Source organism: Eublepharis macularius, chromosome 18 (genome assembly GCF_028583425.1).
Source record: "Eublepharis macularius isolate TG4126 chromosome 18, MPM_Emac_v1.0, whole genome shotgun sequence".
NCBI classification, from domain to species: domain Eukaryota; kingdom Metazoa; phylum Chordata; class Lepidosauria; order Squamata; family Eublepharidae; genus Eublepharis; species Eublepharis macularius.
Window position 1 is genome coordinate 16768487 of NC_072807.1, and position 141727 is coordinate 16910213.

At 45.3% G+C, this 141727-nt stretch overlaps 5 protein-coding genes across 9 annotated transcripts; 1 reads left to right on the forward strand and 4 right to left on the reverse strand.

The window, feature by feature from the left end:
- Positions 1–940: 940 nt before the first annotated feature.
- UBAP1L (ubiquitin associated protein 1 like) lies at positions 941–20172 on the reverse strand. The gene is made up of 5 exons (XM_055002288.1): positions 20041–20172; positions 15266–16024; positions 10260–10469; positions 2891–2992; positions 941–1075 (listed from the first exon to the last, which is right to left on the reverse strand). The coding sequence occupies exons 1-5, from the start codon at positions 20170–20172 to the stop codon at positions 941–943; spliced, it is 1338 nt and encodes a 445-aa protein (XP_054858263.1).
- Positions 20173–24390: 4218 nt separating this feature from the next.
- PDCD7 (programmed cell death 7) lies at positions 24391–31096 on the reverse strand. The gene is made up of 5 exons (XM_055002130.1): positions 30219–31096; positions 28205–28343; positions 27143–27379; positions 26708–26795; positions 24391–26055 (listed from the first exon to the last, which is right to left on the reverse strand). The coding sequence occupies exons 1-5, from the start codon at positions 31032–31034 to the stop codon at positions 25938–25940; spliced, it is 1398 nt and encodes a 465-aa protein (XP_054858105.1). The 5' UTR covers positions 31035–31096; the 3' UTR covers positions 24391–25937.
- Positions 31097–34125: 3029 nt separating this feature from the next.
- Positions 34126–67797, reverse strand: CLPX (caseinolytic mitochondrial matrix peptidase chaperone subunit X). Of its 2 annotated transcripts, XM_055002224.1 has the most exons (14): positions 67583–67797; positions 61534–61694; positions 60495–60612; positions 53615–53769; positions 52035–52194; positions 50259–50300; positions 48089–48265; positions 46712–46876; positions 45743–45831; positions 43265–43429; positions 41134–41433; positions 39794–39886; positions 38530–38636; positions 34126–36060 (listed from the first exon to the last, which is right to left on the reverse strand). In XM_055002224.1, the coding sequence occupies exons 1-14, from the start codon at positions 67650–67652 to the stop codon at positions 35970–35972; spliced, it is 1893 nt and encodes a 630-aa protein (XP_054858199.1). In that variant the 5' UTR covers positions 67653–67797; the 3' UTR covers positions 34126–35969. The 2 variants fall into 2 exon arrangements, with proteins under 2 accessions (XP_054858199.1, XP_054858200.1); XM_055002225.1 differs by lacking the exon at positions 50259–50300.
- A 1313-nt stretch (positions 67798–69110) lies between these two features.
- SPG21 (SPG21 abhydrolase domain containing, maspardin) lies at positions 69111–87197 on the forward strand. Of its 4 annotated transcripts, XM_055002229.1 has the most exons (10): positions 71575–71698; positions 74934–75069; positions 76604–76697; positions 81664–81825; positions 83112–83192; positions 83963–84108; positions 84490–84598; positions 84758–84865; positions 85500–85640; positions 86525–87197. In XM_055002229.1, the coding sequence occupies exons 3-10, from the start codon at positions 76635–76637 to the stop codon at positions 86645–86647; spliced, it is 933 nt and encodes a 310-aa protein (XP_054858204.1). In that variant the 5' UTR covers positions 71575–71698; positions 74934–75069; positions 76604–76634; the 3' UTR covers positions 86648–87197. The 4 variants fall into 4 exon arrangements, with proteins under 4 accessions (XP_054858201.1, XP_054858202.1, XP_054858204.1 ...); XM_055002226.1 differs by lacking the exons at positions 71575–71698; positions 74934–75069 and adding an exon at positions 69111–69125; XM_055002227.1 differs by lacking the exon at positions 74934–75069 and having other exon boundaries at positions 71545–71616.
- A 281-nt stretch (positions 87198–87478) lies between these two features.
- Positions 87479–109569, reverse strand: ANKDD1A (ankyrin repeat and death domain containing 1A). The gene is made up of 15 exons (XM_055002780.1): positions 109492–109569; positions 104747–104850; positions 101437–101535; positions 101117–101215; positions 98745–98849; positions 97550–97648; positions 97232–97330; positions 95004–95102; positions 94184–94282; positions 93036–93134; positions 92246–92344; positions 91315–91410; positions 90513–90714; positions 89846–89977; positions 87479–88834 (listed from the first exon to the last, which is right to left on the reverse strand). The coding sequence occupies exons 1-15, from the start codon at positions 109523–109525 to the stop codon at positions 88773–88775; spliced, it is 1527 nt and encodes a 508-aa protein (XP_054858755.1). The 5' UTR covers positions 109526–109569; the 3' UTR covers positions 87479–88772.
- Positions 109570–141727: the final 32158 nt, after the last annotated feature.

Sequence of the window (141727 nt, forward strand, 5' to 3'; positions counted from 1 at the left end):
TAGGAAGGCATTTAAGACGCAGCTGCGGGAGCGTGCCCGGGAAGAAACTCCCACACAGCGAAGAAACAGGATTAGGAGGCATGCTTAAGCAAGCACACGGCTGCCTTATGGCTTCACCCATCAGGCCTTTCAGCGGAGGACTTCATCGGCCCTTTTCTAGAAGCCATTCAAAATCCAGTTAGACAAAGGGTTGGATCCAGACTAGATTTCCCGCTATCCAGAAGACACTTCCGTCAGCGAGACAGAACTCCTTCTCCTCCCTGCCTCTCACCGATCTCCCCAAACTGCTGCTCCTGGGGACAAGGGAATAAGTTTACCAACCTCCAAGTGGGGCCTGGAGATCTGGAATCACTACTGATTTCTGGACTAAAAATCAGTTCCCACTGAGAAAATGTCATCTTTGGGGGTGGACTCTATGGCATCGCATCCCTGCTGAGTTGTCCACCCCCCTCCACAGACTCCATCCCCAAATCTCCAGGAATGTCTTCACTTGGGGTTGGCAACCATACAAGGGATCCTTAAGAATATCACGGGGCAAATTTGGGGGAGAAAGGGGTATGTGGGTGGAAATTACAGCTGGAAATGGAATCTCCTGTTAGTGGAAAATGTAGTCGGGATCCAGCCCATGTTAACACGAGGATAGGTCTCTCAGTGGCTGTTAATGGTAGTTAAAAGGAGCCTCCATGTTCCAAGGTAGTTTATGTACCAGATGCTGGGGCCAATCTGAGGATGAGCTGCCTCCATTCTGCTCAAATGCATCCCGAGAACAACCGGCTCATCACAGCTGGAAATGGAGTGTTGGACTAGGTGGTCTTTGGCTGGTCCAGCAGGGTGGCTCTTCTTGTCTTATACTGAACATGTTTCTGCATCCTGACTGACACGCAGCAGGCCACAGCGCGTTCTGCCCCTTCCCAGGATGGCCCAGAGGCCAGCGGGGAGTTCACAGGGTCCGGGTCATGAGCTCCTCCAGCGCGTTATCGCCCTGGTTCTCACACAGTAGCAAGACCTCTTTGATGTCTGCTTGCTGGAAGCCCATGTCGTTGAACTGGGCCAGGAGGTGAAGGTACTCTGCAGCCTGCAATTAAAAGCAGAGGAAAAGTTAAACCAGCTGGGAGAAGTATTTTTCCCCTTCCTGTTGGAGAAGATCAGGTATGCAAAAGATGAAGAATTGTGGTTATACTCATGGGTTGGGTTGGATCAGGGGCCAATCTGGCCATTAAACAGAGCCAACAGAACCAAGTGGGTCCAGCCAGTGTCAAGAACGGTCCAGTTTCACTGGTTGCCTTTTCCCGTGACACCTCTGGATGGGTCTGAACCACGCAGTTCCTATGCTTTTGTCAATGCTACTAGGTCTCCGCTTGGCTTGCTCCTGGCTGCCTGCCTTCAAGTCCCCTAGCGTGAACAAATGCTGTAGCACCATCAGTCGTATACAATTCCTTGATGATACAACCTGACACTTTCTTTGTCACATCACCAGCAACTAAGTTCCAACAAATAAACTGTAGAGTCCTTATCTGAATTGCACGTCCTTATCTTATTGTAGACAACTTGATTCCAATACACCACATTTTAATTACGCTCGACTCTTCCCAAAATTAAAAGTTGTGTACTGGAATCAAGATGTCTACAATAATATAAGGACGTGCAATTCAGATAAGGACTTTCAACTCTACAGTTTATTTATTGGAACTTAGTTGTCAGTTATGTGACCAAAAAAAGTTTAATGCTTTATCATCAAGGAATTGCAATATGACTGATGATGCTACAGCATTTGTTCACACTGTGGGGCAACATAAGTAAACTAACAGTTTTACAAAACATGCACTGAAGAATCAATAGAGGTTTGTTTCAATTGTACAGTAATTAGACATGGGTCATTCCCCCCCCCCACTTATTGTTCACTTCACACCATGGCCCCCTTTTCTTTGCTTGAAGTCTCCTAGGGCAGCGGTCCAATAGAACTTTCCCAGCAAGTTCAAGGGTTGGTCTGCTCCAACACGATGTCTAGAACCCTGTTGAGCTTTCTGTTTTCAGACACAGGGCAGGATGGCATCTTTCCCTGTGTATTGCCAGAGGAGGGTTACCAGGTCTAGTTCAGGAAATTCCTAAAGATTTGAGGGGTAGAGCCTGGAGAGGGCAGGGTTTGGGAAGAGGTCTCAGAATGGTATAATGCCGTAGAGTCCACCCTCCAAAGCAGCCATTTTCTCCAGGGGGACTGATCTCTGTCACCTGGAGATCAGTTGTAATTCTGGGAGATCTCCAGCCGCCACCTGGAGGCTGGCAACCGTATGTCAGAGTCATCACTGATTCTGTGCCCCACTGCCATTTTGCAGGCTCCATCTCCGATCCAACCTTTTGTTTGGGTGGCTTCTTTAGTCCCTTGGCATAATACTGATAGCTGCTCTGAGGGCTCCTCAAAAAAAGGCCGGATGTGCCTCTTGAGAGCTCCACGGGGTAACACGGTGCAGATGCTGATGGAGAGGGAAGCAGCCTTTCCCACCACCACCTGGCAGGCCTTTGCGCCGTGTCTGATCAGGCCGGATCTGAGTTCTCCCGCTCCTGTGCTCCAGCCAATGTCCCAAGAACTCCTTTCTCCCTTGCTACCTATTAGCCTGGACACTCTCTCAAAACCAACCAGTGCATGTAGACCTCTGTGTCTTCTTATGTACCCCTCCTCAACCTCCCCTTCTGTGAAGCCTTTGGTTCGGTCTGATATAGGCCGTATCCCCAAAGAAGCCTGAGCACGTGCAATTCTACCCGCCCAGCTTTTGTTCTGCCTTCCACCACCACTGAGATGAAGACTGCAGTTTCCTTGGGGCAGAGACCTGTCTACTTTTGCTTGGGTCACATGGCAGAGGGCCCCTGGATACCAGCATCCCCAGCCCCTGACCACCTTCTCTGAGTTCTGGAACATTTCCATGGCTTCCTCCACTTCTGCTTCTTCGTATCCTTGTTTCAGCAGCTTGTCGCAGGCACTGAGGTAACTGAGAAACTGTCAGGGGAAAACAAAGGAGAGGGGAGATCCAAGTTAGGGCAGGACCATCTCCTGGGGAAGGCACCAACGCCAAGGGCTGCCCAACGTCTGGTCAGCCTGCACAACGCAAATTGAGAAACAAGGCCAGGATCCGCATACCCTGAGGAGGGGCAGCTGCCAGGGCTCAGATCTTCTGGTGGGGCCCACTGCCGCCGTACCCTCCGCTCTCCTGCTTTGAGAGTTCTGCCATCCATGCTCCCTGCCACGTGCACCGCCCAGCATTGTGGGTGAAGGGCAGGGCTTTTTTTCTGGGAAAAGACGTGGTGGAACTCAGGACCGCACAATGATGTCACTTTGGGTCAGCTGGAACAAGGGGGGGGGGAGTTTTTTTAAAGTTTAAATCACCCTTGGTGAAAATGGTCACATGGGCGGTGGCCCCGCCCCCTGATCTCCAGACAGAGGGGAGTTTAGATTGCCCTCCGCACTGCTCAGCAGCATGGAGGGCAATCTAAACTCCCCTCTGTCTCGAGATCAGGGGGCGGGGCCACAGGCCATGTGACCATTTTCAAGAGGTGCCAGAACTCCATTCCACCGCGTTCCAGCTGAAAAAAAAGCCCTGCCTACAGGGTATGCAAGATGGTACAGGATGGCCAGCACTTCGGTGGTCACAGCAGGGGAAACCCCCAGCCATGCACTTCCTGTCACCATTGAGGAAAGAGTGTGCAAGCAGCTGTAAGCATGGGCAGTGGGAGGACACACAGGGAGGTGAGTTGGTGGGAAGAGGGTGCAAACAGGCGCCTGGCGGAGGGCAGAGGAGGGGAGAGGATCCTCGGATGCTCTCTGCCCAGGACCCCTCAGAATCTGGAACCGACCCTACTGGCAACCAAAAAGCTGAAAACAGGAGTGGACACCCACAATCCGGGGTGTGTGTGTGTGGAAGTGACACTGAGATTGCCTACATATGAATGGACTACAGTGTATATAGATGTATTTTTGTATGGGGATATTGACTTCATTCTGTCATGGGCTGGGCCCACCCAAGCTGGGAGTCCAGGTACTAGCACGAAGCCAAGGGGTGTTCAAAAGTCACAAGCCAGGTCCAGTCCGTAGTCAGAGCACAAGGTTAATGCCAGGGTTGCCTCCAGGATCCAAAAAGCCAAGCCAAGTCCAGTCCGTAAGTCAGAGCACGAGGGTATCAAGTCAAGGTGCGGGCAAGAGCAAGACACAAGGTACCAGGGAGCGGTTGCAGGTAGTTGACACGTTGCTTCCACGCCTGGCAGTTGCTCCTGACTGGCTTTTATAGCCAGGCGTGATTTTCAGCCAGCTGCTGGGGCTCCATCCTGATGCTACTCATCATCACTCTCCAGCAGCTGGCGTTGGCTCAGGAGGCGAGCACTGCGCCGTCTCTCCTGCAGTTCCAGTCTCTGGCGCTGCCTGCGGCGCTCTCTAGGTGTGGGTGAGCCTGGGGGGGTGGAAGCCCCTGGCTGGGCTTCCCCTGTGGTGCTGGCAGTCCCTGACTGAGCCTCCCCTGTGGAAGTTCCTGGCTGAGCTTCCCCTGTGGTATTGGGGCTAGAGGGTGCTGGTGTCTCAGCTGCTAGCTGTGAGCCTTGATCAGCCAGCAGCTGCTGCTCATGATTGCTGGCTTCTGCTGAGTCAGGGCTAGGGCTGGCTACACAGAACTCTTCTTCTCCTGAGGAGTCCTGGCTGGCTACACGAGGCTCCTCTCCTCCAGAGGAGACCTCACTCTCAGACTGGGCTATGACACATTCATTGTGTAAGATACTATTTATTGTGCTTAAATTTATTGAGTACTTGCACACTTATACTTCTTAATTTAATAGAAATTAATTTTGTTAATCTCGGTGTATCTTTTCCCCCCAGATTTTGTAGTCCTGGGAAGGCTTGCTTTGTGCGGCAACTAAAGAGCAGCTGCCCTGCAGGAAGGGAATTGGTGTGCAAAGAGCTTAAGACAATTCTGGCCAGTAAACGAGTGGCTGAGCTGCAAGAGAAAACAAAGCACGCTACCACGAAATTGCATCTGCAAAATCAATAGAAACCGACATTTTAATAACAACAACAACAACAACAACAACAACAATAATGTAGCCCCTCTGCAAGCACTGAGTCATACTGACCCATGGGGGGACGTTGCATCATGACGTTTTCTGGGGTGGTTTGTTATTGTTTTCCCCAGTCATCTACACTTTACCCCCAGGAAACTGGGTACTCAATTTACCAACCTTGGAAGGATGGCAGGCTGAGTCAACCTTGAGCTGGCTACCTGAACCCGGCTTCCGCCAGGATCGAACTCAGGTCGTGAGCAGAGCTTGGGCTGCAGTACTGCCGCTTACCACTCTGCGCCACGGGATTCTCATTCAGACAGATCAGGATGAGTGGCCGTGTTAGTCAGTCTGTAGCAGTAGAAAAGAGCAAGAGTCCAGTAGCACCTATAAGACTAATCAAATTTGTGGTAGGGTCGGAGCTTTTGTGAGTCACAGCTCACCTCTTCAGATATCTTTTCGTTACTGGACTCTTGCTCTTTTCTATTAGTTCTCATTCAGTTCAGGAAAAGCCTCCACAAGCCACCTACAGGCTCAAGAACTCATGGCTCAGCTGAGAGCTTGAGGCTTACGTATGTTTTCATTCTGGAAAGGGAACGGGCTGGAATCCCAACAGGAAATCAGGATGTATTGTCGAAGGCTTTCACGGCTGGAGAATGATGGTTGTTGTGGGTTTTCCGGGCTGTATTGCCGTGGTCTTGGCATTGTAGTTCCTGACGTTTCGCCAGCAGCTGTGGCTGGCATCTTCAGAGGTGTAGCACCAAAAGACAGAGATCTCTCAGTGTCACTGTGACACTGAGAGATCTCTGTCTTTTGGTGCTACACCTCTGAAGATGCCAGCCACAGCTGCTGGCGAAACGTCAGGAACTACAATGCCAAGACCACGGCAATACAGCCCGGAAAACCCACAACAACCATAGGAAATCAGGATGTTTAGAACCTCCATATTCAGAGGCAGTCAACCTCTGAAACCCAGCGCTAGGAGACAACATCATGGGAAGGCCTTCGCCTCTGCGCCCTCTTTGTTTGCTCTCCAGGAAAGCTGGTTGGCTGCCGAGTAACACAGAATGCTGGACTAGAAGGACCATTGGTCTGAACTGGCATGGCTCTTCATATACTCTTATGGTTCACCGTAGAGTTTCTCCACAGTCTAAGGTGCATATTAAAGCACAAATTTAATTGGCCTCTGGTCCCCCCCCCCTTCGTTCTTCTCTCCCCTCCTACTCCCCTCCTAACATGCCATCAAGATTTTTTCAGAATGGTAATTTCATCTAATTAAAACGACCCTGGCAACAATAAAGACAACCAAAATTCCCTTGTCAAGATAACCATCTACAAATGCTTCATTCCCTGCGGCTGGAAAATGTCACCACAAGTCAGCCTTTAGAGGAAGATGCATGGGATGGAATGCAGGGGCAGAATGCATGCATGGGATGGTATGCAGGGGCAGAATGCATGCATGGGATGGTATGCAGGGGCAGAAAGCATGCATGGGGGAATCTTAAATCAGCTCTGGTTTAAGACATTCCTGGAGATTTGGGGGCAGCACCTGGGGAAGGCAGAGTATGGGAATGAAAGGGAGCTCCGCAGAGATCTGATTCATAGAGTCTACCTGCTAAACCTTCCATATCCTCCAGGGAAACAGATCTCTGTAGCCTGGAGAACAGCTGTAATTCTGGGGAAACTCCAGGCTCCATCTGGAGGATGGCAAACCTAGAATCGCCATAGTGCAATCCTAAACAGAGTTATACCTTTGTAAGTGCATTGACTTCAATGGACTTAGAAAAGAGTAACTCTATTTAGGATTACACTGCAAAAATACAGACCATGGAGGTAGGTATGTGTCTGTGTGCATGAACATAGAGCGCAACCCTTCATCCTGTCCATAAGAAATGACCGTGACCACGCAGTGCATGATTGCTGCTGAAAGCAAAGAGCTATTTTTGGCCTTTCCCCATTGTTCTTGGAGCACCGACAGCACAATTCCCAGAGGCATCCTTTAAATAGCCCATGTGCTTTTCCCTTTGCTAAAGCAGATGTGGGATTCGGCAATCAGTTAGTCAAGATCTATAACTGGCATGGCTTACAAAAACAGCCATGGCAGACAAAAGGCATAATTCTGCAGCGGCACATTTGAGAGCGGGACTCAGTCCCCTTCTTCGAGAGGCACAACCCCACTGAGAGAGCAAGCAAAACTCATTTGAAGCTTCACGTCATAGCATTATAGGGTTGGAAGGGTCATCTAGTCTAACCCCCTGCGCAATGCAGGAAATTCACAACTTCCTCCACCCCACACCCCCCCAGTGACCCCTGTTCCATGACCAGAAGATGGCAAAACACCGTCAGGATCTCTAGCCCAACTGGTCTGGGGAAAATTGCTACCTGACCCCAAGGTGCTGCTCTGTAAAATAGGAAGGAGGCTGACTTACTTTGCTGGCTATTGCAAGGGAAATACTGAGTGCCCTTTGGAACTCCCTGCTTCAAAACGTGCTGTACTGGACACCAGCTTAGATTGCTTTTTTCTTTTTTAAGGGAGGGGAACAAAACCACTTCATCAAAATGCAGGCGCCCATCTGTGCCTATTAGCCACGACAGCTAAAGAGAGTCTCTGCATTCACCAGTGGGCCCCTGATTCCCAGCTCTAAGGGCGGGCAAAGGCTGCCGGCTCTTTGTTCCGCTTACGAGTTTCTCAGAAGAACTGGAGACAGAAAGCTGGGCGTGATTGGCCTTGGGCCTGATTTCCCTTCCCCTGCCTATATTTATTTGGCCCAAATACCAAAAACAATAACCTCAGAAAGCAGGATTTGGCTGAGAACTCCTCTAACAACTGAAGACTGCTTATAAACTCTAACAAACACTTATTTATTACCAGTGCGATCGCTGCCTTCTCCCAACGCTGGCTGTTTTTCTGCAAGAACTGTGCTTCGATTCTGACTTCTGTTGACTAAATCTCAGTGAAGAAGTTGCCACTTTTGTTTTCCACAGTTGGAGAAAGCAGCTCCCACTGTCTAGAGCAGGGGTTCCAAATAGGATTCCCATCCAGGTGGCAGCTAGAGATCTCCTGGAATTACAACTGATCTCCAGGTAATAGAGTTCAGTTCCCGTGGAGAAAATGGCTGCCTTGGAAGATGGACTCTAAGATATTAAATCTTGATGAGGTCCCTCCCCTCCCCAAACCCTGCCCTGTCCAGGCTCCAGGCTCCAAATGTCTAGGAATGTCCTAGGCTGGAGCTGGCAACCCTAATCCCCAACCATTTTGATCCTAAGGGGCATCTTTGGAATTCTGACACAGACTGATTGGCGCAACCACCAGGGCTCATTTTGCGGGGGAATGCACATGAACCCAGTTCTGGCAGTTCCCCAAAGAGGTCACATTTCAGGTGGCCCCACCCACCTGACGGCCATTTGGGGCCCGTTTTGGCCTGGATTGGGGTCGAAACAGCCAAGATCGGGCCTCTGACAGGTGGTGGATCACTCTCCTGGTCATCAGTGGCCCGATCCTGACCATTTTGGGCCCCTTTTCAGCCCCTTTTTGCCATTTTGGGCCCAATTTCGGCCCTGAATGGCCAGGATTGGGTCCAAAACAATCAGAACAGGTGACGTCAGGGGGTGTGGCATATGCAAATCAGTTATACTAATGACACATTTCTGGTGATGGCAAGAGGCGTAGCATATGCTAATGAGCTGTGCCAATGATTTCCTCCAGCTCTTTTTCTACGAAATGACCCCTGGCAACCACTAAATGGTTGCCGCAGGAGGCAGAGCCAACCAAAAAATGTCAGGGAGTGATGTTATGCATAAATTTAATAGTAACTCTTCAACATTTCAGGCAGCAACTCTGCTTAACAAGATGCCTTTTAAAATGAACATATTGTTTTACGATATTTTCTTGCTTACTCTTTTAGCCAGACAGCGAAGCTCCTTGTGCTGTGGAGGCAGCTGCTAGCAAAACATTTTTTAAAATCTGCAATCGGATTTCCAATGGCCAATCAGAAATCTTGATGGGCAAAAGCCCCATCTGGCCCCACCCCTCTTTTAAAAACACTTAGTAGGTACCAGGGAAATTGTTGGCGGGCACCACGGTGCCCAAAGGCACCATGTTGGGCATCCCTGGTCTAGAGAGCCCTGAAGGAAAGAATGGGCGGAGTTCAGGCTCAAAATCCTACCAGAGGGGAACCCATTCAGCAGGTCGTTCCACAAAATAGAGGCTAGGACTGCTTGTGTTCCCCTGAAACAACAACGGTGCTATGTAATAACAAATTCCACAACAAGGAAGCCTAAATTCTGTGACATGCACCGAATATCTACTGTGGAATGATTTGGCTTCACTTTGCAACATTTCCAAACTACCATGAGGAAATCTCATTCAGCTACTGCTCTGGCTTTGAATTTTTCACCGGTCATTGCCCCAACAATTCACAGCCCTGAGGACTAGAAACTTGTTTTCTTTCAATCAAAACAAAAAGAACAAGAAAGTGGTGAGATTCGGCCTTACGGCAGCTTGCACACATCTCTGATGATGGCCATTTTGCATAGACAGTCTTGATGACCTGGATATTTCATATGGTGCTCAATGCTGGCTATTTGCGTTTTCATGATGAATAGATGAAATTCCATCTCAAAGTCAAATAGGGTTGCCAACTCTGGACTGGGAAATTCCTGGATATTTGGGGCTAAAGCCTGAGAAGGGTGGGATTTGGGGAGGGGAGGGACCTCAGAAGGACATAACGCCATAGACTCCACCTTCCAAAGCAGCCATTTTTTCCCTAGGGAAACTGATCTCTGTAGTTTGGAGATCAATTGTAATTCCAGGAGATCGCCAGACCCGATCTGGAAGCTGGCAACCCTAATTGGCCTGAGGAAAACAGACAAACTGCTATCCTTAAGTAGGGTTGCCAAATTACGCTTGGGAATTACCTGGAGATTTGGGGTGGAGCCTAGAAAGGGTGAGGTTTGAGGAGGGGACAGACCTCAGAGATGTATAATGCCATACAGTCATTATCCAAAGCAACCACTTTATCCAGGGGAACTAATTTCTGTGGCCTGGAGATCAGTTGTAATTCTGGGAGATCTCCAGCCACCACCTTGAGGCTGGCAACCCTGATATTCCTGAGCAGAGTTGCACCGGTCTAAGCTCCCAGACCTCCATGAACTTAGGAGGGTGTAATTCTCCTTAGGATGGCTCAGTACATTGTCTCACTATACAAAACAAAAGCACCACTGACCTGCCCCAAGCTTTGCCTCCCCGTTTTTTGGAGAGCCAGGATCGCCCTCCGTATCGGATAACCCAAGGCTAAAACGGGCTCGATGAGGTCACGCTCCTCTTGACTGAGTGCCTCGAGCAAGTCAGCTGTTGAGTCCGGATGACTTCTGTGGGAACCGAGGGATTGCTGGGCCCCTGGAGGGGGTGGGAGGCAGGAATAAGGACTCAGGGACTGCAAACAAACAAACAGAAAATAAAATATGTAGCTCACTTTAATGAGGGTTAATAGGAAAGGCTTCGTCAGCAGCAACAGTGTGATACGTTGGCTAGATTTATCAAGAGATTCTTACTCTCCTGTAGATCCGGAGGAGTTAGCCGTGTTAGTCTGTAGTAGCAAAAATAGAAAAGAGTCCAGTAGCACCTTTAAGACTAACCAACTTTACTGTACCATAAGCTTTCGAGAATCACAGTTCTCTTCTTCAGAAGCGAAAGCTCGATTCTCGAGAATCACAGTTCTCTTCTTCAGATTGAAGAATAAGCTTTCGAGAATCACAGGAATAAGCTTTCGCGAATCACAGTTCTCTTCTTCAGATCGAAGAAGAGAACTGTGATTCTCGAAAGCTTATGCTACAGTAAAGTTGGTTAGTTTTAAAGGTGCTACTGGAGTCTTTTCTACTTTTACTCTCCTGTGCAGTACTTCCAGGAACTGCAGATACTCAAAAGCAGGGCCTCAAGTCTTTGTGACATTAATATGAATTTAGCCAGAAAAATTCTCACCCATGGAACAAGTCCATATTTCAAGCAAAGGGGCAGAGATTTTTTTGTATATCACACACACACAGTGTGTCATCCATGTGGCATTTGCTTCAAACATCCTGTTTTGATAGCTTTCTGAAGTTTATTTCAAATCTGAGTGACCCTTGCTTGGAAGAGAAGGACTTGCTTCTATTGCTAGACAGATGACAAATAACGGAGACCGGAAAGTCGTGTCCCAAGCGAAACGGGTTTATTAACATTATCTGGGGACATGTTTACTGGGCTGCAGATATGCTTTTTAAATCTCTCTCCAGAGCTCAATTTGTGAAAAAGCGATCTGACAAGGACCCAGCTCAGATCTCAGTGTCCATTTCCCACAATGGTGCAAACCGGATGGAAGTGGTTTGAGAGGGGCAAAAAACGGAGCTGCACAAATGCAGTGTTTGCCAAGAAGGGTGGATTGCATGTGTGAACTCTTCCCCCTGCCTACAAAAATGGGTTCTAGTTCCAGCTGGCTTTTTCTTGTCTGCTCAGGCAGCAGCTGTCCAGGATCTCAGGCAGAGAAAGGTTTTACCCACATTAGGAAACCAAGTGGCAGGTGATTCACAACAGACGGAAGTTAAGTGCTATTTCACACAGCTGGTAGTTGGCTTGCGGAACTCACTGCCACAGGATGTAGTCATGGCCACTGAGCTTTGATATATTTCAAAGGGAGTGGTGGATTGATTTGTTGGCTTTTGGCTACAATAACCGGATAGGATCTCCAGGTGGGGAGTAGCCAGCTCGTGAGTGCTGTTGCCTGTGGACCCTGCTTGTGGGTTTTTCAGGGGCTTCTGATTGTCTACTGTTGGAAACAGTAGATGGACCATTATTACAATCCAGAAGGACAGTTCTTATGCGCTGTTTGAGGTTCTTTAACTTGAGAGGCCCAGAATTGAAGCCGGGACACTTTTGCTTGTTCAGGAACTGGCTCCCACGGCAGGTTATGGGTTGCCCACTCCCTCTCCACTTTTAGGAGAGTTTTTGAGAGCATCTAAGTGCTTTGATTTGAACCAGTCTCATTATTTATATATTTACTTCTTTTATACCCACCTTTCCCCTCAATGGGGACCCAGGATAGCTTACATAATTCTCCTCACTCCCATTTTATTCTCACAACAACCCTGCGAGGTAGGTTAGGTTGAGGGTGTGCGAATGGCCCAAGGCCCCCCAGCGAACTTCCATTTCAGAGTGGGGATTCGAACCTGGGTCTCCCAGATCTTAGTTCGATATTCTAACCAATACACCACAGTGGCTCTCTGTGTCAGTTGGGCTGTGTTTCTCCACCGTGGTTGTATTTTTTGGGGGGGGGGGGGCAGAATGCAGACAGAAAAAGGGAGTCAGAACCTTTCCCTCTTAGGACATTGTTTACTACTGTACCGGTTACAATGTTCTCAAGGTACAACTAGTTATGGCTTACAGTTTGCTTCTTGCAAACAAAACAAAAAGCACCCAGGTTAACAAAAAGATAACCCCAGAAATCTATACATTTTGCCGTTGGGGTAATTTCTCAACCCCAACCCAATTTAACAAAATGGTGTATTAAAATATCCTAGAAATTCTGATCCGGGGAACCTTTTTTTTACGTATTCGACTTAACCTTGTGTGATAACTCTTTTCTGTACGTCACCTTGAGTCGTGAAGAATAGCGGTTCAGAAATATTTTCACAAATATCTGCCACTTGAGATCCTTCAACTCGAAATTAAACCTAGGATCGTCTGTGCTCTACTACTGAGCCAGAATGTATGAAGTGGATTTAGCATAAGATCACGGACCATCGCTGTAAGGCAAATCTCTTTCCCAACCTTTCTTCTACAGATCCTTTCTGCAGACACTGGGAATTGAATCTGGGACCTTCTGCATGCAAAGTGTGTATTCTACAACCAACTGATGCACCCCTTGGTAGTTCTTTTTTTACTACAAAGCTTTGCTGAAAACTACACAGACCAAGATAACTTCCTATTTTCAATACAACAGTGTGGTCTGGTGAACTGCCCCCTTGAGCACTTCTGTACCATAGATTGAAAATGGTTTTATTGTCACAGCATTTCCTGCCGAGGAATCTTAAGAGCTGTACTACCGGCAAGGAAGCTGGAGATCTCTAACAGGATTCTCGGCACGTACACACAGTACGTCAATTCTCAGGATTCTTAGGTGGAAGCCATGCAGCTTAGAACGACTTCTTTAATGCATGACGTGGCCCAAATTTAGTCCAGGGAGCAGCAGCCCATTAAGTAGGATGAGAAGCTAAGGAGATTAAACTCAGCGCCTCCTTATAAGAAGCATTTATTAAGAATCATTCCATGGCATCTATATTGGGCTAGACCAAACATGGACGGACAGCAGAGGTCAATGGGGAACGGAGTCATCAGGCGGTCAGTCGCATCCAGATTCCTTCTTAACTGCATAGATGCTGATGGACAGGTCAGCAACACCACAAGCCGTAGAGCCTGCTTACAAAATGGGGGCTTGTTTGGAGGTTTCAGTAACAGCTATAAGGAGGAGAGCTAGCCAGACCAGAGGAATTTTATTTATTTCATTTATACTCCACCTTCCTCCCCATCAGGGACCCAAAGTGGCTTGTATTGTTTTCCTTGCCTCCATTTATCCTCACAACAACCCTGTGAGGTAGGCTAGGCTGAGAGTATACGGCTGGCCCAAGCTCAATCAGCCACCTTGCACGGCAGAGCAGGAATTCAAACCTGGTTCTCCCAGATCCTAGTCCGACACCTGGATCCCAGCCACAATAGTATTAAGTCTAGACTACTGTAATGCCTTCCACATAGGACCCCCCCCCCCAAAGTTAATTCAGAGACCTCACTTGGTACTGAATGCCACAGTTCGGTTATTATATTAGTCCCATTCTGCAGTCATCCACAGCGAGCTGGGTCAGCTACAAAATACCAGGAGGCTCCAAGACAAGAGTACTCTCTATAATGGAGGCAACTGTTTCTGAATGGCTGTCCCCTACAGGCACAAAGGTGATGCCTTCTGGGACCTTCTCAAACACATTCTGTGTGTGAATGAGAAGTAGGAAAGCCAGAAGTGGCTCTTTGCTTTGTGGAAAGAGAAATCTTCGGGAAGAAGAAAATTGGCTGAATTTAACCCTGTTGGGGCTGGCTGTGCTAAGCAATGAAATATCCCATTCCCCAGCCATTGCCAAAATTTGCCACTCCTGACTCATGCCCAGAACCTGTCCTTTTCATCCAGCAGTAGGATCAGACCAGAATTGTAAATGTTTATGCAGAATTGTAAATGTTTATAAGCAGAGGGGGTTTTCTGGGAAAAGAGGTGGGGGAACTCAGGACCGCACAATGACTTTGGGTCAGCTGGAACAAAGGGGGAGTTTTTTAAAGTTTAAATTGCCCTTTAAATTGCCCTTGGTGAAAATGGTCACATGGCTAGTGGCCCCACCCCCTTATCTCCAGACAGAGGGGAGTTTAGATTGCCCTCCGTGCCGCATGGTGGCACGGAGGGCGATCTAAACTCCCCTCTGTCTGGAGATCAGGGGCGGGGCCACCAGCCATGTGACCATTTTCAAGAGGTGCCGGAACTCCGTCCCACCACATTCCAGCTGGAAAAAAAGCCCTGTTTATAAGTTATGCACAACTTATGTTGAATACGTCATTGGTATTTTCTATGTACCACCTTGCGGGGGGTGGGGGCAGGCAGGGGGACATTCAAAATCTTATGATTCTGTGATTTTGGGGTGGATCTTAATCTTTCCATTGAGCCAAGTTTTTGTATTTATCAATTTATTTATTAAAATATTTATACCCCACCTTTCCTTTTGGTTCAGGTTTGACGTCTTCCTCCATTCTAAGGAGCCTTCCTCCAACTAGGAAGGCACCTTAGGAAGGTTCCCACAAGCTACGCAAAACTGAGTCGTTCAAGAGGAATTTTCATGCCGGTAGAAGGGCTGCACAGTATTGAAATAGTTCAAAGAGATACTTTGGAAAAAGGATAGAGCTTCAGACTATACCACTGTGTACTGACTTTTGCTGCAACCTATTTTCATTGTTTACGAGATGTTCATATTAACATAGTACATAGTATGTACATAGTAATCTGCCTTGAGTCGTATTGAGAAAGGCGGACTATAAATAAATAATAAAAATAAAATACTTAAGTTGGAGGAAAGTTCCTTAGGCTGGAGGAAGGCTATTTAGAGGATGTGGATCCACCCCATTATGAAAAGGAGAAGGAAGGAAAAGATAAGAGTAATCTCTTACGGCAACAGTGGGCTTGTGCTTTTGAATGGGAGGGATCAAACCTGCAGAGCTGCGGGGTCTTGGGCTACAGCAAGGTGTAGAAGGTGGGGTGGGCCTTAAAGTCCCCACCAGGGATGCATCCGAGGCAGATCTGTATCTCAGCTTCCTGCTGTTCCGGGAGCGCTGGTGAAGGGAAAAGGCTCTGGAAGCCAAGCTGGGTTCTGTCAAAGACTGGTTCACGAAAGCCGCAAGCTTCCCCTTGACTCTTTCCAACTCGTTCTTCACGTTGTTAAATAAAAGTAACGATCTGCTCTGCTTGAGCAGAGCTGGCTTTGGGCAGCTGCCCTCAAAAGGGGCAGTTGATGGAACCGGTGAAGTCTGTGGTCTTTGTTGCGGAGGACTTAAAAAACGAGGCAAATGGCTAGGAACGTGTCCGGCATCAGATACGGGGCACTCTTCTAGGTTGCTTTCTGTAGAGGTAGCCGAAGAAGGCCCCTCGCCTGTGGAGTCTTCATCCTCCTCGGAACAGCAGTCTCTGTTCACCCTTGCAATCCGCTGACCTTCGTCCTCGCCATCCAGACTCACGCATCTCCGCACAGGGGACACATCCTGCATTCGGATACCGGTCGCCTTGGGGCTGCTTTCTTTGGAGTCTACCAAGAGGAGCCAACAAGGTGGAGCTGTTGGGACAACATCCGTGGTCACTTCATACCAGGGTGTGTCTTGCCGAGAGGCGGACTCTATCCAATACAGCACCTTCTTTTCTAGTGAGAAATCGTGCTGCCGGAACAGAAAAAGAGAGCCAGTGAACATATAGCCCCACACTGTAGAAGGACTAACGGAACCAATAAGGTTTCAACGACAAATCTTATGAATATTCTCAGCTACATAGTTCACCTGGACCCTAAACCAAACCAAAGATTTTGTCTTGCTAAGGACAGGTCAGAGCAGAGTGCATCTATTGAGTTTAGGGGTGGGCAGAAAGTCCCTTGGAAGTAATCAGTCACTCTCTATGCAATTCAATGCCCTCCTTTTCCTCCTCCAGTGTTGCTGGAATCACTTTCTTATTCTTCCCTTTCAAGCTGCTGTGCAAGCCTCTCTTTCGTGTGAAGGAGGCGGCGGCACGTACAGGCACAGGAAAGAGGACAGCGGCAGCTCCCTTTCTCATCTGCCTCTCCTCCTCCTCCCCACATACATCCTTGCTCTGAATGGGAAAGGAGAAGGCTATCTTCTCTTTCTCCCTGTATTAAAGCTGCTATTGACATCTTCCAGGAAAAACACAGAGGTGTATTTTCCACTTGCAGGACAAACTACAATAGTAGAGGAAGATCTTCCTCACCCAAGCACTGCAGACCAGCTCTGAAATGCTGTCATTTGTGTACAAGCTGCCATTTTGTGTCTGGCTCCACCCACTGAGCTGCCATTGTGTGTTTGGCTCCACCCACTGAGCTGCCTTTGTGTGTCTGGCTCCACCCACTGAGCTGCCATTGTGTGTCTGGCTCCACCCAGCGAGCTGCCACTTTGTGACTGGCAGCTTCCAGAAACATTGTCTGCCCTCCCCAGATATAGTCCAACATGGTACATCCAGTGGTGCCCAGCCAGACGTTCTGGGAGGCTTACAAATAGGATAGGAGGGCAAGAACTCTTTCGAGCTGTATGACCCCAGCATCTTGTATCCAGTGGTATACTGGCCTGAACATGGAGAGTCCATTTACCTGTCAAAGCTATTGACGTGAATAGATCTATTCTCTATGATGTGAATTCCTGTTTAAAGACCTATAAACCAGAAGTCATCCTATCTTCTGTCAGTTAATTTCTGAAGTTAATTAAGCATTGTCGAAATGAAGGATGCTTCACATAAACTAACATTTTGAGATGCAAGGTGAAACACTCACATTCCAGCTAGCTGCCCACTGCAGCACTGGTTGTGATTGCTGCTGAGCACGCACAATTCAAAACACACCCCTCATGTTTCACCCAGCATGGAAAACTAAGGCAAGACAAAGCTCCAAGAACTGGTATGCTGGTATGCCTGCTTGAGGTTTGAGATAGGCATGCGCTGAAACAATCATATGAAGAGTTCAATTCCCAGCCGGTTCCAAGGCAGATCCACATAGAGCTAAAACACACGCGATGAATTACACAAGGATGCTCAAGAGAAGGGAGACGCAATGTTAGCCAGGAAGGCGAGTTTTAGAAGACAGACTGGATGGCTTTATCAATTTCCCTTCTCTAGAGCCAGCAGAGAGAGCTCCTCAGAGGGCTTGTTTATTTCATCTTTGCCTCCAGAAGGGGAGGTGAAACTGACAGAGCCTTCCGGGAGGTGAAGATGTGTTGGGATTTTAGCAAGTGTTTCCATTGTGTTACTAAGTTAGTAAACGTATTTGCATGTAACCATGTAGGCTTTGAATAAGGATTCCTGACATAGAAATGGGAGTCTTTAAGCATAATGAAGTCGAATTAGGATTTTCTACTGGTCTTATTTGGGGGGGGGGGGGTTGCAATTAAGTGATGCTGTATACTGAAGTTGTATTGCTCTTTGTCTCACTTGCTTTCTTAGTATCTCTCAGTTACTTTTCTAGCAAGATGTAGTCAGTTTAGCAATTTCTTATTTTCTTCCAACGTAACCCTATTTTTCATCCTTTGGTAAAGTATTCTTACAGAGCTACACTGGAGTGTGTGTCTGTTCTCATTCATTCCAATGCGCAATCTTTGCCTTAACTCTGCTAATTTCCAACAAGAGGAAATTAACAAACCCTCTGAGGAGCCATCTCTAGGCTCTGTAGAGAGGGGAAATTGACAAAGTCTTCCGATCTGTCTTTTAGAACTTGGCTCCTGGACTAACATTGCGTCTCCCTTTACTTGAGCGCTGTCATGTAATTCATCTCGTGTGTTTTAGCTCTCAGCGTGGCAAACTTCTCGGGCCATTTCATCAGGTCTGTTAACAACATTTTCCTAACACAGAGTTTGGTATAACTCAAAAACTTTCACTGGCACAAATAACCTTGACAAAATTTGTCGGGTTTTTTTATACAGTTGGGAGGGATACAACAGATCTGTGCTGAGGAGAAAATAACAGTGTGTGGGTGTGTGTTAAAATTGTTTCATCTTCTCCTCAAAGCCTACATATAAAATAAATTTGCCAAGATGACTCTTAAAAGAGACACTTTTTAAAAACAAAAAAAAGTACATTGGCATTCTCTACTGGTGGGAATGCATTGAAGATAAAGTTTAGCATAGGAGGAGAAAAGCATTGCTTTGGTTTCCAACCCAAAGTTTCCAAACTACTAAACTATTAAGAGGTCATCTCCATACAATGCTCAAAGCTCCACTGGCAATATTTGTAACCTAGGAGATATGCAAGCATTATATTTTGGAACAATACTATGAAGAACGTTATGAAAACACACTTCAAAGGGCCCTGTGGAAGCATAATTCATTGCAGATTGACTCTAGTTCATTAGGAAACACGACCACCAAAAAGCTGCACTTTCATTGCTTATTATCTCCTAGTGTGCACATTGAGACATGTTTTAATAACAATATTCAGCATCTGCAGAGCATTTTCAAGGGTTCACACTCATTAGAGAGCAAGCGTTGGTTAGCAGAGGCGGACCTACATTTTTGAGACCCTGAAGCTTGAACTGTTATGAGGGCCCCTTCTTAACTAGCAACAATAGGGCAAACGTCCAACAGGGTCCCAAAGGGCCTTGCTCCCCTTGCAAGGACCTCAAGGCTCAAGTGGTAGAGAACGGGGTGGTCACACCACCCAACATCAATGCATGGGGGGAAAGTATTGGATCATTCTTTACTAGAGAGGTAGAAGGTCACCAGAGGGGGCAGGGCTCGTTAGGATAAAGAGGTGAAAATCTAATTTTTTGTTGTTAAAAATGCACAAGTGAGGGCCAAGCTACACATGACGAAAGACACTTGAACGGCAAGTGGATTGAGTGGAGGGCAAGTGAACAGGGAGAAATACACTTGCCGTTCAAGTGTCATTCGTCATGTGTAGCTTGGCCCTGAGACTCGTGCAGCCTGAATTGAGAATTCTGATGTCTTTTTATGGTTCTGATTGGCTAAGAGCTGAGCTGGAGAACTATTAAGCCGTGCACCAATGAAGGATTCAAGGATCCAGGCGCCAAAATGTAGGCTATGAATAGATTCTGGCGAGCTCAGCGAGCCCATACAGCTGGGGGTTCCGGTGCTGCAAGCCCACAAGAAAATTTTGAAATTTGACCAATTACAGGGACATTTTGAGGTCATATGAAATGGGTATTAGAGCACGTTTTAAGGTCTATACTAAGTACTTCAACCCATTGGCTTATGATTCTAGAATAGCCTTATTTTAATAACAAACACTTAAAACTCCATCTATTTTGTTGAAAAATTCACTTATTAAGAAGAAAAACGTTGCTTCAGGGCCCCTCCAAGATTAGGGGCCCTGAAGCTTAAGCTTCATTAGTTTGATAGCAGATCCACCCCTGGTGATGAGACTGTTAGACCCAGGTTCAAATCCTCACTCTGCCATGGAATCTCACTGGGTGACTTGGGCCAGTCACACATACTCAGCCTAACCTACCTCACAGGGTTGTTGTAAGGACAGAAATGGAGTGAACAATGTAACGGGGAGAAAAGTGGGGTACAGATGATGTAGTTAATGAAATAATAGATTATCATGATACAATGCTTACAGTTCTGTAAAGTAGGTCAAGGGACCAGAAACACAGAACAGCCAACACTGTTGTTTTCAATCCACTTCAAAACACCCCCACCGCTAAAAACACCAACTGACTTACCATTGTGTATATCAGGATCTCTGTACAATTGGGCATCTCAAACTCAGGTGCTTGCACCAAGTGTGCCTCTCCCACAGAATCGTCTACCACATTTGTGGTCACTTTGAAAGGTACGTCGTCCAGGTAACTCATGTTGCTTCTCGTTCCGCAGCTCTCTAACAAAAACGAACAAGAAGAAATGGATTTACTTCAGGATTTTACCGCAGGCGTAAGTATTTTACAGCAAATATACACGGAAGACCCCGTTCAGAGACACAGTCCTAAGAGACCACTGTATATAAAGTATAAATTTAATATATCAGTGAAAGTGCAAGAAAATCCCAATCAATATCGTAGCTCTTGATAATTGTTCAAAGCTCACTGACCACAATATAACCAATGCCTAATAACAGTGTTCACAATCAGACAATGTCCCAATTACTGTCAATAAATTGTCGCTGAAGAAACAACGCTGTTGAGTTTCACAGTTCCTTCAACATAACCATTTGGTGATCCGTTTTTTTTCTTTCCTTTTCTCTGCAGGCAAACTCCCGTCGCCACTTGACGGCGGGAGGACACGCTCCAGGAGAGCTAAAGATGGGAAAACCCTCTCCTGGGCTGTTGGCCAACAGGTGCGGCAGCCTTATCACAGCCCGTTTCGCATTGCTTTTTCAAGCCTCATCATGACTGCATCATCAATGACAAGATCCTCTTAACAGGCAAAGGTATTCATTCATTCAAAGGAAGTTGTCCTGTGCAAGCTGTGCTGAAATAAATGGGGACAACGCACTGCAGTGCTGCACTTGTGTAGGAGTATCTTCCAGTGGACTGGGAACTCTGTCAAGGTTTCACATACAAAAGAAAGCCTTCCACTGAATAGTGATGTAACTAGGCATAAAAAAACCAGCGGAAACAGAAACATGGTGTAGTGGTTACGAGTGTCGGACTAGCACCTTTAAGGCTAACCAACTTATTTGTAGCATAAGCTTTCGAGAACCATAGCTCTCTTCGTCAGATCTCAAATGCTGGTTCTCGAAAGCTTATGCTACAAATAAGTTGGTTAGTCTTAAAGGTGCTACTGGACTCTTTACTATTTTGCAACTGCAGGCTAGCACGGCTAACTCCTCCGGATCTAGGACTAGAATCTGAGAGACTGTGATTTGAATCTCCGTTTTGCCGTGGAAACTTGCTGGGCGACCGATTTGAATCTCCATTATTCATTAGCCAGAATGAAACCATCAAAAACACAACCAAACTAAGACATAAAGAGTTATGGCCAGGGGGGTATTGTGAAGATCAGGATTCCCTAGCATTTCAGTGAGGAAGCCAGATGGACAGAAACCAGCTTTACTATGCAGCTCATATACCTTCATGAGTACATCCCCTAAGCAATACTTTTGTAAGCCTAACTAGGGCTTAGGCCATCTGTCGCTAGACGTAAAAAGCAGTTCAGCATAAGCTTTGTCATGATTGGGAGGGAGAACAGAGCAGATGGGAGGCAGCAAACAGGCAAAATCAGGTTCTGTTTCCCAGATCCTTAGAGGTGGTAAGCTAGCTGCAGACACCATCTATTCCAACCACTTTTATTGACTTTATAGAGTTTTTCTTGCCTTTTATTCCACGTTTGAATGACTGTAACTGTATTTTATCCTTGTATGTAAACTGGAGATGCTTCAGAATCAAAAAAGCAGGAGAGAAATGAAGTAAAAACTGATGAAGCTGTGCATACAAGGGCATCTTACATTCTCTGTAAGGAGGCAGAAGCAGCCTGCATGCTACTTTTATAAGGATCCTGCATCTGAACTGAGAACCTGTTCTTTAAAGCCCGTTTACTCCACAAAACAGACTCATTCCTGTGACAGTCAAGCTATTTACAGGAGCAAGATGTAAAGCTATTAATTACAGTCACATGTACTTCCCTTCTGACGCATCAGAGGAATCCTTGGGGAAACAGCAGTGTACACAGATTCAGGTCAGGCTTGCTTAAATGGGGGCGGGGCATGTCAGGGACAGGGCAAGGATTTCCTACTGAAATTGAGGGGGGGGAGTGGATAAAGGGCCAGCTTTTCCCTACCTTTGCAGAAATAACAACTCTATTTATTCAAAGAAAATCAAACAGTGAAGATAGAACTACCCTGGACCGGGGATCACGTTTCATTTCCTTCTTGCTCATACATTCAAAAACACAAAGTGGCACTACCTTATTATATGACACAAAGACACACTTTTGGAAAACAAATGTGTTTTATTTTCCCCATATGGATAGTGTCAGCAAGGCCCTGTTTTTAATCACGGCTGTGTGTTCCCAACAGCCAACTTATAAAAGGGACAGTAAGAATTTATCCCCCCCAACTTCTCCCATTTGGGGCTTCTAATAACGAATACATTTTTACGTTATATATATAGAAAACTCAGCACTGACGGGTCTGTGCCTCTTTGGCTTCATTATTGACTTTAGATTGGAAGTAACAAATTCTATGAGAATTCCAGCCATGCCCCTTGCTGTAGCTCCCCATTCTTTCAGCAAATCTTATACCACTGTCCTTAGATTTTAAGAGACGGGAATTTATCCTCCAGTACTACTTCATGCATAACTGAAAAGGCAGCAAAGGAAGGCACAGCTAAAATGAGAAACTCTATGGCACGCACCTATCCAAAATGTAAAGCTAACAGCATGAAGTTGTGTAGACCTAATACCTGTTAATCAGCACTGAGAAACTCAACTACAGGGGAGTATTGCCAGTCAATTCAGATGGAAGGATCAGCATATAGTTATATATGGAGTGGCCACTTTTTTACTGTCAATTAGCAGCCGATTTATGGCTCAGCAAGAACTGAGAAGAGGGAGTTTGCCACTGCCTGCCTCTGAATAGCAGCTCTGGTCTTGATGGTTTCCCATCCAAGTGCTGACTACAGCCAACCCTGTTTAGTTCCCAAACTCTTAACAAATCCAGGAGAAGCTGGGATATTCAGGCTGCTGACCACTGCACTACACGGTTTATCTACAGATGCCTGGGAACACTCAAACTTCACACGACTGTCAGTGATATGAACTCATGGTGGGGAGAAGACTCTAGCAGCAGAAATGCTAAATGGCTTTTAAAACACATGGTACCTTCAAGCTTTAACAAGAGCAGAACTCTTAAAGACATCCTGCAAATATTACAGACACTAACATGAATTTTAAATGGCAGTTATATATTTTAAGCAGACAGGCATCATCTGTATGTGCCTTAGAGCCCAGGAGTCATTGTAAGAATGCTATGAGAAGACATATTTCTCATCGAAAATTACCAAGCAGCTGTTTCAAAGGGAAACTTGTTATACAGACACCTCAATTTCTGCACATCCCAGCAAGAAGATTCGAGCTTGATACCATCTAGCAGACTGTGGTGGTAACCACCATTTTTTAAAAAAATAGACTGCTAGATAAAAGTATCATGGCACCACTATTTTATTATTATTTCGATTTATAAACCACCCATCCTCAGGGGCTCTGGGCAATGAACAACAGTTAAAATCAGTAAGAACAAGAAAACAATTCTAAAAACTTTCCAGTGGTAGAGAAGCCCAGGATGCATAAAAGAATGCATCCAGGCATGATTAAATTTATTTCAAAAGGTTCAGTGCTGGTTTTTTGCATTTCAGAGCTGCAGAATAGCATGCTCAAACTTTTGCATATTTAGACTTTCATCTTTACTTCATAGCAGCGACACCCAGGCACGCTAATACACAAGGAACCCATCTCAAATCCGCCTCTCTCTCTCCAGCTGAACAGAGAAAAGACCCTTCCATTGTATACCTCACTGGTTTGTATTGTCTACACGGTTAAACTTACCTTAGAAAGGAATCATCCAGGTCTCTACCCTGCGTAAGAGATGGGAGTCTCATTGGCTACAGGCAATGGCTATTTATCCCATACTGAGAGCTTTAACGGCTTACACAGAGAGTCAGGTGAATGGATTGCTCACATTTCTAAAGCTAACAGATGGGTTTGCCTTTCTCCTGACAAGAAGCCCAACGCAATCACTTAAGAAACTGCGGGTTAATTCATATATCAAATGACCTGTCACAGTTGCTGGAATCAGAGATTTGATTCACTGAAGCTGCTTCAAAACAATCATATGCATCCCTGCACAATTAGTAAAAGGAAAGGACAATGTTTATAACGGGGAAGTGAAGAGGATGAAACACTTACGTTTATTCATTGTGGTTTGCAAAAGGACTACCTCCCAAATTTTTCAACATCAGCCATTATTAAAGGAAATGTGGCCCCAGACGCTTTAGAAAGAAAATCAGTAAAACAAAAACACTGTGAAAGGTTATTTATTTTCAAATTACAAATAATGTCCAGAGTTTACAAATTACAAATAATGTCCAGAGTTTATTAAAATAGCATTGCGACTGATTCTGGCAATTTACCACCTTGCCTTAGGGTCCTAACTTGCTGTGTTTGGATTATGTTCAGGTATTAAACTAAGGCTAGGTTTTGGACCAGGACATTCAACTATGCATGACCCTGCCACACACAGTTACAGTCAAGACAGGTTTACAGTTTTCTTCATCTGACATGTAAAGCTTATCAGTGGCTTATGCTACAAATATTTATCTGTTCTCACAGGAACACAGGTGGCAAGTAATATTTTAAGGCCTTTACAGCGTAAAGATTGATCAAACATTTCATATAATGAAAACATGAAATTAGTATACGTTTACTAATGATTTATCACCCCACTCAGCAAAAGCACAGAATTATTTGACAATCATGCAGCTTATCGGACAGATACGACATTGCTTCAACAGTCCCACTCCCAGGGCAATGGAGAAATCCCACGTCTTTCATACTTATATGCTGATCCATCAGAATGGCTGCTGCTGTTTTGCCAAAACCACAATAACCTCCAGTGTAGAAATTCCCGTATCTGTGGAGAACCTGCTGCTACATTTATTTTAGAGGGCTGTGCAAGACATTTAACAACAATTGTTCATTTCCTAAAAGGTCCTATTAACTGGACAACTGGTATAGTTTTTCTAATTTAAGATAGCAGAAAAGGAGGACTTCCCTGATTACATAGATCTTTCCTGGTACAAATGATAAATCAAGGTGTGACATGCCCCAGGACAATGGCAATGCTGCCTGTAATTCTCTTAATTTTGCCCCACCAAAGTGTTTTCAAATTTCTAAAGCCAAACTTGCAAAGAGACGATCGATACTCACATCTGCCAATTCACTTAGCTCACTGCATATAAGGCCAGAATAACCATGAAGACGCTTTTAAAATCAAAGACCAGAAACACGGCAGTAACTTGAGAAACTGGCTGCAGCTCTAAAGGGCTCATTTGATGAGACCGCTTTTGGATTAGAAACACCGATTTCCCAGGAAATACCGTATTATTAGAAACACGTGCAATAATACGTAACAGCTGTATTTGCTACGCAGACTCAGGACTGTATCTGGCCTCCGCAGGATGCAGTTAATAGCATAAGCTCTTAACTTAAGGTTTGCAGCAACACCAACCCTGTGACTAATTTGTTATCTCCACGCAGAATTTAACTGCTAACTTTGCAATAAGCTAGTCTCTTCCTTAAAATAGGAAGCAGCATTTTTTAATTCAAAAAACGCGGAGGGCAGACTTCTGTGCTTTAAAGTGCACAACTGCCCCACAGCAGCAGTTAATTTACAATGCATTCCTAATTCCTTCAAAACCAAACTTTTCTTAAAAATAAGATGTGCAACAGAACTCTCCAGCACTGGGACTATCAGTGCAGTTAGGGGTAATACTTGTTGTCTGGCTTGTGTCTCTGTAGTTCATAATGTAAATATGAAGAGGTGCTTTAAAACCAAGGCGTTTGTGAAATGTACTTTATGGCTCATGAGAGCTCCCATCCTCTGGGGCTTTGTTAGGACTTTGAGGCATTATCCTACAGCTGTGCCCCAGATGTCACTGGAAGGCAGACTTGGGAGGACCCATCCTGGTGGGATGAAACTTCCTTCTGGGTGATCTGCTGGCACCAGGAACCGATCCCATTCGTGCCTTGAACAAAAAAGTGAAGCAAATAATTGAGCATCCTGCTAAATCCTGATTGTAAGTTATCTCTGCATAGCAGGGGCACAACCAAGGTCTGGTTTGAGCACGAAACTGGGTGATGCAAAAGCGGTTTCCCACGTTTCAGTTTAAAATGGTGTACCAAGTAACAGCCCAGTATACCTGAGACAGTGAGCAAATGCAAAGCCCCATGAGAAAATTACTTTGACCTCCCCAGCATCATGCCTAAAATGTCAAACAGAAAGGGTGTGAAGGGGCTCCCTCTGGGGATTGGAAGGAGAGGCAGGCTTTGCACCTACCGTCACAGTATCTCCAAGAGCAATGTGAACCCTTCCCACAGGACTGACTGGCCACCATTAGCTATAAAGGACACTTTATAGCTGAGATGGGGTAAGGTGCTGGACCTGCGCTGACACCATGTTTGGGCCAGGTGGTGGTTCTGTAGCCTCAAACAATTCTGTCAATAGCAAGTTATGCACTAAATTGTTAGGCAACCCTGTTTAAAGTAGCAGTAACTACTACAACAAGTATGTTTCATGGAAACATGGCAAACTAGTGGCCGCTCAACTGAAGACAGATATATATTATCACAGAACCCAATAACCTAGACTTTTTAAAAAGAGTCTGCTCTCTCTCTTACCTTATCTGGATGAGAGCAGGCACTGAATATTCAGCTTGTAAATAATACTGTCTGAATGGCTCCAAAAGGTGGTAACGGGGAAATTCCTCTGAAAAACAAAGAAATAGTATCAAAACACAGCAATAAGACAGAGTAAAATGTAGCACATCTCACCTATTTCCCCCAAGTACATCAGTCTTATTAACCACAGAACATGCTACAGTCTGACTTCAAAAACAGTTATAAGCATAGCCTGTCAGATTACTGGTGGCGTTTATGGAGACCAAGAATGATATAAAAATGGAGAAAGATGGGAGAATCTCTGGTTTTCAAGTTACGTGTTTTTTTTTAATATAAAAGCCAAGTATATAATGAAAAGTTTAATACAAGCCACCTGTAATGCGGGCTGAATCTCTTTGCATCCCCACCCCATACTACAAACGTGGTGGCAGCTACCTGGATCCCCAAACAGCTTGCAATCCATCTCCCGCTTCTGCTGCAGGAGTTTCTCCTTCTCTTTCTTTTGTTTCTTCTCCATTTCTCTTTTTCTTTCCTCCTCCTGTTCTCCTTCAAGCATCACTCGCAGAGCTCGTTCTTCGGCTTCATAGACTTCAGTGCGCTGTTTAATCAATTCTCTTAAGCTCTGGATTTCATTTTCAAAGGCTTCATCCGCTTCAGGGGGTGGGCAGACACCTGTTCCAAAAATGACATAGAATTACTTCATGGATCAGAATCAAGCAACCACAAAACCTTCCCCAAAGAGTGCAAACTGTGCAATTTCTTGAGCACATTAAGCTTCCTTATAATTAGTCAGACTCTTGGTCCATCAAGGTCAGCATTGTCTATACAGTCTGGCAGTGAATCTCCAGGGTCTGAGGCAGAGGGTTTTAACTGATCCTGATCCTTTTAACTGGAGATGTTGGGGACTGAACCTGGGACTTTCTGCAAGCCAAATAGATGCTCTACCACTGGGCCCCACCCATCTTCCCATAAAATAAGATGTAGATGTGAGGAACAACAGATAATCAATGGAAGTATGGGATATCTGACAAGGGTAACAAAGTGTCTGGACTATGACATGAATAGAAAAACTCCTCCACCATTTTAAGTTATCAAAACAATCAGTCAAGCCAGAAGCGACTACCACCAAATGGATTCCTTTCCATTTCTCAAGAGCCTTCTGAAAGAATATTACTGTCCAGTATGTTTGTGCACACATATTGTAAAAAAGTTACCATTCATATCATTTATGTCTATGCTGTATACCCATTCTGAACTTAAGGAAATTAATAGCTTTGAAATAAACACACAGCACATCTCAGTAGTTTTTTAGGATGCAACTATTTTTACAAAGCAATTATTGAAAAAAATCCCTCTTCACTGCACCTTGTACTTGTAAACGCCATATTTATGCATAATGTAATTTTCAATTTAAAACAAAAAAACAAATGCCAAAGGTTTTACAGACACACAACACAGACCCACTTGTGATTCCAAGTACCACAAAATCCAGTTTACCTTTTCTCCCTGCTGCTTCTTTTCTGAGTTTCCTCAGTTTTTCCAAGCCACGCAGGATTTCTGCCACCCGCTTTGTGTCTGCCTGCTTTTTCCTTACTTCAGACAACACGCTATCTGCTGCAGCTTTAAGTTCCTGCTCCTGTAATAAAACAAACCCACAAATAGGTAAAAGGTTTTGACCAGTCAAACCCAAGGTTTCTCAAGTCTAGCAAGATGCATCCGAAAAGCCCACAAGTACAGCATGGTGGCAACAGCCCTCCAACCCATTCCCAGTGCTGCTCCCCAGCCTCTGATCTTGCTGAATCTGGAAGTTCCGTCTTGCAGCTAATAGCTGTTAATGGGCCCATACTCCATGAATTAGTTGAACCTTTGAATTCTCCAATGATCTACTAACTACTTCAGACATCCTAGGTTAAACTTGCCTCTGTAAGCAAGAGTCAAGGCTAACACAAAACTCTTATCTATGGACATCCTTTGTCTCTTCATGCACTTAAGAATTTCTTCTCCTGAAACAAAATGTTTCCTGTAGACTCATTTTATTTTATAGGATTAAAGATGATATACTAAAAACTCTAAAAAGGCACTGAGTACAGGACTGGAGGTAAGGTTGTTAGGTTCTGGCTCAAAGTTTCAGCCCCCTTTTTCAGGTCTCCAGGCAAAAGAATAAAATCTTAGTGCTCAAATCATAGAAACAAAGGACTATGTTTCCCACCAGCATTCCACTCAACTCTACTACATTAAATTTTTGCTCCTGCCAGGTGCAAGTACATTCCACTCTTCATGAGCCATCCAGACTAACCACCCCTTGAAAATAACCTTTGCTATATGTACTGCACTAAAGATGTAATCCCATGCAGTTTTCCTTGCCCATTAAAATCAACATGCTGAGCTTAGACTAGAATAACCATTTGCACAACATATTCGGGAACTATAGCTATCTCCTCCTTATGTTGAATGCACATTTATACTGAATCAGACAACTAGTCTACTTTGACAGGTGCTGGCTATCTAGGTAGCTTGAAACAGACCAAACTGGGGCTTTCTGAACAAAATCCCTCTTACCAAAAAAAGAGCCACCCCCAACACTCCCCCTCCTCTCTTCCAATTTTTAATTCCTGCCCCAAACCCCAATCTTGGCATCTTTACTCAGAAGTCTTCCTGAGTTCCATCGGGTTTATTCCCACAGCTGAAGGCAATGCTCACTTGAATGCAACTTCCATAGCGTGCACTTCTAACCATCTAATCCTGCTTCCCTCTACGGGGCTTAAGGAAGTTACTAGGCTCATGCCTCTTCCATTTCATTCTCACCACATCTCTGTGAGGCAGGCTAGGCTGAAGGAGAGTGGCTAGCCCAAGAGCACATAGCAAGTTTTACTGCAGTTGTGGAATTTGAACCCTGACCCCGAGCCTAGGTTGACATTTGACTATCTGTTACATTTTTATTCCACTCTTCCTTAGACAAGCTCAGAGCAGTGTACAGCAGCTTTCCACTCCTCCATTTTATCCTTGCGACAATCCTGTCTGGCCCAAGGAGCTTTAGGGCAGAATGGTTAATCTTAATTACTTATGGCCTGTCTTTCTCACTGAGACTCAAGGCGGATTACAGTGTGAGAGCAGTACAGTCAGTATCAAAAGATAATTTCATAAACAATGCCTTAGGGTAAAAAAGCACAAGTTTACAAAGACATAACATTAGCAAGAATCCCTTTTTCTGTTTTATCCTCACAACCACCCTGGTAGGCGGGCTAGGCTGAGGGTGTGCAATGGCCTAAGGTCCTCCAACAAGTTTCTACTACACCACATTATTTCTGTCTCCGTATTAAAGGACAAGATTAGAATAATACATTTTTATATCCCGCTTTGTCCCCAGTGGGGACCCCAAGCAGCTCACGTCATTCTCCTCTCCACTTCAGTCTTACAACGACCCTGTGAGGCAGGCTAGGCTCAGAAGGCCTAAGCTACCCCAGCCAGCTCCCACGAGCAAGCGGGGTTTAAAGCCGACTCTGCCACCCACCCGGTGCTTCTCCTCCACCTCCTGGGCGCGCCGGGCCCTCCAGCGGTCGATCAGCGCCTCCCGCTCCGCCGCCCGGGCCGCCGCCTCCTCTCTGGCCGCGCGGCACTCCTGCCTGCCCCGCTTCCGCCGCAGGCGCTTCTTGCGGCTCTTCTCGGCCTTGCGGCGCAGCGCGGCCAGGCAGCCCGGCTCCCGCAGCGGCCGCACCAGTTCCCGCAGCTCGGCCAGCCGCCTCTCCGCCGCCGCCTTCTCCTCCTCCTCCGCTTCTCCTTCTTCTCCCGCCTCGCTCCGCCGCCGCCAAGCCCGGCACAGCGCCGCCACCTCGGCCACCCGCCGCAGCGCCTCCGTGGCCACCCGCCGGGCTTCGGTGGGGCTCGGGCCTCCGGGGGTCGCCGCCGGGGCCTGGGCGCGAGGGCGGGCCAGGAAGCGGCTCAGCCACCGTTCCGCCTCCTCCTCGCCGCCGCCGCCGGCCTCCTCTCTCGCTGAGCCGCCGGGCGGCAGCAACGCCGCCTCCGGCCCAAGCGGAAACCTAGGCTTCTCCCCGGGCGACACCGCCTCCGGCCTCCACTCAGGCAGCCGCTGCCACGGAGGACAAGGCGGGAAGGGAGGATGGAGCGGCGGGTAGCCGAGGGAAGGCCCCGGGGGCCCTGCTCCGCCGCTGCTGCGACCGCCGGGCGGGAACGGCGAAGGGAAGAACGCCTGCGAAGGCGGCGGCGGCCCGCCGCGGAAAGGGCCCGGCGGAGGGGGCCCCACGGGTGGGAAGCAGCGGGGCGGAGGAGGTCCCCCGAAGCCGGAGGGAAACGGCGGGGGCTGCGACATAATCGAGGCAGGCGGTGAGGCCTAGTCCCAACTGCACTCCCTCACAAGCTTAACGGCTGCTCCCGAACAGCCACTTCCGGTTGGGAAAGGAAGTAGGAAGAGGTTCTTCTGGTTGCCGGGGAAACCCAGGCGGGTGGTTTAAAATGAAAGCGGCAGAGGCCGGATAACTAGTTGCCAGCCTCCAGGTGGTGGCTGGAGATCTCCCGGAATTACAGCTGATCTCCAGGCCACAGAAGTCAGTTCCCCTGGAGAAAAGGGCTGCTTTCGAGAGTGGACTCTATGGAATTATATCATGCTGAGGTCCTTTCCCTCCCCAAACCCTGCCTTCTCCAGGCTTTACTCCCCAAATCTCCAGGAATTTCCCAACTTGGAGCTGGCAACCCTGGCCTGCAGGAAAAAGAGGAGGAAAGCGATCTTGGCCAGGGACGTGGGCCTTGTTTATCTTGAACGTACAGACCGATAGGGGAAGAAGAGACAGACTACTTCTATTGTCTGAGAACCTAAGTATGAATCATGGAAGAGCTGGAAGGGTCATCTAATCCAATCCCTGTCCAATGCAGAAAATTCAAACCTACTCCCACTGTGGTGCAGTGCCAGAGGAAGGCAAAAAACCTCCAGGATCCCTGGCCAAGTTGGCCTGGAGGAAAATTCCTTCCTGCCCTCAAAGTGGCAATTGGCACATAAGAAAGGATCGTGAGAGCCAAGTACTGGCTTATCCCCCCCCCCCCCCCCGAGGACAGTCCACCACCTCCTGAGGAAGCCTCTTCCACTGAGGAACTGCTCTCATAGGAAGTTCTTCCTAAAGTTTAGTGAAACACTCTTCGTTTAATTTTCTGGTCTGACCCTCCAGAGCAACAGAAAACCCCACTGCGCTCTATGTGACATCACCTCTCAGTCCTCTCTCCAGGCTAAACATACCCAGTTCCTTCAGCCATTCCTCATACAGCTTGGTCTCCAGACCCCTCATCATTTTTGTAGCTGTCCTTTGGACATGTTCCAGCTTGTCAACATCTGAAACCACGGTGACCAAATTTGAACACAGTACTCCAAATTAAGTCTAACCAGAGCAGAGCAAAGTGATACCATCGCTTCACTTGATCTGGACACTATAGTTCTATTGATGCAAGCAGCCCAAAATCACATTTGTCTTTTTAGCTGCTGCATCACACCTGACACTTATCGTACGGTCTGCTGACTCTATTCCTTTTCTCATGTACTGCTACAAACTTCACCCATCCTGTAATTGTGCATTTAATTTTTATTACCTAAATGCAAAACTTTTGAGATTCATTAAAAAAAATTAGCCGTTTTCCAGTCTGTCAAGATTATTTTGCATCTTTATTCTATCTTGTACTGTATTAGCTACCCCACTCAATTTAGTTTTGTCTGGAAATTTAATGAGGACACTCTCAGGCATAGAAAAATGGAATACTCTTCTCTGAGCTGCATTTTTGCATGCCACCAGACTGCCAGGATAGCTTATAGACTAATACAGGATGCAGTCCTCAACATCCAAGATGCTACCAGAGGGATTAAAATCTGGCTCCCTCAGTCTACAGCTGCCACCCTTGGGACTACTGCAGGCAGGGAGACTGTGGGAGCTGCCTTTGATTCGGCTGCAACTTCCAACTTCATGCTGAGAAAGGCTGTTTTCCATTGCTTGAGTTTTATTGATTTAGTTACTTTTTTCAATGAACAGGAAGCCTGTGTTTAAAGTCAGGGTTGGAGATCTTGTTCATGTCTGTGTTTCCAGTTGGATTTCCCAGTCAATCCACGGGACTTTTTGCTCACAATTAAATGGACCACCATCCCCCCCCCCGAAAGTCTGAAACACACTAGACAGATCCAGCTGGGGCCCCTCAAAAAATAGCTGGACGGGATTTCAGGGAAGTAAAGCCATGTTTTCCCGCTGCAAATAACAGCTTTCCTGTTTGCACCCCCTTCTGCCTGTCCCATAGAACATTCCCTGTTGTGCCCCCCTCCACTCAGGCAACTGCTGCCATGGAGGATAAGACAGTGGAGGGAAGGCGCGGGAGGGAGCCTTGCCTGGTGAGAATGGTTAAGAATGGCTGAGGAGGGGGCGACGGCTCCGGTGGCTGCACCAAAATCAAGACAAGCAGCAAGGCCTAGTCCAACTTGCGCTCCCTCAGACTGATTGTCACTCCCCAATCGGAGGAGTGAAAGACGCCCTTCAAACTGACAATGGAAGAAGTATTAGGTTGCTGGGTGGGCTACAACAATGGGATGTACCATTCTATACTGCAGGTAGGAGGATGCCATTCTTGAATCCTACATTTTTGAAACGAGCCAGCAAGGAATAGTGGCTAGAGCGTGTGAGAGGTTCTCCTAAACAAAGGTTCCTGAATAAACTTAACAATCACAGGGATTGAGGGCATACCATCTGGTACTTGATAGGAAATGGAGGGTAGAAGCAACTTTAGTCTTTTTGAAATCAGTGAGGCTGAGTGAGTCATTGGGATCAAGCTGTGAACCAAGCATCCAGCATGAGAATTTCAAAATACCTGCTCTGTGGGAGGCACCATTAAGCAACGCTGTCACGTCGGCTCAGAGCGGGTGGTTGCTGTTTATAGTGCTTGATGAGAACTGAGACCCGGATCCTACGTTCAGCTGGGACTAGGCTAAAAATCTTCAATGAATGCCTTATGCAAATCTAAAGCTCCTCCCGTCCGCCAGTCTCTCTACTTGCTTTCTTCAGCAGCAATATAGTTTTAAAGTAGGGGGACAAAAAGGGGGGGGGGCTGGGCAACATTTCACCAAGAGGTCCCCCAGCTCCCTATGGGTGGTTGAGAAATGCCAAAGAGATGTGAGATGACAGCAATCTGCTTTTTCGGCACTAGCAGCCATTACACGAATTCTGGCACTCAGCCTTAGTTGCATTTCTTTGCAATCAGTGGGGACATGACCAAGGAGAGTGACACAAATCACAGCCATATCTGTTCCCAACACCATGTGGCATTTTGCTAATGCAGAATAGCTTCATTCAGTCTACATCCAACAAGAATACAGATCAGAAAAACTTCTGAGGATTTGCCCTAACATGGCAAAAGAAGAAGAAGAAAGAAGAATCAAGCCTGTTAGGTATAGATTTTAATTTCAGAAGTGAATCAAAAAACTTACAAGTCCTTTTACTTTTTTTTCTTTTTTTTTTTACAAATACTCTACTAAAGGATAGAGTTAACTGTAAAACAAAGTGATATTGGCTTAAGTTTAAAATTAACGAGATGCAAGACCAGCACTGAAGCGTATAACTTAAATAAGAATTTTGTGCAAACAGTCACTACTGATTACATGAAAAATATTATACAATTAGACGTTACTTTCTTGTGTATCTTAATGTTATAAGAAGGTCGGTCGGGCAAAAAATATCTGGCACCAAAAAACTGATGCATGATGATTCCAGTACGTTCGATAAAATGTACTATATTAAAATATTGGTATAGAATTTTAAATATTCTATGGTCTAGTCCTTCCTGTAAACCTTTATTCCCTCAAAAAAGGTGTTGCCAGTTCCTGGTTCACCGGTTCTCACAATTTCCATTTTTTTCCAAAAGCAACTTTATATTTTTTTTAAGGTCAGTAAATATTAATGGAACCTTTGGTATTTTATCCAATTATTTAAACGCTTTGCGTTACATTAGTAAAGTGGCGGAAGCAGCTCTGAAATTTGGCTACAGACCACAACTCACTTGCTCTAGAGCAGTCCCAACTACTCTAGAGGGTGTCGACCAGATTGTGCAAGCCCTTTTTCTAAGCCTTTGAAATCCAGTTTTTAAGGGATGTTTTCTGAATAAATGTAACAAGTACCTCCAGCACCCATAGCATATACATCAGGAGATGTTTAACACTTGACTTCCATGCTCAGTGAACTTCAAACGTAAGGAGCAAGACACAGTCAGAATAGTTTATCCTTTTTGAATACCCGAGTTAGCCCCACCCACCCACATTTTTTATCATTACCCTAAAATTCCGTGACTGTTGGGAATACCAGCATTGCTTTCTGGAATTGAAGAAAAACAAACAAAACTATAGCAGAGCCAAAAGTTTGCCAGCAAATGTTTTCAACATGCAAAAGGCACTATTCAAGGGGCCCAAGTCTTGCTGAAAGACCCTTACAAAGGTTTACACCTTTCCCCACGCCGACTCCCTGTTGTCTGCAGCCTAGGAAGCATGATGCGTTTGTGAAATACCTCTCTTGCTTCCTATAAACAGACACAACACAATCTGTCCAAGTCTGCCCTGCCTCTCAACTAGTTTGGCCGACTTCATTGATGCTGTCGCGCAGCATAACAGTCGGACTGTGTGCAGAAGTCACTAACTTGGAAGGATTATTCGGAAAGAAAAAGTGCTGAAGTTGAAACCAACCCAACAAGAGTGCTGGCGCCACGGCTGGAATGCCAGGTGCTAAGGAAGGGATGATGTAGACCACCTGGCTTCATGCCGGAGGGGGAGTTACTTTTTTTGCAACAGTCTCTTATGCATGAAATTGTCCCAAAGTCATTCCTCCCTGGAAAGACTGTCATTCCTCCCTGGAAAGACTGTCAGAAGGGGCGGGGAAGGATGCACTTTGCAAGGGGGAGAAAACATTCATGTGGCATGCTCCCACCTTTGGCTCAGCCCTAAGAAGAAAAAAAATCTTGCATTTAAATACAGAAAAAGTCATATGCAACTCATTTCTAAACATCACACCTTTGAAGCCCGAGTGTCCACTGAATAAATCAATGTGATGTTACAAGTAATACATGATCTAATTCCCATTAGCGTTGTCAAAAGTTTTTTTCTGACCATGTATCATTTTAAGGAGAGATCCAATGTTATCAGGAGGCTGCACAGCTGGAGGGGAGGGGAGGGGAGGGAAAGAGTGGTCTCAAAAAAAAATTAAGTGCATTTCCTGTGGGGTCATTAATCTGACTGTATTTAATTGTTTGCGGCATCTGCTTGGCGAGCCCAACTTTCTTCTTCAACTCCCGAATCGTACTCTTCTTCGGAAGGTTCTTTAGCTGCAGCCCTGCAGTTATAAACAAGCAGGATCCAGTGATTTGAGGAAGGGAAAAAGGACAGAAAGCCATTTCAGAAAAGAAGAGAGTCAGGAATGTTCAACTTTAACCTTGGCCCTTCTAAGCTCACAATCCAAACAGTGGAGAGTTTTTTTACCAGCTCAGTGGAGTTTCACACAGTGATCCCCAATGCCAGGCCTCCTATTTCTTTCCGAACTCTTTCTGAAAAGTTTGCTACCTGGCACAAGGGGCTGTTACTCAAGTGTGGTGGGTACTCGGAACTAGTTCTAATGCTTCTGGTGACCCTAGTCTGAAGATGACATGCAAGGAAGTGAAAGCTACTTAACGTTTTGCATTTCTCATAGTTATCTGTTCCAGGAGGGGACTGGATGATCTCTTGAAGTCAACGTTACAGTGTCTAGCAGTGCTCTTCAGCAAAACTCTCTTCAGGTTCAATGAGGAGGGGCTGTGCTTGAAAGGTAGAAGGTCCCAAGTTCAACCCTGGCATCTCCAGTTAAAAAGGACCAGGAATCATGTGATGTGAAAGACCCCTACTTGAGACCTTGGCGAGACGCCGCCTGTCTGAGTAGACGATACTGTTGGACTGATGATCTGATTCAGTATTAAGGGAGCTTCAATTTGTCCGTGTTTGTGTGTGTGTGTGTCCGTCCGTGTGTGATTTCCTGCTCCTTACAACAGGCTGGTCAATGCAGTTATTTCGAAAATGCATAGGCCAGTTTTGGGACTCCCAGCTCCTGCTGCTGAAGCAGAAAAAGCAGCTTCTCTGAAAGCGGCTGGGAAGTATGTCCCGTGCAAGCCCCTACTGAACTAAACCAAACACGGTGGGGCAATTTCCAATTGTTTCGATGCCTCACACAGATGAGTGGCTCAAGTACATTTTATCCACTGATTACAAATTATCTTTATGGGATGTAACCCAATGATACATTTAAACACACACACACACACACACACATCATGACCAAGTGGTGTGAGATGCAGAATGCTGAAAAAAACCATCATTTACTAGTGAACTCCAAATATGTAGTTGGATCCCATGGCTCTGTTCTGCTAACAGTGCTGCTTTCTCGGGTACAAAGTGTCCCCATAAGCGAAGGGGCAACTCAGGACACAACAGAGGTTTAGAAAACATGCACAGTGTGGAAGAAGTGGCTAGAGGGAGTTCTTCTTTCTCTCCCCTAACAGTAGAACTTGGGGGTCCCCAATAAAGTTGACAGGCAATCGATTCAGGATGGACAAAAGGAAATACTTATTTAATCAATGAGTAATTAAACTGCTTTCCATGGTCATAGATTCAGGAGTTAGCCGTGTTAGTCTGTAGTAGCAAAATAGTAAAGAGTCCAGTAGCACCTTTAAGACTAACCAACTTTACTGTAGCGCAAGCTTTCGAGAACCACAGCTCTCTTCATCAGATGCATCTGACGAAGAGAGCTGTAGTTCTCAAAAGCTTACACTACAGTAAAGTTGGTTAGTCTTAAAGGTGCTACTGGACTCTTTACTAATTAAACGGCAGAACTCACTGCCAGTAGAGATAGTGATGGCCGTGGGCATAGATGGCTTTAAAAGAGAGGGAGACTAATTCTTGAAGAAGAGATCCAGAAATGGATGTTAAGCCATGGTGAGATCAGGGAATCACCATATACAGAGGCAGTGGATATCAACGCTTCGAGGGCAGCATCAGGGAAAGCTTTGACCTCTATGCCCCGTTTGTTGGTCTTCCAGGGCAACAGGTCAGTCACGTGAAACAGTATTCTGAACTAGATGGACTGCTGGCCTGATCCAGCGGTGCTCCACTCCCTGCACCGATCCATGGTGACTCAAAGCAGCTTTCATCATTCTCCCCTCCTCCAATTATCCTTACAATAACCCTGTGAGGTAGGATAGGCAGAGTGTGTGTAACTGGCCCAGGGTCAACTGGCTTCAGTGGCCAAATGGGGGCTTGAACATGGGTCTCTCAGATCCTAGTCTGACCCTAACGAACATGGTGTAGTGGTTAATGGGCTGGATTGGGTTCTGGGAGCCCCATGTCTGAATTCCCACTCTCTTGGGGAAGTTTGCTGGATGTCCCTGGGCCAGTCATATACTCTCAGCCTAACCTGCCTCACAGGGCTGTTGTGAGAATAAAAGGGAGGAACGGAGCCACCCTGTGTCCCCACTGAGGAGAAAGGCAGGTTATAAATGAAGTAAATAAAACAAATCTTAACTACTGTTTTCACAACCAAAATCATAAAGAGCGGGCCGTCACCTACTAAAAGAGAAACCTAGAGTTCACTGCCAGAGTTAAAAAACAAAATAAATAAAATGTTTCTCCAGCACCCTCTTCTTGAAAGGGGCAGCTAAAAAATCCAGCTACAGATAGAGGAAGGGGAGATCTGCATCTAAACCTGTCTGAAGGACCCTGAGAAGGGCCCATCTACCTCAGCGGTCCATTCCATCTAGACTCAGAGGCCCAACGTTACCTGATGTATCCGGGGTCCTTCTTCCCTTCCACAACATCTTTGTCAACCTCGACGCACACAATGTCAGAGTTGGGTACTTCAAACATTGGTTCTAGCAGCAACTTTTCCTACGGGGACCAGAAGGGAACAGCAATCACAGTTTTGTCTACAGCTGTTTGTAAGATGACTTTCCCAAGACTTGCCTTACATGTCAGAATGACTCTTAAAGTCTAAAAAAGTTTAACAGTACATGTCAAAATCCCCTTCATTTTTTTAAATTAGCAAGTGAAGTCACCTATTTCTAATTCCATTATGAAAAAAACAAACTCGGACAGCCCTAGCAATGAGGTAAGGCAAAGCAACTGCCTCAAGGAGATGGATTTTGGAGCATTGTTACAGGCAGCAGGAGGGATACAAACAAACCCGACTCATGAGATGTTCTCTTGCGCATAGTCCACTGAAAGGAACAGGAGCTACAAAAGAACAGGCAGGGCTCCAGTCTCTTCCCATGTACAGGAGAACCTGAGTAGCATCCATGTTCTAATAAGGGTATCTCAAGGCCTTGTGTCAGTCACGGTTATAAACCGAATTCATATGCAAAGCTTCACTGCTTTCTGCTACCAACTGATTTTCTTGTGTCCCAACTGTGCTCTTTATTACTTTAAGAAAAAAAAATCCCTTCCAGAGAGCTCAGAGTGGCAATACATGGTTCTCTCCTCCTGCTTCTTATCCTCACAACAATCCTACAAGGTTAGTTAAGCTGAGGTCACTGAGCGAGCTTCATGGCAGAGGGGATTTGAACCCAATCCAACACTCTTAGCTATTACCCCACATTGGACATCTTTTACCAAACCCCATCTCCTTTCTTAGACCCGTCTACAAGTTCAGAAAAATCACATGGCCCGATTTCATGTAAACTGCATGCTTCAGACTGCAGGTAGAGGGCTGCAGCCTGAATGCTCCGTTATGTAAAAATCCTTCCCTCCTGGCATACTGAAAACTCGTACACCAGGGAACGATCTAGACTTTGAACTTCTCCCCTGCTATGCTAGCTTTCTAAGTACAGAGGAGTCATTACTTTTATACTTACCCAAACATGAGCAAAGATGCCCACCAGGAAATTGAGTTTCTTAGGAACAAGATCATACGGACTATAAAATAGGTTCAGAGCAGTTTCTAAAATCTGGCTCTGATCCTACACCTATTCCCAATATGTACAATAGCATTTTTATACATATGCAAAATTACTGCAGAATTTAAAAGCAAAGACCGGCAGAACATTTACCATTATAGACCTAAGACCTCTCGCCCCAGTCTTGCGGTCCAAAGCCAACCTGGCGATAGCCCTTAGGGCATCCTGGGTAACATTCAGTTCACACTGGAAAACATAACATGAAATTACACTTGGCTTGATATTTCACTTGCAATTTTCTAACCATCATTTATAATCAAACGGTAACCAGCATTGTTAAAAGAAATTCTCTTAAATCCTCTTTCCCCAAATATCTCCCTGAAATCCAACAATCCCTTTCTTTTCCTTTTTCTGAGAATCTGGAGCCTTGCATCCATTCTATCTTGATCAAAAGAGAAATTCAAAGAGAAGAGGGGGCAGGAAGGGATATTCGGCAAATTTTCAGAATTTCACTCTGCAGATGCTCAGAGGCAGGCCACATCTTCCCGTATCTTCCTGGCAGAGCCTCTCCCTATGGTGGGTAACCTAAAATACACTCGCAAGGGCTGAAATTACAAAAGAATACATATTGCACCACCATGTGGTGTAATGGAAAATTACACAGAGAAATCAAAGATCCAGAGGAGTTAGCCGTGTCAGTCTGTGGTAGCAAAATCAAAAGGAGTCCAGTAGCACCTTTAAGACTAACCAATTTTATTGTAGCATAAGCTTTCGAGAGCCACAGTTCTCTTCGTCAGATGCATGGTACAGAAACTGGTCAAATATAGAAGAGAAGGGAGGAGAAGGGGAGGAGAGAGAAGATGCAGTTAGGGGGGGAGGGGGAAGTAACCAAAACATTTCTTTGCTGGTAAATGTAAACATCTCCTCTTGGTATGGAGAGGCTTATCGAAGGCTTATACTACATTGGAACTGGATGGTCTGGTTGTTTTGTTTTGCTGCCACAAACCAACACGGCAAACTCCTTTGAAGCCTCACACAAGCCAATTAATCTCCATACCAAGAGGAGATGTTTACATCTACTAGCAAAGGAATGTTTTGGTTACATCCCTCTCCCCCCCCAACTGCATCTTCTCTCTCCTCCCCTTCTCCTCCCTCCTCTTCTATATTTGACCAGTTTCTGTACCATGCATCTGACGAAGAGAACTCGATTCTTGAAAGCTTATGCTACAATAAAATTGGTTAGTCTTAAAGGTGCTACTGGACTCCTTTTGAGAGAAATCAAAGAAATTCCTCTTCAGAAAGCAAAAAAGAAAAAAGAATACAAGGAATCAACAGCTATATCGAAAGAAGTAAATTTCGGGAGAAGAAATTCCACTCTCTATAACACTGCAAAACTGTAACAAATCAAAGCAGGACTCCTGCTGCTCTCCTGGAAATGAACATTAACAATGAGGCGCCCTGAACAGTCTTAAGTAGTAAGAGTCAAGCCAAACCTTGTCCATGCTGAAGAGGGCCTGGTATTGGGGAATCACAGCATTCCGGGGCTCAGTAAGAATTCGCACGAGGGTCTTCTCATCCAGGCTGTGCAGGGGAACCACGACTGGCAAGCGTCCCACAAACTCAGGGATCATGCCAAATTCAATGAGATCCCTAGCTTCCACGTGTCGGAGCAAACGGTCTTTCTCTTCCATATCTTGCTGTGTGCTGGACTCTCCACCCAAGTTGGCCAGGTCCGCGGCTGCAGCTGCTCGCCTGCCTTTCCCCAGGTTTGATGGGGTTCCGAAGCCAAGATACTGCAAGACAAATACTCTACATCTGAGAGAGAAGCTGTGTGGACTTCATTTTATTCTATGACAAAGACATAATGTACGTTGCTATGGCGACACCGATAATGCAGGGGGATCCTGACACTGCCCAAAACATAATTTCCAAATTGCACAAAGTAGTGTTTGTGGCATAGCTATCTCCTCTTCCTCCAAGGAGTATTTTATCTTCCAATATGTCTTTGACAGAGGTTAGGTTGATCGCCATCTCAAGAACTTGACGGGGAGGACTGAAATGGGTTTTTCCATATACAAATCCAAAAAGCCACCCCATGCACCCAAACGACGTCTTGAATTTAATTTTGCAGGCAATGACAGCATTGCTTCTCAAATGTTCCCAACTTTTCCATCAAAACAATAGAATGCTATATATGTTGAGCAGGTAAAACCTTGTCTTAAAAAGCATTTTATTCATTCCAAAAGAAAAAAAAATGGATTATTCTTTCAGCACTCTCCAAAACATCCATTGGAAAAAAAACTGGGGGAAAATTCTCTGACCTCTGGGAGATAGCCTGGGTGTAAAGAAAAAGTTTTGCTTGATACCTAAAAGCCAACTATCTAGGCCCCTGGTGAGCTTCACAGGGGAAGGCATTCCATAGCACTGAGAAATTCTTGCCGCTGCTCACCACTCATTTGGCAAACTTGATCTTAGCTGGCAGCCAGGACAGTACAAGAGAAGGTAGTCCTTCAATTGCCCTGGTCTCAAGCTACTCAGGGCATAGCCACGTGCCCAATTACAGACAGGCAGCCGCTGCAGATCTTTCAGCACAGGGCCAATATGATTCCTAAATCCCACCCCACAGCAAGGCAACTATTGCATTTTTAGACCAGTTGGATTACCCAGGTGGTCTTCAAAGTGGTTCCCAAATGAAGTACATTATGGTACTCCAACCTGGATATGATCAGAGCCTAAATGATTGTGACCAGATCATGCTTTTCGAGTAACGGCTGTAGCCGGTGTATCAGCGGAAGATGGAAAAAAGGTCTTTGTGCCCCAAGGAAGACCAAATGAGGGCTAGGATCCAGCGGCAGTTCCGAATGACAAACCTGTTCCTTGAAGGAGGAGTGCAACGCCACCCAGGACAAGCCATATCCTCCAGCAGCTTTATCACAGGCGAATATCAACTCAATCTTGTCTGCACTGAGCGTTAGTTTACCTGGCCTTATCCGATGGCATTACGTTTGCTAAGCATTTGTTCAGGGCTTCCACAGTCCCTGCTGATTCGGCTTAGGGAGAAACAGCACTGGGTGTCATCTACATACTGGCGGCATTTCAATCCAACCCACTGGTTTCATGTGAATGTTAAACAGGGGGCCAAGATAAATGTGAGCAGCAAGCCCTGCTAGGACCACTTTCTCAAAACGGTTGGCCAGGTGAGAGCAGAACCACAGAAGCACTGTACCCCACACCCTTGGCCAGTCTCTTGAGAAGGTTAAGCCCCCCCAAAAACCAAGAGGGGTCACTCTCCTAGCAAAGGTATTCGGTCAGGACCTCCAAGACCACTTCCATCCCAAACCCACCCCTGAATCTGCATAGAAATGGGTCTAGATAATCCAGTTCTTCCAGGATTGCCTGCAGCTGTGTGGCCTCTTCCCTCACACCCAATAGAGAGCAAAGATCATGTGAGTACATTTCTTTTAAAAGGGCATGAAAGAGAGCGGATGTTTAAGGTATCCTCTAGATGCCACAAGAATGAATCTTTCACAGAAGCACAGCAGAGCTGCTCCTTTTCAGAGATGTGAGTTAAAATAAGTACATCGTTTGTACGTCTGAAAAAAAAAAACACTCTTACGTCCTTACCTTTTCATTTTTCCTTCTGCTGATGATTCTATCGAGACCATTAAAGGCACCAGAAGCCACAAACAGGATGTTGGTTGTATCAACCTGCACCGTCTCGCCACGTAACTTACGGGAATTCTTTTCTGGAACATTCACTATTGTACCTTCCAGTAACTTCAACAAGCCCTAAGTAAAAATGGAAGTGAAGAACGTTTTCAAACTCATGAAAGAAAATGTATCACATGCACCACGGTTTCAAGATATCTAGGCATATGAGAGCTAGGGCGGTATTTATATTCCATTTATATGCCCACCTTTCCCCCCATGGAGACGCAAAGTGGTTTTCACCCTTCTTCTCTCCTTCATTTTATCATCACAACAATCTTACGAGGTAGGTTAGGCTGAGAGTCTGTGACTGGCCCAAGGTCACCCAGCAAGCAGAGTGCGGATTCAAATCTTGAAGTCAGTCCATTTGAATTCAACAAGAACGACTTCCAAGGAGACATGGCTAGGATTACTCTGCCTGTTACAGAGTTAACCAATTGTCTATGGGGTCACACAAGATAAGAAAGGTGATCCCCAAAAGAATATGGAGTTGGATCCAGACTAAATTGCCATTTTCCACAGATAGTAAAGAGTCCAGTAGCACCTTTAAGACTAACCAACTTATTTGTAGCATAAGCTTTCGAGAACCACAGCTCTCTTCGTCAGATGCATGGAGGGTATGAAGAAACTGGCCAGAGATATATAGGTAAGTGAGGGGATGGGGGAAGAGGGTGCAGGGAGTGTGGGCCATGTAAATGTGAATCAGTTACAAAAAGTCATGAAAGAGGTGGAATGCACAATCCAGGCTAGGTGTGGCCCCTCCCCTCCATAGCTGAATCTGAATGGAATGCCTGAAGCCAGTTACTTCTGATGAGATAACCATTCATAGTCTCTATTCAATCCAAGTCTGACTGAGTCAAATGTACATATATGCCACAAATAAGCTTATGCTACAAATAAGTTGGTTAGTCTTAAAGGTGCTACTGGAGTCTACTATTTTGCAACTACAGGCTGACACGGCTAACTCCTCTGGATCTATTTCCCCCTGATTCTCTCTTCTTGCTGACCACCCCCCCCTTCATATTACCCTTTGAGATCCCCCAGGAGCAGCATAGTATGGAGATCAGTGGTTTGCCGTACAAGGGGTGATGCAGAAAAGTCCCATTCTGCTCATGGAAAATGTCCCTTGTATCCAAGACCACCACGGAGGCACCTTGGCATAAGGAAGCCAAGGAGATGCAGGGGGCAGCTACACCACTGCCAAAAGCAAGGGATCTCTGAGGCCCAAAGGCAGCTGGGACAGGGAGTGATGGGATACCAGTCGAGAGTCTGGAGCAAGAGAGAAATCAAAGCGGAAGCAGCAGAGACTGCTAGAAGGTGTAATCAATCACCATGGTGGGAGTTGGGGGGGGGGAGTTGCTCATCTGTCAGCATTAAGGTTGCCAACGAGCCTGGAGAAAAATGCCCAGTCCCTTTAACAGAGGGTTAATGAGTAGAAACAGGCAGCTGAAACTGTTTTCATGGCGTGGAGCTAAATAAAAATCACTTGATAAATGAGATCTCATTAAGCCTCTTCTTTTAAACATTTTTCATTTCAACAGGTTAATTACAGGTAATATTGAACCAATATCCCAAATCTTGTCAAAAGATAAATGAGTCAATGGCCATAATGTCCAATGACACAACTATATAAACAATAAAATCTATGTACAGGTTTCATCTCAGTTACTATACAAGAAACTACTCAGTATTGTTAAGATACATCTGTTCCTAATAAAGTTTAGCTAGAGAGAGAGAAAACTAAGGTGTTGCTTGTGTTATTTTTACATTGTATATATCAGATTTAATTTGACTTTACTTTGATCAATATTTAAAGTCAGAGTATAGCAAAAGGGGGGGGGGAAGAGCTTTTCCTAGAAGTAGGAAATATAGGAAAGAATTTCCATTCCCTTTAAATGTGATGAAATGTTTGTCTGCTATCATAACATTGTATATATTCTACTATTCCATGCTTGAATAGATGGAAGTTTTCCATTTTTGTGCCCATTAAACCTTTCTTTAAAGGGACAAAGCATTGTTTCTCCAGGCAGTTGGCAGCCCTAGTTGGCACGGGGAGGAATGGAGACACTGACAAACGCTATGGGGTTGCTGAGAAGAGAACAAGAAATGATTGTTGAGGCAGCCATGGAATCAACGCAGATGTGCATTTTGTGGCCTTCGGCTACATGAAAAAAGAGAGAATAGAATACAGTTGCTCAGAATGATGGCAGTCTAGGCACATGGCGCAGCAGTACTTCCCCCCTTCCATCATTTCTACCATCAAGAGATTCTGACATAAGATACAGTGTCTGAAGCAGCCTTCCAGCCTCATCAAAGAGCAATTTAGAGCGTAGCCATTCCTTTAAAACAAAAACACTTCCTCTGCCTCAAGAAAGCAAAGCTTTCAATACCCACTTGCTGAACTCCTTCTCCGCCCACGTCCCGTAACTGATGAATGCCTGGCACGCTGCCAATCTTGTCCACTTCATCCAGGAAAACAATTCCTGTAAATTGCAGGCAATTAATGTGAGGTGCATTAGAGTTGTGAAAGAGAAGCACAATCTGTACGTAGCAAAGGTCAGCAGAACTAAGTTGCTGTAACCGTATTTTGAAACATCACCTGCTATAGAAGCTGTGCATGAAAAGAAGTCTCAATATTGCAAAGAACCCGATTAAAACTAGGCACCGGCAATGCTAACCTCTGATTCCTCTGGGGCCCATATGAGCCCCAGAGGACCCTTATTTCGTGTAATAAACATCTATTAAAGGTCCCTGGCCCTAGGGAGGCCTGCCTGGCGTCGACCTGGGCCAGGGCCTTCTCGGTCCTGGCCCCAGCCTGGTGGAACGCTCTGTCTCATGAGACCAGGGCCCGGCAACACTTGTTAACATTTTGCCGGGCCTGCAAGATGGAGTTGTTCCGCCAGGCATATGGTTGATGCTAGGCGGGGCCTCCCCAGGCGGGGGAGGGGGGGTTAAACCATATGCCCTCCCATGCAATGTCGTTGTCCATCTTTTTATATTTTGTTCTGGGAAGAACTGCTGTATGGAACGTCCAAATCAAATTATGTGCTGCCTTGTTTCTTTGCTGTGTGTGTGTGTGTGTGTGTGTGTGTGTGTGTGTGTGTGTGTGTGTGTATCTATCTATATATCTATATCTATATATTATATTTATATAAATGTAATTCTAATGATAAGATGTAGTATTTTTATAATTTTAATGATAGTTAAATATGTTTTAAATGGTGTTGTTATCCGCCCTGAGCCTGCTGATGTGGGGAGGGCAGAGTATAAATCCAATAAATTAAATTAAATTAAACTAAACAGAAGCATCCCGAGTGACATTTTAGTACTCTCTTATGCTGAGAAGAAGAGTCCAAACTTTACCTTGCTGAGCTTTTTCTACGTTGTAGTTTGCGTCCTGGAGCAGTTTTGCAACGACAGACTCAATATCTTCGCCTACGTAGCCTGCTTGAGTCAACGTGGTGCAGTCGCAGATTGCAAAAGGAACGTCAAGGCATTTGGCAAGCGTCTGAGCCAGCAGGGTCTTACCTAGGTTTTGATTTTTTTAAAAAAAGAAAACCCTGGTAACACTCAAAGGAATTTTCTGTACAGAGTAAGCCTGCCCTCCTCCATTATTAGTGCGCTTTGCTTCTGCCACAGCCAAAAAAAAAGTGTGGGGGGGGAATAGCCTGCATGTTCAGTTTTTAATCCACTGCAATTTACCATGCATCTAGGACAGAATTTAAGGTATAACAAGATTTTAATCTAATAAAGTAGTGCACATGTCGAATGTGCGTTTATTGTTCGCTGTGTACTACACCAACTCTATGGTTCAATAAATAACCTGTCTATAGCTAAAGGAAATAAAATCAAACAGGCCACCGCAATTCACTTTTTTTGAGTCCGGGCTGAGAGGAAAATGGAATGTAAATGCTGTAAATAAATAAGATCCAAAGTCCATTAGTTTATTTGTGTTTTGCCTGGAAGGCAGATTAAGGTATTATCAAAGCCCTGTGCATGTGTGTGTACCCGCACGCACGCACAACCATTTACACTGGCACGTATATACATCGTATAAAACGTTTTGCCTTTCAGCTATCACAGCCACACAGGATTTCAAGGTGAAACCCTCCTCCCAGCCAGTCATGACATACTTGTTGATCAGGAACTGTTAAATCCCACACGGTTCATGGTCTCCATGTACAAAATCTGTAATCCGCTCTTGGCAGAACACATTCTATTTTGGTCTAGGAACAAGATACACTCAGACTGAAGGCTTTAAGCAAGATGGCATGATAGGCGTTAGCAGAAATGGAAAGGTGCAAAGTGAAAAATGAAGTCTGTTCAGGAGGCGCTGGGGGCTATTGCTGAAAACGCAGCTGATGTTGGCACGCTACATGTGGGAACAGCCTGACCAGCTTGCCTTGGTTACAAAGGCAGCTGCTTATTAGTCCCCACAACAAAAAGACAGGGAAATATTGTCGAGGCAGACAGCACCTTTTCAAGATGGGAACAAAGCTCTTCTTCAGGCAGAAAGAGAGCAGCAGCTTTCTCTGTGTCCTGCTTGAAGAAGCACCTTATTTAACCTGAAGACTAGCTAAACCACCTAACTTGCAGTCAAGATTTAACAACAGCATTAATGGACAATTTTTGGATCCTCCTTCTAAACATAAAATTATTTCAAATAAGATTTTTGTTTTTCTATTTGCTACCTTTACTCAGCAGTTCGCCTGCACGGTAGGCAATCTGCCCCCAACGTACCTGATCCAGTTGGTCCAAGCAGCAAAATATTACTTTTTTCCAGCTTGATGTCATCATGGGTTGAATCTAGCACTTCGCCTCCCCGTTTCTCCTGAGGCAGTTGCTGGTTCACCTGCTGCTGCATGGACGCTCCTAAAGCGTTGCCATGGGGACTTATGCCGGCAATCTGGAGAAGTTCTGAAATTCACAAAGCACGACTGACTGAGAACACAACTGGCTCCACCTGGAATGGTTTGGAACAGCCTACAGAACAAATACTTTAACAGTCCCCCGCCCCCTGCCCCACATGCAGCTCCAAGAATTGTTCCATGCACCCGAAAGTCGTAAGAGAACACAGTACCACACACAGTCACAAGAGGATCTGGATTTGAACAAGTATTTTGCAATAACCAGCACGGGGACATTCTGGATTTGGCGGGGGGGGGGGGGGGGCGGGATGAGAAACCCCCAATTCAATACAAGTTACTTTTGTGTGCCATAAAACAGGACTTGAGATTTATTCTGCAGGCCTGGAAATGGGGGGAAAGGCTTAAAAGTCAACAATTAACCTACAGCGATGATTGTAAAGTGAAACAATTGAATATGAGCAGCAAGTATTTCCCCCCTTCCTTTTCATCCCAGGTTATTTTCATTCATGACCAGTTAAGAAAAGAAAGGACCGTTTCTAGGGACATGAGACTAGTTTCTCCTGGAACTAGATATTCCACCAGGCATATGGGGGAGACTGGTCTTGTATACATCTTAGTGATCCTCCCTACCAGTTTCTTGTCAGGGGGGCTGTATAGTCATCTTGGCCCCACCTGAGTTGTAGTATGGACAGCAATGACCGTTCTCTCCCTGTCTCTCCTTCCCCCCACCCCCGCATGCACGGTTGCAGAGGTAGGCTGTACTACTCGCTATCTGGGAACTGTGTTCCGTATTAATTATGATGTCATTTTTTGTTATGTTTTAAATGTATTTCTAACTGCTGTCGTCCACTCTGAGCCCACTTGTGGGGAGGGCAGGCTAGAAGCCTAATTAATAACAATGATAACAGTTTGGGAGGGGCAAACTTAATGTACTGTAACTGAGCACAGCAGCTGTTGTTCTACAATGCCTGACCTGATCTACAAAACAAGGTAATTTAGAACGCAATCCTAAACAGGGCTTCTCAGAAGCCAACTGAGTTCTATTCAGCAGGCGTCTCTCAGGAAAAAGTTCTCAGGATTGCACTGTTAGGGTTCCCTTTGAAACAGACTGGCCAGGGTCTAGGGCTTGCATATGGCTTCTCAAGACCCCCTTCCTACTATACTCCCCCCATTCTCCTTAAAAGTGTTGGGGGACCTTCCGGAGCAGCATCTCCCGTGATGACAGAGGCTCTAACAGGCAGGGGGAATTCCCTGTGTATGCATACAAGCTCTTGAGTCATGCATACACACAACCAGGACAGTCTGGGTCCCAAGCATTAGACGGAATGCATTTATTAAAAACGAGAAACAAGAAGCACAAAGCTTTCACTTGGCACATGGGTTTTTTTTGCAGTTCTAACTGGAGCTTCTGAGTGAACACTTCCTCTGCCTTCTGTCCACAGTAGAACAAATTCAAATTGTCGTCATATAAAACAGGCCCTACATAGAGAGGCCGAGCTCTCCCTCAGATGGTAAGCTCGTGTCAAGAGAGCACCGTTTCAGATTGCAGGTGGGGATCTCCTGTGATCCAGTGCTCCTCCATGCAAAACAATCTCCTTCTCCTTAATGAGAGTTTTTTGAGGTGCAGGAAATCTTTTTTCCCCATGAGGGAAAATTCCATCACGGGAATGCCACCCCCCTGGCTCCACTCCTTCCAGAAGCATGAAGTGGTACAGTCCTAGATGTACGGTCGGATCCGGTCAGCTTTGCCACTGGTGAAAAGGGGAGAAGGCTATGCCGGGGATCACAGGCTCTGCATGGACAAAAGCCCCGTGGGATGGGGACTATAATAAGGAGGGGAATCAGGTGATGATGAGGGAATGATGGCTGGATCCAATCCACAGGCTTACTAGCTCAGTGAGGTCTAGGCCCAAGTGACTATTTACAGAACTAATTCTAAGCAGGATCGGGGCCTACTCGAGTCACCGCTCAGATGCTGTTCAAGGTCTGATTTCCAGAAAAAAGAGCTATTGCAGAGGAGGACATGAGGAGAGCCCACTTACTTGTAAATCTGTACTCATCCTCCCGTCTTCTGATCTCTAATTCTAAGAGAGAGGATGAAAACAGTAATACAAAGAAACAAAAAAGGCATTACTCTTACTGTAAGCCGCTTTGGGTCCACATTGAGAGGAGAGAAGTGGGATAAAAGTACGCAAATTTAAAAAAAAATACATCTCCGTCCCCTCTTGCCCTCTTCTGAATACATTTTTTGGGAGCAAAGGATTTTGTTTACTGCCACAAAAAAGGTCAAAAGGTATAACAACCCACCCTCGTTTTTGATCATTTGGGAGGGGAAAAAGGGAAAAGTATGAAAATAGCTGCGTCCAGAGCTGATAATGTAAACATGCATAAGTTTCAGAAGGTTACAGGTGAATGAAAAGAAAATACTGCGAAAGCAGACGGAGACTTTTGAAAAAGGCAGAACTAAGCCTTTGATCCTTTAAATCCTATTTCAATAACAAAGGGAACGTGCAGTGTGTCATGACAGAACCGTGGGAGGGGGGAGGGGGGGGGAAGAGCCTCTGAAATCTGTTATAAATATTCCGGTCTTTTCAGACCATGGCTGCCATATGTCTAGATATACTTCTGTACTATAAACCACCCTTTTCCAACAAATTAAACTCAGAATTATTATCAAGCATAACAAAAGCTATACTGTTAACCAGCAAATTAACAAAAAGGGGGTGGCATGTGGATTATGCCCTCACATCTTGGCTCCACTGTCATCTGAATTTTATTAATGCACTCAGGCACATTAATAAAAATATTCTCAAGTATATTTTTCAGGGTCTGGAGTATTAGTAATAAGCTGTAGCTTCTATCAGTCCTGCTTTACTTATGGCTAAAACAAAGCCATCTGAATGGAACCATTGAGGGTGCCTGGCCTTTTCAGCAACAATATATTTTAGTGTCTCTCAGAGATCCTCAGTAGAAGTACAAAGTGCATTCATCATTTCACAATGGAATATATTTTCCTGTATGACCCAAAAAATGCATGCGTATGAAGTTATTGCCAAAGCTTGTTTACATGTTAACTTCACACCATTCAGTGGCTGTAGATCAATTCATTTCTTAACCGGTTGCTTTTGGTACTGAATCCAATATTCAACTACATGGAGTTTTTTAAAAGTAATAATATGAGAAACTGAACACGTTAGGCTGGAGTGAAAAGTTAAGGTTTTTTTGTTGTGGTGTTGACAACCAGGGCTACCCTATCTTTATTTATATACTACAATACTTTGTCACAGCTTTAATAAAATTTTGAGAAACTGTGAAGAGTTTAGGATTAGGTTTTGTGCTAACGATAATGAGAAAATATTGCCATTAAAATACAAAACCCTGAAGACTGAAAAATGAGTCTGGTTTGTAATTTTGGGGCTGGGTCCTAGAGCCAAAGAAAATTGGTCAACGCTTGTATTAGCACATTTCAAACTTCTGGCCAGAAGACTTACAATTTATAAAAGAATTCCCTTTTCTGGTTCTTACGTGTTGGCAAGGTTAAGGTATGAAAGCAATGCAACCACCTAAGCAAAATACACTTAAACATCGCCATTATTTTGTTAAAGTCCGACTGTGTTAGTCCAAAGTCCAGGCGGAAGCCAAGCAGCAGTCCATATGGATGCTGCCCCTCTCTTTCTCATGCAGGCAAAAGCAACAGCGCAGGGACCCCAGAGTTTGGACTGTTTAAGAGCCCCTCACACCAAGACCACACAAAGAGGAGATGTCCAAATGGAAAGCACAAAGAGACCTACACATGTGACATAAACTGATTTACAAACCTCTTGGTGTTAAGGACGTCTGCTTTTCAACCTCGGCCTGCTGTCTTAGGTTAGCTGGGATGTTGTTATAGATTCTCTTGTAATGGTTATACACAGCAACGGAAAGCACCTTCTTGGCAAAACACTGGCCAACTACATACTTGTCGAGGTAGTTATAGATCTGGCAAAAGGAAAAAAAACTCATCAGAACCAAACCATCAGAAAGTGCATAATTAATACATATCAAGAGAGTGCAATTGGATACGGTCGTCAACCTGATAAAACACTTGATATTTCCAGTATCAGACTGGCCTATCATGAAAGAAACTCCTGATATTTCAGTCACCACAAATATGTGAATCAGGTCCGGAAGCCTTTCTGTTGCTGTGCAGGTGGTGCTGAGTTTAAAGAGACATTATTTTCAGTGGGCAGTAGACCTGGCCTCTGCACAGGGAAAATAATTGCCCTTCAACGTTGTTTAATTGCCGCTCAAGGGAAATAACAGCCCTTTAAAGTTTAAAGGGGGGGGGGCGATGTGCTTTGGACCAGCTGGGGCATGCTTCCTGTTCCTCCCAGCTCCTGCTACCTGTAGGAACTTCAAAATTATATTTTATTTTATTGTAATTTTGGAAGGGACATCATTAACATTTTCAATCAACTTGGGGAGTATTGATATTTTTCTGATATTAATTTCCAGATACAAATTTTCAATACGGTAGCAATGCTCCCAATATTTAATGAAAACGATAATCGTATCTTTCCTGAATTTCTGATAAAAGGATTAAATCAATAATTTTTGAAGTGCACACCCCTAACTCATATAACTAATTAACCTTAGTTAGAAGGTCCAGTTTTGGCTTGTCGCTCCGGGAATGAAATGAGCAGCTCAGTTAATTAATTGCACCTGCGAGTTGTTGCTGGGCTCGGTGTCCTTGGGTGGAAGGGAGTCCTGATTACGCACGTCCTCCTTCCCTGCTCTCAAGCTAGCAACGCTGATAGCGAAGTGTGCCCTGATTGGCTGACGCTACTAGAAAAGATGGCTCCTCGCTGCACTCTGTATCATGCTGCACACTCTCGCCGAGACTTCGTTTGACCATTCTATGCTACCTTATTCCATCGGCAGGTGAGAGACTTTGCTCCAGGTCAGGCCTGAGATGGCCAGAGCCACCTGGCATGGTTTTTGGACTTTGTGAGAATGAGCAACGCAAGCCTCTTCAGAGAAAAGCAAGCTGGCAAGCTTCATGTCTAGACAGATAGTTTTTGCAAGAAATAGATAAGCAGTTTGTTATTTTATTGCCTTTGCTTGTGCCTCACAAAGTGGTCCCTGCAGCCCTGCGCACACTCTCCTAAGCTAATAAACAACCATTATATTTAAACCTGTGTCTTGAATTTCTGACCAGCTGTGTGTAAATCTGCCCAGAGTAAAGAACCTGGAGATTGGGAAGTCTCAAACAAAACAAGGCAGTTCTACCCTCCAGGAGGGCTGCTAGGGGTCTGAGTGGCTGTGAGCAGTACTTGGGACAGTGGCCAGGGGGCTGAGCACCTAGGCAGGAGGCACCACACAAACCAGCAAAACGTCTGATCACACAAAGAGACGGTACTTTTTTGGGTGGAGGTGGGGGCTTCTGCTGGAAGGCCAGCTTCACAGCTTCGGCTGCCGACTCTGGCTCTTTGACGATGCTCTTCTTGGAGTCTGCTTCTGACAGTACCACAAAGAAGTGGTGGCACTTCTCACATTTCACAAAGCGGGTAGAAGCTACAAAAGCCATAAAAAAATGAGTTATGAGTTATCTTGTAACAATGAATAAAACTATAGCATTTTGTGCAGCCACAGGGGATGGGTGCAAGTCCAAGGAACTAGCCCACCTCATATTCATTTACAAAGGAACCTTTAAAACAAACTTTGTTTCATTTAAGTTATATACATATTAAAATGTTCGGTCAAGTTGGTTAATGTTTAACGTTCGAAAACAAGAAAAGGGGGGGGGGGTATCACTTCCACTAGAGTAGAACACCAAAGGAAAAGAAGTGAAGAGGCACAATTATGAAAAAGTTCGTAATTTACACATATACACCAGCTCCAATTACAAAATCTACAGTCACTACAATGTAATTGCTCAAAGTCCCAGTAGCCGTCAATCTCTCATCACAATGGATAGGTGTACAGTTCATGTAAGTGCAAGCTGAGACGTGACGCGTTGTCCGGGGACAACGCTCCGGATAAGTAGGTAGCAAGGTAGATGGGTGGCAACGAGTACGAGCCGGCAATTTCTTCGCTCGTTTCAGACCAAAAATGTCTTTCTTCAGGCCACAATGTCCGAAATGCTTAACGTTGACTTTCTCATCTCCACCCTCCCACTACAGCCCCGAATGTCCTTCCCGCAATGCTATTCCTAGGGTACAGGAAAATCCCAGAAACAGAATGACGGAGAAGTTGGAGAAATCTACAAAATAAACACCCCATTATATCAGCAGAAATCCACCACAGGATCCAACCAACTTTATATTTTTGATTTGGATTTTTTTAAAAGTCCAAAATATGTTTTCTTAAAAAAAAAAAAATGCAGCACAATTTACTGTTGAGATAATTGTTCAGTCGTCTCCCTCTTTTGCAGCCAAAGAACGTTTGCACTCAGAAAAAAATGAGCAGCATCAAGCAGTTTTAACTCCTTAAATATCTCAAAAGGCTTTCAGAAGGGAAAGCAAGAGCGGAGAGTTGTTAAGCAGGTACAATAATTATTTCATCTTGGATTTAAACATGTTGCCACCTCGGACCAAGAGAAGAAAAAATCCCACATTTTGAAATCTCAAAGTGACCAAGTAGTAAATACTTCAATCTCTGACCAAATTATGCTGGTAGAACATCCCAATTATAAATCTAATTTCATGGAGTTCTGGATCCCAGAGTTGGAATATTTAGAAAAAAAAGATCTCATACGTAGAGAGATCAAATCAAGTATATTATGAAACTCTGAGTTACATTTAATATATTGTGCTCTCTTTCTTATTTATTTATCTCTGCCTACAATCCATTTATACTTAAATATGTTCTAACTGTCTGGTTATTATGCTTAATTACCTATATTTGTTTATGGTTATTTACTATTTGCTGTCAGGCTTTGTTACAAGTTCACTTCAAATTATATTTATATTGCAACTGAAGTTAAATTTCTTTTTTAAAAAGTAGTAAATGCTTCCATAAACCTATATGTCAAATATGCATTGGCCAATCATGTGGGAAGATGTTTAGAGCAGGTGAAGGGTAACTAGATCCAATAATTCAAAGCCTTTAAGTGGAGAAGAAGAGCGACCGCTTTCTACTTTCCAGGAAGAAATATTACACCAATCTTTAGATATGGTCCTCCCAATAAACAAACATGCTCAGTTTTGTTAAAGTTGCTTAACGGGGCCCAGTAATATTCCTCAAGACAGACAGCTTATTACTCAATAACGTAATTCTAACTTGTGAAGTTATTTCTGTCTTTTAAGGGTGGAGGCATGTTCGATACCTCATTTGTGAATGCTCTACTGTAAATATGGTGTCAAAAATAGGGATGCAAATCATTAAACATTTAAACGATAACATTATTTTACTATACTATCATGCTGTGAACATTTAAATGTTTCCCGAGGCTTTTCAAGATCACCTATGCCTGGGGAGTAAGTATTTTCCAATGCTGGCTTTACTGCTTAATTGGAATAGAGAAAGTTGATCGGTCATATCGGTTCACGAAAAATCCAAAACCAAGAACCAAATCCATGGAACAACCTTTATTGGGGCATTGGCCACTACAAGCCTTTAGTCTTTTAGGCACAGCCAAACACAGCCAGTATATTGGGTATTTACACACATCTACTGGCAACAGGTACCAATAGGTTGGGGTCAAACCAGGCACAGCAGGGAAGCTACCTTGGCTGCTCAGAGGTCTGCCCTGCCACTGTGGCGTGACTGAGCATAATTTTTAGAAAAGGTGAGTGCAGGCGAAGCTCTGACTTAATGTCTGTTTGACGTCTCTGGATGTGAGCCAGGTTGTTGGGGAAGTGCCAAAGCAATGGAGCACAGCAAAGAAAAACAGGAGAGGGAGGAAGCTTTGGCTCCTCTCCCCTCTTAATATCAAGCAGATGCCCTCCTACAGGAACAACATACACAGCTACCCTTGGTCTTAATCACACCAGTTATCAGGTAGGTTGCAATGCTGGTCTGTAGTAGAACGGCAGGATTTGAGTGCAGTGCCACCTTAGAGACCAACGAGAGTTTCAGGGCACACGCTATCGAAAGTCAGAGCTCCCTTGTTCAGATACCTCTATGATGCTCAAAATTTATAAACTTCTTTTTATCAGATATGTGAAGGAGGAAGCTTTGACTCTTGCAAGTTTCTGCCCTGAAAATCTTGTTGGTCCCTAAGGTGCCGCTGGACTCAGTTCCGCCAATTACCAGGATGCTGACAGACCAGATGGCGATGACTGGTTTTCCCAGATCCTGGAAAGACAGGGAACACCACCAGAGAGTTTTGATCAGCAAGGTCACCCTCACGTTCCTGATCACTTCAGAAGGGGAGACATGGGGGGAAGACATATCATAACTCCCTGCTTCTATCCTAAGCTGCCACCATACACATGGCTGGGCTTCTAGAAACCAGCTGTGCGTTCTCTACATTCCTGTGAAGGGGGGGGGGGGGAAGTGCCAACTAACTACTGACAAGTTCACGATCAAAGCCCTCATAGCCTTGGAACTCATAAGCAGGACTTCTACCACCAGGGACTCAAATGCTATTTGTGTGTCCGCCAGTTCTTTGCAATTGCTAGAAACAAACATACTGATGTCCCTTTGCTAAGGGTGGTTATTTCCACAGCTGAGCCGGCAACCTTTTGAACACAGTTAATTAGATTACAAAGAGACTGGCCCCACTGAGAAGATTCAAGCTATGCGCAGCCCCTCTAGAGTCAAAGCAGCTAGAGAGACCAGCAACTTAGAGAAAAAAAGGACCCAAGATATTACTTCTTTCAAAATAAGGAAATGTGATAGGCCTCCAAAGAGACACCTATTATACACAAAATGAAGCTTCAGAAGGCCAGACCCAATTCCTACGGCTGTCCTGGAATGCCCTCAAGCCCATGCTGGTGCCGCATGACTTCCTCAGCACAAAAAGGTTAGCCACGTGAAAAATGCTGTTTCAGACCTTTGTACCCTTAAAGGCTTTTTGGACACTGAGATTACATGGGCAAATACCAAGCAAACTTGCTTCTGACCCACGGTAACCAACGCGCCAGCTGTTTACAGTGTGGTTATGCCACCTCCCCTTCCCACACACTGAGTCTCAATTAACAGGATGGCATTATTTTTACATGTGCATAAACCAATAGACTGTTAAGGTGTTGCTATATATCTGGCCAAAACAACGTTTGCCTTCAAGGAAAGTGACTGGTAAAGCATGTAAGACAATCTGCAGAGCGACTCTTGGGAGCCTTCCAAGGCGACACCTTTTCAGGCCATGCAGCCACCACTATTATGAAGACTGCAAGAACAAGATGTGCAGGTCTGTGTATCAAGAGAATCACTCCATACCCTTCTGGGCTTGTTCGGATATAACAATTGCCTTCAAAACTATGCAGCTGGAATGCTTTCTGTGGAATGTTTTGCAGGGACTGGCAAGATGGTTCAATTTCCTTTCTGATGGCATCACATTTTGAGATGCCAAGCCCTGTATAGAGCTGCAAAACCTATTTACGTTCTCAAATGCCTGCATTTATTCATTTAGAACATTTATATGCTGCCTCTCCAAAAATCTGCTCGAGGCAGGTTATAACTAAAACAACAGGTTTTTAAGAACCAAGTTGTTTTTAAAGTAACGTGGGTTTTTTCCAGCCTGTGTGATACACACCTCTCAGGCTATAAAAGCCCTGATGGCTACACGTGGATGCTCCCACCCACTCTGTGGTTGAGCTCAGACTAGAGGGAAGGGGGGCTGCTTTGGCAGTATCCTTCCCATACCCCTGCATGCTCTCTCAACTTCAATGCCCAGAAAGCCCTGGATGAGTCCTCCTAAACCTAACTAATCCTGCTCCGGTTTAAATGCCTTCCTTCCTCTGCAGACTAGATGTCAGCGGGGCAACAGTGACTGCTTCAAGGCTGTCTGCTCACTGGACCCCATCTGCTGAGGTGTCTGGGGATGAAGGATGCTTTCTCGGCACTTGCTGGAGTTGCAGTTAGGTATTTGCTGGTTTCCAGCTCTGCTTAGTTTGGGGCCCTTTGGGGCATGCTGTCTGCAGACCCCATCTCAGCAGGTGACTGTCGCCTTCGGTGCCATCTGGGACTGGCCTGCGGACTCATCTTGCATGGTAAGATACCCTTCAAAACTTGTTATGTACAAGGAGATATCAGGGATTATTCAGGGTTCCCATGATTCTTCTGAGAAGCCCACTTGGATCTCAAATTGGACATGAACACCCACTGAATAGAATACAAAGATTTGGGTTTTAATCCCTGTTCAGTCAAAAACTCAACTGGGCTTCTTTAGACCAGCCGCGTGCACTCAGCATAGCTTACACCACAGTGCTGTTGTGAGGATAAACTGGGATAACCCTCCGGCATTCCACTCTGAGTTCCTCGTAGGAAGAGTGGGAGGCAAATATGAGAAAGGAAACAAACGAACAGAGGCAGCAGTCATGCTGGAACCCAGTTCTGATCCTCCTCTAAAATTCGTCAGCTCAAGCGAGCTTAATACCGCCTAGACTGGCTCTGTCAAGAGACAGAAATAATCTCCTTCCAACCAGCTCAACGGCAACGGAGAGACTTCCAAATGTTAATGATGCAACTTCAGTTATCAAGAGAAAAATCATATCCTGATCGTACTTTCCAGGCTTGTCAAAAGCTGTCTGTTGCAAGAAAGAGTGCTGAGTCAGTATCTGCAGAGATAAGCTACAGCTTCTGCCACTCAAAACTCTGCCCGCCTTTCCCACTTGAACTGCACAATCAAATAAGCGATACCTTCCAACACACTCCAATGTCCTGCCTGGAGAGCCATTTCAGCTGCCACAGATGGAAAAGGTGTTAAGGCAGAACTGACACTGAAGCCACTAATCTCCTAGCAATTATGCCTAGTCAGAAGACAAACTACTTCTTTAGTTTCACCAACCTGACACACAAAAGGAGAAGCAGACACTACACAGCGAGTCAAACAAGATTCTTCTGAAATTACTATGGAAGAGAAGAGGTCAGGCAGGTTTTTTCCATATATCACAAACAAGTGCCCTACACTTGGGGCTTGCCAGATGTTATTCTGTCTCACACACACAAAAAAACCCATGACGGTGGCAATCGGGATTTCTGCAGAACATATGCAACCAACATTTTAGAACATCCTTCACTCCCTGCCTGTCAACACTGCTTGTGTGTGGTACTGAACTGGTTTGGAGTATTCCATAATTGGGTGATCCAGTGACAACTTCAAGACACACAGGAGAACCACAAATATCACACAATGACGATTGTAGCAGCGTGTAATGAATCAGTGCTGCATGTGGGTTACTCCTTTCAAGAAAGAGCAAGATTTGAGTCCAGTTGCACCCTAAAAGCCAGAGGTTTTCTAGGGCATAAGCTTTAGAGAGTCAAGCTCTCTTTGCCCGAAAGCTTATATCCTGGATCCTGCATCTTGAAGACCATTGAAATTTTCCAGGATATAAGATTTCTGGCAAAGACAGCCTGGCTCTCTAAAGCTTATGCCCTAGAAAACCTCATTGGTTTTTAGGGTGCAACTGGATTCAAATGTTGCTCTTCTATTCCCAGACCAACACATCTGAAGGTCATAGTCCCTCTCTATACTGCCTTGGTCAGGCCGCACCTGGAGTATTGTGTGCAGTTCTGGAGGCCTCACTTCAAAAAGGATGTGGACAAAATCGAGAGGGTGCAGAGGAGAGCGACGAGGATGATCAGGGAGACTGAGCCCTACGAGGAAAGGCTGAGGGCCTTGGGAATGTTTAGTTTGGAGGAGATTGAGAGGGGACATGATTGCTCTCTTTAAATATTTGAAAGGCTGTCATTTGAAGGAGGGCAGGGAGCTGTTCAGTTGGCAGCAGAGGGTAGGACCCGAAGCAACGGGCTTAAATTACATGCACAAAGGTACCGGCTGGATATTAGGAAAAACTTTTTCACTGTCAGAGTAGTTCAAAAGTGGAATCAGCCGCCTAGGGAGTTTTCAAGAAGAGGCTGGATGAATACTTGTCAGAGATGCTTTAGGCTGATCCTGCACTGGGCAGGGGGTTGGACTAGATGGTCTGTATGACCCCTTCCAACTCTATGATTCTATGAAACTCCTTTCATCTAAATAGACTTTACCTGTTCTAGACCTACATGCCTATTTGCACTAGGAATGAAACTTGTCATCCAGAAAGCAACGATGAAAAAAAGTAATCAAGGAAACAATTTTTTTTTAGCTGTTTCACCAAAAGCAAACTTCTAGAGAATCCCTTTGTTGCACTCACACACAAAGGTCTCCACGTGTGTGCATAGGTCACCACATTTCGGGCAACGCAGCTGGTTTCCACCTTTGCCGGAGCTTCCAGAACTGGACTTTTTACCGCTGCCTTCACCAACCGTTTTCTAATGGAAATAAACAAGATTTTAGAATTAGTCTAATGATGTCTGATTTGCTACTTGCACACTTTTTAAGAGAAGCAGATCTATTACAAACAAGCTGGGATTTCTGCTTTATCCCTGTCCTCTCTTCCCTAAGTTGCACCCCAACTTTTTTTGCACTCAAGCTGGCAGCTAAATGTTCATAGCCGAGATAAAGGAAATATCCCCAACATATGCCAGAACCCTGCTAGTTCACTAAAAGACTAGAAGTAATCATTTTAAAAAGTCTCTCATTAACACAAAGAAAATTAAAGGTTTTTTTTTTTTAACAAGATTGCAATGAGCACAGGAAATGTTAAACTTTTAAAGAACTTGTCTAGAAAAAAATATATATATACAATCAGAAAATGGCTTTTACTCAGAAAAATCAGAAGAGAGGATGAAAAATACAGGAGCAGAGGGACATGCCAAAGACAGAGCAAAAAGCAAGAGATGAATAGTGCAGTGGGAAGTATTCCCCCTGCAGTAGTAACAACTGAATAATTTTTCTTACCATTACACCATTGCTCTTTTGTGTAAAGGGGAACTAAGCCCTGTTTTAACTAAACTTCTCTTGCTCATTTAAGATATTATGCTAAACCATGGCCTGCTATGGCTTAATGCTGCTTGTCATTCCCTGTTTCTATAGCATCGGAAGAAAAGAGCTGTGACTCTCAAAAGCTCATACAGAAATAAATGTTGTTAGCCTTTAAGGTGCCCCTGGAGTTTTGTTTTATTTTGCTATGACAGACTACGATGGCTACCTCTTTGTAAGCATTGCTATAGGAGAGACTCATTCAAATAAAAGAGAGCACACAGTCAAAAGCGACCGAACCATTCTGAATGCTTGCTTTCAGTTTCTGGAATATCAAACTGTCTTTTTTAAAAGAGAGAAACCCACATTACCTTACTGCTGTCTCCAGAACCTTCTTTGCCTGCACCATCTTTTGAAGCAAAGTAGGCTGGCGTTTCTGAAAAAGTTCTAAATGGAACATTTCTTAGAGACCGAGTTTCAAAAGTTCCAATTAAACCCAAAACAGGGAGACGAGAACGGCCACATGTAATTCCTAGAAAAAGGGGAAAAGGCATTACTTTGTCTCATACCATAACATCATGATGGCATTATAAACAGTCTAACCACGATCCAGCTAAAATCATTTTAGGTAAAAGTTAAAGGTAGTCCCCTGTGCAAACACCGAGTCATTACTGACCCATGGGGGGACATCGCATCATATGTTTTCTTGGCAGACTTTTGTCACGGGGTGGTTTGCCATTGCCTTTCCCAGTCATCAACATTTTACCCGCAGGAAACTGGGTACTCATTTTACCGACCTCGGAAGGTTGGAAGGCTGAGTCAACCTTGAGCTGGCTACCTGAACCCGGCTTCCGCTAGGATCGAACTCAGGTTGTGAGCAGAGCTTGGGCTGCAGTACTACAGCTTACCACTCTGTGCCACGGAGCTCCTAAAATCATTTTATTTGGGGCTTAACCCTAGTGAACCTTATTTCCATGAATGGTACGACTTATTGCCCATTTGGGCCTTTTTCTTCTTCCATACCAGTCAACGGAAAAAATCTTGGTAAATAAAGCGTCATCACTGCATGATGATCATGGTTTTTTGGATCAAGGAGGTGGACTTTTAGCAGATTTTTTAAACACGTTATAAGGCTTGCTACATGAACACACAAAACTGCCTTATATTGAATCAGACACTTGGTCCATCAAAGTCCACCATCTACTTCTACTGGCAGAGGCTCTACAGGGTCTCAGGCAGAGGTCTTTCATATCACCAACTGTTAGATCCTTCTAACTGGAGATGTCGGGGATTGAACCTGGGACTTCTGCATGCTCTCTCACTCTCCCACAGCCCCACTCCTAAAATACAGGATGAGGAACAATGCCGTCAAAAACATAACTTTACAACAACATTGCAGTGATCTGACATCATGGAGGAATTCTGATCCAGCAGCCCAAGGAGTTCATCTCAACTGAGGAGGTACATCCATACACACCAAGGAACGTGCATGCGGACTGAAGTGTACGTGATGCAATTTAAGGCTAGGGGAGCTCCAGGAATGCAGAGGAGCTTTGGCACCAGAAACCTGTTACAGGATCGGGTCATAAAACTTTGTAACAAAAAGATGAACACCCTAAACTTGAAGCAGGATGAAGATTGGGCTGAGAGTGTGAGACAAACGTCACTTTATTCAAAAGGTATTACTGGGCTCTCTTAGGAAGCAATTAGCTTTTTAAACTGTAAAATAGTTGTGTTTTGGGGGCAGAGTCCTTTCAACAAAAAAGGCAGACAAGAATGAATATATCAAATCTAAAAAGCTAAACATTTAAACTGAGCAAGCAAACTTTCTCTATGTGCACATTCTAGAGCACTGACAGATGAATTACTTCATAATGATTACCACAATACAGAAGCATACAGTTTCAAATATTACTATTACTACCTACTAAATGCTTTTTAAAAAAAGAACTTTAGAATAATTCGCAAAACATCTGTCTGCTGCATCAGAATATCTTTTGCACCAACTAGAAGCACTTCACTATTTGCAGTAATAATTATTTTAATTTTTTAAAATAATTATTCTCAACATACAGGTTTAGCAATTCACAACACCCATGAGCATATTATTTTAAGTGGCGTTCTCACTTTTAATCTTGAGGGTATTCCAGATGACTGGTCCAAAGAAAACACAGAATAAGACACTGAGGAAAAATGCAACGTCCTAAAGTCGAAACCTTGACTCCGCTAGAAAAAGTATGCCCAAAATAGTATCTTACATCAGCACTGGAGATTCTTCCCTGATAAGAATATTCCAAATTGTATCCCTGCTTGGTTACAGCAAGATAACAAACAAGAGAATATACCAGGAACTCAAAGTATCTTGAATTCTAAATCGAATACAAAACCCACTCAACTGTCAGTGTATCTGTTACACTTTGCCAAGTGAGAATATTTCCTAGGATTTGAATGTACTCACTCACCACTTTTGATACGTGGCCTGTTTCAATTTGCTTAAAAAGTGATGCTATCAAATATAAGGTAAAGATTATACTGACAGAACAGCAACGCTAGACTAGCCATTCAGAAAGGCTTTTCAGTTTTTAACATTTTTCACTTTTATATGAAACTGATATGTATGATATGCCTCAGAATTAAAAGATAATGGCTTGATCCTTTTGGTGAAAGCTTACTAATAAGTTAGCCAGAACAATTTCGAAAATACCTTCGTGTACGGAACTTACAACACACCACTATTATAGTGGGATTTAATGAGTAATAAATATTAAGGATTATAAGAACTCCAGTAAATTATTACAAGATAAAAAAATTATACATTAAATCCAAAAGAGGATTAGACAGCAAAGAGAGCCCACAGAAGAAGCCTAGTATGTTAAGCTGGAAGGGGAACAGGGGAAAAAACAACAACACTGCTGTCACTCAGCTATTGTGGCTAAGTCAGGATTGTTCAGTAGGTCAATAATCCAAGACAGCTTTCTTTCACAATCCAGGGGTCCAACTGTTTGCTCAAATGCCCTTGGTGAGGGAAATGGTAGATCATTGTTTTGGCGGTGGATATTGGAAGTAGGAGAACTCCTAAGCAAAAACAGAGTTCTCTTGTTGATTTCTGGTGGGGAGAGCCACACGCCAAACCCTCACAATTAATCATGTCTGCATACACATAAATATTCCCTCAATTCCCATACAAATTATTACTTTAAGATAGAGATGGGCACAAACCAAAATATGAACCGGCAGTTCGGCATGAACCGGCAGTTCGTCAGAGCCTATTTCTGACGAACCGCCACGAACTTTAGGCTGGTTCGTTTTTTGGTTTGTCACTGCAAACAGCCTGCCACCGATCAATCAGTTTTCTAGGCAACAGGGGATGGGCTTCCTACAGACCTTCTGCTGACCCAGAAGTGGCCTTCTGCTGGCCTGGAAGTGACCTTTACTGACCCGGAAGTGATGGTTTGCTGACCCAGATATGACGTTTTCACGAACCAAATGAACAGATTTGTGAACTGGGGCAGGTTTGTGAAAGTTTGCGGTTTGTAAAATGCAGCGAACCACAAACCACACGGTTTGGTTTTTTCCCAGTTCGTGCCCGTATCTACTTTAGGAGAAGCTTTACAAAGACAGGTTACGGCTAAATGAGAGTAATGATGAACTCTGCCTGTATATGGAGAGCAGAAAGGTTGCAGGTGGATGTCTCTCTGTCCCAGCACGGTGTATCGTCATTTGAAGTTGGATGAAGCATTACACTTTTTTGGTTAGCTTTAGTTGGGACGGGCTAATCAAAATTCTTTGCAAGCAGAATTTTTACACTGAGGGTTTTGCTCTTTTTTAATTTAAAAAGCCTCTCTTTGAAACGTTCTGGGTCAGAGCAGGACATGTTCCACAGGTCTGACTGACCTCAAGGAATCCCTGGCAGGAACTGCCTCCTCCCATCATGGGCTGTACACCAGCACAAAGAACTGAAAGATCTTATGCAATACCTTCTGAATAGTCAAGGCTCTGCTCTACTGAACATAACCCCTAGCCTATATGAAGCAACACAACTTTACAAAGTTCTTCCCAGCCCACCAACCCGGGAAGCATGTTTAGGGACTGTTTTATAGAAGCATTTGGGATAGAAGCTTGATTCAGGGAACAGTTGACAGAAGGAAGAAGAGGAGGAGGGAGCAGAAGCAAAAAATGACAACAGTAAAAACACTGGAGACTGCAACTTTTAATCAGCAGATTACTCAACTACATGTTTAGTTGATTAATAAGCAAGAGTGCACTGGAGTCAGTAAGATGAGGATTAAAAGTATATGGTTTTGTTTCGGAAAGCTAAGCTAACATCCTTTTAATAATGGGCAACAGCTTTTGTTTATTTATTTAAATCCTGCTTTTCTCCTTAATGGGGACCCAAAGTAGCTTACAACCATTTTCCCCTCCTCCATTTTATCCTCACAACCACTGACCTGTGAGCTAGGTTAAGCTGCAGAATCATCTAGCGAACCTCTATGGTCAAGTGGAGATGTGAACCTGGGCCACCCAGATCCTAATCTAACACTTTAAACACTACCCCACACTGGCTAGAGATCTGTTCCTGAATTGTAAGTTGGCCCATCTGTATCCTTCCAAACTTCCAAACGGTAAATACTGAAGGAGAAGGGAGGAGTGGTTGGTAATACGCAGAGGTACACAAAAATGCAAACTGATGAAATGTTTTCTGTTGCTCACAACAGTTTACATAGCAACTTCAAGGCTTCCAAGTAGTTATATTAGCAGAGATTCCAGATGGAAGAATCTGTTATTTAGAGACAGGCTAACAGCCTTAAAGTCTCAACACCAACACCCTGCAGTATTGGAGGAGGGATTTGCATAACCCTGTTAAGGTAGGGCACCTTTTATTTTCTTTGTGTTACAAAGGGCAGGCTATAAATAAAGTAAATAAATAAATTGGTGGTGGTACCACATAGCCACTAAGGATCCCGGGGAAAGTGGTATATAAATAAATAACAAATAAAAACAAATACATACGTATTTACTACTTTTATATACTTTTCTTCTACCAAGGCACTTCACAATTAAAAAAAAAATGGCTACAGCATAATATTAAAAGGGAAAGGGAGGAGTAATAAAGCCCAGTGCGTTTTTGCTGGTTAGAACAGCAATATGATAACCGATTCCTATGTGTAACACATGGATCAAATTCATTTACTGCATTTATATGCTTTCCTTCTCCCATTATAATCTGTCTAGAAGAGTGGGTATATACGCACAGTTATTATTACTATTACTATTCAAGGCAGCATTCAATGCAAAACATTCCCTGCAGTTTTTACAGTAATGGCAACTGTGTAGTTGGATAGTTACCACACTAACAGTGCAATCCTAAACAGAGTTATGTCAGTCTAAGCTCACTGAAATCAATGGCTTAGGCTGAAGTAACTCTGTTAAGGATTGCACTGCAAGTATCAGAGGTGTGGATTTGAACTCCCATTCTACCAAAGAGCTCAACAGGTGCCCTTGGGCCTGTCAGTCAACCCTACAGGTTTGTTGTAAAGATAAAATAGAGGAGGGGGAGAAACCCACAAGCTGAGGCCAGCTGTAGGTGGCTCTGTGGACCAGAACCTACTACTACATGGTTTCAGGTGGACAGTCGTGTTAGTCTTCACTAGTTAGGCAACACACAAGTCCAGTAATACCTGAAAAGCTAACAAAAACTTCCAGGGTAAAAGCTTCCATGGCCCAGGCTTCACACATTTTGGTGTGTCAACAGCCATTTTATCAGATCCCCCTTCCTCAGCCCATAGATGCTTGTGTATTCACTGTTTGTTTCTTTCAAAGCTTACTTAGCTGGGACTTTCTGTAAGCTACTCTGGACCCTTCTGAGGACGAGAAGCAGCACAGAAAAGCCCCAATAAGGCAAGCTAGCAAAGGCAGATGGGACGCACACGACTGGCCTACTTTAGAGGGCTGTTGTAAAGCAAGTTAAGAGGTACATAAAGTTGGAGGGTTTGGGGGTGGGTGGGTAGCCTAACTACTCCCTCATCCATAAACAGATTTCGGCCAAGAGGTTTCTCGGAGTTCAGACTCAGAGGGTGGGGTTGCCAGCTTCGGGTTGGGAAATACCTGGAGATTTGGGGGGTGGGGGTGGACAGGGTTTGGGGAAGAGAGGGGCCTCGGCGGGGTATAAAGCAATAGAGTCCACCCTCCAAAGCAGCCATTTTCTCCAGGGGAACTAATCGTTGATGGCTGGAGATCAGTTGTAATTCCGGGAGATCTCCAGGTCCTATCTGGAGGCTGGCAACCCTGGGGAGGTCGAGCGAGGCCTAGTCTGGGTTGGGGGGCTTGAGGGGCGTAGCCAAGGCCTGGTGACGGGCCTGGCCTGGCCTTGGCTGGGGAGGTGGGGGAAGCGCTGCCCTCCCTCCTCCCCCCGGCCGTTACCTCTGCGCGCCGAAGGCAGCGAGGAGCCGAGGAGCCGCGCGGCCGCGGCGCAGGTGTTACAGGCCGCCATGGCGGCCGGGCCTCCTCCCCTCGAGCCCGGAGAGCGCCCCAGCAGCGAGCCAAACCGCAGCCGCCTCCGCTCAGCCCTTCTTCCCTGCCCCACCGACAGTCACCTCCCTGCCGTTCGACGCCTCTGTGGCGTCACCAGGCCCCGCACGTCCTCAGGTCGCAGCGAACTACAGCCCCCGGCGGGCATCGCGCAGCGCCTCCACACCGTCTCGGACGGAATGTCTCGCGCGCTGCATCTTGGGAAGTGTAGTCCAAGCGACATAAACAGGGAGGAAACCGTAACCTCTTACGGCGGGTTGGTGAAGAGTTGAGATTTTATTGGCTTCTTGAGAGAGGCCTGTTGGAGGGGTGCATTATGGGAGTTGTACCTTCGGTGCGCTCGCTTGCTGGGAGTTGTAGTCTGGTTATTTATTTTTGTTCTTGTTATTATTACATGTGTATTAGTACGTATTAATAATAACGCGTATGACATATCAACATCAAGAACAATAATAATATAGATTTCTCATGATGTGTAGATATTCCTAGGATGCAGCCCTAAATACACTCGGAAACCAGCTCTGCTGAACTCAATAGGTATGGTTGCCAATCTCCAGGCAGGGCCTGGAGTTCTCTAGGAATTATAACTGATTTCCAAATGACAGAGATTAATCCTCTTGGAGAAAAATATGGCAGCTTTGGAGGGCGGACTCCATTGCATTATACTCCACTGAGGCCTCTCTTTCCCCTCTCCAAATCCTAGTGGCAAACCCAAATCTCCAGGAATTTCCTACACTGGAGGTGGCAAGTCAAGCTTAGTATTGCAGCATTAATCAAATCAGCTCACATTTTGGAAAATATTTATTTAAATCACATACACACACATTCTCTGTCTTTCCTTTGTGGCTCAAAGGGGGCTTACAATTCCAAAATTAAAAACATACAAAATACAATAAACCCCATAACTCCCCCACCCCCACAAAATCCTAGTTCCCTCCTTGTATCCTACTAGCATTAGATCTCAGCTACATGAAAAGTCGTCTTTGTTAATGTCTACCATTTCACACAGAGTATGTACCAGCCTTCTCCTATGGGTGGCAGCAAGAATCCAGGAGTCACAGGTAAGAAAGAAAAATCACACCTGTCTAAAACAGCTCTGCTGTGTGTTGCAGATTAAACCAATTGCCTTTTTATAGAAACCAAAAAACGATTTCTAGAAAAAACTGCATGTAAGTACCAGTGTGATCCTAAATGGAGTTACATCTAAGTCAGTGGGCTCAGAACAGTGTAACTGTCTTTATAGTGCCATCCAGATAGAGTTGCATTCCATTCACGACTGCACTGTTAGGACTGTAGTATAAAGTTTGCAGTCACACAACATAATTTTGTTATGGGAAGTCAACCACAGATTGTATTGCATACACATAAACATAATGACCTAAATTTCTGGCTGTTTTATCTTTTCCTAGGAAGCAACAAAATGAAAGATTAACATGTAAGTAAATTTTAATTTTTTTAAAAAAATTACCCTGACCTGAATGACCTTGGCTACTACTTGGGTAGGAGACCACCACGGACATCCAGGGTCACAGTGCAAAGGCAGACAATGGAGGCCTCCCAGAATTACAACTGACCTCCACATGACAGTGATCAGTTCCCGTGGAGAAAATGGCCAATTTGTAGCATGGACTCTACACCATTATAACCCACGTAAATTCCTCCCCTTCCCAAATCTCATCATCCTCAGGCTCCATCTCCAGTCTCTCGGAATTACTCATTCTGGTGTTGGCAATGCTGACGCTTGTGGAGGCAAAGGGGGTTGAAGGAGGAGCTGGGGGTGGGCACGGTGCCTGCAGAAGAGCCTGTTGGAGGGTATGGGCCAGCAGAAAATAACCTGCCATCTGAGTTTAGTTCATTTATACCATGCCTTCCTCTCCAATGGAGAACCCAAGCAGCTTACAGCATTCTCCTGTCCTCCATTTTATCCACTGTCCTCCATTTGTCCACTGTCACCTGTTGTTCCGATGCAGAATAAGGGAATTTGGTATATACTGATTCATTGTATTCTAAAACAATGAGGCAGGCAATATGCAGATTTGACGCTATCAAACATGGGCTTTATACTTAGTGGAAGTAGCTAGCTCACTACAAAAAGTTACATGTCCTTCTTCAGGTATTTATACATATTATACACATTTATACACATTTTTTCATCTTACTCTGCCAATGCATCAGCAGTCAGGAAGAGATGCATGCCTTACCCTGACTGGATTATTTATTGGATGGTGCTTTCGTTTTTGCTTTGCATCATAATAATGCAACATACTTCAATTGGTGTGAACTGGGTCTTTTAGCCTCTTTTTGGAGTAGCTCCTCTTATTTTCTGTTTGCAACACTAACCGAGTCAGTGTGGTATAATGGATAGTCTCAGACTTGGGAGACCCAGGTTTGAATCTCTGCTGTTCCATCGAAGTTTGCTAGGTGACTTTGGGGAAGCCACACTCTCAGCCTAGCCTACCTCACATGGTTGTTGTGATGATAAAATGGAGGAGAGAATGATGTTAGCTGCTTTGGATCCCCATTGGGGAGAACAGTGTACTATAAATGATGTAAATGAAAATAAACAAACATTTCAAAGGTTTTTTTAAAAAAAGTTAAGCTGTTTAACCTTTTATCTACTGTCATTTACTTTATTGTGGTTTCAGTTGGGGAGATACTTATTTTATGGGTATATTGGTGGGATTTAAAGTGCAGTCCCAAGCGGAGTTAAGCCCTCTTAAGTCCATTGAAGACAACAGGGTAACAAGTTAGAATGGTGAAACTGTGCTGGGATGGCACTGCCAGTTGTCTGATCATTAGCGTTCCCGGGAATCGATTAATTATAGGATGGAAATATATTATTGTGAATTTTGAGAGCAAAGAAAGACCAGAAGGTCCCACATTCTAAGGGGTAAGTGTGTAACTGTATGTTGTAGAGCAGACAAAAACAAGGTCCACACACAAGAATAAATGATCCAATCTGTGTGGGTGTGACAATTTATGCCACAGTAAATTTGACAGCTTTTAACTACACCGAGTTATATGATGTGTGACATTTATTTAAAGAGACAGTTTGTTGTTTTGGTTGCAACATATCTACAATCTGGGATTTCTCAGTGTATTCTGATCAAACCCTGAGATATGGCAACCTCTCACGGAATACAATAGGAGCTTATTTTTATTAACAAGGTGAGGATATAAGCAGGAGTCTTGCGGTAGTTTAAAGATTAAGAGGTTTTTTTTAAAAGCAGATGCGTGTAATGGGACGACGTTAGGCGAGCACAAAGAGAAGAGGGGGGAAAGTTGGAGCAAGGCCATGCACTACAGAAAAAAAACCCCACCTATGCAGGGAGTGGGGAAGGGGAATATAATGATATAAAATTCAAATACTAGCAAAGAAAGTACAGAAACCACGCACAAAAGCAGTTTGCCTACTTTTGCTGATTACTGCTAAACTATTTTCCCGTCTGCCTGTGAATTTAACTGTATTATCTCTATACTCCCTACATTGTATAACCCTGCTTATATATACGCATGGATTATAATGGATGACAATGTAAGATTCAAGCCAGTTCCCTCAAATCTTTAAAGCACCACGAGTACCACCAAGTTATTTATCCTACAACGCCTCCGAAACGCGGAGGACTAGAAACTCCAGCCCAGCAGCAAAAACCCCTCCCGGGCCGCCTCTTTTCCCTTCCCACGCCTGTCTCTTGCTTTGTTCCCATTCCGCCAAAGGAAGATCACGTGACCCCAACCGAGGCACCCTCTTTTCTTCCGCCTCGGTAGCCATGGCGGCCCTCGGTCCCCGCCCCCAGGGGGTCGAGGACCGTATCCCGATTGGCGGGCGGGCCTTTAGCTCCCGCCCACGCGAGGGGCAGAGCGCGCGGGCGGGGCCAGCGTGCCGCGAGACGAGGAAGCGGCGGTTGGAAGCGGCCGTTGGGAAGGTACCACTGAGGTGGTGGGGAGGAGGGGAGCCGCTGAGCCTCCCCTTTCCTTGGGGTCCCCCCCCCGACCGAAGAAGGCTTGGTGAGGAGGGGGGCGCCTGAAGGGAGAGGCTGGAGGAATCCCCCTGCTGAAGACATTCGTCTTTTCTTCTTGGGGGCGGGCCATGAAAACTATGGGGGGGGGCTGTCTGTCCCGGGGCTTGTGGGGAGGAAAGTTGCCCCCTTCTGGCTGGTGCTTTGGGGGCTCTAAAAGGTATAAAGGGGCTGTCAAGGGAGGGGCTTTTTGTCATTTTTAAAATCTGTGTTGGGGAGGGTCCCAAGGCTAGGGGGCAACTTTAAAATGTGCAGCAGTCGTAAAGAAGGAGAAGGTCTGGCTTGTTTGTCTCCTTGGACCATTTTCTTCCCCAGTTATTCATTGGTGTTTGTTGGTTCCTTCAAGACTTGACACATTTTAAACACCTTTTTTTCTACGCTGAAATTCCAGAGGAGTGTGAGGGCAAAACAAAACAGTCTGTTTTGTGATAGATCAAGATGGGTAGCCATACTAGTGTAGTGGTAGAAAAGGACAAGAGTCCAGTAGCTCCTATAAAACTAATCAAATTTGTGGTAAGGTATGAGCTTTCGTGAGTCACAGCTTGTCTCTCCAGATCCCAAAAGTTCAGTAGCTCCTTTAAAACTAACCAAATTTGTGGTAAGGTATGAGCTTTCGTGAGTCACAGCTCACCTCTCCAGATACCAAAAGTCCAGTAGCACCTATAAGACTAACCAAATTTGTGGTATAGTCTGAGCTTTCGTCACAGCTCACTTCTTCAATTATCTGGGTATTTAGGTATCTGAAGAAGTGGGTTGTGACTCATGAAAGCTCATACCCTACCACAAATTCGGTTAATCCTATTGGACTGCTATCAGAGTCTTGCTCTTTTCTATTGTTTTGCAATAGTCTGTTGTAGCAAAACAAAACAAAAGTCCACTGGCACCTTGCAGTACTTAATGGTGCTTATTCCAGTGTGAGCTTTGGGGAGCCTGCTTCTTTGGGTGCTGTGAGGATCCCTGAAGGGGTGACCAGCCACCTTCTTTGGGTGTGGCGGAGTGGATCCTTGGGAACCCGTTGGCTTTAGTCTGAAACATTGGGATGAAATGTTTGTTTAGTATGTATGCTGCCGTGGTGTTCTTTGTTTGTTTGCTGCAACAGTCTTAACACCGTTGCTCCTCTGGAATAATTTGTTGATGGTGCATTCCTAAACAGTTGCACCCTTCTGAGTCTGTGGGAGTCACTGGGCTTTGATCAATGTAAGTTGCTTAGGATAGTGCTGTTACTATTTATTTTGGAGGTACTGTGGCTCCGTGGTAGAGCATCTACTTATAATGCAGATAGGTCCCAAGTCCAGTGTTCAGCATCTGCAGTAGTAGTTGATGTAGAAGACCTCCATCCGAGACTCTGGAGAGCAGCAGCCAGTTAGAGGAGACAATACTGACCTTAGACCAAGAAGCTGACTTGGTATAAGGCACCTTCGTGTGGTTAAAATCTTCCTTTATAATATGTTTATGGCATGTTGCATGCTAAAGGTGGGAAAGATCTGAGAACCTGGAGATCCACTTGCCAGTCAGAATAGTACTAACTTTGACAGACCAAAGGTCTGACTCAGTAGAAGGCAGCATCATGTGTCTCCTTTGGTCTTGCTTTTCTGCCACTGGTTGGCCTCCTTAATTAGCTGTCACAGAAATCCAAGCTTAATACAAGTTCAGTGCAAAATCTTCCTTGGGGAAGAGATTCTCAGATGGAATCCGGATCCAGGTTTCTTGGAGGGGGGACCTGGCTGTTACCCCACCTTCCAGCTGGAGGCAAGGTGTCCTCAGATATGTGCTTATTCCACACAGTGTTACTCAAGGTGGAAGACACTGGATATGTGTGCCTGTCTACCATGATTCAGGTTAATTTGATGCCTGTTGTATCAATTGCGATTCACCTTTATATATTACTGGACAAAAAGTTTCCTGTTTTTAAAAATCTTTTTTAGGGATTGTACCTAATTTGAGTATCACAACCACATGTTGCTATCTCTCATATGAAGTCTTTAGGTAAATTTTTGCCCTTATTTGCTTCTGGCACAAAAGCCAAAGTACATGTGCCTGCGGCTGTATATCTCCTTCTGGTCCTTTCTCTCCCATTCCACATTGTTGTCCTGTCTGCTGTGTTTAAACTGCAAACTCTTGGGATGGTGATCTGCTTTTGTTCATGTTACTCTGTGAAGCACCATGTATGTAGATGCTGCCATGCGACATAATATGAGTTTACAGGTTATTTTGTGGCTATGGAATCCTGTGTGACAACTAGAGCTGCTGCCAGATTTTTTAAAAAAAGAATACTATGATTTATTGTTTGATTTGTAGTCAATTTGTTGATCTTAAACTGCATAAATTAGCATATGAATAATATGTTTCTGTAGGGAAAAAAACAATACTTTGATTTTTTGGGGCATGCAGACATTTCTGTATCACCATTGCGGATACCGTCTAGGAAGAGGCATTCCCTCATATATGAGAGAGATGGTGTGAGTGCCTCTTTGAAGGTGCAGTCTACAGGTTTTTGTAAATGCTTATATTGAAATAATTTTAATCAGGCATCAGATTTTTAATCAGTTAACATTTTGATAAATGGAAGGGCTATCTCTGGTTAATCTGATTTGTTCTTTCAATATTGCAGCCCAAATAAGAATGCAGAGATGGAACTGTAACTCTAAAAATCCTAAGGAGAGGTCAGTGTAGGAGTTTGAGGTGGTGGGATGGCAGAGGAGGTGGATGAGTCTTTGTCCTACGGATCTCAAGAACCATCTCCAAAATCTAGGGCTGGTAACTCTGCATCCTTGAGGACTGATGTATGTGTTGTGTATTTTATTAAAGCAGTCATGGTTCCTTAAAAAGGGTCATGTGAGAGTGCAGAGATCTGTAACCCCAAAAATAGTTGTTGTCATTTTGGGTCTTGTGATCCTGGGCTACAAGAGAGTTGTAGTTTGTGCAGAGGTGGTATTTGGCATCTTGGAAACAAGGCTTGAGGGTAAGTGTATAGCCAGGGGCCGGATAGATAATCTGGCAGCACCTGATGCTGTATGAAACTGTTGTTCAGGAGAGCTGAAAAATGAGAACAGGAATAGTTCACGAGGGTGCTTTTTATAAAGGGAACATGACTGCAGTTTTAATGTTTGAGGAAAACTTGAGACCCTCTTCTGTTGCTTGGTTTATGGAATGTATTATACCATTTACTTCATTCTTCTATATTTGCGTAACCAATCTTGTTGCCTCTTTTGCATCATCATCAGTATATTTACTTTTCAACCTGGCCATATTTGAAGATACTTGAACAGACAAGACAGATCATTCTACAAACCTGAAAAATCTGAAATCTAAAAAAGGAGGATTAATCTCCCCCCCATAATAGAAGCTGCACCTGTAGCTGTAAGTAATGAATGCCCTCAGGGGCTGTTGTTAGGCAACCACATAATACTGCCAGCGAGTCTTCAGGCCTTGGTTTTTGTAAGGCAGGGGGGTGGAGGCAAGGCCCTTTCCATGACTGTTTTAACAACAACAATAACAGCGTTCGATTTATATACCACTCTTCAGGACAACTTAACGCCCACTCAGAGCGGTTTGCAAAGTTGTTGTTATTATCCCCACAACAAAATACCCTGTGAGGTGGGTGGGGCAGTGAGAGAGCTCCTAGAAGCTGTAACTGACCCAAGGTCACCCAGCTGGCTTCAAAGGGAGGAGCAGGGAATCAAACCCGGTTCTCCAGATTAGAGTCCTGCGCTTTTAACCACTACACTAAACCTCTTAACCACTACAAAAAACTGGCCTTTGAGGGAAGAAGCAGGTCCCAAAGGCAGGGTATAAATGAAGTAATAAATACAGCCAAGATGGGAGGCAGATAAAAGGTAGGTGGTGGGTGGGATGGAGAGAAGGAAGCAGAGAAAGCTGAGGATATGGAAGTTCCCAGGAGGAAGGAAAGAGGAAGTAGTGTGGGGCAGAGGATACCAGGAAACTGAGGCATCTCCTGCAAGTCCTTGCAGGTTCCACACTCCCCACCTGGGCCTGGCCATGGCTGGCTCTGCAAAACTCAGCCAGAATTTTCACAGGATGAGGCTGAAGATGGTGGGTGGACAGGCAGGCAGATAAAGGTAGGTTGGCTGGAAGGTGGGAAGTAGAAAAGGAAGCAGGAAAAGGGGAGAGGCTGTGGGGGGCTTTCAGGGAAGGAAAAGAGGACATAGTAGAAGAGGGGGAGATGAGATGCCTTGCTCAAGCCCTTGCAGGTTCCTCACTTGTTTTCTAATCGTGTAATCCATCTTTGCTCTCAAGGAAAAAGGCAAAGTATAAAAGAAAGAAAGAATAAAACAAATGAGGAAGGAAAGAGTGTTTTGGTCTGTTCCTTGCAGATCCTATTTCAGTTCGGTGTCATGGTATCTTTTTGGCTTCTGTTGTGACTGAACAGTACATCAGTATATTCTGTAGCACAGCAAAAAGTACAAAGTTTTTAGGGCTCCTGCCTTTGATTTGGATGGTTCATGAATCAGGAAAACAGTATTTGTAGAGGGAATCTTTAGTTCAGTGTTAAGCATCCTTCTTTACAGTGTTGGGTCATAGGAAGGCCAAGCAGTTATTGCTGTGAGCTCTAAAGAGGAGGTAGGTCAAAACAAACCTGAGCTATTAGAATGACTGTTATCAGCATGGCATATATATGGCTGAATCTGCTCCGTTCCTTACTTAAGGGATCAATGTGGGATTATGACCAAAATGAAAGAAAAACACTAACTGCAATATGCACATGAAACAATTTTTCTTGCATTTTTCAACTCATTGCTAGCACAGTGGTATTTACAGAAAGCAGTATCTGAGAACTTAATGCAAATTTACTTAGAAAGGGTCCCCTGCCTACATAATGTTTCCATTAAAACTGGCCCCCTTTGTCTGAAATGTTCCACCTTGTATGTTTCAGGTTTTCCTTACCTCGGGCTCCTCTCTCCATCATGGGAGAGATTAAAGTCTCTCCGGACTATAACTGGTTTAGAAGCACAGTTCCTCTTAAAAAGGTAGGTCCATTTCAGCCCCACCCCGCCCAACACTCATCCACCATTTGGGCAACTATACAACAGAGTTTGCAGAGGTACTGTATCAGCCCTTTAGCTGTAAATTGGGAGCACAAAAAGCAAGATGCCAGGGCTGGAGAAATTATTCCAGATCTCCAGATATCCAGGTTCTGTACATTCCTATTATGTGTTAAAGACCTGAACTATGTCTGTGGTTTCTCTGCTTTTATTTGCCTGCCATGTCATGTAGAATGTCATGTACAATCCTTTGAAAAAGCCATGTGTGTAAAAACTTGTGTGTAGCACAGAGGCAGATAATGTTGTGAGACCTGTGTTGAGCTGGTATGTTGGTGGGAGATTAAGTTGACCATGTCCAGAATAGGAGCAAATCACACAGCCGCATTCACAACTGACAGTAATATTCTTCTTTCATACCCTCGAATGATTGCATGCTCATCTTCCCTGTGTTGTGTTTTGTTCTGTCATGAAGTCCTGGCTTTTTAAAGGACTTGCTGATCAGCCTGAATTGTACTCTTGCAAAAACCTCTTGTGTAGCAGTGGGGGGGGGGGGAGGAGGAGGGACTGGACCTCAGCAACAGTGTTGAGATACGAACCATCTTTTGTCCTTTGGTTATCTAGCTGAAAGAGTCCCCTGTGGTAAATAGCTGCACTGGGTAGTCATTGTCTGACTCAGCGGCTACATTTGCCCACTGACCTTGTTTTGGAAGGTGGTGCTTGTCCCAGAAAAAACTTTGGTAGGCACATTATGGGCTATGCTCACCTCTGATCCAGATGAGGGCAAAAGCAAACCTTTTAAATACTGTGAACAACTTCAACACGAGGGAGAGTCATGAGAAACCATGTGATGGTATGGGCTGCCACTCACAACTTTCTGGCCTTCATTATAACTTGAGGATGGGTCATAGATGACAATGACTTATGCTGTTTTAAATATCCCCACTGGTTGTGGGATAAGCTCTGGAATAGCTGGCCATTCAGTACTTCAATCCTGATTAGTTGTGCGGTCCCTTCCATGCCAGTCTCTGTTCTTCTGGGTCTTGTTCATCCGCTCCAGGAATGCTATAATAAGGTGCTTAAATGGATTGGTCATATGAGCAGTGAGCTGGACTTTGAGCTCTGGGTTGAATGTATCTCTGATTTGTGCACCTGGAATGAAGAGGGGGAGTGAATGCCATGGTCTGCAGGGGCTTTAGGACTATTATAGCCCAAGTGCTGCTCTCTTAATCTTGATCTGTCTGCTTCTTACTACTTAAACCAGGAGCTGACTTGCTTTTGATGTCCCAGCTAGATCTGAGCTTCTTCCTTCCACAAATATGATGAGAATACTTTCTCTAAACTTAAATCTCTTTTCTGCACATGGCTTCTGTTTAAGAGACACCCACCACACTTTATAATTGTTCACCTCCTTACATGGAGTTAAGACGATACAGTGGTGCTTTTTGTAAGCATGCAAGTTACTTGCTTTGCTCAAGTCAAATTCCAGCTCAGATAGTGAGGATTTTTCATTAAGAATGGATGATTAAAAATAGGTGGTTTTTCATGTTGACAGTTGCAGGCCTAAAGGAGAAGCACTGTTTTCATTTTATTTTGGTGGCCTCTGAAGTTTCCAAAGGGGACGAGACCTGCACAGTTTATGCCAAACTGTCTTCTAGCAGGCTTCACTGTGGGTCATAACATGCACAGGCTTGTGTGAGTTGTGCCAGTCCTCATTAAAGAGTACGTTAACACACAGCAAGACACAGAGCCATGGGATGGTCTTGAGAGCTGCTGTAGGCCTAATCTAATATGAAAGCAAACCCCTCCCCGCTTTTAAGAAACTAGAAGGTGAGGAATCCATGGCCCTATTAGTTCTATACCAAGCTTTCTGGTAAGGCTAATTATATGTGAACTGCCAGTTTGGTAAAATCTTTCAGGTCTTCCTTAGTGGGAGAGTCTGGGAAGCCAAAGTCTAGAGATGCAGGATGTTATGGGCCTCTTCAGCGTCTGGTGCCATTAGCACACTTTGCAAATTCATAATCCAAGCTTTGTGGCTTGTAAACTGGTGCGTTGCCAACATTGTATTTTCTATAAAGTGACAAGACGCTTGCGACAGAGTGCTTTCAATTGACTGATCCTTTCCAAGTGAATGAAAGCACCTTTTTATGTTTGGTTGGTGCTACAAGACACTGTGAGTTGCTTGATTCTTTTCTCTTGTAAGGCGTGGGAGAAGGCAGTGTTTTCTAACATGGAGGAAGGCTTCAGCAGGATGATTCTATTAAGAGTTGTCATCCTTGTAAAGTTCTGGTACAATTTAGACAGCTGCATTTGCTGGGCAGAGATGAGCGTTGTTACTTTGTGAGATCTTCCCATGTCCTCTGTTCCAAAGGTTTGGCCTTTTCGTGTGCTGTTGTGAAATAGTGAATGCGCATCTGCTGTGTGAAAAGTACAGGCGAAAGTCTTGGAGATTTTTTTTTTTTACATGACAAATGTGGGGGTATACATATGTTTCCTGTTAAGTGTATCCGCTTTCAAACTACTGTTTAGTGCTTCTCTTCCGTAGATGGTTCTCAGCTAAATGTTCTTGATTCTGTTAGTGTGCCAAGAAAAATGAAGAATGTTCAGTGTTTCTGTTGGTGTTGGATTTCTGGAACGTAGCCATCTTTAGGATTTTATGGGTGCATATTTTTTTTAAAAAAAATTGAACAGAAAGTTCTAGCAGCATGTGATTTTTTTTTTCACGTGTTCCCTCAATTACATCTTTTGTAAACTGCAGCTGACTAGCCAGCCACTAAGGATTTGTGAGTGCTTTCCTTCCAGAGTCAACGGAGAGGTTACAAGAGAACTTCTGCTGCTGTTGCCAGCTATATTGACATGGGATGAATAAAGGAGGATTTTGTGTAGACTGTGCCCAAGTTTTTCTTCCCAATCGCTTTTATTTAAAGTGTGTTATGCCATTTGCTTCAGAAGAGGATGAGGATTTCACCTTTTATTTGTTCCTATTCATGTTACATAACTGAGAATAAATACTTTTCCTGTTCAGCTACTGGATTGTTCTACAAAATGGGATGTATTCCACTGTGCTTATCTGGATAAAGTGCAGGCAGACAGATTTCACTTCAGAATAGTTAATAAGAACAAAGTGGTTAATGTTGTTTTTGCAACTCATTTCTTTTTTAAAATTGTGCTTCAGAATGAATTCAGAAAACAAATTTTATCAATGGAAAATTATTTTTGCTGCTCTTTTAATCAAAGCTAGCTACTATCCATTGTGGATATACATATAAGAACACTGCATTCATTAGCAAGCTATTTTCTTATCTAAATTGCACCCCTTGGCGTTCTGCTAGATTTCATTTAGTAGCGTCTTACAGTTTCCTTGTTCAGTCTACAATTGCTAGTCAGCTGTATGTCTCTCTGATCTGATCCGGCATTCTCTCCCACCCCAAAATGTAGTGTTGGTCTCATGACTGAGGCAATTTGGGGGCAGAGAGAGGCTGTGATGCCTTAAACATCTGCAGTTTTCTTATATCTATTATCTAAGAATTGGATTGGCTCCAAAGTAGAAAGTCTCGATGCTCACATGATTGGTCTCCTTGCCTGCATTCAGACCTCAGGCACACATGATCTTTCCTCGGAGTGCATTTAACTATTACGACCATTTAAAAAACAAAACGGTCAGTGTGGGTATATAGAGTAGGGAGAAGAAAATCATGTTAATGCTTTTTTCAATCTGAAATTGATATCTGATAATTTTGTGAACCTTGATTTATAACAAGGAATCTTAAAAGATGTTAAGGGATTATGCACAAATAGTGTACAGTGTTCAGCTTTAGTTATGAAACTGGTTTCAGGTTTAAAAAGAAAACTGATTCGATTTCACAACTGCAGTTCTGCCTGCAGATACATGTAGGCTGGAAAGTGAAACAGCAGCAGCTGCGAGCTGAGATTACATTAAAAGTGTTACACTGCTTGCAGAGAACAGTAATCAGAGAATGCATTGGGTCCCATGGAACATTTCCTCTCACACAAGAGCTCTTGCGTGAGCATAAGCACGAGGAAGTCATCACATGTATCCCCTGTGCTAAGCCAACTTGGCTATACCCCATCTTGCATTTCCACTTGCGCAAGGTGCAGCACAAGGTATATTTTGGCACATACGCCTCAATAATAACCTTCAGTTATTAAATCATATCACCCCTCTGAATTGGACTGCAATGGCTGCATCAAAAATACTTTGTACACAGCAATATTGATTGAAAATGAAAAATCAGTGCTTGATCTTTCAGTAGCTCTTGTGCAGATGGAGCTGTGTTAAGCAAAACTTCTCTTCCGCCATTCTGTGGCAGGATCTAAATGATTATCTGGAATGGATGCAGCTTTTTGATATCTTGAATGTCTGCCTCTGTGGGTGGCTATGCAAATTGTTGGCACCTTTTGAGGGCAGAATGTTGGTATCTTAACACATGAAAGGGGGGAAAAATCATGAACTGTGTTTCAAAGACTGCATTGATACGGCTATGAGGTTGTGAAATTGCAATACCTTGCCACTTCTCTTTTTTGCTTAATATGGCAATTGCTGCTTTGTTAACTCTCCACAATGCGCTGAGATCTGTGTTGAAGTTGCTACATTCTAGATCTTGTACTTTTCAGATTTTTATTATGTTCTAAGCCACAGTCTAGATGCATGCCTGTGATGTGGTGCTTTGGTGTCAGGATAATCTGGTTTAAACAGAAATGTGGAAAGGAACTCTAGATGCAGGCCTTTGTTTTTTGCCTGATTGTCCAGAGACCTTCCTGAGCAGCCAGCCTCCATGCAAGGCTCTTTTGAGAGGGAAATACGAGGCAGGCTTGCTTCAAGGAGAACATAGCATGCATGCTGTGTGGCATATTGCCAAAATTAAGACCGCTTGTCTCAAAACTAGCCACTGCCAGATTAAGGTCACTCAACATGTTCTACATTATCTTCCAGATTATAGTAGATGATGACGACAGTAAAGTTTGGTCACTGTATGATGCGGGACCTCGCAGTATCAGGTGCCCCCTTATATTTCTCCCACCGGTCAGTGGCACAGCGGATGTGTTCTTTCAGCAGATCTTAGCCTTGTCTGGATGGGGCTACAGAGTCATTGCTGTGAGTATTTTCCTGAAACAGGCTCAAAGGGCAAGATCCTACAACCGGTTTGTTGTTTGTTATTAAAGCCACATGAGCTATTCTAGACTTTTTGAATCTTTCTGTAGTGGGCTCAGAATAGGGGTTAGCAGCCCTGGTATGCTACACTCTTGCTCAGCACACAGGCAACAGAGTCAAGCCTCTGGGCACAAGCAGAATCAGTGGGGCCACTGGCATGAGAGAACGTGACAGGCATAAGCCATGCAGCTGCCTGCCTCATCTCCCCCCTCCCCTTTTTGCTGGCATAGCAACATCTTCACAAGTAAATGTGGGGTTTTTGCACATTAAGCCTATCCCAGTTTAGAATGTTCTCTCATTGCATGATTTAAAAAGCAAGCTGAGTTTTAAGCAAACCTTAGATTTTGATCTTAAATGTCTTCAGATGGCATTTAATATTGGTGTTCAGGCATTTGCCCCCATAGTTGTCAGGATAGCTGATGGCCAACTCTGTATAGTTTGTGCAGAAACTCTACAATAACTAGGGTCTGAGTTAGCCTTATTTTGTTGCAGAGTAGGATGATACCAGCCACCTTTAACTGGTAGGAAAAAGAGGTGGGGATTGCAGAAATAAACAGACACAATCTAGAATTAAGTAGGCTGAAATGTATAGATGTCTTGGCTTGGAATGATTTAAGATTGATAGATACATCCCCACTCCCCTCCAACTTTCATATAGGAAAAAGACTCTTAGAACTCCCTTAGAATTTCAAAGCTCTTTCCATTGCTCACTTAAAGTTGAGCAGAGTTTGGAACATGTGCATGGCATTATTAGGGCTGACTTTTGAAGTCCAGAGCTTCTGATACATACAGAATAGGCACCAAGCCCTTGGGATAGGGCAGACCAGGAATGCAGAATGTAGCTGAGTTTTTTTAGGTAGTTCTTAGAAAATCATTCTGAAAATCATGCGTGGAGGCCAACAGGGAAACTTGAATAAGGAAGACTGTTTTGGTTGCCTTGAAGTGTTTTAGGGGCCAGTGGGCAAAAATGAAGCCCAGCCCCGACCAGAAATTTTGTGCTTAAGGAATGAAGGGGTTTCGGTGGAACTTATATTATGACATGTTGCAATCCAGGATGGGTGTGCCCCCATTTAAGATGCAAAGGTATACTTCAAGTTGCTTGTTGACTCCTAAATTATTACTTATGCAAATACCAGAAGGTGCAGACGCAAAATTAGAGGTGGGGGGGAAAGTTACACTTGAATCTTCCTTTCCATTTTGCTAACCTGCTCTTTTCTTACTTATTTTAGTTGCAGTATCCAGTTTACTGGGATATTTTTGAGTTCTGCGATGGATTCAGAAAATTATTAGATCATCTACAGCTGGATAAAGTTAGTGCCCTGAGATTGACAAATAGCCTGTGCTTTCAATAGAAATGTTAGGTAAAAAGCATCGAGTTTATTCAGAATAACACTAAGTGCTCCAAAACAGGAAAACCACTAGTGCCTGCCTGGTTATTTTTAATTAATTTTGTCCTTGCTTTCAGGACCCCTTTAAGTTCCTTCTTTAGATTTCTGCTTCTGATTAGAAATTGCTCAATCTTAACCATAATGGGGCTCTGGCAATGTAGTCTTGAAAATGCACAATTGTTGAACGATAGCTTGCGTAAATTGTGTCTATAAGAATAAATGACCAAATGTCAACATTTTTGTCCCCACTTTTATTGTTGTAGGGAAAATGTTTCAACAGCAGTAATTTGTTATGTTTAAAGTCAAGTGGTTGGAGAGGGAATCAGCTTACCTAGAGACCTGTTGATTTGTTCTGTACAAATATTGTGAGGCAGATGACTAGCATTTCAGTCTTAAGTTTGTTTACTCAGAAGTAAGTCCCACTGAGTTCAATGTTCCTTCCTAGTAAGCATGTTTAGGATTGCAGCCAGAGATATAGATTGGGAATTCCCCCACATATATCATCTCTGCTATGAACTCTCTAGGTTGTCTTAGTATTTCACATGTTCACATGTGGCCCTATGCTACAGGGCTGTTTTGAGACTTTACAAGATAAATGTATGTGAAGCACTTCAGTTACTCAAAAGGAATATTATAAATGCTAAATATTACTATTCTTAAACATTAAGAAAGTACCTCTGTCTTAAAATTAGGTTCACCTATTTGGCGCATCTTTGGGAGGCTTCCTTGCCCAGAAATTTGCTGAATATACCCATAAATCGCCCAGAGTGCAGTCTCTGATTCTGTGCAATTCTTTCAGTGACACATCAATCTTCAACCAGACATGGACAGCAAACAGGTGAAATACAGGGTTGGGGGGGCGGTTTTGGTAGCAGTGTTGGATGCAATAAAATCTATTTGATGTCTGCCTGTGATCCTTGTATCAGGAAAGCACATGGCAACATTGCCTTAGCCATAGGAGGGTTCCTTTTTTTGCCAAGAACCCTTTTGCTTTTTTAGAATTGGCTTTTAGAAGTAGAGATATTTTCCTGCATTTTAATAGGAATAAAGCCATGTTAATACAAATAGCCAACAGTCCTTGCTAACTCAGCTTTCAGTGTGTGCCTTTTAATGTTTGTACATAATACTTTACATGACAAGCCAACGCATCTTGAGTAGATAGAAGAAACGTCCATCCTCAGCCTCCGCATTATCTTACATTTCTCTTTTATCTTTTCAGCTTTTGGCTAATGCCTGCCTTTATGCTGAAGAAAATTGTACTTGGGAACTTCGCTTCTGGCCCTGTAGATCCAGAAATGGCTGATGGAATTGATTTCATGGTTGATAGGGTAAAGTTTCCTAGATGTCAAATAAATGAATGATTTGTGTGTGTGGGTTCTAAAAGGCATTTAATACGTTGAATAAGAAAGTTGATTGCATGAGTAAATTCTCTTTACGTATTAAACGGAATAAATCTGTCTTTTTCTTCCTTCCTCATTTTCTGACAGTTGGAAAGCCTGGGTCAAAGCGAGCTTGCCTCAAGACTTACCCTCAATTGCCAGAATTCATATGTGGAACCTCACAAAATCAGAGACATTCCTGTAACTATCATGGACGTACGTAATCTCTCATTCAGCTGTTTGGTAAGATCAAGGGGAAGAGCACCTGCTGAGCTTAGGATAACAAGGACGGCTTGAGGTCTTATTAGAAACATGGATAAGACCTAGAAAGATTATGCCATTCTGTTCAGTGCCACCACGTGTGTTCTGTTTCTTCAGTTATGAGATGCTGAATGACTTGGTGATACTAGAGACTGTTAAGAGTTAGTTCATGTCTGCCAAATCTATTATAAGAGCTGACTTTTATGGATGCTGTTTGCTGAGCTGTGTAGCATCAGTATCCAAGATGGTGTCCCTCCAGCCAGAGAGAGATTCAGTCTGGGTTATGTTGGTAAAACACCTCAAGCTAGTGCAGAGAAAGGCTTAGATCAGGCTTGGCTATTATTAGCCCATAGGCGGTCCTCTAGCAGGAGCAACCCCCTAAGGACAGGCACACCCTTCTCAGCCCAGGGGCTTTACACCCTTCCAACTTAACTTACTGTAGCCACAAAATGTCAGCCCTGCATATGAATGGGGTCCATCCTGTCCAGATCATCAGGGAGGTCTCCAAGCTTGTTCTTCCTTGTTGGAGAACATGCCTAGAAATATATACAGAAGATCAGGAGGACCAAACTGGCTGCTTGTCTTCCAGGTCTTTGACCAGAGTGCCCTTTCAACTGAAGCAAAGGAAGAAATGTATAAGCTGTATCCCAACGCCAGGAGGGCCCACCTCAAGACGGGAGGCAACTTCCCGTATCTCTGCAGAAGTGCCGAGGTCAATCTCTATGTCCAAGTAAGTCTCTCTGTCTTCTCGTCGTCTTTCAGCAGTTGGCTAGATAGCCAGTGCTTTGCTTGACTTTTCAGGGAAAAGGGGTGATGCTCAAAGATGAGCATTGCATTAGCGATGCAGTACTGGTTGAATAAAACCATTACAAGCCCCTCCCCCCATTCTCACTTCTGGCCTGCAGCTTGTGTGCGTCTTTCTCTTCCCCCTTCTTCTCGTGTTTATCTTGCTCATCCTGTAAGGAAATTAGGGCAGCAAACTTGGTTCTCACTTCCTCATTTTATCCTCAAAACAGCCCTGCAAGGTGGGTTAGGCTGAGTGCCTGACTGGCCCACTGTTGCGAAGGAAGCTTTAATGCAGAATGAGGATCTGAACCTGCAGCAGGTTTCATCCAGCGGTCTTAACTGCTACCCCGCAGTGCCCTGTTATATGAAAGGGTTCAAGTGAGAAGGTTTCAGTGCTGTAATTGATTAACTTTGAGTGGCAAGAAAGATTTTTTTTTTAAATCGGATGCCGATTTCTCCCTACTCTCACTAAGGAATAATAGCAAAGTGTAGTCCATAGAGCTGGTGACATCTCCCAATGTTCCTGGTTGTTGGTGACAAGGCTGCTTGAACACATTCCGCTGGGCACAGCTGTGCTTCTAGACTGTGCTGCTCTTCTATACAATTGGGGAGTGGTCTGGGAGAGAGGCCTGCGTCTTCCTAGAACATGACATGTACTTCCTGTGGTGCAGCTATAGTACTGAATCGGGAGTGCAAGTTGGTCTTGGCTTCTAGAGATGACTCGGGGCAGAGAGTCTCGGTTCATGCCCATCAAGGTGAATCCTTTGATGGAATCTCATGGTTTGTGGGGAGCGTGAGATCTATTTCACCTGTTTTTCTCTCTGCCAGATACACTTACTGCAGTTCCACGGTACCAGATATGCTGCAATTGATCCCTCCATGGTCAGTGCAGAAGAACTTGAAGTCCAGAAAGCCAATCTCCAAGCCAGCAGTGACCAAGAACAGGCATAGTAGCCTTCGCATTTGTGGCCTCACTTCATCCAGAAAGTCTTCTCTTGCAGTCTTCCTAGGCAGTTGCATCTTTCCAGTCTGCCTCTTCCTTACTATTTAACCGATGAGTTAGAATTGTATCCTTAACACCAATTACATTAAACGAAATAAAGGTACAAACACTTGCTTACATCACTATACCAGGCTATCCTTGTTTAAATTTGGATGATTATAGATGTAACTTTGGAAGACTTGTTTTAAAAAATTGAAGACAAACTTTTGCTACCAAAGCCTTTACGAGTGTATTCTTAAAGAGACTATTTTTTTTATATGCATACAATTTGTGTGTCCCTGTGTGTGTGTGTGTATATGTGTATGTATATATCATGGGCAACTTCTCTGGAGGTTCATTTATCCTTTGATGGACTATCTAAAAAAAAACAAACAAACCTATGTTGATGTGCCAATATTGCCTTTTCTTTTTTATATCTTTTTGCCAGTTAGTAACTTCATTTGTGACTGAAACATTCATTTTTGTAAAACTGCCTTGCTATTGGAATAAAGCTTTTGAATAAAATTTCAGTTAATTTTTTTCTTACCCACAAGAATTAGCATGGAAATACGGAAGTCCTACTACCACCACCAAGTCCCAAGGCAAAACTATACGGTTTAGCATTAAAGATCTGAACAGTGTAGTGGGGGGATGGTGCTACCTTATTTGGCTCAAGAATGCAAAGACCGATGTGTTTTTAAGGGGAAAATTGGTTTATTTGAAAACAGGTTCTTTTAAAAATACAAAACTTCATGACAAATTTAAGAAAAGTATATCAAACAAACCAGTGTCTCTCTTATCTGGTACTGAGACTGAAATTCACCCCATGCCCTTAAATTCAAGACTTCCCTGTCTGTATGGCAACCCTTTCAAGAATACCTGCAGTTGACATTAGTTTTTCCTCTTTAGTGAACTTGTAGCTGTTCCTGTGCTAAGGAGGAGGAGATCTCTGTGTGCATAGCTAAGGTGCATAAATTAACACAAGTCAGAAAAGTATTAGCTGTAGGTTGTTGTAGAACCATTTGTCTTCCCCCAACTTTTGGAGTGCAGTTTTTAATCTTTCTGTAGGTTGAGGTAGCTGCCCCTCTGGAAACATAGTATAACCAAGTCTGAAGTAGCTGCCTGGTAGTTCAGGCATCTATTTTTTCCAGCCAAGTCATTCTGCATTTTTTTAAATAGTGTCTGTTCCTGCAACATTTAAAGGGCATTTGTGTCTGCATATTTTTTCCGTCGCATCTATTACTGCATGTTTGCAGACACAGGGTTGCCCTTCAGGAACCTGCAGAGAAAGTGCAAACCTCGCTGTTTTAACATTTGCCAAAAATCCAGCTAAAGGGGAATTGTCAAAGGCAGTTAGTCAAAAGAAAACACTTGAGCAAAACACCCTTCAGTGTGTATACAGGCAAAGGGGTTGAGTGAGGAAGGATGCATCTTTCTATAGTTTTAAATTTAAAAAGATACAAAAAAGTATAGCTACAGAAATGTGATGCAAAGTTACACTGAAAATAAACGTGGATCACTGGAACCTGATAATCCATTTTTTAAAGAATGTGTTTTACCTTGTTAACCGTGAGATGCAACCATGGAATTATTTTTGGCAAAAATGAAGTGAGCTTTCTGTGGGGTTATATCTACGCTTCTGGAACTGCAATGTATTTAAAAATGGGTAGCCTCAGAAGAACTAAAAAGGATTCATCATCTCATTTTTCCAGATTTAAAAAGGTGTTGAAGGATACTCTTAGTGTATCCCTAACCACATTTACCCAGATGTAAGTTTTACTGATTTCAGTGGAATTTGTTTGCAAGTATAAACTTATGCTTGCAAAGTTTGAGATTATTTCCCCTTGCAGTAGTCCATGTCTACACAAACAGTAAACCGAATATCCCCTTGGTCCAGATGCATTTCTGTGAAAGGAATCTGCTGATGTAGATCTTATATAAACCTGATCTGGAATGGAAAATGTTGCCATTTGATTATGGCAAAGAGCCCTTGGAGAAGTGTTAAGAGATGTCTTTTTGGCTAGCAGAGAACAGTTCTGTTTCCTAGATGTAGTTCCTGGAATGAGGATTTTGAAGACTCTTCCTTTCCACAGGTTACATTGCTGTACACTTCCTTGGAGAAGCAACATCGGCGTTTGCTTGCTTCCTGATGCTTTCTGTTTACACAAATACCACAGGCACAATGTCATTCAGATTTCCCTGATATATTCATAAGTTCAGCCTAAGAAGTGTCGATCTTTCTAAGAAATCAAGTTTAATCCACTGGCCTTCCAGTATGCATCTAGAAGTGACTATTTATGTTTCTTCGGCTGTATTGATGTGAAGATTTTCTGTTTCCTCATCACCACTGCCGCAAAAAAAAAATAGTTCTCTGATTTTCCAGTTTTCCTTTTAAAAATCGTGAAAGTCTATAGTCATTTTTGTTGCAGAGAGCTCCAGACTGAAAAGGGCTGGAGATACTATTTTTTAAAAAAATGAAAGCTGAGAATTCAGAGTATGTAGTGGCCATAGCAATAGATTGCTGTAACTGTATTACACAATTACCATTTTTTTCAAAAGCCCTCTGGTGGCACACGGGAAAATGGCAGCAGCAAGAGGCTGACAGAAGGAAAATGGTGTTACGTGGGCAGGACCTTTGAAAATACATTCCTTCCTGACCATTTGGTTCACTAATGCACATGAACTGTGTTGTTTCCTGAAACATCATACCACTCCAGGTCTGAGGAAACATACTAAGGATGGAAGAGGCCTGGAGAGTTGATTTGAGGATAATGTGTGAATGGGCCACAGAAGAAAAAAAACTGCTAAAGTTTGGAAACCAAGGCAAAGTAAAACCTATGTGGATACAGCCTTAAGCCTTTTACCCATTATGATGCAAGTTCCCTCCATTAAGGGAGAATTTATCCTCAACAAGACTCTACGCCACTGTCCTATCAAACACATAGGCTGTAAACTACAGAAAGTTTGGCATGTTAAAATCCAGGTGAAATCAACGGCCAGTTAATTGTGACTTATCTTCAGCCCCCTCCCCCACCCAACTCCAGTGGGATGTATTTATTTATTTATTTGAATAACTTTCTTTGCATCTAGAATAAAATCAAAAGGAACCTCAATAAGTGTAAGCCAGATAGTTCAAGTGGGCTTAACCACGTCAACTGGCTTCTTACCTGCCAAATCTTGCCGGCCAATGCCCACTAGTCCTTCATACAGTCCTTTGGTTGGGTTTTCACCTGCCATGATCACTCCATGAAGCCATATCAGCAGCATCCTATGGCCATGTTCTCTATAGCTTTTGGTTCCTGGAGACATAAACAACAAAAAGTGTAACATCTGGCATGAGGTCAAATGAAATAAGGGTCTTGTTTGACTTCTTATTCTTCTACCTTGGTTGCTCTAGTCTTCCCTCTTGCTAGAGACAAAGAGAGAAAGAAGGCAGTTTCCTTAGAGGATAAATCTCCCATGACAAGATCCTTTGATTGCTCTTAAATGCTGAGCTACAGCAGGATTTACCCATCCTCAGCAAAGGCTGAGTGGAAGGAACCAGAGCAGAGACTCATGCAGAGATGTAATGGGCAAGCTCCTCTGAAGGTACATACAGGGAAACTTCTTTGTGACACACATTTTAGCAGTTACTACTCTAAAGGCTGTGTATGTTTTACGATACAGCAAAACAATCTTTTCCAGGCAAGTACTGTATTGTTTCCCTCCTCCCCAACAGTTTGAGCCCTTCTAAAGGACAGAGGCAATTTTCCCCCTCTTAGCTGTGGATGCTAACCCAGGTGCAGAGGAATCTTTCAGCACAAAGGGGAAGATGCTCAGCACACGCCCATTTACCTGTCCACTGGTGTTCAATGGCTCGGATGTGGGAGTCGGTGAACTTCCAATAGTGCGCTAACTTTTTCCACTCGCCGGGATGGAGATATTTGGTCGCAAGCCTCCAAATGACTGAACGGATGTGCTGTGTCTCCAGACGGTGGTCTTGCTTGAAAGTTAAGTGCTTGGCTACCCAGGAATCCGAGTCGCTGTTCAGGTTATCCTGCAAACATTTCAAGATATGTTTCCTCCTCCCCAGTTTTTTATTGTTTGAAAATTTCCTACTACTGGAAAAACTTTGATCTCAGCCTCCTCTTATAATTCTCTGTCTGGGGGCTGCCACACAATTAACTTGAAAATTACAAAGTAGTGCGGTGTAGTGGCTAGAGTATTGGGCTAGGTTCTGGGAGACCCAGGTTTGAATTCTCTGGCCTGCAAGCTTATTGGTTGTGAGTATAAAAAGGAGAGCAGAATGGTGTGGTAAACTGCTTTGCGTTCCACAATGAGGAGGAAAACCGTGTATAATGATCAAAATAATAACAAATACCTGGTCACGATGGATGACCTCCTAACCTCATTGATTTTGCCACCTTAGACAGTGCACAAGGTTTTTCTTATGCAGCCAAATTGATGTTTCCCTTTTTTCATGGAGATCTGCGCAGTATATTTACATTCTGTGTCCCACGCTTTCCCCTTCAGGCAGTTTTGTGGATATTCTGTGATGTTTTCAGTCTTCAGTCAACAGACACCTATAGGGCACCTGTTTCTGGCTTCCTACAAGGAATGTCTTGAAAGAGTTTGCTCGCTTGGAAAGATCACCCACCTTCTCCCATTTATAAAACCTGTCTGCTTTGATGATCATATCGGCTAGGTTGACATGGTTGCCCCGAGCAGCAATATCCAGGGATGTTTTCCCTTGCTGAAACCAGGAAGAGAAGGAGAAGGAAATCAATGCCAAGATCACATGAGTCCATACAGACAACTCAGAAACTGGTTGGTACAGAACACTGCAGCACAGTTACTACTGGGGGTCAAGTGGAACACGCGTGCCCACCCATTCTGCAGACATTCCGCTACTTACCAATCAGTTCCTACGTTTAATTCAAGGCTCTGGTTATCAGCTACAAAACTGATGACTTGGACTTTGGAAACATACACATGTGGGACTCATGCAGCTGTGGGACTGGACACATACACTTGTGGAACTGTGGCTCCTGCTATGCACTGCTGCCAACAGTTTTGTGTAATCTACTGTTGCCTCAAATACACTTTTCAGTGCTTCCTGTATGGGCTAAACCAGGGCTTTTTTTCTGGGAAAAGAGGTGGTGGAACTCAGGACCACACAATGACATCAGTTTGGGTCAGCTGGAACAAGGGGGGAGTTTTTAAAAGTTTAAATCGCCCTCGGCAAAAATGGTCACATGGCCGGTGGCCCCACCCCCTGATCGCCAGACAGAGGGGAGTTTAGAATGGCCACCGCGGAGGGCAATCTAAACTCCCCTCTGCCTGGAGATCAGGGGGCAGGGCCACCGGCCATGTGACCATTTTCAAGAGGTGCCGGAACTCCGTTCCACTGCGTTCCTGCTGAAAAAAAGCCCTGGGCTAAACACACTCAGAAGTTTTTATTCTAAGCTCTTCTAATAACAGCTGGCATGATGTTGGCTATAAATGCAGGTACCTTTGGCATGCATGCGCCTGTGTGCACACATACAGCTCTGTCATCAGCAAGATTTTCTGCGACAGGATGAATGTACCTTGTCTGTTCGTTTTAAGTTCACCCCGGCAATAAGAACCATCTCAGCAATGTCCTGCCTTCCATGTTCTGCAGCAATATGAAGGGGGCTTTGCTGCCTCTAGGTAATGGAAAGCAATATTTGTAATAATATGTCAGGAGTGAGCTCATAAAACAATACAGGTATGTCCATAATTAAAGTTATGGCAGGGGTTCCAACAACAAAAAAAAGGAAACTAACAAGTGAACATGCTTGGAGGACATGGCCCTTTGCATGCTGACGGTCCCAGGTTCCATTTCTCCCAAACATTTTCTCTTATCCTTGCTTCCTCCTTCTGCACTGTTGAGACAAAAATACTGACCTGTCAATAATTCAGTAGTTTGTGAGGATTACTGAGATAACATGTGAAGGCCGAACACTCAGATGCTGAACTGTTTAGAGTATGCTGTCGATAACTTTGCAATTTGGTTCCATTGTATTGTTGGTATAATATTGTGCGCATTTGCATTGCTTTTAATTATATTATACTGTCTTTACATCATTGTTTTTCATTGTGTAATCTATCTTGAGGCTCAGCAAGAAAGAAAGACTATAAGTAAATAAAAGTTATAGTCCCAGGCTCGAATCCCCACTTTGCCACTGAAGTTTGCTGGGTGACTTTGGGACAGTTGCTCTCACTTCGCCCAGCCTACCTCTCAGGGTTGTTGGGAGGCTAAAGTTGAGGAGGGGACAACAAACTTGTAAGCTGCTTGGGTCCCCATTGGGGAGAAAAGTGGGGCATAAATAAGTAAGTTAATTTAAAAAGTCTTACATAGTCAGGGATGTCCAGGTCACATTCGGCATCAATGAGAAGTTTAACAATGGCTGGGTGGTTCTGTAGCACCGCAGTGTGCATAGCTGATGCATTTTGCTGCAGAAAGAAGTGACAGTCATGCTTGTGTGTAACAAAGGGGGGAAAGTCATTGATCACATACTGCATAGTTACTCAGCAGAGCAGAAAAGGCACTCTGTAGATGCTCAGAGGCATTCCTCTTCAGAAGTTCCAGAGCTGCACTCTGGCACTGAAAACAGGCTTTTAGGGCTCTGAGCTCTGGCACAGAAAACATGTAAATGTATGGAGCTTGATCCTGCAAATCCATTCTGCCAGCTGCTCCGGCACAAACAGCTTTCTTCATATGTAATTGGATCGGAGGAAAGCACTGCTATTGCAAAACACATCTGTTGGATCTAACCTATTTTTTCATTGCATTAGGTTAGACCATTTCTTTCAGGAGAGCATTTTTCTCAAGTGAACTGCATTCTACCTTTAACATCTGTGAAAATTTTAGCCAGCTTTCTTTTATTCCTGCATTTTTGTTGCATTAGTATGCTGATTTCATTGCAGAGTTTTCTAATTTGGTAATCCACTTTTTTGTTTGCATTTTTTATTGTATGGACTGAAGTGCTTTTATTGCACTCTTGGCTGTCTGCATGATGCTGTTTTAATTGTATCTAATCCTGATATCCACCCTGAGTGTAAACAAGAAATAAACAAGTAAATGAGTATTACCCACCCCACCTGCTACGGTGTCCTCACTCTGGCTCAGCTCTACAACCCCAATGAGTTTTTAAGACAAGTGGCATTCAGAGGTGGTTTGCCATTGCCTGCTTCTGTGTAGTGATCCTGGACTTGCGTAGTGGTCTCCCTTAGAAGTACTAACCAGGGTTGACCCTGTTTAGCTTCCAAGGTATGATGAAATCATGCTAACTTGGGCCGTCCAGGTCCAGGCTGACTTGCAGTACAAGTGCTTAAAAGGAGCCCTGGTTTGAATTGCTGAAAGAATTCTTCTTCTTCTTCTTCTTCTTCTTCTTCTTCTTCTTCTTCTTCTTCTTCTTCTTCTTCTTCTTCTTCTTCTTCTTCCTTTGCTTGGAAGCACAAAGATGCTCCCCATGTGACTTCTGCTAACCTGAATCACTTACATAATTCAGTGCATCTGTCTGGATTCCAGCATCAATCAAGACTCTCGTCATATCTTCAGAGCCATTCAGTGCAGAGTAATGAAGGCAGGTCATCTTTTTCTAAGCAAGGGAACAGACAGGTATTAATACAGGATGAGATGTTTCATGTTCCTCAAATAGGTAATTAGACTGGGAAAGCAGCCACGTGCCACCCCGCACAAGTAAGGAATGGGTCCAAGATGCTGGGGAAAAGGTTTTTAACCCATCTTCCCTAGCATTATTTCCAGGATCAAAACTTTACCCTGCCCTCCCCCACTTCAGCAGCATTTAGCCGTGGGCGGAAAAAAGTGGTTCCCATCTTTTTTACTCCTGGGGTTAAACAGTTTGAGGAGGTGTTTTAATTTGGGGAGTGGGAGTGGGACAGTTAATACCATCCTCCCTGGCACCTTGCCCTGATCCACCGTTACCTTGATTGAAACTCTCCTCTGCTGTTTTTAGGGCAGAAAAGACAGGCCCAATACAGATACCTGTCTTTTTCTCCTATCAGAACTAAATGCATCTGAAGAAGAGATAGCTTTGATTGAGGCAATGGCACACACAGGAAAGAGGAGAGTTTAAAAACCCTTCTATAACTCTGTGGTCCTAAGCCATGTTGGTGTGGCGAAGGGAGCTTTTTGAGGCTAAATTATTCTTGGAGATCTTATCACAGATCCCCAAATAATCACGTGCTGTTTGGTCTACATCTACTTGTCCCATTTATTTGATCTCAGCCACAAATGTTTCCCAGCACCTTTTCTGTGTAGAAATTGGTAGTAAACCTCCTTCCATGAGGTTTGCCTACCTGCGTTTGGGCATTAATGTCACATCCTGCTTCCAAGAGCAGCTTCATGCCCTCAAGATGACCCCCTTCGGCAGCCAAGTGCAGTGGGGTCAACCCTTCCTGGAAAGGCAAAGAAAGAAACCTCTAGATGTTTTGTTTCATTCAGAGGAAATCATATACTGAGAGCCAAGCTACAAGTGACACCTGACACAGGTTGGACACTTGTCAGCTTCCCTCAAGTTTTGATGGGAAATGTAGGCATCCTGGTCTTGCAGCTGTAATGGGGAGCCAAGCTGTAAAACCAGGATGCCTTCATTTCCCATCAAAACTTGAGGGAAGCTGACAAGTGTCCAACCTGTGTCAGGCGTCACTTGTAGCTTGGCTCTCAGTAGTGACACGTGTCCCCCCCCCCCATCACAAATCAAAAAGTGTGCAATGGTAAAGGCTAAAAAACTCACAAAAATTATCATGAGCTGTAACCCCCTCTCCCAAGTAAGTAATATTGTGTGAAGGACTGCACTTTAACAGCAGGTTTCCACAGTGCCACAAAATCAGAGAGCTCAGAGGAAAGGATTAACGTATTGTCGAAGGCTTTCACGGCCGGAGAACGATGGTTGTTGTGGGTTTTCCGGGCTGTATTGCCGTGGTCTTGGCATTGTAGTTCCTGACGTTTCGCCAGCAGCTGTGGCTGGCATCTTCAGAGGTGTAGCACCAAAAGACAGAGATCTCTGAGAGATCTCTGTCTTTTGGTGCTACACCTCTGAAGATGCCAGCCACAGCTGCTGGCGAAACGTCAGGAACTACAATGCCAAGACCACGGCAATACAGCCCGGAAAACCCACAACAACCATCGAAAGGATTAACTATTCCCTAGAATGGAGAGCTTGAGAGAGAGGCTGCCCTCTCTTCTCTGATTGAATTTTAACCAATTCTACTTCTTGTTCTTCAATTCTGGCTTTTCCTGCTTCTATTCTTGCCCCATTTCTATTTGCATTCTCATAATTTCCAATTCCTGACTACGATTCTCCTCAGCATTCTCTTCTTGTGCCTGACTGTCTCCCTGTGCCTCTTTAGTTTTGATGCCATTTCTGACTGGGATTTTATTGTAATTCCTCGCAAAATAATAAAATATTGTTGTATACTATTGTATTTTTGTAGTAAGACCACCAAGTAGTTGTGGGTTTTTTTCCCCCCGAATCGTGGCGCTGCCACCAATTATGATGGACCCCCTTCCACTCTCTCCACTGTGAGGCAGATTTTCCCGCCAAAATTCAGTTTCCCTGCTTTGACTGAGCTGCCCCAGCAGGGGTTTGCCAAAGGAAGAGAACAGGAAAATGGGAGATTGAGAAGGTTTGAGAAAAGTGGAGAACTGCAGAGGGGCTGTGGTTCAGTGGAAGAGCATCTGCTTAGCATGCAGGTTCAATCCCCAACATCTCCAGTTAAAAAGGACCAGGCAGTAGGTGATGTTAAAGACCCCCACCTGAGACCCTGGAGAGCAGTTGCCAGTCTGAACAGATAAGACTGATCTTGTTGGACTACAGGTCTGTTTTAGTATTAAGGCAGCCTCATGTGTTCATGAATTGTGAGGCACTGGAATGGTAAAGTGTTCTGAGTTCAAATCTCCACTGTGTCATGAAGCTCAGTGGTTGTGATCTTGGGTCAGTCGATCACTCCCAGCATACTCTATCTCACAGGGTTGTTGTGAGGATCACAGGGACCGGCAGAGGGGAGACAACCACAAGTTCCTGTGCTCTCTTTGGAAGAAGTGTGTGTGTGCATGCGGGCGTGCGAGTGTGCGCGCACATGAGCATAGCTATCAAGTCACAACTACTTATGGCAACCCCTGCTGGGTCTTTCAAGGCAAGCAAGAAGCAAGAAGGGGGTTGCCATCGCTTTCCAGTACAGCGTCTTCCTTGGTGGTCCCTCATCCAAATACTGACCCTGCTTAGCTTCTGAGATCTGACAAGACCAGGCTATACAAGGCCACCTTCCCTCTCTCTTTGGCTGAAGAGCAGGATAAAAATATAAACACATTTCAGAAATGTGAGAGAGAGTGGTGGGCACATGCAAGTGGCAGAGTGGGAAGAGACATCACACAGGAAACAAAGCCAAGGGTTCATGTTATACCCCAGTTTGGCTATGAGACAGCGCCATTCCTTGCTTGAAGAAGGGTAGGGTTGCAGTTTAAAGAAAGAAGCCCTGAGTGTTCCCCTTAAAAGGAAAACCAAGAATTCTTGATCATTACTCACTATGTTCTTTTCATCAAGGCTCATCCTGACCTCTATGAGTTTCTGGACCACCCCTGTATGTCCATTCTTTGCGGCTACATGCAAAGCTGTATTCTTCTCCTGCAAAGCAACATGATATCCATTGTCAGTCAGAGGAAAGAAAGGAGGTGTGCCAGTGGGGACTGGGGGATTGTGGGGGGACAGAGAGTTGGAGACCCCCTTCCAAGGGACCAACAACTCAAGAGCCAGCCTTGCAGAAGGGAGAATTATGCAAAGGCAGACCACCCACTGACCTCAGTCATACGAACATGAGAGGTACAATTTCCATTCTCTCCATACCTTATCTTCGATGCGGTAATTACAACCACAGCCAATCAGGAACTCCACCACCTCCAGATGCCCGTTTTCTGCAGCCAGGTGAAATGCGGTTCTGTCCATCTTTAAGACAGGAAACAATCCCAATGACAGGCAAGATGGGAGGCGGGGGATGTATTTATTTCATTTCAACTCCACTTCTGAAGACATAAACACATGAAACTGCCTTATACTGAATCAGACTATCAGTCATTCAAGGTCAGACTGGCCGTGGATCTTCAGGGTCTCAAGCAGAGGTCTTTTATATCACCTACTACCTGGTCCTTTTAACTGGAGATGCTGGGTACTGAGCCTGACACCTTCTGCATCCCAAGCGGATGCTCTGTCACTGAGCCACGACCCTTCTCCAACAGCGATCCAGAGTGGCTTACGTCAGTCTTTCCTCACAACAACCCTGTGGGGTAGGTTTAGGCTGAGAGTGTGGGAATGGCAAAAGGTTACCCAGTGAGTTTCCTTGGCAGAGTGGAGATTCGAGAACCTGGATCTCTGAGATCCTAGTCCGACACTAACCACTACACTGCGCTGACTCCGTCAAGGTCATGATTAAGAGTGATATTGAAAACTCCTTTTGTGACAGCAAGGCATTTGATACTGCATAAAAGGTGGCGTTATTGTGTTGCAGCAAGACTTGCACTTCACAATCACTTCACCACTGAGAGCCACTTTGGTGTAGTGGTTAAGAGCGGCAGGACTGTAATCTGGAGAGCCGGGTTTGATTCCCCACTCCTCCACTTGAAGCCAGCTGGTGACCTTGGGTCAGTCACAGCTCTCTGGAGCTCTCTCAGCCCCACCCACCTCACAGGGTGTTTTGTTGTGGGGATAATAATAACATACTTTGTAAACCGTTCTGCGTGGGTGTAAAGTCATCCTGAAGGGCAGTATATAAATCTAAGGTTATTATATTATTATTATAAGATGTCTTGCTGTATTTATGGCTTTGTCAAGGCCTTAGTGAAACCCCAGACTGACAGTTTCAGACTTTCCAGCTTCAGGAATCCCTTTCTACATGGATGAGCCTGCCTTAGAACTCTGGCCTGTCTGTAAAAGAAGCCACATCTCCAGGGGACCTTCTCCATCTCTGCTGATCTTCTCATTGAAGAACTTCAGGGGTCCTCCAGACATGGCTTGAAACCCATCAACAGCACTGCGGTCTTCCCACCTTGTCTTTCTTATCCACCCGGACATCTTCCAGATCTTCCATGATGAACTCAATCACTCTGAGGTGACCCCTCTGCGCGGCGCAATGCAGCAAGTTGCGGCCATTCTGAAAAATGACAGGAGCCAATTTCAGTTCCGGAGTAGGAGGGTGAACAATCTGGGTTTTTTTTGTACTCACCGCTTTTCTTTTGCTGCCCCAAAGAAGGGACTGCAAATTTAAAGCTGGCATCCAGGGGCATCTTAAAGACTAAAAATGTGTATCAGGTAAGCTGATACAATGGGAAGTTACGGAAGGGTGCACAAGATATTAACACGTACAGTGAGTGAGGAATCTCAATTTCCTGATGGGTAGGTAAATAGTCTTGAACTTGTTAGTGAATTCTAATTCCGCAATCTGATGTTGCATTCTTCCTTTGAAGTTCCCGCACAGGAGAACAGGAATTACTACAAATTTAGTTAACAATAACCTACACTTTTTTGTTTGATAATTAAAGCTGCATTCAAGCAGCACGTCAAACCGGTTTACCATGATGTCCAAATGCTGCCCCGGTGACTCTGGTTAGAAGAAAGCCCACAAGTCAAAACTTCAAAGCAGAGTTCTATCACAACTTGTGAATCCTGGGTTGTTTGAATGAAGGGAACCCCAAGTTCATCCTGGCATGTTGTTTATTTATTTATTTACTTGCTTGCTTGCTTCATTTATACCCTGCCTTTCTCCCCAATGGGGACCCAAAGCAGCTTACATCATTCTCGTCTCCATTTTATCATCACAACAACCATGTGAGGTAGGCTAGGCTGAGAGCTTTCCCAAAGTCAACCAGAAAGCTTCCATGGCAGAGCGGGGATTTGAACTTGGGCCTCCCAGATCCTAGTCTGACACATTAACCACTACACCACCCACTGGGCACAGAGCCGCAGTTGCTGCAGAGTAGCAAAAAATAAAAATAAAAATCCCTTGCTACTGCTGCTGAAGAATGCTCCCAGCATCACCAGCAACTCTGAGCAGAGTTTGATTAGTCTGAGTTACCTATAAAACTAACAAAATTTGTGGTAGGGTATGAGCTTTCATGAGTCACAGCTCAGATACAGGTTATCTGAAGAAGCGAGCTGTGACTCACGAAAGCTCATACCCTACCACAAATTCTGTTGCGCTTATAGGTGCTACTGGAATCTTGTTCTTTCCTACTGCTACAGACAGACGAACACAGCTATCCTTCTTGATCTATCTGGTATGGGGAAAGTATTTCCTCCTTTGGCGATTTTTAAGCAGAGGCTAGATGGCCATCTGACAGCCATGCTGATTCAGTGAACCTAGGCAGATCATGACAGGGATCTTGTGGCCCCTTCTTACATGCCCAGGGTAATGCCGATCGCCACTTTTGGGTCAGGAAGCAATTTTCTCTGGGCCAGTCTGGCCATTGATCTTGATGGTGTTTTACCACCTTCTGGGAATGGAACAGGAGTCACTGGGGGTGTGGGGGCAGGTAGTTGTGAATTTCCTGCGTTGTGCAGGGGGTTAGACTAGATGACCCTGGAGGTCCCTTCCAACCCTATGATTCTACGTTGAGTGCATGGTTGCCCAATAGCTTCGGCCATACCTGAATACGATCCTCTCCCTAGACAACTCCCAGTCTGGCTTTTGGCTTGTGTACAGCCAGCACACCTTGCCTGATGATCTCCATCCAGCATTCGATGGGGCCAGTGGCACCTGCTGATCTTGCCAGACCTCTCTGGTCCTCTGGGAGATGGTGCAAGGTCTGGACTGGCTCCACTCATTCCCAGCTGCGGAGCCCAAATCTAAGCATGAACCAGACTGACAAAAATGGACTTCCCTCCCCATACACCAACATACCTTTCAGAAACATCACAAGGCCCACCAAGGCATTATTGTGTAGCGGTTAGAGAGTTGGACAAGGGTCTAGGAGATGCAAGTTTGAACCTCCACTCTGCCATGGAAGCTTGCCAAGTGACCTTAAGCCAGTCACACACTCTCAGCCAAGTCTACGCTGCACATGTAAGCAGTTTTCACACCCACATAGCTGTCATGGCTCCCAGTCAAGGACTTTTGGGAATCCCAGTTCTGTGAAGGCAAGTGATCTCAAACCAAACTTTCTCAGTAGATTCTCTCTCTCTCTCTCTCTCTCTCTCTCTCACACACACACATACCGAAACACACAAAGAGTCTTGAGAGAAACTAGGCTGGCAAAACTGACTCTAAATGACTTTTGTAAAGTTGGAGACTTCTTAAATATCAGCCCAGCCATGCCAGTAACAACAGGACTTTTGGTAACGTTGTTTGCTCAAACATTTCCCTCACATGCCTCCATTAGCTCCAAGCTGTGAATTCCAGAGCACTTGAGGAAACCGCCTCACCTTGTTCGCACAGCTGGTTTTGGCGCCGGCATTTACGAGAACCTGAAGAACACGGAGATGGCCGAACCAAGCAGACAGAAGAAGTGCGCTCATTCCAAACTGGATAGTCAGAGACAAAAAGAAGTGTCATCTTGGCTCAGCAATAAAATGGAAATTAGTGCACAAGCTGACTTCCCCCATATTCTCCCACCCCCAGGGCTGCCAACTTTTTGGAGGAACAATAAACATGTGTGCATTTTTGACGAAGCATTCTAGCTCAAGCAGCCAAGCCTTAAAAGTTCAAGATACACAAAGCAAATAATAGTTCCGTCGGGCCTTACAATGTCCTCATCATCCAACAAGGCATCGTGGTCCAGCAGAAGCCGCACGGCCTGTTCATGCCCTGCTCCTGCAGCCCAGTGGAGAGCGGTCCGGTCTATCTGGAAAGGAAGAGATTAAGCCGGGGAAGAAAACGGGGAGGAAATCGACCAATGGGTCGCAAGCCATGTGTGGCTCTCGTACCAAGAACGTCCAGGGCTCATTTCGAGGGGGAACGCACAGGAACATAGTTCCGGCAGTTCCCCAAGAGGTCACATGTCAGGTGGCCCCGCCCACCTGACTCTCAGCCATTTTGGGCCCATTTCGGCCTGGATTGGGTCCAAAATGGCCCGGATTGGGCCTCTGACAGGTGGTGGATCACTCTCCCACTCATCAGCGGCCTGATCCTCACCATTTTGGGCCCCCTTTCAGCCATTTTCAGCCCCTTTTTGCCATCTTGGGCCCAATTTTGGCCCTGAATGGCCAGGATTGGGTCCAAAACAGCCAGAATAGGTGATGTCAGGGGGTGTGGCATATGCAAATCAGTTATGCCAATGACACACTTCCGGTGATGGCAAGAGGCATGGCATATGCTAATGAGTTATGCTAATGAGTTCCTCCAGCTCTTTTTCTACGAAATGACCCCTGAGAACGTCTATGGATCATGCACTTGAAATAAGCCCTTTGGAGATATGAGTGTTATAGGCATAAGAAAGACTTTCCCTTCCCTTTGACTTTCCTTTCCCACCCCATGTTAGCATCTGCTTTGGGTACCCCAAAAGCACGTGCATTACATGGTATTTAAAACAATATTTTAGGATCTTTAACCTGCGTATAGCACAGAACTCTGAATAACGAGGGAGGAATAAACACTCTTAAAATAAAAAGGGTTTTTATTGAGATAATGTAAGCCAAATCAAACAATTGTTACAAGAGATGAGAGAGGGAGATTGCAAAGCAGCAAACCAAACACCTTTCCCTAACAGCTACCGGTCTATAAGGGAAAACAAAAGGGGGGGCATACGACCTGTCCTGTAAAATGCAGAGATTCTGTAGAGTCCTGATGTGAAGAGCAGAAGAGTGGAGTGTAGAGGCAGAGACCAGCTCGTGTCTCCAACGGACCAGTGCCACACAGGGGCAGTAGTTGGAAAAACTGCTGCCAAGGTTTGCAGATTTGGGGGCTATAATTATAGCACGGATGTTCGTGCTCTGGAATGGGCTAGTCATAAAGTGGAGCAATGATAAGTGGACAAAAGTCTGGAAGTGACCAATGGCTGTCTCGGGGAAGACGATGGGTCTTTGATAAGCCTGATCACCTGCTAGATCATGCTCTGCATTAAGGCTACCAGAAAACCCAATTCTGCAGAATTACCCAAGTCTAAAGTGGGGAGAAAGGTGATATTGAAAAAGGGAGTTTTCCTGATTTGCATAAAAGTTAAAAATGCTTCCTGGAGGAGGTTTGGAGAAACACCTAAGGCTGGGTGAATAACAAGGTTAAGGAGAGGGCAGAAATCTTCCTGTACAGTCACTAAGATAAGGAGAGGAACTAGTTGGGGTCAGTTCATTGCTCATTGTCTTGGAGACCTGGATCGTTCATTAGGGCCAAATTATACAGGGAGGAATCCTTGAGAAAAATGGTCCTCTTGTTTAATCAGCCTGAGGTAGGCTTTAGGGAGGAGCAGGTCTGTTTTCCGTTGCTGCTTAATGTCTCACCACCGTGTCCTTGGCATGGCTCACCACTGCTTGACAAGTTACTGCTGTTAGCTTAACTTTGTGTGTGTGTGTGTGTGTGTGTGTGTGTGTGGAGAGACTGCCCTCAAGTCATAGCTGACTTATGGCACCCTGGTGGGGTTTTCTTGGCAAGAGATTAACAGAGGTGGTTTGCCATTGCCTGCCTCTGCAACCTTGGTCTTCATTGGAGGTCTCCCATCCAATTACTAACCAAGGCCGACCCTGCTTAGCTTCTGAGATCCGATGAGGTCAGGCTCACCTGAGCCATCCAGGTCAGGGCTTAACTATAGCAGACTCCATTCGCTCTAAGCTCCTGTTAGAACCCAAATGGGGGATCAACATAGGGTACCCCACGAGACGAGTGTTCAGGGGGCTACACTTTGGCCTTAATCTGCTGTCCTATATCTGTATTTTACCTCTTTTTAAAATTGGTTTTATGATGCATTTTATTATGCTGCTTTAATTGTCAGCTGCCATAGTGGCTCTGATTGGGCAGCAAATATAATTGTTGTAAAATAAATAAATTTATTCAGACGCTCTGCCCCTTCAGCTTTATGGTGAAAGCTCTGCACGCTTGGCGTCGGCAAGGAAAACTGGCTACTTGTTTAATACTGGATGGGACAACAGGAATCATGGCTGTTTTCACACTGCTTACTGGCCACGGAACATCGCGCCAAGCTCTCGGAACGACAGCGTCTTCCTGGTGTGATTTCGAAATTGCGAAATCACGCCAGGAAGACGCTGTTGTTCCAGGAGCTTGGTGTGATGTTATGTGGCTGGTAAGCAGTATGAAAATGGCCCATGTTAGGATCAGGACCTCTAAGGATGCAAATAGAGGGAACTGCTCTATCCCCCCATCTTGGAGTGGGACAACAAGCTGAATCTGCTTTACCGTTGGTTGGACCCCAAATTGCCTCACCCACAGGAAATTCAATCAAGCTGAATCAGAACTAAGGGGAAATTGGGTAGTGGGGGGAGTCAGGGGGCAAAAGGGGTGAAGCAGTGATTAATTTCTGAAAGGAAATGGACCCAAGACCATGTAAGGCGGGCCCTTTTCTCCAGAATTCCTGCTCCCAGCTCCATGTGGGACAGGGCCTTTCTATTCCATTCAACTAAAAAAAAATCAGCAAAGTGTGCTAGAATATTTCATGGTCAATTCCTGGTGTTTATCACACACAGTATGTCATAGTAGTTAGAGCACCAGATCTGGAAGTTCTGGGTTCAAATCCCCACTTCACTGTCTTGGGCCTTGTCACTTGTTCTCACTGTAACTTCTTTCACAGAGTTGTTGTTGTGAAGCTAAAACACAAGAGGGGCGAATGGTGTATGAGTCCCCTTTGAGAAGTGGGATAAATATGTATCTAAATACATTTATCTGTCTATCTATACACATCTATATAGATCTGCATAGATCTATATATAGATTTATATCTTAATAAAAAAAATTGTCAAGACTCCCTGCCCACCCATCTCTGTTGGGAGAATTAAACACAGGGGCACAAATGGCATTCTTTATTGGCATTCACCAATAGAAGAACTTTGTCTGGGGGAAGGTGAGGTGTGGGGCATGCCAGTTGATCGGCCTCCATTATAAGTACCTACGTTATTCTTGGCTTTGACGTCCACCCCCCTCTTGATCAGCTCTTCCATGCGCGCCGTGTCATTTCGTTTGGCTGCGTCGTGGAGCTCTTTTTCTGAAAGGAGCACTTGAAGAAATTTTTAAAAAACAGGATTTTAATTTATTTATTTATTTATTTATTTATTTATTTATTTCAGATATCTATTCCACCCTCCCTGCGAGCGGGATCAGGGCAGATAACAACATATTAAAAATACAATTAAAAAAATTCATGTACATTAAAAACAACATATTTAAAACAGGATGGTGGACAGCCTTCACAGGGAAGGTTAAGATTTATACACCCCTTTTTTCCAGGCCAGCGGAGGCCCAGCCTCAGCCATATGCCTGGCGGAACAACTCTGTCTTGCAGGCCCGGCAAACAGATAGTAGGTCCTGCTGGGCCCTGATTTCAGCAGACAGAGCGTTCCACCAGGTGGGAGCCAGGACCGAAAAGGCCCTGGCTTTAGTCGAGGCTAGGCGGGCCTCCTTGGGGCCTGGGACCTCAAACAGCTGTTTGTCCCCTGATCAGAATGTCCTCCGGGGAATATATGGGGAGAAATGGTCCCAAAGATACGCTGGTCCCAGTCCACACAGGGCCTTATAGGTCAATACCAGAACCTTGAATCTGATCTGGTACTCCACTGGCAACCAATGAAGCCACGTTACTGATTGTCTGATGCAGGTTTTTAAATAAAGCACAGAAATTAAATCTGAGAAGGAGCAGTGTGCTGCACGCATGCACCGAGCACATGGATATTCTCATTGAACAGATGGTAGGCCCAGCCAGCTCTGAGCCTTCCATCAGCCTCTGCGGGTGAGTAATTAGTCTGCATCTTTGTATCATGAATTACTGGATGCAATCACAGCTGCTGGTAGAGACTGACAGGCATGAAAAATGCCAGAACAAATCATTCAGAGATGCATTGGGGAGCATCCTCTGAAAATTGGGCTCCATTTGTGTATTGGATGGGTAACCCAATCGCACCTACAGCAACGACGAGGAAAAAAGTTCTGCCCTTTCCTGAGGCTGGACAAAAGGAGGTCAGGCCACAGGGAACATACAGAGGCACAACTGGAAGCCTCCTACATGGGTGGATACGGTGAGCTCACAGGAGCCTTTTGTCATTTCATTTCTTTCATTCTTCTGGCCTACTCAAAGTTCTCCCTCAGCTTGCAGTTTAACTGGACCACGAAAGGGAATCCAGCATTCAATACCACCCACTTGTGGCAGGATCAAAATTTGTGGCAGGTGGAAATGAAGGCAGGCCATCTTTTTGTACAGCCTCATTTACCCAAAGGCTTCTTTCTCTGCACAACGTTGAATGCAGAAGGGATTGTGTAGCCAGTTTACACAACCTGTTTGTTCTCAGGGGTTCCTGGATTTTTTTTTTGCAATTTGAAAGATATGGCCGGATGTTTTCTTCCCAAACTTGTTATGAAGATGTTACATCCATTTACACAACCCCTTCCTCCTGCCTTACACCAGGTGAACTGATGCCTTATAAAACGGAATCCAAGTTTTCTACACAATGAAAGAGAAGGCTGGAGTTTAGAAGAGATCTTTGGGCACGTTTTAACCGTCTGCATGTTTTAAAAGCCGTAACCCTTGAAGATCACAGCCCACGATCTCTCACAAAGACCAGCCCCTGAGCTGTAAAGTCTTCGTCCAACCATTAATCCCTCTAGAAGGAAACAGCCTCCAGCAAACAGAAATATTATTTACAGATCTCTTGACGTGACCTATGATCACTGTTTATATAGGGAAATAAACGTTGGATAGTATACACAAGAGAGGGCACACTGAGAATGGAGAGGGCAGGAATCGCAGTGGATCTGCATTCCTCTTTAAGGAGTTTCCTGCACATTAAAAAATGGTGGCAGAAGCGCAGTCAAGGGAAATTTCACAAGCTATCAATGAGAGGGTAGAAATGGGTCTGCTGGTCAAAGGAGGCGGCGGAGTCAAAAATGACCCATGGACTTTTGAAACTCACTGGACCAAAGATACTAGACAAATGGTGCCAGTGAATATCCTTTAATTTAATTTAATTTATTAGATTTATATTCTGCCCTCCCCACACTAGCAGGCTCAGGGCGGATTACAATTTACATACATTTAAAATACATCTAACAATTACACAGTTTAAAATTATAAATACATAAACATCCTAACATTTAAAATACATATATATGCATACACGTATACTCAGCGGCATAATAAAATGCACTATATGCATACACAAGGCACCTCCCTTTCACCTTCACCAGAGCATTTACAGTGGAGCTCAACAGATGGAGGATGTCGCTAGCGGGGAGGGCACAGACCATGCTCGACTGGACGGGGGCGGGGGGGGGCGGGGCCTCCACCTAGCATCAACCATACGCCTGGCAGAACAGCTCTGTCTTACAGGCCCGGCAAAAAGACAATAAATCCTGCCGGGCCCTGGTCTCATTAGTCAGAGCATTCCACCAGGCTGGGGCCAGGACCGAAAAGGCCCTGGCCCTGGTCGACGCCAGGCAGGCCTCCCTGGGGCCTGGGACTTTCAGCAGATGTTTGCCGTTAGAGCGAAGAGTCCTCTGAGGCTCATATGGGGAGAAGCGGTCCCACAGAGACGCCGGTCCCTGTCCGCATAGGGCTTTATAGGTTAATACCAGAACCTTGAACCTGATTCGGTACTCTACTGGTAACCAGTGCAGCTGACGCAAATTATTTGGTGCACTAAGGAAATATTGTCAGTGCAACCGAGGAACCTGAAGCGTCACATCTGAAAGCAAACACTCATTCCTGTGGCGTTGCTTTCTCAACTGAATCTGACTTGAGAAAAGCAAATCAATGGAGAAGGGCCGTGGTTGGGCCACGGAGCATCTGCTCGGCAAGCCAAAAAGAACAGGCAGTAGGTGAAGCGAAAAGCCGCCACTCGGGAGCCAGGAGAGTCGCTGCCAGTCAGAGTAGACAACAATGACCTGGACGGACCAAGGTTCTGACTCAGTAAAACAGCTTCATTTAGTGGTAGAGCATCTGCCTTGTGGGCAGGAGGTCACGTTCAGCCTCTGGCACCTCCAGTTACTAGGATCAAATAGCTGGTGACGTAAAAATGCTCCGCCTGAGATTATGAAGAGCTGCTGCCGATCAGAGCTGACAACACTGATTCTGACAGCTCGAAGTCTGACTCAGCATGAGGCCGCGTCGAGGGTTCAAATAAATAAAAGAACATTCAACGCAAAATTCAGTCTGGTTACTTACTGGTGAGGTTCATTGCCAAGCAATGCATTTAAAGATCGGGGCGTAAATACGTCGCAGCGCATCACTCATTGCTTGTGGCTCTGTTAGGTCTTTAAACCCATGCCTTTCTCACCAGTGCGGTGTAATATTTTAGAGCATCAGACCGGGATGTGGGAGACCCAGGTTCAAATCTCCCACTCTGTCAGGGAAGCTTGCAGGGTGACCTTGGCCCAACCACAGACTTGTTGCGAGGATAAAACGGAGGAGAGGGAAATGATGCGAGCTGCTTTGGGTCCCTGTCCTGGTGGCGGCGTAATTTTAATTTACGTCATTTTATATCCTGATTTTCTCCCCCAAGGGAGAAAGGCAGGGGTGTAAAGGAAAGCAAATTAAATAAATAATCCACTAAATAACTAAGCCAACTGACTACAGTGATATCCTAAACAGAGTTACTCCCGTCTAAGCCCACTGAAGTCAATGGGCTTAGACAGGAGTAACTCTGCTTAGGATATCCAAACCCAGCAAAAAGGCCAAAGTTCTCACTGTACAGTGGAGAAAGAAAAACCTGGATTCGGACAATTCCAACTCTGCTGTTGTGGGTTCAAGCCTTTTAAAGCCAAAGCACGGAGACTTCTGTGCTTCTTAATCCTGGATTAGAAGACATGCTCTTGGGGCTCACCTAGCCCAACTCTCCGGCTCAATACAGGAATCACTCAACTGCAGCACCCCCTCCACCTGCTGGCCCTATAGCCTCCCTGCAAAGGATCCCAGGGAAGGAGAATTCCCCTTTCTCGGAGGCAGTCCCTTCTCACTCGCCTTTAGGCAATTTTTCCTAACCTCTCTCCAAGATATAAGGACAGATGGAGCTGCATCTGAAGAAGTGAGCTGTGACTCACAAAATGGTTAGTCGTATAGGTGCTACTGGACTCTTGCTCTTTTCTTAGTCCTGCCTTCTGGACCAAACCAAGAGACAGCAAGACCGCTTGATGGGCCTGGCTGCCCTCGATGGGTCACCTCTGGCCTGTCTGCCCTTAGCCCAGGGAGCGTGGGTCTCCCATTCCGGCTAGGGTTGCCAACTCTGGCTTGGGAAATCCCTGGCTATTTGAAAGCGGAGCCTGGAAAAGGTGAGTTGTGGGAAGGAAGGGATTTCAGCAGGGTATAATGCTATCCCCCCCGCCCCAACACTTCCACCAGGGGGACCGATCTCTGTCGCTTGGAGATCCATTAGGATCACAGGAGGGCACCAGGCCTCACCTGGATGTTGGCAACCCGCCACGATCCTGGATCCGGCATGTGAACGACCAGAGCAGCAGGCTGCAACCCAGTTCCCCCCCCGCCACTCCATCCCCCTTTGCAGGAGAAGCTGCACCGCCTAAATCCTCACCCCGGCCGGGGGGAACGATTCCTCCCTTCCCCGCCGACCCCTCTCGCCCAGGAGCCCCTTCCCCGCAGCGCCTCTGCCCCGAGAGCACCCCCCTGCCCGGCCCGCGATCCTCCTGCACTCACGGGTGTCCTCCTCGGAAGCCAGGTCGTCCTCCATGCCTCACCGCAGCCGCATGCCCGTTCCCAGGCGCCGCCTCCGCCTCCGCCGTGCGCCCGAGCGCAGGCCGAAGGAGCGGCCGCCGCCGGGGCTGCGGAGAAGACGGGCCCCGCCGCCGCCTGCAGCCCCGCCGCCTCCGCCTCCTGCTGGCTCTGCCTCCTCCTCCTTGCCGGGCCGGTGGGAAACTCGCCGCCTCGGGAAGGGAGCGGCCCCAGCCAGGCGAGCATCTCCGCCTCCTCCTTGGCTGGAGGGCTGCAGCTTCGCGTTTGGTGTAGTTAGATGTTTGGACGCCCCGCTGGAGAGCAGAAGCCGCTTACAGCTCCTTCCCCTCTCCATGAGCTCTTCCTAACAACAACCTTGTGAGGTAGGTTTAGACTGAAAGTGGAAGAGGGGGCCAAGGCCATCGCAGCCTCCAGGTGGTGGCTGGAGATCTCCCGGAATTACGACTGCTCTCCAGGCCATAGATGTCAGTTGCCCTGGAGAAACTGGCTGCTTTTGAGGGTGGAGTCTGTGGCATTATACATGCTGAGGCCTCTCCCCTCCCCAAATCCCACCCTCTCCGGGTTCTACCCCCAAAATCTCCAGGAATGTCTCAACCGGAAGCTGGCAACTTTATCCAACGTGCTTCCTTGGCAGAGTGGGGATTTGAACCTGGGTCTCCCAGATCCCAGTTCGACACTCTAATCACTACACCACACTGTCTTCAGGCAGGCCAGCCAAGTGGTCTGAGGGAGATTGATTATGATTCATTGAGCTCCTTTTTGCCCCAACCCTTCCTGCCTTTTATCACCCCCCCTTCCATTCTATTTTCCCAACAATCCTATGTGGTAGGTTGAGCAGTAAGAGAGAGAGAGAGAGAGAGAGAGAGAGAGAGAGAAAGAGAGAGAGAGAGATTTGGCTCAGGGTTACATAGCAAGCTTCATGACAAAGGCAGGATTCGAACCCGATTCTCTCAGTTCATCTGACACTCTCACCACTACACAGTGCTGTAGTGCCATGGGCGCCCCCTCTGGGCTCACACCAGCTGCAACCCCAGCCCCAGCCTGGTCCCAAACGGGAAGAACTCGTGCCAGAAACTACGGTTTTAGAATTGAAAGCACGTGTCCACAAAACATAATAACATCCATGCTCCAAATCCATCTTTCCTGCAGGTACTTGTGACCCATGTACAACTAAAGTCCACACAACAATGGATGTACACTGTGCGTTTGTTTCATTGGCCCCCAAACAAAAAGCCATGTCATACCGTTTCTTTTGTGTGCGTGTGTGTGCATGCGCGCTCGCGCGCATGTCTTCACTTTGCAGCTGACCTACGGTGACCCACAGAGTTTTCAAGACAGATTTTCAGAGATGGTTTGCCATTGCCTGCCTCTGCATAACGGCCCTCGTCTTTCCTGGTGGTCTTCCATCCAAATACTGACCAGGTCTAACCTTGCTTAGCTTCCAGTATCTGACAAGATCAGGCGACCTCAACCAACCCATTTTTTAAGACCAACCAGAACAACGGAATGCATTGTGCAACCTTTTGAGTTCTCCGGAACTCTTCCATCAAACTGGATGTTAAAAAAACAAAGGTGTGTGTGTTTTTGGGGGGGGCAGGCGGGTAGAAAAACATATCATTCAGGCCATGGTGTTACAGATATGTTGTTTTTCTCCTTCCCCCCACTTTTCTGTAATTTTTAAAACCTCCAGTCTGACAAAGAGTTCTGGAGAACTCAAAAGCTTGAGCCCCATGGCACAGAGTGGTAAGCCAAGCTTTGTGCTCACAACCTGAGTTCAGTCCTGGCGGAAGCCAGGTTCAGGTAACTGGCTCAAGGTTGACTCAGCCTTCCATCCTTCCAAGGTCGGTAAAACGAGTACCCAGTTTCCTGGGCGTAAAGTGTAGATGACAGGAGAAAGCAATGGCAAACCACCCTGTAACAAAAAGTCTGCCAAGAAAACGTCGTGATGTGACGTCCCTCCATGGGTCAGTAATGACTTGGTGCTTGCACAGGGGACTACCTTTACCTTTTAAATAATGAATTATTGCAAGTATTTTGGTTTCAGATTTTGCTATGGGACCAACACAGTGACCAAACTTTGCTCCATGACAAAATACAGCGGTTTACATGTGGAAAAATGCAATTGAGCTCTAATACAACAATGGCCCCTGAAGAAAAAAATGTTGAATCTCCCCATAACAATTCTATCACAACAGTTGTTTAAACCAGATTGGCGTGAAAGGGCCACAATATTTTCTTTAAAATATGGATGGGCCTGCTATTCTCCCAGCTATTTGGGACCAAGGGCTGGAAAGAGGGAAGACAACACAGATTTAACGACATTAAGAACAGTGGCCTGAATCCAGTCACTCATTCCAAAGATTTATGGGCATCTATGTTTTCAGGAAAAGTGGTGACAACTTCTGGTGATTCCCCCCCTCCCCGACCCCCAGTTTACTGCTATGCTGTTCTTAAGGGACCTCTGGAATAAAATTTCAGGAATTACCTGAAATTACCTCAGGAATAAAACTTCAGGGTTCTCAAGAGGTGGCAGCAGCAGAGAGGGAAACAGTCCCAAATTCCCTTTTCCTGTTCCTGGAACTTAAGGGCTATTAAATCTTTGGGGCTGAATACAGGCCTATATAACTAAAACCAGGGCTTTTTTTCAGGGGGAACGCGGGGGAACGGAGTTCCGGAACCTCTTGAAAATGGTCACATGGCTGGTGGCCCCGCCCCCTGCTCTCCAGACAGAGGGGAGTTTAGATTGCCCTCCACACCGCCAAGCGGCGCGGAGGGCAATCTAAACTCCCCTCTGTCTGGAGAGCAGGGAGCGGGGCCAGCAGCCATGTGACCATTTTCTCTGAGGGCAACCCCACTGAGTTCCACCACCTCTTTTCCCGGAAAAAAAGCCCTGGCTAAAACCATAACCAGAATGGTAGCAAAGCGTAAGCGTTCTTTCCAGCCAAATCTTTAGACTCTTGCCTATCTAGGAACCCAAGACAGAGTTCTAAAAACCTCAGCTTTCCAGCTGCTCCTAGAAACGGGAGGAGGGCAAAGACAGCAGGCTGACCCTGGGCCCCTGCAAGGTTGAGGGTCACCAATAATTTGTATTGCCTAAAGTTGGGCAATGAATATGATCTTGCCCCTCTGTTACTTGGGCCAGGAGGGGATGGCTGTATCTTTCTTGGGGGAAACAACATACTTTCTGGGAGAAATGGTCCAGCTATCCAAAAGTTCAGGGATGGGCAAACACTGTTAAGTCCTGTTCACATGTTACAGTGAATGCAGGTACATCTTGTGCATACATGCATACCCCTGTTTCTAAGGAAAAAATGTGCTTTCACTGTACAAATTAAACTGGGGACCAACATCTGGAATAATAAGGGGTTTAAATGACACGTTGTATTGTACTGAGTGTAAATAATGCATGCATAAAGAAAAACTGAGTATACCCAGTACACAGATTGCAAATGTGTGCACTCTAATTTGTGAACCGGCTCAGAAACAGCCCGAGAGAGTTGTTCAGACCCCTCAGTGTCTATATTTGGAGGGCAATTGTCCTACCAATTGCAGGATTTGAAAACATTTTTTAAAAAAACGAAATGACTGATAGAGGCCCTGAATAATTCGTTGTGTCATTCTTGGCTAGAGATGGGCACGAACTGAAATACGAACCAGAGTTCATCACATACCAGGCCAGTTCATGGTTCGCAAACCAGCGGTTCGTCAGAGCTCATTTCCGATGAACCGCTACAAACTTTAGGGCAGTTCGTTTGGTTCGTTTTTTGGTTCATCACTGCAGACAGCCTGGTGCCAATCAATCAGTTTCCTAGGCAATGGGGGTTGGGCTTTCTGCAGACCTTATGCTGACCCGGAAGTGGTGATTTGCTGGCCCGGAAGTGATGTTTTCACGAGCCAAAGCGAACCGGTTCATGAACCGGGGCAGGTTTGTGGTTCGTGGTTCGTGAAATGTGACAAACTATGAACCACACGGTTCTTTTTTTTCTGGTTCATGCCCATCTCTATTCTTGGCTAATGGTACTTTAAGAAATTACAGCAAAAGTATTCGTTATTGAAACTGACCAGGAAGCGTATAACAAATGATTATAATGTACTATTGGCAATTCCCTTTCAAACGCATATGGAAAGAAATGCTTGCCTGGATCTGAGCTGCCTCCGTTCCTCTGACTCAGCACTGTCTAATAATAGCCAAGTATGGGCAGGTTGCGGGCAGGCGGTCACCAAGTCCTGCAAATTTGTCTACAGCAGAACCTCATAAGAGCAACCTTCAGTCATTTGCATCTGCTGCATAAGTTGCATCCTTCATGCTCCGATCCACGTTTATGGGACTTCCTGTTACAACATGATTATGGAAGCTGCCCTAGAAGGCGACACATGGAAGTATCATCTGCTGCAAAGCACTGCAGCCCGGCTCTTGATTCATGCCAGGAGACAGGAGACAATACATCTTATGCTTTGTGGTGGTTGCTAGCATGCTTCCAGGCTCAGTTTAAGGCGCTACCCTTAACCTTGAAAGCCCTACATGGCTTAGGACTGGAGTTCCTGAAGGACCATCTTCTCCCATATGTTCCTGCCCAGGAGTTAAGCTCACAGAGAGAGGCCCTCTTGACCATCTCATTGACCACAGAAGGTCATGTGATAGTTACATGAGAGAGAGCCTTTTTTGTGGCAGCCCCACGATAATGGACCAACCTCCCCAGGGAGTGTGCCTAGCCCACTTATTTTCAATGTTTAAGAGGTGGCTGAAGACAGTTTTATTTAGAACTGCATTTGATTGATAGTTTTAGACTGTGGTTTTAAATTGAGTTTTTAACGTACTTTATCTGTTGTAACCTGCCTTGAGTGCCATACAGAAGAAAGTTGGCTAATAAATGTTTTAAACAAACAAGCAAATAAAAATATAGAAAGCTATACTGAACTAGGTATATTAACCCAGTTAATATACATGCATATTAACTACCATGTCTCCCAATGTCCTGCCATCTTTGCTCACTGATCTAGGCCCTGCTTTATTTTTGCCACTAGAAGCTAGAACTTTTCAGCTGCAGTCTGTGGCGGTAGAATACCCTTCCTTCGGAGGTGAGACGTACTTCCTTGCTTGTATTCTTTCCTTTGTGGTCTGCCTGTGGGATTTCTGCCTAGATGCACTTTTCTTACCAGTTGGTATCTTACTACTAATTTCATTCTCTTTTGCATCAGTTTTCCACAAGTGTTTTTTTTTCCTGTTTGTTGTAAGCTGCTTTGGAGATGCGCTGTCAGTGGGATATTTATTTTATTTTATTTGGCTTCTATTCCACCCTTCCCACAAGCAGGCTCAGGATGGATCACACCATTTAAAACACAATACATAATTAAATACAGTTCCATAAAACACATACAAGCATTATAAAATCATACAGTTTGATATACAAAATTTCAATAGAAAGCTTCCTCTGTGGTGGCAGTCACTGCTTAGTTAATTTTAAAAGCATGCACACAAAGGGGTGGACAGATCTGATAAGGAGGTTTAACTCATTCACCTCCTTCTCCTACACGGCTGGCGGAGGCCTGGCCCACCTTCAACTATATGCCTGGCAGAACATCTCTCTTACAGGCCCGGTGGAAAGATAACAAAACCTGCTGGGCCCTGGTTTCAAACAATATGGTATTTCAAGCAAATAAATAAGGTTATTGCTGCTTTGGGAGTAGACGGATAGAAGGTCCTGGTGCGTTTTGCTTGGTTGAAGCATCTTACTTGGAATATTAACGTGTGGGTCAGTAGAATTTATTTTAAACCTCTCTTGTAAACTCAAAATACCCACATTGTTTAACAAAATACCTACAAATTCAGAATGGCCAAGTCAAATATAAAACACACCGTTTCAGCCGTGCAGACTTCTGGTTGCTCTTCGCCAAAGAAAAAGCTCCCTATTTCAGTCTTCTCTCACACACAGAGAACAGAATGTCGCATAGGCACCAGAATCACATGAACATAATCCAAATTCCATATGTTGGGGGTGGGGGGGGGTCTCTTCCTCTATTTTTGTCCTTTCTCCCTGTAGGGGGCGCTGCAGTCCCAGCTCTTGCTTCTTCCCCAGACCTTTCCTGTCCCTGTTGAAAATATTTATTTGGAGAAGGGACTACCGGGGACTTCCACTGCAACAAGCTTGCTGACCACAGACTTTTTTTGACCAGCTGCTACTAGGGGAAAGGAGGTGCCGAGTGGAGCAATCAAAAGGATTCCACAGAATGCTGACACAGATAACGCTGACCAATTTGTTGCTTATTTAATTAATCCTATTTAATTAATTCTGTCTGAGAGTTGCAAAAAAGAAGAAAGCCACTATTCAGCAACAGCTGGCCTCCGTGTAAAATTTTCATTTGTTCTTAAGGAGCTATCTGTGGGATGGCTTGTGCTTGAGCGGCTGGAGGGCAAGCCGGTTTATTAGCAACACTGTTTTTTCAAAATGCAGCTCGCTGTGTTGTTTTATCAAGGAAGACAACAGAGTAGGGTGGGACCACAATTTTAGGCCATGTCTCTGCTGGCGTTTTCTCACTGGAAAAAGCTGATCTCCTTTTACTACCATTGGGGAAAACAGACAGGTACTTGTATTTTCCCACCCTAGCTGGGATAAAAAGCTGTTTGGGAGCAGCTCTTTCTGGAGAGGCAATGGCAGGGGAGGAAGTTTAAATCCCCTCCCCTTCTCCTCCTTGACAAAGAAATCCTGGAAGATAAGCTTGCAGAATAAATTTTTTAAAAAAGTCCTGCCCTCAAGTCATATTTTGACTTATGGCAACTCCTGGTGGGGTTTTCATGGCAAGAGACTCAGAGTCAAGCTATAAGTGACACAGTTCATGTGGCCGGTCCACGCAAGTTTACCTGGGAAGTGTAGTCAGAGACTCATTCCCATAGCAACTTCAGCAGCGGTGAAGTACCAGCTGCTGGGTTCCTCTCCCCCGCTTGCTCTTGAGCGCTGGGGGGCTCCATGAAGAGGCTGAGCCGTGGCGCGGAGGCCTGGCTGACGGCAGCCAGACTGCGGTGGCGGTGGGGCTGCTTCTTCCTGCCTGCCTGCCTGCCTTCCCTCCTTGCTTGCAGGAGCCAGGGCTCCCATGCACACAGGTGGACAGACACGCCTGCTGCCGGCCGGGGAGAGTGGTGGCGCAGCAAGGCGAGGATGGAGCTGGGCGATCGCAATGCTGCACTCCGCTCCCGTGTCAGGAGGCACCTGGCAACTGCTCTCCAGCCCTGCATAGCTCCAGTGGGCTGCAGGAGGAGGGGCACACACCACCCTCCGTTGCTTCTTCCTCACCGCTGCCCATCCAGAAGGTGCTACTTCCACCGCTGCAGCAACCCCTCCAGCCAGGGCAGGCGCACAAGCCACCACGCGCAGGCACCGGGCATACAAAGAGCGGCTGAAGCTTCGCTGTCGCAGCAGCTGCTACGGGAAGGAGGGAGTCTCCAACTACACTTCCCAGCTAAACTTGCAGGGCCAATCAAGTGCTCTTCACGTGAACTGCGTCACTTGTAGCTTGACTCTCACAGGGGTGGTTTGCCATTGCCTGCCTCTGCAACCTTGGTCTTTGTTGGAGGTCTCCCATCCAATTACTAACCAAGGCATCTGCTATCTGATGAGATCAGGTTGTCCTGGGTGATCCAGGTCGGGACAGAATCAAATAAGTCCCTGTAAAATGAAAACAAAAGAAATCTCGATAGGTAATTGAGCCCTAAGGTGCCTTAACTAGATATGTCACAGTGCCATAAATCCTTCGGCACTGAAAGGGTGTACTTCACCATTGTGAGTCGTGGGCCTCCCATACTAAGGTCACTGGCCCTCCTTACTGATCTAGAAGAAGCACCGTACCCTGGGTTCTGCACTCATAGGCCGAATCCACACTACCTATTTGTTTCCGCGGCTTTTTCGCAATTGGCGCGCTATTCATGCAGATACTCACACGCTTTCCCATTCCGCGTGTTCCCTGCCATCACCACGCCACTATTGCGCCTTCCCTCCAAACCACGTGATATTCGCGGAAATCCGTTTTCTCCCCTTTTTTTTCACAGTGCATAAAGGTCGGTATACTGGTAAACCAACTGTAGTGAGCAGCACTTTGTGCGGGAAGAAACAGTCACCTGAGTCAAGATATCGGTATACCGGATAATTGACCCTTTTAAAAAAAAAATGGGAAGTGACGAGCACCGTCAATTCTGACAGCGGAGGATGGAACCGCCCACTATGACGCTTTACTCCGTGGCGTGTGGAGAACTGATTGCGCCATGAAGATGCACCGGAAGGGTGGATGTGAGGATGCACAGCCTGGTAGTGGAATGAAGGCGATTGCCACAACAGCGCAAGATAAGCGGAAGATGAGTGAGTGTGTATTTGCCCATAATTTCTGCCATGATTTACCCACGGCGCAACCCCTTATACCTTTCCTTTCTTTTTCAGAACTCCTATGATCAAAGGAGCTCGAGCAATGACTAATAGAAGAATAAATTGATTTCTAAAGGAAATTATACTAGACAGAAATTTAGCAGACAACAAGATTATATTTGGATCATGATGTAGCACCAGATAGGGAACAATCTCCCCCGGAAAATTATTAACCGGAGCACAAGTTAGAAGAGGTAAAATCCAATGATTCCTAAAAACAGTAAAAAGAGGACATTCCAATATTTTATGTGACAAAGGGTCAATTTTACCCCGACCACAAGACAAAGCTACCTTATACTGAATCAGACCATCAGTTTATCAAGGCCAGATAGTTATCGTCTAAGACTGGCAGCTGCTTTTCAGGGTCTCCGGTAAAGGTCTTTCATATCACCTATTATCCTTTTAACAGGAGATGCTGGGCTCTGAAGTTGGGACCTTTTTACTTGCCAATAGGGTTTGCCTGGTGGAAGCAGGGGATCCTCTCTTCCCAGCCTCCATTACCCACACCACCACTCTCTTGGCCGGAGGGGAGGAGGAAGCATGGGGAACGGGCCCAGGAGCTTTGGAACACATGGGAGTGCGCTCTGGAGGTCTTCCTTGTCATGCCAAGAATAACATCATTCTTGGCGTGACAAGAATGGGAAGGTCCTCGGGGGGGGGGGGCTGATTTGATGAAATTCAAATCAGTCCCCCGTGTGGTCCTTCTCTTCCTTGTCACACCAGGAATGATGCCATTCCCAGCACAACAAGGAAGATCTCCAGAGCATGTGCATGAGGTAAGTCCCCCCCCACACACACACACACCGCCCTGTCCCCTGGGTTGGGCTTCAGGGGACCTGGGAACCCTGCTTGCCAAGGAGATGGTCAACCACTGAGCCACAGCCTGGTCCCCATTTCACGTAGGAAAAAAATACACTGATAAAAAGAGACACCATATTTTTGCCATATCAATTGCAAATCCCTGTCAAGCAATCTTGTACAAGATCCAAAGAACCCTGCATTTGATGTTCTGATCCTGTACAGAAACTTCACTGAAATGGAGAAAAGGAGGGCTTGGGATCCAGTCTGGATCCTGGGCCCAAACCACCTTCCTCTTATAGTCCCCCTGTCTGTGTGGGGAACGTAGCATTATATTTTATACGTTGAACTGCTTTCAGCAGCACCTTGCGGTTTAAATGACAGCTCTGGCAAGGTCATGAAATATGCATTGTTACTGTATTTCCTGATTTCTGCATTCGCTCTAATTATCCCTCTTCTCAGCTGACAGACGGTAAACGTGCGTAACAGTATAGTCAGCTGCAGCTAAAGAATAAACTCTGTATTTCTTCTTCCAAAGGGGCATTTGAACTATAGGTGTCGAGAGGAAGACCCAGATTACAAGACGGGAAGGGAGAAAGCTTTTGCTTCCAGCGTAGCCATAGGCAGTCTTTGGGGAGGATAGCATGCTCATTTACTCTGGACTGGACCCCCCCCCCCCGCCCCATTCTTCTCTCTAAGCAGCTAATGGTGAAAGATGCCTTGTCAGAGGAGTTGCCCTTCATGCACTGAAAAAGCAGGCAGGCAGGCAAAATAACAACAACAATAATAATTCCAAGCTTTACCAACCAAATTTTGAGTATGGCAGAGAGGTTTAATGGTGATAAAGACACATTTGCATTACACACTTGGAATTGTATTGAAAGCAATTCAATATCTATCATTTCCTGAAAAGAACCTGAAGAATGGCAGTCTGGGGCATGCATGTGTGTGTGTGTGTGTGCTGTAAATACTCTAGCCCACAGGTTTTCAAATGCTGACCACACAAAGATCCCTATTTTGATTTATCGCTTTTGTGGGCCCCCAAGCCCTCTCCCCCTCCTTTGCCGGTGTTCATCTTCAGTTGGACACCTTCCATTCAAAATGCAGTATCCGGGTAGATGCTGAGTTTGTGTTGAACGTTCATCTGCACATACGTTAACTGTAACATGAGAATTGCTCAATGCACGTACAAAAGATCAAGCGTGCACTGTACGCAGATTGTACCTGTGTTCACTGTAACTTATGAACAGGGCTCTCAATGCAAGTTTAAGTCATGTTTGTGATTAACGTTTGTGTTGTCCATACATGGCCTACAAGGTCAGGGGTTGCATCCAGAATAAATTTTCCACTCACATAAAGCATTTTTGTCAGTGGAATGGAACATTCCTGTTCTCCTCTGCCCCGGTGTAGCATCAGAGGCCAAAAGGAGGTCTGCTAATTACCCCTTCTGTTAGGTCTCAGAAGGTACCCGATTCTATAGAGCCACACCTTAGAAGGCCCTGATCTACACTCTGTTCAATCCTACCCCTTGATTGGAAAGGACTTTGCACTGGAGAGAGCAAGAAATTTGGTTAATAACTTCCACCTAGGGGCCTGGGAAAATCTTTCAGAGCTGCTCATGGGAACAGGAAAAAAGACGAGCATCACACATAACCTGAACTTCGGGTTTTCAGCTGGAAAACGTTACCGGCTTTTATTGTGTATAGAGGATGTAGAGTGGCATCTCTCTCTACGTCTGGGGTCAAATCCTGCACATTGGCAAAGAGAGTGAAAACCAGCTCGGTTTTGTACTGGAAGTCACTACGGATGGCAGCGTGAGGACTCTGTTTTCTTGGTGCCGTTACTCAATGAATCAGAATTTGCCAGAGAGTTCTGCATCCCAGAAACCCCTCAGTAGCAATCTGTAAGCTGTAGGTACTGGCAGTATTTTGAGCCCTCACACTTCAAAAGAGGAAATGGTGGATTCCATTCCTAGAAAATGGGGAGGGCTCCTTTCCCCCACCCTGCAAGGGGTATGTGGGCTCCCTGGAGTACCCTCACGGACATCCAGAGTTCCTTGAACCCCAATCTGAGACGCTCTGCTTTTGCCACTTCCTAAAACTACCGTTCCCAGGAACTGTGATATAGCAATTTTGAAATAAGTTTCAATTTGGTGGTGGAGAGTGGCGTCAAGTCACAGCTGATTCATGGCAACTCCAGTGGGGTTTTCATGGCAAGAGACTAACAGAGGTGTGGTCTGTCATTGCCTGCCTCTGCAACCTTAGTCTTTGATGGAGGTCTCCCATCCAATTACTAACCGAGGCCGACCCTGCTTAGCTTCCGAGATCTGATGAGATCAGGCTTACCTGGGCTATACAGGTCAGGTCAAGTTTTGATTTACAGGTTAATATATATATTTTTCTAAAATAAGGATTCCATCAGTAGTAGTGACGGGCGGTGTGTACAAAGGGCAGGATTAAGGATTAATAAGGATTTTAAAAAGTCCTTTTGTATTATTCTTTTATATTTTAAGAATTGTATTTATATGACTTGTGCTGGTCATAGACTGTATCAGTAAAATGGATGGATGGATGGATGGGAAGAGTCCTGATGATGGAGAAGCCATGGAAAGAAACAACATTCTGAGATATGAGTTCAAAGTTACATGAGGAAACTTAGTGCTTGGGTAACAAGGCACTAACTTTCATGCCTGGAAACCTGGGGAATATAATAATAACATAATAACATTCGATTTATATACCACCCTTCAAGATGACTTATCACTCACTCAGAGCAGTTTACAAAGTATGTTGTTATTATCCCCACAACAACAAACACCCTGTGAGGTGGGTGGGGCTGAGAGAGCTCCGAGACGCTGTGACTGACCCAAGGTCACCCAGCTGGCTTCAAGTAGAGGAGCGGGGAATCAAACCCGGCTCTCCAGATTAGAGTCCTGCACTCTTAACCACTATACCAAACTGGCGATATGGAGCGATATTGAGGAATGGCAAGATACAGACTGTTCGAAGTGCATTATGGTTGAGTATAAATCATGCAAGCCTGGGGTCAGCATCCAGGGGCTGAGACCGAGGAACCAAGTGCCGCAACCCTGTTCCTGCCCATCGTTTGTGTCCAGACACATCTAGATGACGAAAGCAGGGATTGACACAAACCTGAACAGCTTTGCAGTGTCATCTGGAGCAAATGTGTAAGTAAAGAAGCATTACGGCTTATTTAGAAGGGACAGCAGAGAGAAGGGGAGGGGAATAATTTCCCTTCTTTTCCTCCGGCAAGAGTTGGTTGAGTGGCATTACAATGGGGTTGGGAGAACACCAAGGGAACTGGCTGCGAGCCACCTGCGGGAAAATATTAATTACAGGCGGCGGCGTTGCTGCGCAGAGTCATGCTGAGCGCAGCAGATCTTGCACATGCTTAATGGGATTCCAAACATGAAAGCTCGGGGAAACTGGGAGATGCCGGGCAAGGTGAACGGGACGTGTTTTGGTAGGATGGCGAGAGTCTTGCTTTGCATGACCTCTCCGGAGAACAGCCGCATCTGCACATTCCTCCCATTCTGCATATTTCTCTGTAGTTTAAATGCAAGACAGGGAGCTCCCGGATCAGGGAAAATGGGCTGGTTGAAATCATCGGGCCACCCTGAACCAGCCACCTCTGATGCCAACCTGTTGAGGAGCAGGTCGCTGCCTCCTATCCGTGTCACCCTGCGACATCCAGAATGAGCTTTGGAGGCTTCATCTCTGTGGCCTGCCGCTATTCCAAGACAGGGGTGAATCTCTTCCCATCTGCTTGGGTGCAGAGCAGGCTTCAAGGGTGCCCTTCTTGGAGTCTATCCTGATTGGCATTAGAAATGGCAACCTGCTCAGGACCCCGCTGCCAAAGACAGAACGCTGTGTACAAGGGGCCTGACGTTGATTTCATTCATTACAAAAGAGCAAAGAGTCCAACTTTAAGACTAACCAACTTTATTGTAGTGTAAGCTTTCGAGAGCCACAGCTCTCTTCGTCAGATGCATGCAAGCTTACGCGACATTAAAGTTGTTTAGTCTTTTTTTAATTTTTAAAAATATTTTCAAAATAAAAGGGGTACAGAAAGAAGTGGGGGAGATACAGGGTCAAAGGAGGGGTAGGATTTTGTACAACAAGAGTTATTAGAATACAGAGTACTCAAAACATACCTTATTCAGAGTTAATATTCAAACAAAGAATACATATACCGTCCCAGCTACTGTATATTTTCACATTTGCCTTCCCAAACTAAATACATCATGCAATCAACCTCATCATTAATATTTGCCCATTTCCATCTTATCATAGCTTTATATTCAATATTTAACAATATATCAATATATAATCCTCATTCCATTATTGCTGCACTATTTCATCTTAACTCTTTACGTAACTGAATACTATAGCAATCCTCTCTACTTGTCCCTAACTTTATCAATGGTTCCAAATCTACAAACTATTTTAGCAATTAAATATTTGATTATATAGTCATACCTTTCTCCCCTTGTTAGGCTGTAAGCTCTTATAAGCTATATGCAATAAGTCAGTACGTGATCTTATTCTACTTTATAAAACTGCAACATCTTATTTATTTTATTCTTTATAAGCAAAATATTTCCCCCATTTCTCTTCAAATTCATGTATTGGTCTTCTATTTATATAACTCATCAGTTTTGCCATCACTGCATATTCTGCCATCTTGTCTTTCCACATTTCCTTGGTTGGACATTCATCTTCTTTCCAATTCCTCGCAAATGTCACTCTTGCCGCTGTCGACAAATATCTGAATAATTCATGTAATGTTTAATCCATATTTTCTGGTATTATTCCCAGCAGCATCGTCTGGGGTTTTAAGGCAAAATCTAGTTTTAAGATTTTTTGCATCTCAGCATGAATGTCTTTCCAATTTTTTTTAACTTTTTTTGCATGTCCACCACATTGATAAAAAGTTGGTTCGTCTTAAAGGTGCTACTGAACTATGCTATTTTGCTACTGCAGAGTAACACGGCTAACTCCTCTGACGCATTACAGAGGAGAACTTCCTGACAGGTTGTGCCCAAGCCTTCAGTCTGTGTTTGGTATTCTTCCTGTGGTTTTGCTGGGGGAGTGAAATAAGAAAGCTGTGGGGTAGTGGTACAGCATGTATAGCCCAATCTCATCAGATCTCTTAGAAGCTAAGCAGCATTGGTACTTGGATGGGAGACCACCACGGCATGGTCCGCAGAGGAAGGCAATGGCAAACCACCTCTGCTTCTTGAAAGACCCTTGCTGGGTTGCCGTTAAGAGCCAAGCTACAAGTGACGCCTGACACAGGTTGGACACTTGTCAGCTTCCCTCAAGTTTTGATGGGAAATGTAGGCATCCTGGTCTTGCAGCTGTAATGGAGAGCCAAGCTGTAAAACCAGGACGCCTACATTTCCCATCAAAACTTGAGGGAAGCTGACCAGTGTCCAACCTGGGTAAGGCATCACTTGTAGCTTGGCTCTGAGTCTGTTGTGACTTGACGGCGCACACATACTTATAGGAAAGGCATGAGGGTCGCACGAAAGAAAGCTGCGTAAAGCATAGTGCTTCTTGTGTTTCTTCTTCTCAATCTCCCTTAATTCTTTCTTTCTGCTACCTCACCTCAGCCTTGGCCGCTCTGTGCTGACACAGCAAATGTATCCTGGAACGGATTTCAGCAGGGAGGGAGTCGCTGGCCGACAAACGATGATGAATGGGAACCTTGGCAGCAGACTTCTCAAGCAGGCTCGTGATTGGAAAAGGGCTCTCTCCCCTGTTCTATGGGAGAGGATGACCCGGTCTAGTTATTAATTTATTTATATCTTGCCTTTCCATTAGGATGCCCTGACCTGTATAGCACAGGTGAGCCTGATCTCGTCAGATCTCAGAAGCTAAGCAGGGTCAGCCTTGGCTATTAATTGGATGGTAGACCTGCAGTGAAGACCAAGGTTGCAGAGACTGACAATGACAAACCACCTCTGTTAGTCTCTTGCCTTGAAAACCCCACCAGGGGTCACCATAAGTCAGCTATGACTTGAGGGCACAACACACATTAACACACCTGTTCTATTGAAGAGGATGACCTGGTCTATTTATTATTTTATTTGTATTCTACCTTTCCTCAAGGCCAGGGCCGGATCTAGGGTTCCCCGTGCCCGGGACAACCCAAGTCTGGCTGCCCTTGTGCGCGCGCAGCACACACGTGCTCCCGGCACTGTGTGATGATGTCACTGGTGGCTGGGAGGCTGCCCGCGCCACTCACCTGCCCCACTGAGGGGGTGGCCAGCTTGCTGTGCGCTCCCTGTCCTGCGGGGCAGGCGAATGGTGCGGGCAGCCTCCCAGCCCTCTGTTCCACTCGCTTGCCCCGCAGGACAGGGAGCACGCGGCTAGCCAGCTGCCCCTCAGCGGGGCAGGTGAGTGGCGCAGGTGGCCCCCCAGCTCTCCGTGCCATTCACCTGCTTGGCTGAGGGGGCAGCCAGCTTGCTGCGCGATCCCTGTCCTGCTGGGCAGGTGGATGGCGTGGGCAGCCATTTAGCTGCCCGCGCCAGCGTGCTCCTGGCGGCTGGCGGCTGTGCCCAGCGCCACCCCTTTGGTGGTGCCGGGGGCAGACTACCCCCCCTGCCTCCTCGATCCGGCCCTGCTCAAGGCGGCAAACACAATTTTACAAACAAATGGGTTGGAACCAGGGGAAGAATTCATAGGAGGATTTGGTGGAGTGGCTCTTTCCCTACCTTCCCAAAAAAGCCCAAAGCTCAGGATCACTTGGGAGGCAAAGAAAACGCACAACAGGATGGGATGCTGCAGCAATGAGTGGGAACTGGTAAAAATGCCCCTTTCTCTTGGTATGAGGCCTGCATTGGCACAGAAGCCGTTTTACCTTAAAGCTGCCATCTACCGATTCAGAATATCGGTCCATCAACATCCATATTGTCTTCTTAAACAAGCAGCAGCTCTTCAGGGTCTTTCATATCACCAACTGCCTGGTCCTTTTAGCTTGAAATGCCATGCCCCCTCCCCGTAAAGAACTGAGATTACTCCAAGACCTGGAATAATATTTTGATGGACCCATGCTGCCTGAGAAGGGAAAGGATTAGGTCTTTTCAAACGAATACAGTTTATTAATTTCATTTCTGCCCTGCCTTTTACAGTGTTTGGCAGGGAACGGGAAAGGGCAGGGGAAACTCCAGGCTTCCCAAAGCCGTCTGGCTGTGGCTTGCCCGCTGCACAATAGCCCTCCTGCCGCTCCCTCACCGGGCGGCTGCCACCACCTGTCACTTTGAGATCTAAGGCACAGTCTGAGAAGATAAATTCTGCATCTGTCTCTCACACAGTCCTCTTATCCAGCCAAACACGCAGATTGGCTCCCTTGAGACCCGGCCTGCAAATAACCCAATCCTTTTGCTCCTGTGTGATGTGGAGGAACAAAAAACACTCCCTTAAACAACAAGCTCTAATTTTATTTTGAGGGGAAAAAAATAAGAAGGGAAGGCATCCTCAAATGGGAAGGATTTCATACACCCCTAGGGCTGCCAACTCCAGGCTGAGAAATTGCTGGAGACTTGAGGGCAGTGTCTGCAGAGGGAAGAATTTGAGGAAGAATTTCACCTAGGATGTATAGTGTACCAAATCAACAGTTGCCTGTACATGGGCTTTCTCTGTGGTGGCCCCCTGCCCTATGCCTGAGGTCAGGAGAGCCCCCATTTTCCTGGCTTTCCACAAATGATGCAAAACTGGATTTTTCAAAATGGCTTTTTACTCATATAGGAGGGCTGTATTGTAGGGTGGAGGGGTCTCAAAGAGATGCTTCATGAATGAGTTAGGGACCATAGACTTCACCACTCTGTTGCCATATGTACTATGCATTGCTTTAATATGTGCTCCTATGTACTACCTGTTGCTTTAAGTATGACCCTACTGGGTAGTTCTATGTTGTCTAATGTCAATCCTAGAATTATTTATGCTCTGTTTCAGCATTTCTTCAGCTCTGTATTGGATTTTTGTTAATGTTATGTTTTTGTAAAGTTGCATTTATTTATCCTATGGCATCGTTTATTGAAATGTCCTTGATACTGACTGTGCTAATCTCACACTGAGTAATCCACCTTGAGTCTCAGCGAGAAAGGTAGACTGTAAATGACATAAATACATAAAATCAGGGGTCATTTCGGAGAAAAAGAGCTGCAGGAACTCATTAGCATAACTCATTAGCATATGTCATGCCCCTTGCCATCACCTGAAGTGTGTCATTAGCATAATTGATTTGATCGGGCCCGAAATGGCCAGGATTCAGCTGCTGCCAGATGGGGGAGTGTTCCTCCACCTGTAAGTGGCCTGATCAGGGCTGTTTTGGCCCCAATCCAGGCTGAAAAGGTCCCACAATGGTTCAAAAGGGCCATTTTGGGCATGTTTTGGCCTGGATTGGGCCCCGAACGGCCAAGATTTGGTCAGTGCTGGGCAGAGGAGGGGTTCCCTGCCAGGCACCGACCAAATCCTGTTGGTCGGTGCCTGTTGGTTTTCGCCCTGATCCTGGTGGAAATGGGCCCAAAATTGCTGAAAATGGCTGTTTGGGCCGAAATGGCCAGGACTGGGTTGGTGCCAGGCAGGGGAGGGTGCCATTTCGGCCCTGATCCCGGCAGAAATGGGCCCAAAATGACCGAAAGTGGCCATTTGAGGCCTTTTGGGGCCCAGATTGGGACCCAAACAGCCCGGATCGGGTTGGTGCCAGGCTTCCCCACCTGGCACTAACCCGATCTGGGCCATTTCGCTCCCAATTCAGGCCGAAACGGTACAAAATGGCCAAAAGTCAGGTGGGCGGTGGCGCTTGACACATGACCTGTTGGGGGAACTGCCGGAACAGTGTTCCGGTGCATTCCCCCTCAAAATGAGCCCTGCATAAAATAAATAAAATAAACTGTCACCCAACCAACCCTTCCAGGTAAGCTATTTGGGTAGCAAACTGATGAAAGAAAAAAAAATCTCCATTCTTACAAACTAGATGCATGTAAGGTTGCCAACTCCAGATTGAAAAATTCCTAGAGATGTGGGGGTGGGTGGGAGTTCAGCAGAGACGTGATGCCCCGGAGTCCACCCTCCAAAGCAGCCGTTTCCTCCAAGGGAACGGATCTCTGTAGTTTGGAAATCAGTTGTAGTCCCCACAGAAATCCAGGCTCCACATGGAGGCTGGCAACCCTAGAATGCAAAGCAGAGCCCAAATAATGCAGAATGCGAACACAACCTGATTAACCTAGCATAATGGATTATGGTTTATTTTATTTTTGCAGAGCCCAAACTACCTTGACCTGCCAGGGGCCTACCTTGCAAAGAGCTCCTCCTCCTCCTCCTCTTGGGACAGGCAGTAGAAAATTCCCCCAGCTTTCCAAGGTCTTATCAATATTGTCATTGTCACACCCCCTTGCATGGATAGGTGCTTTTCCCCATCTCTGGCTGATGCTTAGCCAACCAGGTGATTCCTTTTGAAGGCGAAACCCCGCCCCCCCCTCTCTAGGGCTTTGTGATTCGCTGTCCTATTCCTGCTCTGATTCGATAGGGGGCCTGCAGACTTTTCCTGTGCTTAGAGCCAAGGGATTGGATGGGACTTGACATCACCTTTTTCCCTTGTGGAGGTGGGTTTGCATCATTCTCCTTTCCTCAGTTTTATCCTCACACCAACATCCCTGTGAGGTAGGCTAAGCTTAGAGTATGTGACTGGCCCAAGGTCACCAAGCAACTTTCTGTGGCAGAGTGGTGATTCAAACATGGGTCCAGTGGTCTAACCACTACACTGGACTGGTATATCTGTGTTGATGTTCCCCACCCCCATCTCTCTGTAGGAAGCCTAGTGCCATTTTGTCTCAAAAAGCACCTTGAGAATTCAGTTGGTTTGTGGCATTATGAGGAAGATGTGTTCAAGCTGAGCAGAGAGGACAGCTAAGCAGCCAAGTGGGGCTAGTCTCTAAAGAAGCATCAGCCCCCCACCCCCGTGTAAGTAGCATGTAAGTGTCCGGACCCCTAGCAGCCCAGACATCTGTAGGCACCGTTCCAGTTCACAAAACGTTTCCAAACCCAATTCAAGCATCTGGAGTATATCCAGCGGCCACAAGCCATCAAAAGCAATTAAAAGAAGACTGTCAACTATTAGAAATGACTATCCTTCATTGCACTTGAGAAATCCTCCTCCACTGCAATTCACCCCTGTACCTATCAGAAGGGGGCCAGGTATGCCCTGGCAACTTCAAAGAGCAGCCTGTGCTTTGACGCTCCTGCCTTTCTCCCCTGCTGTCCACAAAATGTTTGCAAAACTGGAACGGCACAGAAGCTCTTTAGCGTGGGAGAAGCCAGAGGAAGACCGAGAAGAGGAAGAGAGAGAGTTTGAAAAGCAGCCATGAAAAAAACAAGGACCTTTGATGGGTTCCATTTGAAGGACTGTGCTGCCACCATAATTGGCAAGAGCACTCCTGTAAAAAGCTTTAATCCTAAAGAAATGGATTGGTTATTTTATTACCCAGATGAAACAGCAAATGTTTCTCCTGCCTCCCCTCCTGGCTGCTTTTCTCAGTATCAGCCTTACAGCCTCTCTTTCTTTCCCTCTTTGCATAGCCCCTAAAATTTCTCTTCTCTTGCTGTCGGGACAGAAGATGCTGGTCTCATATCCAGCCCGGCTTCCCATTTGCTGGGAATCCCCCCAGGTGCCTCATTAAAATGCAGGGCTTGGCAGGACTGCATCACTGCACAGAAGGGAGATTCCAGCGCAGCGCTTTCCCTTCTTCTTTCAAATACTGGAGCTGAACAGAATACAGAAAACAAGGAGGCTGCTTCGTCAGCAGCGTTTAACTTGTTCCAGGTAAGAAGAAGAAGTTCTTTTCAAGCTGTCTCCCCCACACCCATTTTGGTAAGCATTATAGCAGAAGGGAAGAGAGGTCCCTCTAAAACACAGATCATAGACTTTTGCACCTGCAAAATGAATGGCTTTTCCTGGGCTGGTGGAATATCAAGTTTGGAGGGGCTGCGCTGTCGAAAACGCTACCTGTCAGAGTTTGTAGCGTGGAAAGGTTGACGTTTTCTGATGCCCCCTTGGCATACTTGTTGGCTCCTAGCTGAGCATGCATGTGTGTTGCTGCAAGACATCATAAGATGGGACTCTAAACTGAAATCAGAGCAAGGAGGGGCGGTGCTAAAGTTTGGGTTTTGTAGCCCACTGGATAAATGGGCTATTACAGTGTACCGTGTACAGTGTCATGGATTCACTAGAGCATTTCTTCAGACAGAAGGATTTCTGACTGGGGTGTGTGACTCCCCCCACCCCAGCTTCAAATGTCTGTTGGGGGGGGGGCGTTGGGGGGGATTTGGGGATGCAGCAGGAGTTGGGGAGGCAAGAAATCTGCGCTATGTGGTTGGAAATCCTTCAATCTATGGAAACTCTCTGGCGGGTCCAAGCTGGTGTTTCCAGAAAATTTGAAAGCTCAGATAATGTTGGTTGTTGTGGATTTTCTGGGCTGTATATCTGTGGTCTTGGCATTGTAGTTCCTGATGTTTCGCCAGCAGCTGTGACTGGCATCTTCAGAGGTGTAGCACCAAAAGACAGAGATCTCTCAGTGTCACAGTGTGTCACAGGTAATTTATATCTACTCAGGAAGGTGGGTTTGGGCTGAGTCATCCTGTAAGAGTTTCCCAGGGTGTGGAATGCTAATGGAGGGAGGCTTCACTGTATCCTGAGGAGGTTCTTTTGCATATGGATTGGTATTTGATATGCTAATCTTCTCTGCAGGGCTATTGTAGGATGTAGAGTATTTTGTTAGCCTGGTGTTTTTCAGGACTGGAAAGCATGCTTTATTCATTCTTAAAGTCTCTTCTCCACACTGTGACACTGAGAGATCTCTGTCTTTTGGTGCTACACCTCTGAAGATGCCAGCCACAGCTGCTGGCGAAACGTCAGGAAATACAATGCCAAGACCACGGCTATACAGCTCGGAAAATCCACAACAACCATCATTCTCTGGCCGTGAAAGCCTTCGACAATATATCAGATAATATTGTCTTATCTTTCTTGATTGTATGCACACAATAAGTTCTTATACTTTAAAGTCAATGTTCAATGTTCCATAGGCTTTGAACATTCCAAATCATTTGGTTGGAGAAATGGTTTATTACGGAAAAGCAGTATGTGTTGTGCAGGCAGTCCTGTGTGTCGGAGCATGTGGGTGCAGGACTGTAGAGCTCTTATGTGTGTTCTGCTTGGTTGCACATCTATGGGAGGCTTGTTTGTATCTGAACGAGCCATGTATGCAGGTTTATTCCCTACTGCCAGTCTCCGAGTCCTGGCTCAAGCCGAGTTTCAACTCTGCCTTTTTAAAACAACCCTTTCCTACCTGTGGGTCGTTTAGAAAATGTAGCTCATTCCATCAGCCAAGTCATGGAGTAGCTAATAATTCTCGGCTCTGAATTTGCCAGCTGTTTTCCTCCTTTCTTTTGGAGAAGCTTTGATCCATTTCCTAATGTGTGAGTGTTTGTAAGATAGAGAATAGAATGCCAAAGCGGATTGTAGAGACACCTGGACCACAGGTGCTATGTAACATTCTTTTTATGCCTTAGTCTTTTACAGGGCTTCTTTTCTGGGAAAAGAGGTGGTGGAATTCAGGACTGCACAATGATGTCACTTTGGGTCAGCTGGAACGGGGGGAGTTTTTAAAAGTTTAAATTGCCCTCAGCGAAAATGGTCACACAGCTGGTGGCCCCGCCCCCTGATCTCCAGACAGAGGGGAGTTTAGATTAACTAAACTCCCCTCTGCCTGGAGATCAGGGGGCGGGGCCACCGGCCATGTGACCATTTTCAAGAGGTGCTGGAACTCCGTTCCACTGCGTTCCAGCTGAAAAAAAGCCCTGGTCTTTTGTAAAGGATTGTCAATGGCTGTACACTTGAACCTGCGTCAGAACAAATGAGGTCAGTCATTATTCAGAAACTAGGAGGTTTGTAGATCCAGAGGAGTTAGCCGTGTTAGTCTGTAGTAGCAAAATCAAAAAGAGTCCAGTAGCACCTTTAAGACTAACCAATTTTATTGTAGCATAAGCTTTAGAGAATCACATTCTCTTCGTCAGATGCATGGAGGGCAGAAGGACAAGAAACCTCTCCCTGACCCAGATTGTGCCGATTTAATCTCGTGACTGTCTTTAAGAGCAGATAGCCATGTACTTCTGGACACGCAGCCCCCCACCCCAGTTTCTGATTTGAGTCAAACTGAATCTGAACTTGGAGGTTCTTGTGCTTATCAGTTGGTCTATTCCTTCTGAAAGCCGTCTTGCCGAGTAGCTCTCAAGATGCCTCGTGGGCTATGAGTTAAGAACATAAGAAGAGCCCTGCTGAATCTAGTCCAGTATCCGGTTTCACAAACGCCAACCAACCAGTTGCCTGATATCCAGAGGTTTGCTATCTCTGTATATGGAGACTCCTTCAGTCACCATGGCTGGTAGCCATTGATGGACCTCTCTGCCACAAATTTGTTTAATTATGTAGGAAAATATAGCAGAGATTGTGTAAAGATTGCGCATTGGAAATAATGAGAATAGATTCACACACACACTCCAGTGTAGCTCTGTAAGAATACTTTACTAAAGGATAAAAATTAGTATTACATTTGGAGATAATAATAAATCGCTAAGCTGACTACATCTTGCTAGTAAAGTGACTTAGAGTAAAGACAAGAAGAAGTGAACTGAACAAAGAGCAATAATAGCATTAATTAATTGCCCCCAATAAACAAACTGCCTAATAGAAAATCCTAATCCTACTTCATTATGCTTAGTGACTCCCCTTTCTATGGCGGGAATCTTATTCGAAGCTGTAATGGTTAAATTCAAAGTATGTTTACTAATTAAGTAGGTAACACAAACAGTTTAACTCTTTCATGACTGCAATTAAAACGCTAAATTCCCACAAATTACCCTTTAAAGTCCTTTATGTTTGGGCCAAGCTACAAGTGACGCCTGACAGGTTGGACACGTCAGCTTCCCTCAAGTTTTGATGGGAAATGTAGGCATCCTGGTCTTGCAGCCTGGCTCTCCGACTGCTGTCCAATGGACTTTTCAACTGTCACTTGTGCAACGTTCCACCAAGCTGCCTACGGGCGAAGCTACAAGTGACGAATGACACTTGAACAGCAAGTGTATTTCTCCCTGTTCACTTGCCCTCCACTCAATCCACTTGCTGTTCAAGTGTCATTCGTCACTTGTAGCTTGGCCCTGAATTTCCCATCAGAACTTGAGGGAAGCTGACAAGTGTCCAACTTGTGTCATTCGTCACGTGTAGTTTGGCGCTTTGTGGCCATCACTTGTCCTTTATGCTTGCGGCCATTCCACTGGCAGTGAATTCCACAGTTTAACTCCTTGTTCCATAAAGCCTTCTTTCCGAGTTCTTCTGGGGCCTCGTGAATTACACGAGGGCGCTCACGTGAAGGGAGCTGCAATGTCAGCCACGAGCTGAGTTTGAAAAGACAGATGGGATGGCTCTGTCAATTTCCCCTCTCTACAGAGCCAGGGAGATCCCCGCTCAGAGGATTTGTTTCCTCTTCGCCTCCTAGGAAGGGAAGGTGAAACTGACAGAGGCGAAGAGGATATCAGCAAACCCTCTGAGGAGTGACCTTTGCTGGCAATTGACAAAGCCTTCTGATCTGTTTTTGAAAACTCAGCTTCGCGGCTGACATTGCAACTTCCTTCACGTGAGCGCCCTCGTGTAATTCATCTCTTGTAGTTTAGCTCTAAGACTTGGATAAATGTGGGATTTGTATCACACATTAAACTGTACAGGTGTTGGCAGAAATATGAGAATCACTCAACACACATGCAAAGTACATTGAAGTGTACACTGTGCGTAAATTATATGTGCGGTCTTAGGGCCAAAACAGGCCTAATTAAGATCACGATGTGTCAGGGCTTGTTACGGACACCGCTGGGTGGGGCGCCGGTGTGCCTGGCTCCAACTTCCGGGGTGTGTGTGTCAAGGATAGTACAGGGCCCTGCTCTGTGGAAGGAGGGGCGGTATACCTCACCCTGGCTCCCTCTCAGTCCACTCGCTGGCCCACTCAACCTGACCCCGTCATCACTCTTACTCTCCTCTATTGTCAACTTGCCTTCACACACTCTCACACACTCTCACACACTCTCACACACTCTCACACTTCTCTCACACTTCTCTCACACTTCTCTCCACTCCTCCTCCACTCCATCACTCCTCCACAACCCATCACGAACACTCTCCTGAGCCAGCTTTTATAGGGTTCCTTCCCCCATCCTGCCATCCAATCTCCTTTCCTCTCCTGATGCTGCCCAAGTGTCTGCCCTCAGGTGTTTCTTCCCTTTCACTATCTCTTCCTGGCCTTCATTGCCTCTCTAGCAGGGTGGGGCCGAGTGTGAATGCATCCCAGCTGCAGCTCCCCCCAAGTGTGCTTCCTTTTCCTCCTCCTTCAGTCTTTCCTGCAGGATAGGGCTGGCAGGGCCTTTCCAGGTGATGCGCCTTGGCTGCCTCTGCTCATGAGGTGCTGCCCCGGTGGGTGTCTGGGCTGCCTGTCCCTGGAGGCTTGGCGTGGCTGCATTTCCCTGGCTGGCTTCCCCCCCCCCCCACCGCCCTTGCTGCTGGTTGGAGCTGCGTTGCCTTCTCTGGATCCTCTGGGTGCCCAGAATCTACTGCTGGGGTGCCGTCGCTCCTCAGGTAAGGGGGTTGTGACAAGTCCGGGGTGCCGGGACTGCTCAACCCTGGACACGATGATCTCGACATTCATCCATAATAGGCAAAATGTGCTTTCGATTGGAGCCACATGTGGTTTAATCCTTTGATCCATGGCTTTTGCTATTCAAAACCTCTCTGCCTCTATTGTTAGCACTTTAAAGGGGAATTTTTTTTTTTGGTTTTTTTAAAAGGATGATTTTGTATCATCCTTTGTATGATTTTCAGCTGCTTTGGCCCTTTCAGTCTGAAAATATTGTTTTCCTTTTGAAATGTTACATAAATGTTTTACGTACGTTTGATTAAAAGTCATTTGAGGCGTCAAAGTCCAGAGGAAATTGCTTGTGAGGGAGAGGAAGGGGTGAGGAGAGAGACAGAGACAGTCGGCCATATTGAAATAAATTAGCAGTAAAACTAGGATAGGAAACAGAAGCGTGCTCTCTCTGTCTCTCTCTGTGGGAGAGAACTCTCTGTGCTAGACACGGTGAAATGTAAAGGCAGAACCCATCTATATTTAGGCAAGGGCTGGGCTCCGGGTGGGTAATCCGCTTTCCCTGAATTATCTTGCTGGGGGGATTAGGCCCCTTTAAGCTCCTCAGAAAACCTCCCCCACTCCAGAAGGCCACCGTCATGTTTGCAAGCTGAAATTCGAGAGAGTAAAGGTTGTGGAGCCAAAAATGGAGGGCAGTTTCTAGATGGGACTTGGTTGTTAGCTTAGCACAAGTGTACCCCTGCCAGGTTTTCTATGGAACGTCCCGAATCTCTCATGCTAAAGATTGTTGCCCTGTCCCTTCTCTTTGCTGATGTTTCTAGTTGCCATTTTTGGTATGCACAATTCATTTACTCTGGAGTAGCTTATCCAGCACTGATTTTAAAGCAAAGGGCGTTTGTTCCTTTTATTGATAAAGGACGTTCATTTTTTTTAATGCAGTATATTAGCATAGCTGGTTTTATACCACAGTATGTTTGGGTGCATGCATGTACATTATGCCTCCACCCTAGGATGCGCCCACCCTAGGGATTCCAGGCTGCCACCTGGTGCTCCCAAGAGTCTTGGAGGCATGGCAGGGGACAGACATGATGTCAAGTAACGCATGTAATACATTACGTCCAGGCAAAATGTAGTCAAGTCAGCCAACACTCTGGGAATATCATAGAGTTTCCAGAGCATTAGCTGATGTCATGTCCAGGTATTTGCTCAGATGTGACACTGATGTGTTGTGAGATGTCATTTCTGCCCCTACCATTTCTCCAGACCAGTCAAAAATAAGGGACTCCTCCAAATATAACCGCAAACAAGAAGGCACCGCCTATCGGAGGGATAACAATATATAATTCATTCCATTTTAATTTTATTGAGCACTTTTGCACTTTGTATAAATTAAAATTAAAATGGAATGAATTATATAGTTATCCCTCCAATAGGCGGTGCCCACTGTTTCTCCGGCAAGGACAGGTAGGAGGACACAGCGGAAGAATACCCTCCGGAAGCAGGCAGTTGGCATGCCTGTTGTGCCCACCACTTGGAGATTCAGAGGAGGTGTGTAATGATTTCAAGAAATGGGTGCATGTGTCTTTAAATATTTGGTGAGATAGGTGAAGAGTGGGGGTGAAAGAGAGAGATGAGTGAGTGATATGATTGGTTGATGACAGAGAGTGGGCGGAGTGAAGGCAGTTTTCAGTTACTGAGGGAGAGAAAAAGATTCAGTTAGGGCAAGAGAGGCGAGCTGTGTGCAGCCTGAGGGTGTCCATGTATTTGTGAGGGAAAGGCAACCTGAGTGGAAGCCTGAACTGAGTGTGTCTGTGAGACTATATATTCACTCTATTTGAAGCAGGCAAACTGTGTGTGCGCCTGAGAGAGAAAGAATTGAGAGTGAAAAGAAAACAGGCTAGCTGTGTGCTGCCTGAGGGGTTCTCTGTGAGAGAAATATAGAGCCTAGAGAAAGAGGCTAACTGTGTGTGAAGCCTTACAAGAGATCTGTGTGAATGAGTTTGGATGAAGCAACTAGAAGAACTAAGAACTACTTTTATGTAACCAATATGCTTCTAAAAAAAATAAACTTTTATTTTGTTTTGTTATATCCCAGAGTAGCAGTCATTGTTATCTCCCATTCCTATCCTCAGGGCCACATAGAACCACGAAGGAGCCTGACGCATAAACACGTTACCAAAGGGAAAACTTAAATAAAAAATATTGGAATTTAATATTCCTGGTGGCAGCTAACTACCCAGAGGGTGTGAAGGGAAAGATTAAAGCAGAATCCACCCTAAAGAAAGTGAAGATCATAACAAGGTGGCATGAAAAATGGCAACACTAGCAATAGGGGTGTGCAAAATAAAACAAACAAGCTGGAAATTGTAGGTTTGGTTCATTAAAGTGGCTTCCAAAACAGTGATGCAGATTCGGGAAACGAAGCTGTAATGACTCCTCCACTTAAAATTTTGTGTGTTTTGGTTCAGTTCTTACTGTGCAGCGGCAGTGCAGACAAGCAGACACTGGGCCATCAGTGGCAGGTGGCAGCATCTGTAACCGTATTCCTTAACGGCAATCAACCAATTAGATCCCAAGGGGAGAGACCGAGTCCTAGCATAGCATAACTCCATTAGTGAGAAGGGGGATTTATGCATTGTGCATGTTTGCATTTTCTCTTTGACGCCTCCCAGGCAATGGCATTGGCTCCGAGTGGCTCCAGTTTGCAAAAGGCTTGCTTGCGCTGGGGGTGGGGGAGCAACAGACGGCATGGTGCCATTGGCATTGCTTTATCAATCCCTTTCTGTGCACTTTTATGCACGATGCAAAGAAAGTCTGGCAACCAACCAATATCCATGCAGGTGTACACATGTGGGTTTAAGTGTGTGTGTGTGTGTGTGTGTGTGTGTGTGTGTCTTTTCCAGCCTCCGAGTCTCTGGCTGCTGCAAAGGCTTATGTTATGCAGATTAGGTGAAAACTGGTTATAACAAGCAATGATTAAAGAAGAGCTGCACTGAAGAAGATCCGGGCATGTGTGGACCAGGTGGCCCAATAGTGGCCTTCTGCTGATGTTGTCCTTCGCTTAAGTGCCACCACTGTTACTAAAGAAGTCTTCCGAAGATAACGGGTCAAGGAGCACCACAAGGAACTTTACCTGGAAAGACTTCTCTCTTTTCTGGGCTCTTCTGATTAAAACTTTTAACCCCGGGCTAAAGATGGGAGAGGAGGGCCTTAGCAAGTCTGTATGTGGTCTCAGCAGTCTTTCCAGATCCGTATTACACATAAGAGGAACAATCTGGTTAGATTTTTTCCCCCATCAAACTTTACTTTGCCTTTAATTCAACTCCTTCTCCTTCTTCATTCAACCCTGAGTTAAAGGTTTTAGTTGGAAGGGGAACCTGGGCGACCTGCCCAGTCTTCCACTTTTATTAGTAAAAGACCCTTACTGTGGCTGGTCAGATCCAAGTCGTACCCTGGTGGCTTAAACCCGCCATGGAACTCACAGCTCTGGTCCCAATCCAAGGATGCAAATTTGGTTTCAAAAGCACTCAGAATCAAATAGAATCTTGCCACTCTTGAGCCAGCTAAGATTTTCAGGTTGATAAATGTTTTATTCAGTACCTGCTGCGATCAAGGGGTTCCTCACAGATGAGAAACTTCCTTGACCTCTAACTTACCTCCCTTCCAATAAGCTTTCCTTTAACATACAGCCAAAAGAAAGTGTTGGGTGTGGCCTCAGTTTTTATAGGGTGAAAGGCATAGCAGAAGCTGAGGGCCAAGCTACACGTGGCAAATGACACAGGTTGGACAGTTGTCAGCTTCCCTCAAGTTTTTATGGGAATTGTAGGCATCCTGGTCTTGCAGCTTGGCTCTCTGTCTGCTGTCCAAGGGACTTTTCAACTGTCACTTGTCCAACATTCCGCCAAGCTGCCTACATTTCCCATCAAAACTTGAGGGAAGCTGACAAGCGTCCAACCTGTGTCATTCGTCTCTTGTAGTTTGGCCCTGAGTGAACGTTGTGTTGCCTTTGTGGTTCTCTTACTGGAAATGAGTCTTGGATCATTGAAATACCAAGCGTGGAAACTGGCTTTCCACCTTTACTTGAAGGTTTTGTTTTTTTAGGGAAACTTCTGGTTCCCCTTCTCTTATTTTTTGACTGTTATGTTTTGCAATGGAGATCTAATGTTGAATCTAAACTCCATATTTTAGGGCTGCCTCCTGAATTTTGGTTGTCCATTGACCTTTGGGCTGCTAGACTTTCCCTTTATCAAGCATTGAAGGCCTTAGATCACCCATTAGCCCTTGTAAGGACTTGTGGAATATGTTCTATTTTTTTTGGCACTATGCAGTTGTGTAGTGTGGCTTGGCAGCGCCTGGCAAAAGGTGGCGCCCCTGTACCACATGCACATGTACTTTGCATGTGTGAGCTCCCGAGACTGCACAATGACATTACTTCCGGGAAGTGATGTCATCATGCAGGGCGTGGCTGCTCCCCCGAAAGTGCTCCTACGATTTGGGCTTGTCTCCCTGCCCTCTATCAGGCAGTCCTCCATGGTAGCCACCCGCAGCACTGCCGCTAGCTTGGTGTGCTCCTCGGCTGCAGAATGGCCAGCTCAGTGCCCAGCAAGTTGGTTGCCCCGTTGATGCAGCAGGCAGCCAGGGCACCATGGGCGGCCTCCCGCAGATGGAGCACAGGCTCTCCTCAGTGCAGCGCCCCCTAAAAATTATGCGCCCAGGGTGACCGCCCCTCTTCCCCCCCCCCCACGCTACGCCACTGGCACTATGTCCCCTTTTACTCTTCCATCCTATTTTTATCAATTGACTATTCCTAAATATCGGAGGCCTTTTCTCTTGGCTAGGTTAAATGCTTTTCCTTATGCTGTTTTGCTGGGCAGATTCCGAAGAGTAGCCTACTCGGACAGATTGTACCCCTGTGGATCCGGCATGATTGAAACTTTGAACTAAAGTACAGGAGACGAATTACATGAGGATGCACACGTGACGGGAGTTGCAATGTTAGCCGGGAAGCTGAGTTAAAGAGATTGGAAGGCTCTGTCAATTTCCTCTCTCTACAGAGCCAGCAAAGATGGCTGGTCAAAGGGTTTGCGAATTTCCTCTTTGCCTCCCGAAAGCTCTGTCAGTTTCACCTCCCCTTCCAGGGGGCTAATAGGAAATAAACAAACCCTTTGAGGAACCATCTTTGCTGGCTCTGTAGAGAGGGGAAATTGACAAAGCCTTCCGGTCTCTTTTAAAACTCAGCTTCCCAGCTAACATTGTGACTCCATTCATGTGCTCATCCTCATGTAATTCATCTCTTGTAGCTTAGCTCTTTATCTCACATTCTTTTTGGTTGTGTGTTTGTAGCCCCTCTGAGAGATCTCTGGATTTGACCGGTGATAGCTTCTGATGCTTTTTACCTACTCTGCAGTTTTTTTGCTGGTTGATACCGATTTTGGGATTGTGTTGACTTTGACAAAATTTTTGGCTGCAGTGACTGCTGTGCAAGGGCGGAAACAGAGGGTGGTATTAGAATGATTTGTGTTGCCCAAGAAGACCGACGCGCTGTCGAATTGCGAAGTCAAAGAAAGAATGGGTTGAGGCCTACAACATGCCCCAGAATCCTTTGCAATGTGGACGAGTTCCTTGGCAGAAGTCGATGTGGAATGGGTTCAAAGGAAAGATTTCCACGAGAATCTGCAAGCCAGGGGCTGGTGTCCTACATCTGGCAAAGAGAAAAGGGGGGAGAAAGTTGCCATTCACTCATTCTGAACAGGAAGGAGACCTTGATGTCTCGCTTTTATCTGCGATTCCACCAGGAGAAGCAACGCATGACCTGCCGGGACTCTGACACCCTCTGACGTGCTGCGGAAGCTAAATCTAGGATGAACGACTAAGCTTCATCTTCCTGGAACAGGAGCTGAACACCTCTCATTTCTCTCTTCCTAGGATCATAAATTCAGACGCAAGCCTGAAGCGTCGAGTCACCATCCTGACAAAGGGAGTTTTGACTCTCGGAAGCTCCTAGTCTGGAAATCGTTTTGGTCTTTAAGGTGCTACTGGACCTGAACCTTTCCCTTATACCCACATCCCTCTTGCTGGCTCTCCAAGGGTGAATAAGGACATTACAACAACCCTGGAAGAAGATGAGCCTGGTGGCCCCACAGGGTCTGCTTGGCTCAAATCTGAGCCATTGTCCTTGTCGACACAATCCCACCCTGCAGAGCAGCTTGGCTTAGGTTGCTCTTGGCCACTAGCTGCCCTGCCAGGCAGCAGCCCACTGAGAACTTACCCAGTCCACTGAAGGACCAGTCCGCTCCTGCCCATATGGCCAGAGCAGAGTCTTCTTGTTTCCATCTGCATGGGAGGAGACAGTCAAGCTAGCAGGAGAGTCTCAAGGTCCCCGATATGTTTTGGCTCTTTGTGCTGAGCCCCACCCATGTATGTGCAGCAGTCGGAGAGCACAAACAGGAGCCAGAGAGAATGACTCGTGCGCTTTCGGCCCCCATCCTCCGTCTCGCCAAACTGGGCTCTGGTTTGCAAAGCCAGGGCGAATGGAAGAGCCGCTCTTGATTCCCCAGCAAAGCATTTTCACATCCGTTATTGCTGCTTTCGATCCATAAACGAGGGGGGAGGGGGGGGAGGACACCTGAGCCCGGTGTGTGAAACCGCCTTCCCTTTGCTGAGGTCGGCTATTGTCTTTTCCCTCCGTGCCTCCACCCCTCTGGGCCGAGCATCATCAATTTCCTGGGTAAGTTAAAGTCAACACATCTGTCATGTGTTATGTGCTGCCCGGCTGCCTCCCACCCCTCCCATCTGTTCTGCCTGCAGCCTCCCTGTTCTTCTCTGCAGCTTTGGTGGTGGTGTGCATATGCGTGTGAGCACAGGAAAGAGTCTCTGGCTTGCTTGTGGATGGCCCCTTGCCTTGCTGGTCTCTCCTTACCAGGAAGCATGTCCTCTGTGGGATGATTACCCTGGCTTGCCAGAACAGTTGCTCCTCCTAATCCCTCCCGACGGCCACATCCCAGTGGCCGGGAGAGGAAAGCAGAGGAAGGGGGAAATGAGTGGCGCATGGACGAATGCATGACTGGTGGCTGTGGAACGAAACGTTGATGACTTTCTGGTAAGACATGTTTTCTTCTTTTTCTTCTGGTTTCGTTGGTTTCTGTGCCACATTGGATCTGACTTTTGGGCTATGGGGAAGGAACGAGGAGGCATCCAGAGGGAAGAGGCAAGGCTGGACATACATGGTAGAAAGGGGAGGTAGAGGGATGGGAGAACATGAAGTCCTCGTGGCCCAGTC

What these genes read in the sequence shown, in the direction of transcription:
- CLPX (XM_055002224.1), bottom strand. Translation starts at nt 67,652, where the DNA reads ATGGCGGCCTGTAACACCTGCGCCGCGGCCGCGCGGCTCCTCGGCTCC. An exon ending in GCTGCCTTCGGCGCGCAGAG is followed by an intron (nt 61,695 to 67,582) that starts GTAACGGCCGGG and finishes CCCTTTTTCTAG; the next exon opens with GAATTACATGTGGCCGTTCT. An exon ending in GCAGAAGGAAAAATGAAAAG is followed by an intron (nt 41,434 to 43,264) that starts GTAAGGACGTAA and finishes TTTGTCTTGCAG; the next exon opens with TATCTTGGCTTCGGAACCCC.
- PDCD7 (XM_055002130.1), bottom strand. Translation starts at nt 31,034, where the DNA reads ATGTCGCAGCCCCCGCCGTTTCCCTCCGGCTTCGGGGGACCTCCTCCG. An exon ending in CAAGCTGTTTGGGGATCCAG is followed by an intron (nt 26,796 to 27,142) that starts GTAGCTGCCACC and finishes TTTGTTTTTCAG; the next exon opens with AGGAATTTCCCCGTTACCAC. An exon ending in CCTGCTCTCATCCAGATAAG is followed by an intron (nt 26,056 to 26,707) that starts GTAAGAGAGAGA and finishes TTTTTGTTCAAG; the next exon opens with GCACGAATGGGATCGGTTCC.
- SPG21 (XM_055002226.1), top strand. An exon ending in GGGGCTACAGAGTCATTGCT is followed by an intron (nt 81,826 to 83,111) that starts GTGAGTATTTTC and finishes TACTTATTTTAG; the next exon opens with TTGCAGTATCCAGTTTACTG. An exon ending in AGGTCAATCTCTATGTCCAA is followed by an intron (nt 85,641 to 86,524) that starts GTAAGTCTCTCT and finishes TCTCTCTGCCAG; the next exon opens with ATACACTTACTGCAGTTCCA.
- UBAP1L (XM_055002288.1), bottom strand. Translation starts at nt 20,172, where the DNA reads ATGAGTTACCTGGACGACGTACCTTTCAAAGTGACCACAAATGTGGTA. An exon ending in AGCACAAGCCCACTGTTGCC is followed by an intron (nt 10,470 to 15,265) that starts GTAAGAGATTAC and finishes GTTTGTTTGCAG; the next exon opens with TCCCTGAGTCCTTATTCCTG. An exon ending in TCCAGAACTCAGAGAAGGTG is followed by an intron (nt 1,076 to 2,890) that starts GTCAGGGGCTGG and finishes TTTTAATTGCAG; the next exon opens with GCTGCAGAGTACCTTCACCT.
- ANKDD1A (XM_055002780.1), bottom strand. Translation starts at nt 109,525, where the DNA reads ATGGAGGACGACCTGGCTTCCGAGGAGGACACCC. An exon ending in ACGTCAAAGCCAAGAATAAC is followed by an intron (nt 101,536 to 104,746) that starts GTAGGTACTTAT and finishes CTTCCTTTCCAG; the next exon opens with ATAGACCGGACCGCTCTCCA. An exon ending in ACCTGGACATCCCTGACTAT is followed by an intron (nt 92,345 to 93,035) that starts GTAAGACTTTTT and finishes TCCATTACCTAG; the next exon opens with AGGCAGCAAAGCCCCCTTCA.